General features: G+C 37.2%; 2 long non-coding RNA genes across 3 annotated transcripts; both read right to left on the bottom strand.

The window, feature by feature from the left end:
• Positions 1 to 28,416: 28,416 nt before the first annotated feature.
• Positions 28,417 to 99,196, bottom strand: LOC115289001. 2 transcript variants are annotated; one of them, XR_003907323.1, is made up of 4 exons: positions 76,423 to 76,438; positions 76,232 to 76,321; positions 75,635 to 75,693; positions 73,185 to 73,265 (listed from the first exon to the last, which is right to left on the bottom strand). It is a non-coding gene; the product is annotated as an uncharacterized LOC115289001 (long non-coding RNA). The 2 variants fall into 2 exon arrangements; XR_003907324.1 differs by lacking the exons at positions 73,185 to 73,265; positions 76,232 to 76,321; positions 76,423 to 76,438 and adding exons at positions 28,417 to 28,493; positions 99,075 to 99,196.
• Positions 99,197 to 133,626: 34,430 nt separating this feature from the next.
• LOC115289192 lies at positions 133,627 to 134,918 on the bottom strand. The gene is made up of 2 exons (XR_003907454.1): positions 134,743 to 134,918; positions 133,627 to 133,875 (listed from the first exon to the last, which is right to left on the bottom strand). It is a non-coding gene; the product is annotated as an uncharacterized LOC115289192 (long non-coding RNA).
• Positions 134,919 to 144,179: the final 9,261 nt, after the last annotated feature.

The raw sequence follows: 144,179 nt of genomic DNA, 5'->3' as shown, positions 1-144,179 counted from the left end.
ACAACCACCTACATTAATTGTAATAAATTACCTTCAATCAGTCCTAAATAAACATGCAGAAGAGAATGAAAGTTAGGGGAATGAATCTCTAAGTAAGCTAGCTGAAATGGATGGAAAAATTATTCTACCAAATATTTTGAAAGACCAGTTGTTGTAGGCTGAATTTTGTACTCCCTAATTTGTATGTTAAACTCTTAACCCCCTCAGAATGTAATCATATTTGGAGATAATGTCTTTAAGGAAATGATTACGTTAAAATGGCACTGGTGTCCTTATAGGAAGAGGAAGTTTGGACACAAAGAGACACCAGACACAAGCACATGCAGAGGGACAACTGTGTGAAGACATGGGGAGAAGATGGAGATTGGCAAGCCAAGGAAAGAAGTCTCAGAAGAAATCAACCCTGCTAACCAACCTCAGTCTCAGACTTTCAGCCTCCAAAATTGTGAGAAAATAAGTCTCTGTTATTTAGGCCACCCAGTCTGGCATTTTTTTTTTTTTTGGAAGTCCTGGAAAAATACTATACCAGTAATTTGTCAAAGAAACAGAGGGGAGCCAGAATGCAGGAGTCACCAGGAATTTTGCCCTAACTCATGGTTTCTATACAGGCTTCCAGTAATTTGCAAGAATATTTTGTAAGGGATTAAAGTGGGAGTCTAAGGGGTACAAAGATAATCTTAGCCCTGAGAAAAACATTTGCTCTTAAAAATACCTCTATTTTCATACCCAGGATTTAAAAATTTCATTGTACATAGATAATATAGTTAGGTACCTTCTTTCTCCCTCTTTCGTCCTCTCCCTCCTCCTCTTAACATCTTTCACCACCCGTGTTGTGATTGGCCTTGAGTTCTCCACAGGACAGGTGTGCTGATTAGGCTATGAATACATCCAACGATAGAGAAATGAGTTATAAATAGAAGTATGGCATAAGGTTCTAACCAGGAAAACTTCTACTTAACATCAAGTTCAGATTTCATATTGGTTGAGTAGGACAAGTAGCAAGAAATCAACTAATTTCTGCTATGTGCGGTTTGCTCACTCACATTACCTCATCACAGCCATCTCTCCTCTTTGCTTGCCATCAGTCAATGGGCTGGGAGCAAAATCAAACACTGACCCGAGCTGAAACCTACTCCCCATCACAGCCATGCTCCCCCAGGAGCTGCGGGATAACTGGCTTTATGCCAGGAGAAGTACGCCTTCCCTTATTTCTACTCACTAACAACCTTTCCCATCCTTTGTTTGGATCTTAATGACCTAAACCCTTCACAAAAGGTTCACCTTTCTTTGGCTGGACATTAATACAAAATTGCAGATAACCTAAAGAAATAAATGTAATTTAGATGTGAAATAAAATCTATCTACCAGTGTGCGTATGCATGAATGTCTGTCTCACTGGCATGCACCAGATTGGACTAAATGACAGGAATTTCCCAAGGGAAGATAACCTCCAGATACTGCTACAAAGGCTTTATTCCCCACACTCTGCAAATTATTTAATTTAAACACTGCTTGATATGACTCTCTGAGGAGATGGGTGTCTTCCCAAATTCATTTTTAATTTGTTGGTGTGTATTTATCCATGTGTGCCTATAGAATTGACCAAATGCATTCACTGCTGCAGAGTCTAAGCACAGTCTTCTGATTGCAGAACGAGGGGCTTCAAATTGCTGTCTAAAACTAGGAAAATGATGAAATATATGTGTAATTTTTTCTCTCTCTTTTTTTTTTTTTTTGTTGTGAGATAAAAAAGGCAGAGATTCAGCTGTTAATCGACTAGTGTCCCCACCCTGGACATTTTCCATTTTCTTGGAAGATAAACGAAATATGTTTTTAAATGTGTGTATATGTGTGTGTGTGTGTGTGTGTGTCCCTGCACCACGATTAATTTCTCATACTAGAAAATGGTCACACTCATTGATGCATTTGACTAAAGCAGGAGAAGCAGTGCAAATATTAAAGACTTAGTTTTCATCAGCATTGGGCAGTGCCGTATCACGGGCCAGGGAGATAATTCATAGCATTCTTTTAATCCTTCTGCTCCTTCCACTAGCCTAACTTCTACTGCTTTCCTACTACATATTAATAAGGAAAAGATACCCGGTAAAACAAAACCCGGAGTGTCCTGTTATGTATTTTGCCAAATTTCATCGTGAAAAATCTTGTTTTAAAGAATTTATAGGTCCCATTAAAGGATTCAAATTAATTTCTCCCCTAGACAGAATTTCTTTACAAAAGGTTCCACAGTAGGGCTAACCCTACCCCAAATGCAAACTTGGGCACTTAGGGCCCATGCTGGAGAGTTTGTTATCTTGGCTAAATCAATTTAAAAACAAATAAGCATTAGGCAGTAATTTCAATATTAACTTACTCTTCTTACTTCCTCATAAGGGCAAGCTAAAGTATGTGAACTCCCTCTCACCCTTCACCTAGGTCTCCTCTATTCTCTCCCTATGTGGTGCCCTCCACACAAGTCAAGGGACCTCCTTCCTCCTACCAGCCTAGTTATTTATTGACATAAGCTTGCATCCTGGGGCATTATCAGCTTAATGCATAATTCAAAATCTCTCAGTTGTGGCCTGCACTTTTGCCTTATCCTCTGCATTCTGAATGAAAGATAAGGAGAAGTATTTCCGAAGTGCGCACACAAAAGAAGTCCTGAACAGTAACATTGCCTCCTTCCCCTCCCTTGCGTGTCAGCTCTCTCCTACTCCTTAGAAAACTGCAACTTGCAGCTCACACCCACACATCCACAAGGTACCGTAGTGAGAAGAAAATAATCCTGGAGATGATCTTCAAGTTTACACTGAGTGGGGACCCAAGAATCTTTAGTATGAAGGGGTTTCTAAAGTGGAAAAACCACATTACCTTAAGAGTTACATTCTAGACTGGCAGCCAGATGTTTTTTAAAAAGCAATAGTTTCAAGTCTCTGTAATTACAAGAAAAAAAAGAGAGAGAGAAAGAGAAGAAGAGAAAAAGAGAAAGAGAAACTGTGTGTGGTGGTGAAGTGGGAGAGAGGAGGGTGAATGAGAACAGGGGGCATATGGATGAGGCCTCCTAACATGTTAGAGGAAAGGAGAAAACAAGCCAAAAGTGGGGGGACAGGGCAAAAGGGAAAGAGGGAGGGTGAAGGGTCAGGGTACAAACTGACTGGAGAAAAGGAAGAGGAGAGAGACACAAATTTGAGAAGAGAGGGCTTCAAGATCAACTATATTGGGTTAATGCAGACAGAATCAATTCAGTAAAAGTGGCTCAAGTGATTTTTTTCCCCATACTGAATTGACTGCCTTCTGATTGAACTGATTAAATTAACTAGTTATTTTTTTAATGATGTGTGAAGAGAGAAAATGAATGCATAAGCCCACCTACAAAAACACAGAACCAGGTAGGCTGTATGCCTGATTTGAACAACTTTACTAGCATAAAAAAAAATACACACACGCATATACATGTATGCATATGCATGTGTGTGGCAGTGCTGAATTTTGTCAAAATTGCCAGTGCTGTCCCCCAAAATATTCATAAGCATATACCATATACACTCATAGACAGTCTGAGTTGTGTTCTTTCCATGGTCCAAAAATTAATTGTCTCTTAGGAAAGTAGTTTATCCATGACAGAGTAAAGTATGCTGTATAAATGCACCAGTATGATTTGTCAGCACCATTTTTAAAAGTGAGGTTCACCTCCCCCGAACGTACTTTTGTCAAAGGCAGAATATGATAGTAAAATCATAAGGTCACCAAAATCATTCAACTTATTACTACATATGGGCCTCTAGCAGATGCTTTTTACATGCATTTCGAGTCCACCAAGCAATAATTCCTTTTTTATAAACATAAAGACATGAATTATTAAAAAATTAAAGACATTTAGAATAATGGTCCTCCATACGCAAAGTATTTATTTCAACTTTCATCATTCATAGTTTATTGCATTGATTTTTTTTCATCAGTTTACTTAGTATTAGGCTTCCACTGAACTCATCAATAAGAAATGAATTTTGGTAACTTTCAAATCCACTATATTACTTTTCCTTTTATTTGTAGTGAATTTTTCTTCTCTCCATGGTATTACTGCAATAAGTCAGTCATTATTTCTTTATGTTTTCCCTTTTTTCTTTAGCATTTCATTTCCCTTTACAGCACATCTTGTGATCACAAAGAAAACAGAGACACTTATTTCTTTTAACAGTTGAAATTGCTGCAAGTGATTTAGCTGTCATTTAATTTGATTCCTCTCCTCTGTCTGTGGAGAAATATGTTTAATGTACTGGAAATTATGTTAATAAGAAAAAGCATTATCTCATTTAATGAAACAAATATACAAATATTTCAAAATAAAATAAAGAGGCAATCTTCACTGAGAAAAATGTCTCTTATGGTTTGCATAAAATAAACAAATGAGAAAAAATCATGAATACATTGAAACACTGAGAAAAATTACACCTCCATTCAAAAGGGGAGGAGAAGCTTGGTAACTGAATTACCCACAATTTAATCAAATATATTTTTGGAAAAATATGAGCACATCATAAGGATCAAATTATTAATTTTATATTTCCAATTACCTTAAGAAAGATCATTTTATTTTTCTAGAATGGACACTGGGTTTTTAAAAACTTTTCTTTGTATTTTTTTTCTCTTCCCTTTTAGTTGGTCTCTCAATGATTGCTATTGCTTGAATTAATAATTATCAGCAATCCCATTGAAAATATGACCCAACCCATGTAACTGTAAGAAAGGTTAGAATTCCTTTGATTTTGCTAATCAAAACAGAGTCAATGAACTCGTTCCAAAGCTTTTATATATTAAAATTTATCTAATGCACAAAAAGGTTAAATAAATATTGTTAGTGATTTGAGCAATACTTGAAGCAATTATGTAATAAAAGCATGACCACAGTAACAGAAACACATAATTAGCAACTTAATTACTGGCATGAAGACAAGCTAAAGATGTCAATAAAAAAAAATCTTTAGTGACAAGCCGATTTTATTCTCTTTACTGCAATTTGTGAAAAATATTCACCACCTGACGAGCAAAACCATTTCTATACAAAATGCCTACCCCTCCACAAACTAAAATACCCAATTTAAAATATTTCTTATTTCATACCATTGCATAGAGAATCATTACATTTTTCTCCCATTTAGATTAGCACTTTCTCTTCTCTGAAAATACAGTATTTCCAGTCAGCAAGTAAAGAATATTATGTTTTTTTAAATGAGTTTAAGTAGCAGGTGTTCTTTGTTTCAATTGCATTTTTTTTCCAGCTTCAATAATGTGTTTGACAGAAATGCTCCTCTGTATATGACATTCCAAATATCCTATCTTTTCTCATCTTCTAAGTTTCAGTTGAGAGACACACATAAACCATGGATTGTTTTCAAAAGAGACCAATTACAATTATGGTAGAAATAAACAGGCTAATTGGACATTCCTCTAGGTCTTTCACAATTTCTTTTTCTCCCTCCTATCTGTACTCAGAGTTTTAGGCAGGAGGTAGAGTGACATGATCCACTTTTATTTTTTTTATCATGATCCCAACTTCCTGATTTTTAAACAGTCCCAAACTACTTACTTTAAAGTGTTCAATGAATGCTTACTACCTTATATGTCACTGGTATTTAACTAGTAGCAGAACACAGATATCTCAAGATAGAACCATATTGAAAGTAAGCTCCGTCTTATGACAAAAAGTGAATCATCTTGGCTGGTGTTCAATAGCCACTTGCACAAGCCGAGTGCATGCAGTGAAATCATGAAAGCCAGACTTGCTAAGAAGTTTGGTCTACAAATACCCTTGGGGCATTATGGAATGCACTTAAAAAATAAACTCCAGCCATGAAGAACATAACAAATAATAATTCTTAATAACATTGCCTTTTATAATTAACCTAGTGACTCTCATCATTTTGACACATAGTTCCAATCAGATATCCTAATTAAATATTTGATTCTTGAGAAGACTTTATAATACTCAAAGTTTCTAAGGAAAATGAAAATGTTTTAAAAGGTATATTTTACTTGGCTTTAACTTAATAAAAAGTAAAGAAAGCAAGTAACTGGGAGATGACTTCTTGGCTAATGTACTGGTTACTACAACCATTTATTTCTTACATATATTTGGATGAGAGGTCCCTTGATTCCATAAAAAGTTCCCTGCCCAGTGAATTTTTTGATCACTGTGCATTATATATCACCATTAGCTTCTAAGTTTCTGTTTTAACCATAAACCTAAACTTACCTGGATTTTTTAACTGTAATCATATAGGCTTAAAACTCTCTTTCCTTCTACAGATACATGTTGTCATTGATAAGTAAGTTAATTTACAAACCTCCATGAAGACCGCTTATATTAGCCATTTTGGAAGATGGTTACACAGTGGTACCTGCCTTTGGGAAGCTTACAGTCTACTTAAGATGGTGTGCCCAAAGTTAATGCTGCCTCAAACGTCAAGTGTAGTTATGATAAATACTAAACAGTTGACACAAAGAGTGTGAAGAATCTTCTACAGGAAAGTTCATAGAATAAAAGGAGCATAGTGTCTTTGTGAGTAGACCCCTTTACAAGTGAGTACCATAGAGATAATTTTATAAAGCTTTAAAATGCAACATCTCATTTCAGCTAAGACCTAAACAGCCCCTCATAGAGGTGAAGAACACCGACATTCAAAATTAATAACTTACCCAAGCAAAAATGTATTCTAGTGGGAACTTAATTATTACTCTGTTGACTCTAAGTTCAAGGCATGAGGAAGAAAGCATTTGAGATGAATGAATGATCAAAGAAGTATGTCTGGTAAGAGGAATGGAAGATATTTGTGAAATATATGCAGGACGAGGTGGTTTGCTTACTTAGGGAGAGCAGCAGGAACAGTGAGAGAAAGATTGGAAATAAAAAAGTCGCAGGGCACCAGAGTGGCTCAGCATCCAAACTCAGCTCAGGTCATGATCTCACTGCTCATGAGTCAGCCCAGTATGTCAGGTTCTGTGCTGACAGCTGGAAGCCTGGAGCCTGCTTTAGATTCTGCCCCTGCCCCAGTTGTGCTCGCTCACGCGCTCTCTCTCACACGCTCGCGCTCGCGCGCGCTCTCTCGCTCTCTCGCTCTCTCTCTCTCAAAAATAAAGATTTAGAGGCACCTGGATGGCTCAGTAGGTTAAGCGTCTGGCTTCAGCTCAAGCCATGATCTCACGGTTTGTGGGTTTGAGTCTAGCGTTGGGCTCTGTACTGACAGCTAGCTCAGAGCCTGGAGTCTTCTTCAGATTCTATGTCTCCCTCTCTCTCTGACCCTCCCCTGCTCCTGCTGTCTCTCTCTGTCTCTCAAAAATAAATAAAAGACATTAAAAATCTTTTTAAATAAAAATTTAAAAAAATAAAAGAAAGAAAGAAACTTTACCAAAAAAGTTGGGAGCAATGGAAAAATGGGAACGTGTTCTCTAGACAGTGAAGAGTCTTTGGTAGTTTCTGAACAGAATGATGGCCTGATGGACACAGAACAAAGCATGAACTGAAAAGATGAGACAAAAACTAAAAGTGAATGCTGTTGGTCTTCCTGCAAAACTCCTTTCCCAGCGGGCAGCCATCCCCCAGCTGTTGGGAGTGTTGGCTGCTAAAGCCCTTGGCTGCCCCCCTTTCTGCAGAATTGTCCTCTACCTTGATAATCCACTTCATTGGAGAGGTTAAAGAACCCTCCACTATCAAGCTCACACAAGAACTGTCTGAAATGGGGGATACGAAAGCCAGCTCCTTCATCTTAAGGGACATCAACTTTGCAGGGCAAGCGGAAACTAGACTCCAGCTCACACCACACACCCTACCCGGCTTCCTCAGACCCTTTCTCTTCAGCGAGGCATCCTGGTCTCAGGCTCTGCTGCTAGGGAATCTGGCCAGAGAGGAGGCAGTGGAAGCCTGAACTATCTTCTTCTCTCTCGCAGGAGGAATGACTCACAATGTTAACAGGTGAGTAACAGCAGCTTCATCTGAATTACCTAGAAAATAATCAGTGCACAAAAAAAAAAAAAAAAAAAGCACCCAGGACAAACATGAAGGCCATCTAGATGTATTTTTGCTTTTCTGGGCTTCTTCTTCGCTTTAATCGTTCAAAGAATGAAATTTGGATGGCATTCTTGGGGGAAAGTGTATAAGTCAACCACTCTAGTCTGCACAGGAGATACAATGAAGCCTCCACTTTGAGTGGCAATGGAAAAAAATGAAATCTTGTTTTATAATAGTAACCCACTAGAAACTTTGGCTGTCCTTGTCCACATCCCAACTGAGTATCACACAGCTTAGTAAATCATTAAGCTCTATTTCTTTGCAAATGGGAAACATCCCTGCTGTCTGAAAAAAATAAACTCTAAATTTAAATATCTGTAAAATGTGAAAAGAAAAAGAAAAATATTTTATAATAGTAGGAAATAAAAAGTTAGTTTTCTTTCTTAAATATAATAATCAGATCTCCTTGCACCCCAACACAAATACCACAGTACCTTGTACTTTTTTTTTAAGTTTATTTTTTTATTTTGAGACAGAAGTAGAGATCATGAGCAGGAGGGGCAGAGAGAGAGAGGGAGAGAGAAGCCCAGGCAGGCTCTGTGCTGTCTATGCAGAGCCCAGTGTGGGGCTTGAACTCACAAACCATGAGATCATGACCTGAGCTAAAATCAAGAGTCAGACATTTAGCCAAGTGAGCCACCCAGGTGCCCCCACAGTACCTTGTATTCTTATACAAAGCACTGATAGTTTCTATTACACCATTTAGAGATCTTAAGTACTATTTCTATCTAGGGGAAATTTCTTGATTCGCTTCTAAAACAAAAAAACCCTGGTACTACTTATGATGATTATTTGCCACAGAAAGAAATGAACTTTCAGAGTACAAATTCTAAGATACCTCACAACAGTTCTATAATGAGGGAGGGAAGCATAGAGGGAAAGAAGGAGAGAAAAGGGAGGGGTAGGGATGACCCAGGGGAGAATATGAAGATGTCGTGCCCAAACCACAAAACTTCATGAACTAATACAGCTTGAATTTTCTTTTCATAATGAGAATCCTTCCATTTTCATGAGAGATTTCTTTAAAACAATTGGGAACTAATATGCAACTTTTCTCCCTCTTCTCCTGTAACTTTTTCATGATAACTACATGATAGTCAATCTTCTTTTTAATCATGGAGTTCAGTAACAAATGTATGCTTAGAATAAATGTCCTGCTTGTGCAGTGGGATTGGAAGACTAGCTGTAAAAATTAACGGAGATGTCAAAGAGAATATTAAAACTCAACAACGGTGTTCTCAAACTTGAGCAAGCCTAGCCTGGAGAGCCTGTGAATATAAAGATTCCTAGGCCACATCTTCAGAGTCTTGAATTCAGTAGATCTGAAGAAAGGCCAGGAATCTCTCAGTTTAGCAAACCCTGTGTCATTCTGGTGCAGATCCCTGAAACCTACTCCTCTAAGTGATGTCACACTAGGCTTTGAACGTTCTTTATGTGTAGTTCATAACCTCCCTCTACAAAACTTCTTCTCTAGCCTAGATGACTGGGTTACAGTGATACCACTAAGGGAGAGACAGAATATTAAAAGGGAAATTCAGGGGTTTTTTTGGTAGGTGAAGGGGAATGGAGATATTCATTGTGAACTTAGTTTTAGGTAGTATAGGTTTGACGGCTCCTAAGTTACACACAGAGAATCTTGAAAAGTCCTTGCTCTAAAACAATGATGCCGATCTTGAAATGTACTTCCATCTGGAGGGAGACCATCAATCACCAGTCAATAGAATAAAAGACAACCCCAGAGTGTTGATGTTGCTGCCCTTGAAATATAGTCACCAACTTCCCCTAAATATATACTGGTCCTTAAATTAGATCATAGTATTTGGAGATTAAACTTAGTTCTCAGATCAGTTTTGAGAATGGACTCTAATTCTTCAACACACTGATGCATTTAAAATTTGAGCAACCTTAGCATAAATGCACAATTAGCTAAGTGAATACAGCACATTTGTCGCTGGTTTGTTTTCCCTCAAAAAGAAATACTCAGGAAAAGATATTTCACTTCCGTGTGGGAGAAGGTAATCCCTCTTCAGCATTATGTACTTATGCATCAATAGGGATGCTGTTCCTCTTATTTCTGACAGTTTCTTAAAACAAACATTTGAGGCCACTAAAATGAACCCCAACAGTAATGGCAATGATGAAAATGAAAGAGGCAAACTTCAACACATTTAAATGTAAAGACAAATTAATAGTAGATGCTTCCCCCAAACACTATCTCTGGGGCAAGTATAATGAAGCTGAAATTCAAAGGGCTGGCATACTGTGGGTTGTGTGGAAAGAGGTGCCATGGAGAAAGGTGCTTTTTTTTTTCTTTATTGAATGTAATCCAACAAAGATTTGGCAGTCTACGTATTTAAAAGGTTGGGAATGCTTGCAGAAATTGATTCATTCACACTGTTGTGAATCATTTAGCACACACTTCAGAGAGAGTTTAGCATCTTAGTCTCTGCCTCCCACTTCCTAAGAAAGGCTGTTAATCAAAATGGAAGACTCCTAGAGGAAGCTTTGGGAATGGGACAAAAGGATGAGAATGAAGGCGCACCATGTGGCACGACCTTCTCCTCTGAGGGCAGTTTGGTCTTTGTTTTTCTGTGAGGGTGGAATGTTTAATGCACCTGAAGTAATATATAGATTGTCATACTGGTCATGCGTCTGAACGGGATCAATCAAAAGTACACTACCCATTTCACTTAAAGGCAGCTTTTCTCCAAATTGTTAAGATTACAGAGTAAAAAAGTGCATTATTATAAATTATTTAAATTGAATGATTTAAAAAAGCCTCTGTATTTGAAAAAAATCTTGTCATGATTACAAAAGAAAATTAAGTATCTTTCTTTAAAGAATAAGTTTTAGGGGCGCCTGGGTGGCTCAGTCGGTTAAGCCTCCGGCTTCAGCTCAGGTCAGATCTCACATTCATGGGTTTGAACCCCACGTCCAGCTCTGTGCAGACAGCTAACTCAGAGCCTGGAGCCTGCTTTCAGTTCTGTGTCTCCTCCTCTCTCTGCCCTTCCCCCTCTCATGCTCTGTGTTTCTCTGTATCAAAAATAAATAAAACATTAAAAAAAAATAAAAAGTAAATAAAGAATAAGTTTTATATGCCATCTTAACACATTTTTTTTGAATAATAAGTCTACCAATTCGATGCTGGACTTCAGAACAGGACATTAGAAATAGACCCAGTAACAGCTGAAGTTCACTCATAAGCACGTACGTGAAACTAACAATTTAACAAGGTCAATAAAATTTGCTATATTTCTTCCCGTTTGAAAATGCCAGTAAATTTACTAGTACTTTAGTATATGTGCTGCTGAAGCGAGCACAACTAGTACTTTAAAAATAAAAGGTAATAAGTTACCAGTGACATAAAATATGCAAGTGACAAATTGTGAATGGTTAAGGTTGATAAATGTTTTCAAATAATTAACAAAAAAAATCATAGTAAAGGAACAATACACAGACTAAATATGTATTTGCTTTCTCAAAGACAGACAAAAGCAAACATAGAGGTTTATAAAACCCAAGTAAGATGAGCAATAGCAGTGGATGCAATATAGAAGTATACTAACTACACCTCACCTAGAATTTCTCATTCACTATGCCACAGCCAATATTCACAAAGTTACACTCTTGGATATGTGCCCTATCTCCAACAAGGTCTTGTCCCACAATTACAGCAATAAAACATCAGATCCATCTAGGGATAAAACAGTAATAGGGAGGGGAAAGTGAAGAGAAGGAATTCATTTTTCAAATATCTGCAGAGAACACACAATCCAAATAACAACTCACTTAAAGATTACTTACATTTGATTTTAAGATGCATAATATACCTATTGATACCCACTTTAATGTATCCTTTTGATAGAGACAAAAGTAATGAGAGGCAAATTTACTGCTTTGTCATTTGGCCCAAAGCAGAAACTGTGATCCTTAATTCTTAAAACCCTTATTTCACGCCTTCAATACATGGATCTGTTAAGTTCTTTACTCCCATAACCACCCTATTCCTAGCAGCATTTTTTAGACAATGATGAGGGAAGAGAGTGGGCAAGGAATTCATCTGGCTTGCTGTGTTTAATACCCTGTTTCATCAGTTCTTGTTCTAGATCAAAGACAGGGGGAAGATGACCAGGGCAGTCATCGTTTTCATATTGAACTTGGTCAGAGATTCTTTCCTCAAGCCTCAGTCAAGTGCCCCATTCTCAGTGTAAGTAGGTTACAAAATTGAATTTTATGCCGTAGATTCTCTTTCCCTTCATGTGTATAATTAATTTTCATTTGTATAAAAGTAGCTAGCAATCTGTGACTAAAAATGTGGATGCTGACAAAGTGGTTCCTGTGTAAGACTGAGGACAAACTTCTAGGTTGTTTCATTTCAAACAGTGGTTCTCAACACACGCTGCACAATTAGAATCACCTGGGAAGCTTTAAAAAAAAAAAAAATCCTCGCCCAAGCCCCATCCCCAGAGATGGCGACTTAATGGACTGGGGTGGGGCCCAGGCACTGCTAGTTTTTTCTAAAGCTCCCCAGGTGACTCTAATGTGCAGCCAGGGTTGAGACCCACTGATTTTATAGCCTGAGTACTGCGGCCAAGGTATAAGTACATGACGAGACAGGAAGTCGATTTCTAACCGGTGGCATACAGTGGATTGACTGTGGTAGGCACGCGAATCTTAGTTTACTAGCAATAAAATGGGAAAAATGGTATATTACATACCAAAGCTAAAGAATTACATTAGAAGGTTTTTTTTTTCTTATCCCTTCCAGGTATGTTTTCCTGAGGCTCAAGGCATTTGTTTTGATATCTTAGAGGAGACAATGTGAGACATGGATATAAAAATAAAAGGGTATTAGCACCAATTCTTTAAAAAAATCAATGTTCTCCAATTAGAAAGGAGGAACAAATATCTGATAAATATATGTCAAGAGCTAGTTTACAAAAATTTTTAAATTGCATTTTCTCAACATCTCATTTTAAGGTCACATTTACTTTCATACAATTTTAAGATCCTTGGAGGCAATAAGGTATTGTTGTAAGATAGACGGGCTCATCTCCCAACATATTAGGATAATGGCACTGCCCATATTCAGGCTTCAATCTTTACCTGAGAAATTTCTGCTAGGAAAAAATCCAACCCTGAGAGAGATTTGACTCTCAAACTTAATCATTTGACTTCTCAGGTAAAAAGTTACAAAAATATAATAGAAGACCACCATTTTATTTTAATTTTTAAAGAAAAGTATTCCAAAGAGTAACAATACTCAAAAGCATTTTCACTTCACTGATGCTTTTCAGGATCCCAGTGATAGCACAGTGTTAATGGCAGCATTGTGGATGCCTTAAAGTAAAATCAGTGGGGCAGATATTTCATTAAAACCTAAGATTCCTTTTTAACTCTAGTGGTAGGAGTGGATGACATGATAATTATGTTATATGGAGATTTATTACATTTTGATATCAGACAACATCCCTTGGCCTATATCTGTATCTGTGATATACCTCAGGTTTTCACAGAATGCAAGACTAGTATAAGAGTGATGAGAAGCTCAAACACAATGCTTGACCTAAATACATTATGTAGCACCGGTATCTGTTAAATAGGTCAGCCTGGGCTCTTAAAAGTTATGCAAAACTTATTTCTGCCACACAGGAGACATGTCACTAGTCAAGCTGTATAAAAATCAGCTTTCTAGGCAGGAAGAAAATGCTTATCACTGGGCGTGGGGAGGACTCTTTTGCCATACATAAAATGTCTTAAATACTATACTGCGTTTGTCATATGTCTTTAGGCCACAGAAAGTAATAAAAGCAATGAGGCTAATGAAATGCTAACAATTCCAGGATTTGTTTAAGTGGATGAGAGTTCTTTAAACAGTGCTACAGAAGTCTTATTTTTTCAGCAGAAGCAAATGGGATTTTGAAGGTGCATAACTCTCACCGACTGAACTAGAGTGATGCATATTGTCAGGATGCAGATCTGGCTGATGGCTTTTAGCAGTGAGGAAACATGGAAAGTTCTCTCATCAGGGCTAAAGTGGTTCCACCTACACCCCCACTCCTAATTTAGACAAAGCTGTCTTGTTCTAGCTCAGTGGGGCCCCATTAGCTGCCTTAGGTGTACAAGCCATTATTTTTTAAACATCAAATAAATCGAAAGCTCGCCTGATGGTACTAAGGTTTCTGGCTGACAACTAGGCACTAAAAACATAGCCAGGGGTTCTCAAAGTCTAGTTCCAGGGATCAGCAGCATCAACATCAACCAAGAAACTGTTAAAACGCAAATTATAACCCACTCTGTGGAGATCCTATTGAATTAGAAACTCTAGGGTTAGGTGAGGTGATTTGTGCTTTAACTGGCCTGCCAGTTTAAGAATCCCTGAACTGAAATCTCAGTAACTTGGCCTGACAGTGGATATAAGTTTTAACTTAACAAAACAATTCTTAACCATCCTTAACAATTAGGGAAAGAATCAAGATACATTAAAGAATATTCCCCATTATCATATTAGCCAACATCAATCTCTTCCTCCAAATAAATTTTTTATAAAAATGGGCAGTGCAGTGTTTAGAAGAGGTCCAGAACCCTTTTCTTCTGGAACTTTAAAACTCTCTCAAGACCTTTCTGCTTATGAAAATATGAATTACAACAGTGGTCTTGTTCAGAAGAAACAAAGTATGAGGAAAATAAAAGCAAACTCTTCAAATTGCTTACTAATCATATAGTTTAATCCTTAGAAATTAAAAAAATCTATCAAATTTAATAAGTTAATTCATAGTAAGATGTCATTTATGGGTGTGAAAAAAAACCACCTTTCTTGAAGAGTGAACCTTCACAGGTAGGCAGACACTCAAGAATATAAATTCCCCAAATCCACATAGGTTAGTAAGCATAGTAACACACATTGTGCAAATGTTTGGTCCTGATCAGTAGCTCATACATGCTAAAATAAATACTTCTCATTGAAGTACTAAGGTTTTACCTCTCACCGTATTACCCTCCACACTCTTCGTAGATTTAGTTTAATGAATTTAATGAATTTGAGTTCCATTTCTGAGACACAAACTCTTATGATTTTTGCATGTTTGAAAGACATTCATTAAAAAAAAAACAGGAAATGAAGTATATGCAAATTTGAAGCAAGCTAATAAAATAAATTTCTTTAAAGAAGAAAAACCTATCTGTTCCTGGTAACACACTAAAAACAAAACTCAGAGCAAAACAGATCGCAGCTGCTCAACTAAACTGTAATGCGCTCTGGGAAATGGTATCCACCTTATTCCGTACACCTGTTTGCCAACAGTGAGGCAACAGCAAAATCTGCATGAGGAAATTCAAAGGCAAAAGTAAACAAGCTTCTTCATTCTGCATTATCACACAAGACTCTAAAACAGGTTTTTATTACTAGCTTCTTGCTGATATACTGAACTTCACGGAGGTTAGTCACATACTGCAGGTAGCTTTTGAGTCAAATTTAGTTCCTCTGGGACAAGTGATGATTTTCTTCTCTCTCTGACCTAGTGAATGCAGCAATGCTCCACACATACAGTATTTCTGCCCTAAAGGCATTCATGTCCCACCACCTTACCCCCTAATGCTCATACTAATGCTAGGCAAAGTGACAAAAATAAGTCTGCCCTTAGTTTGCATATCGAAAACAAAATACATACAATGCTGCTGCTGTTTTTATTGCTTTGTTATTTCATCATTATTCACCACAGTTCCTGCCTTCATTTGCAGAGTTTGGATTTTAATGTAATGGCCATTCAATAAAAATGTTGCTTTTAAGGGTTTGCATATCATCCCATTTTCTCTTCAACCCTTCAGCAACCATATGGCAAGCAATCAGGTCTGCAATCACTAGGTCCATATTATGTAGAGCATGATTTCGGCATTATGCTATTACCCATCTGTTTCTGTAGAAAAAGACATGAACCCGTGTATAAGAGGTCAGTGGTTTCACTGCACACCGTATTCTAGAAATCTATCTCTGTTCACTTGAGATCACTTTTGTGATTTACTCTAGTCTCCAGGCCAGACTTTCTCTCCCTCTCTTTTTTTTTTTTTTTAAGAAATACAAACGATCAGCACAATTTGTCTGTCTGCCTATTGTATAAAATTATTTGTAACTGTTAGAGTAGGCACTTAAACTTTCTTACTTAAGGATATTTATCCAGAGAGTCTGTACTTTAAAAAAAAAATGTGGGCGGTAGAGAGAGGAGAAATCAATCTCACCTGATTTTACATTTTTAACTGTCTACATAATAAAGTTGACAGAATTTTCAGGCAGAAGCAGACACAAAAAAAAAAAAGTTCAGGCTCTTGCCTCCAATTTGAAGGTTCCTGGCACCAACCTAGACAAACCAATTTTTCTGGGCTCAAGTAAAGATTCTCAGATATGTATCTATATATCTAAATTTATATCTGTATGTATGCCTGCCCCATGGGTTCACATATATAATTTTTGAATAGACCCAATTTGAATGTTAAATCTTAATTCAGTGGAATGCTTACTTGGGTATTTCCTAGATAGAGCACTTATAATGAACTTCAGATGCAATCAATTATGCCTATGAAAAGACTCAACATTTGGAATTCCTTGTATTGTAATAAGTCAATGACTTTTTTAGGTAAAACTCACTACAAAATACTCCCACTGTCTTTTATACTGGTTCAAGCTATTATTGGCTTGAAATTGATTTAGGAAGCAGGATAGGAACACACCAAATGGGTATGAAGCCCCAGGCACAGAATCTTTTTGGAAATCAATTTGGAGGACATCAGGAGTGGCTCAGAGCAGATGCGCTTTTCTGCTGGAATCAGCTGGGAAGGTTTAAAAACTTTCTGATTCCTGGGTCCAAAAATTCTAACTTAAATTAGACTGGATGCAGCATGGACAACTGGAGTTTTAAAAGTTCTCCAAGTATTTTTACTGTACAACCCAGGTGAGAACCTCTGGTGCAGTAAGACATAATTAAATATAGATCATCTTACTTCATTTCACTATTTTAAAAAAAGCATTGACAGGGTAGGGTGTAAGTATTATAAAAATTAATGCACACTGTAAAATGTTCAAGGTATACCAAGGCAAAAAATTACAGGCTGACAATCAATTATAAAATAAATGCTACCCAATGTCAGAAATAATAATAGAGCCAAGGCTTCTATATAGGTTTGGCCTACAGGTAGAACTGTATAACAGTCAAGAAACCTGAATACCATTGAACATGCATAAACAATATTAATGCTAGAAATTTAGTAAGATACTGCAAATTTAATTAAAATTCTACCATTAAAAAGATAATTATAATAGTTGAAAAAACTAACGCCAAGCTGCCTAGTGTTGATTATATACTTACAAATAAGTATTCACTTAAAACTTATACAGAAAAAGTCTACATGCCTGTTCATAGGTAACTTCTGTGACCATAAACTCTTAAAGTTTGACATATGTTGTATTTTTGCTATTAATATTCTTAAGGGAAAATACTTTGAAAAACAAAACTAAATTATTCACAGGTTTTAAAATGATAAAGTTTCAATCACATTAATGTTTAACACTACTGGCTATAAGCAAGACAATCTATAACTAAAGGCTGACTCCCAGATCTTAATTAACTTACAGAACTGAACAGGAAGATGTACAGATATACGGCAAGTAGTTTTGTGCTGAGAATGTTGGAACTCTTTTTGAAAAACACCATGCCCACCCTGATAAGCAGCTTACAAATCAACAAACAAATAATAGGTAAATAAGAAAAACCTACTACTAACCCTTCGTGATCTGAAGAGCAGAAGTACCCACTGAGCAAACATTCTCTTTTTCCTATCTTCCAACACAACTTCCTTCACTGTTGTCCTTTTTTCCTCCAAAGCTCGTGCTTTCACACCCCTTAACTCTTCTGCACACATCAAAATCTATCACAAACATTTCTTCCATCAAAAGAGCAAATGCAGAATAATAATTAAAATGTAATGTCACTCAGATGGTCTCTATATAATCAAGACCCAAAGGCTTAAATGGATGGAATTAAATAACAGTGTTCAAGTATTAACGCGAACACGAGTTAGAACTGCTCCTGGGCATGGTGAAAACACACAGCAGGTAGCCTACCTCCATCTTTCCATGGCCATGGCCACAAAAACACATCTTTATACAGAAGAAACAATCCATGGGACTCTCATCTTACTTGTGAATGTATCTACATTATCTACACTGAAAATGGCACACTCTGCTGTCTCACCTTTGTGGGTTGACATTGGCACACACGGGAAGTTGATCCAGAGAGATTCTAGTGAGGCATCATACATACACAACTACATAAGTTCCTCTGACTATGTCCAATTTCACAGTTACTCCTGTCTTTCCCTTGGGTATAGCTTTCAATGTTATTCCTTAATCATTCCCCATCTATTAGAATTCACCCTCTACTGGGCATGCCCCAAATGCTGGAACCAGCTGACTCTAATTGGTTAAGAGGAAATGAGCAATCCACTTTTCTTAGTGGTGCAAAAAAGTCACCATTCATTCTTTCCAATGTCACTCAGAATGGAAACAAAATATGTTGATTGATTATATGTTGATATAATAGTCATTATTCATTACAGAAATCGCTTCCATAAGTGCTTTGAACTGGGGTACGATACAGAACATACATACAATAAGATTAAATCATTTTATGTATTCAAGGAAAGAAAATGAAATATTTCAGTTGTGAAGGTTAAAATAGTTGTCAAAAAATTCGGCCCTGTGCTTCCTAGCAGTTAGGAAAAGAGAGAAACATTGGTAATTTATATTAGCTTTATTATCATAAAGATAGGAGCACAGTAGTTCTTCAAATTAGACAAAGGTTTTCTTGGCACTAAATTTTAGAAGGCTGGTTCCTGGGGACATTATTACAGGTGGCATTGACTAGCTAACAGGCACTGTCATCAATAATCTTTTTATTGCAAAAGAAGACACAGGTACTAGATCTCTCTGCATGGATTTTGTGTACCCTCCTCTCTTTTTACTTCTGTTTTATATCCATATTTTTCTTCACCTTTGTTTCCAAGAATATCATTATAATTTGGGGGGTTTTACCTATTATTATTATTACCTTTAAAGTCCTATATTTACATATACTTTATAATTTCTTTTTGATAATACATCTTGCTAATGGATGAACAAAATAAATGAAGACAAAAAATGTTTTTGGGAACAGTGCAGGATATAGAAAGTAAATAAATATAATTTTTAAAGAGTTAATGAAAAAGTGCTGACCCATCAGGTTTGGGACCCAACACTTAGTTGGGATTTCTGGAACTCAGTGTGAGATTCTCTGGTAATTGTGGACTGCCGTGATCTAAGTTTCATTACAGAAACAGAACAGCCAAGAGTCTTAGCATCAGACTCCAAGGCACCACTTTTCAAATTTTAATGTGCGAGTCACCTGTTAAGACAAAAATTCTGATTGAGTAGTTCTGGGTTTAGGTCTGAGATTCTGCATTTGTAACAAGTTCCAGGGTAATGTTGTTAATACTGCTAGTGTGCTGACAGAATTTTGAAGAGCAAGAATAGACAGCCAACATCCGGTTGCACTTTCCAATCAGGACACAAGTATTCTACGTTACTAACTAGAACTCCACCAGCCTGGGAAACTAAGTGAGCAGGTAGTAGAGTTTCATTTTATTGAGAAAACCTAGCCATATAGACTCTGCCTGCAAGTGGACTACTCATCTGTGAGTGATCTTGGCTATATGTGAAAAGTTCTTTGTCTCAAGTTTCACACATCATTAGTCTGCCTAATTGCTAATAGATGGTAGTTACTTGTAAATTTTGTCTCCAGTCAACTGAGGTGGTAAGCATCTTGAAGGCAAATACTATGTGTATACATCTGTTATCCTCCAGTTCTCCAACCAAGAGTAATCACAGGTGTCTCAGAAATATGCATTGGTTGTAAATGACTAGTTAGCAACTAAAATACAATGATATGGGCCTACCCATGGTGAGTCACAAGCTACATTCAGGCTTGAATATCATTAAAATCTTAAGTTCAAAACATTTTAAGGACAGAGATTGAGTAAAACTGGGAGCATATAGTTGACAAAGACCACATCATATTTGAATTTCATTAACTATAAATCTTGCTCAAAAAGCCATCCGTTCATTTATGAATTCATTAAAACACTTATTAAACATCTCAATGCTTATAGTCTATTGAAAGTGATTGAAGTTAAGGTTGACAAATAACTAAAATCTCCAAAGAATAAGAAATAAACTAAAGCACTAAAGCACTGGGTCCTGTGAGAAGCATATGCCAAAATGGGATTTTAGGAGAGGCTAGGAAAGCCCTCAGACCATGACACAGTCTGAATATGAGGGAGGAAGGTCTGGATAGAAACCTCCGAGACAGCCTTGGTAGGAAAATTCAGCGAGCCATGGGGAATCCTTGTGCCAATGTCAGCTGTCAAAGGAGACCCAAACATCCCAGAAAGTGTCCTGACTTGGTACATCTCCCATGCTCAGTGATTGGCTGAGCCATGTAGGAGGCATGGCCTAGGAGCAAACTCAGAAGTGGCACTTAGAGCACCATAGCTGGGGACCTCAGTCAATTATACCCCCTGTAGTTGCAGGTATAACCTCATGGCTGCCGCAGGCACTATATGGATGTTGATACATATATGAAGCTACCAATGGGCTTCTGGCACATTTAAATGGGTGAATAGACATAAAGAATGTTCTAATTTGACACTCACACACAAAATATAGTGAAAGTGTAGACATGATATCATCAAATGTGTCTGTAACAGTAAATACACTCAATAAAACCATATGTACCTCAATATAATGGAAATATATTAATTCTTCATGCATTAACAGTTTCCTCTGTTCAAATTGTATCATTTGAGACTCATGAGCCTATTTTTAGATACTACAGGGATCTAGCAAAAGAAAAACACATGCATACATAGCTTAAACCAAGTTAAATACTCAACTCCAAATGTTTGTTCTATCTGATTTATTTTTTAAATTATAAAGTCAATTATAATCCTTCTGTTTATCTTATAGAAGAGGTATTTTACTTGTATTTGTGACCGTTCAAAATTGTCCAATGTAATTTTTTTTTGAATTTCAACATAGACTCAAAGCTGGTAAATTTAAGATGAATAACATAGTTGCTTATTATTTTCTTGATACATATCTACCAGTTACCATTTGGGTAGGGTGAATTTAAGATTATTATGTACTTAATACAGATTTAAAATAAACCTGTATTACATTGATTACAAAGTCTATTTGTTGATATCTAGTGAAAACTGGTAGTTTTATTGTTCTATTTCTTCTTAAAGTCTTTTGTATTTGAGCCAATATTCTATTTTTTGGCAAAAATAATTTATAATTCCACACTATCTGATCACAATTTCCCAGTTTAGTATTAAATGCACTAGGGGACATTTTAACTTCGATTTGTTATACCAATCAAATTTTATAATCCATTTCATTTGGTTGCCTGCATTGCCATTTTGTGGCCAGCCATGAATCAGCTTCCCCTGGGTATAGATATGATTGCCCAGTTTGATGTTCAAAAGAGTCTGGATGAGCACACTTTTGGTCCCTTGGATTGTCCATTCTCACGCCCAAAGAGGTACACGGCAGGTTAGGAGGGCACTGTCATAGCTAAACTGTTTGATCCCTGCTGCTGTTTCCCAAAGATATAGAAATAAAAGATGCCTGTGGCTCCTCTATTATTCCATTTTGTCTTGTTTTAAATGTGATGGCCTAACCTTTCACACAAGCAGCAGGGAACTTTGAACTTTTCAGAATTCATTTAAAAATATTCAGCTCAGTATTTGTTAATGATATAAAATTATATCACCATACAATTTACCATATACCTGCAAAATATGAAATAATTTATAAGACTAAAAGAATCTTTTTCCTTCCAAACCTGAGAATAAAACTTCAAGAGAAAAAAAAAAAATCTCTCAAGTAAGATCTCAAGATATTACAGTCAGAAATGGAGAAAGCGTATGTCAAAACCCAATTCTTATGGGAAGAGGTCAAACTCCAGAGCTAGGAAAATCTGACACGTTTTTCTGTGATTAGGTCATATGAGAATGCTTGGGGTAAGGGAGGCAGAGGAAAGTCGCGTGGAGTGTTATATCCTTGCCATTAAAGAATGTTTGCCACATTTATACACACACACACACAACGCATACTTACATATGTATATATGTGTATTTCATAGCAATCACATTGGAATGAGGTCTTTTAAACATCCTGTGCTCATCATAATTAAACATTTCAGAGGGTGGACTGAAAAGACAGTCTTAGCAACAAGATTATTAAGCCTTTTTATTTGAATACACCAAGTGCAAACAGTCTCCTGAAATAACAAGAGAAAGAGAAAAAGAAATAAAAGAAGGTAATAATTAGGGTAACAGTCCCCAAATGGATTAATGTTTCTTGCAGAAGAGGTTCACATTTAATTAAGAGTACTGCATTTTTATAACTCATGTTAAAACAAGAAGAAATGAAAAAACAAGAAAGTTAAACTGAAGAGATTCTCAACTAGTAATCAATATGATTATAAATCTAATTTGTTACACTGAATTTTATTGTTCCAGACTCATGTAAGCTTACCACATCAGAATTGTACACACAAAAAAGTAAGATATGTTTATTTAAGGGATCATCAAGTCATAACCACATAATTCCATAACTATGCTCTTAAACTTTCAAAATTAACTAAGTCTCTTGGGACTGGACATAAAATGATTAAAAATAACAACAACAACAACTGTACAACATCAGCAGCAACAAAACACCCCTCTTAAGAAAAACCATTGACTTTGACTACCTAGATATGAAGGGATGGCAAACAGATGGCATATCTGTTGTCATTCAACTCTCCTACCACCATAACATATATTGATAATCAATAAGGAGCCTCTTGCCACTAATCTCAGACTTATCTCAGAAGCCTTAGTATAGCACCAGAAGCAGCCACTGCCAATCAATAGGATTTTGCAGGTGAGTTTAAATCTCTTTACCATTGCTCACTTAAAGCACGTATTTTTTGGAATACTCAATTCAGCATTTGTATGTATGTATATGTGTGTGTGTGTGTGTGTGTGTGTGTGTATCCTGATATTCTTCTCTGTAAGAGAGAGAGAGAGAGAGAGAGAGAGGAAAAGAGACAGAGGAAGTCTCACATGTCTAAAGTCATTATAAATTCTACAAGGACAGAGACCATGCTTCTTCTACTCCGCTAGCATATCCCTGGGCACCCTAGCACAGTGCTAGGCTCATATTTGTTAATTTTGGTGGTTTTTTATTAAAAACGAAACAAAACATTGAGTCTCCCAGTAATGTTCTTGTCATATTTGTCCCTGTCTGCTTGTTTGATTACAGCAATGTATTATGACCCAACTGAAATAAAAATTAAAACTATGACACCCAAAAATAACTGGAACGTTTGAGTGAGTATAGAAATACTGGTCCACAATCTCCCATCTGCAACTCTAAAAACAAAAAGCTCTGAAAGGTTTTTCATAACTCATGTGGCAGCAAAACCAGACCTGAACTAATTTCAAGGAGATTATTTCCAGTCTTTATTCATCCCACTCAGTGTGAATATTCATACATTTCAATGCAGAAATATGAATGTGTTTGATTATAGGGTGCTGCCCCGGACCCAGCTGGAGGTATTGCATAATCTGTGGTACATGCACCATATTACCTTTCTAAAATAGAAACTTTAGGAATGCAAAAATACATCTGCCCCAGAGGTTTTGCGTAAGGGATTGGAGGCCTGCATGTATGGACTCCCTGCAACTCAGTCCCCAACCTATTTCACAAAAGAGCTACATCACTTAGTTTAATTGAATAATTTTTAAAGAAGAGACATTTGAAAGAGACAGTATTAAACAAATCAACTTTTATGCCACATCTGATCTTTTCATATTCTGAAGTGTTGAGAAGATGATGAATCTAGGCTGTTGATCCCCTTACATTGGGATCTTATTTCCCATCATTTCTGCTTAAAGGCATTTGCAATCTATGTACAGCTGCTGGGAATGTCACACTCCCTCTACTGGATTTTCAGAATAAATCCTCTGTTAAAGATGGATTAAATCATATTAGAATTTTATTTGACCCATAGTATCTCTAAACATGTATCACAATGCACAATATCCTAACAGGTTTCCTATTCCATGTTCCCTTGATGACCTGGCTTTGCTGAAAATACTAGTAAATACACATGAAAGAAAAACATCTACATGAATTATTTTTAATGTCATAAATGTAAAAAGAAACTTATTTGGGCCCTACAAAAATGCAAAAGAAGTAAAAGAATCAAAAACATGATTTTTAGTTTTTAAACACTAAAAGTTGTATGCAAATAACATACAAAGACATTTAACAGGGTCCCTTTAAGCTTGCAGCATTATTCATTCAGCCTTTGCCAAATGCTTTCCTTTTTGCATGAGTTTGCCACCTCCCAGCAATGCAGTTTACTGTCTCTTGTGATGGGAAACAGACCTGTTTGTGCTGTCACAATGGCCAATAAAACTGAGCTGGAAACCCTTCATTTTAAACCTAAAATAAATAACTAGATTTCATTTAAACCTCCCTGTGTGAAGCGCAGCAATCTTCCCATCATCTTCACTTTAGCTGCTTTTAATGCCCAACTACTTAGGAATCACGAGAGTGTTGGAGTGTTTAGTGACTCTGATCCTCCCATCAGTAAACTGATCTGGTGATAAAATGGAAAGGGCCTTGTACTATTTGCATTTTTACTCAGTTTAGTCACAGATCACAAAATAAATTAGTAAATTGAGCAACAAGGCTTCCCATTTGTGAAACCCCAACGTTCAATGTAATCGTCTATGCTTAAATTCACAAATTCCTAAAAATGTAATAATTTCCCTGTCAATGAATGGAAATAACAGTGCTACTGTATCCATTTAGAACCCCCTCCGTGTCAAATGACCTGGACTGTGTTTGAATTTGGAGTTAAAAACATACGTGTATAGGATATGCAGGTGAATTTTCCCACCATTTCCCCCTCCTGCAAATATTTAGATTCCGTAACAGAAATAAGGAAGAAATTAAGAGGGAGAATCTAACAACCCAGTCCATTAACCAAAGGTCAAGTACACTCAAATTTAAATGGCCACTAGAAGAATGTCATAGGTAAGGTCTCTCAAGGCAAGCAAGGAGAGAATCTGGCTGAGATCCTTTGGCCAATGTGACAGCCCAAACAGGTTTGCTCCTTACCACCTAAGACAAAAAACTCTATTGCTTAGAGATAGGAAGCTCATGCCAAATGCTATAAAAATTTCAAACTCAAAATATCATTGCTCTCCAATAGATGCTGAAATGACTCACAAGGACACTAACTCACATTTTTAGTTCAGAGTAGAAAACTTGGTCAAGGACTTTGGAGCAAAGACTCTATTATAGAGAGATATGCAAGAGTTTTCCTGTCTACACAGTGCTCTAGGCAAGGTCTTATCTCACAGTGGCCTTCCCTCAGGTAATATTTAGTTTCTCTGTCTTAAGGAGAGAGAAAGAAGATGTCACCACCAAGGAGATTTTAACTGGCATCCTGGGAAACTTAGGTTTGCAAATCCTGAAACCAAAGCCCCAGAACTTCAGTTCTTTTTAAAAGGGAGGACTTTTGAGTGGAATTAAATCCAGACATCGGTGTAAGAAAGCCCAAGCCAAGCCTTTGGGCCACCTAAGCTGAGTTAATTATAATATACAGTAGCAACAAGTACAAAAGCCCTGCGTTTGCCCCCAGGCTATGCAACATCTATCAGCATTACTGCAAAATGAAATGCACAACTTTGAGTCTTTTTAACAATGGTATCAGGTAATCATGAAAGGTAATGGGAAAAGCAAGAGAAGCAAAAGGGAGGGGGAGTGTGGGAGAAATGCCAATGCCCAAACTCTTTTGACTCTGGAATGTCCAAGTTGTTCTTTTTCACCAAGAATCCCTGATCACTAGAAAGAAGCAAGTCAACAATGAACTTCATCAACTGAAATCCAAATATCAGGCAGAAATAGTTTGTTTTTATTGTGCTTGGTTTCTACCAAAGGTTGTGAATTATCAAACATGCCATGGGGAACAAGGTACATGATCTCATAAATATGATACAAAAGCTGCCCTAAGCACAAATGACTCTGAAAAGCTGATGGTTTTATTGGCAACTACTTTGTTTTTTAATAATCACTGGTTTAAAATATAATTTACTGCTGATTTTTTGAAAAAGGGCACTCAGGGTTACAAATAAATAAATAAATCATAGCAGCAATGTAACCCTAGGAATATATTCTTGTCTGGTGAGATATTTTCTTGATGTGTCATAAAAATAAAGATGAAAAACTACCATTTCTTGAGTTTGAAACGCATTGTTTCTGAAAGGTAATAGGACTCCACATTACCTCTACTGAAGGGTGCCAAAAAGAAAAAAAACAAAACAACACAAGATCCCTATCTGATTCATCATACTACATTCCTCCCTGACGCTAATCTCATTTCTTCACTGTGATACTCCTCAATAATAGTGGTCATCTAAGTACTGTTAATCCTTTTAGCAAGCACTAATAATTATGCATTAGTACAAATAACATTAAAGCCTTTTTTCAAATAATTACATATATAATGGATGTGTCTTTTAAAAGTTGTTTACAGCTAATTAACCAATGAATAATTGTTTTCTCCTCCTGAAACAGGGAAAGCTTATCTTGGAGTCACAGTTAAAAATGCTTTTTTCCAATTTTACAGATGTTGTTAGCAATTAAAACTGTTAAAACACTATTAAAAAGAAATTCTTGTATTAAAGGGCTTACTCATTCCAGTTGTTGCAGTTTCTTAGCTACTGCATCCTTTAAGAAATCATTTCCAGTTTGAAAGGGCACTGGTGGCCCAAACACGGAAGACCCCTCTCTAAACAGTTCAGACCTTTAGTACCGCAACACCATGTGCTTGTTGCTATATGACTAGTTTAATTGTGGGCTGTAATAAAGGTCATAATTAATATCCCAACACAGACACTAACAAACAATTTTAAATTGCCAGCATAATCAAATGATGCAAACATCTATGAGCTACAAAAGTTCATTGCCGCAACTGACAATTTCTTAATTGTATTCAGTCATTCATGGAAATTTTATTAACATCGAACTGATGTATCCTGCCCTTACTCTGTCACAACACCAGGGATCTAATTTCATTATTTTCCACAAGATTTGCTTGACTACTGCCATGATTCTAATATTGCTTTAGTCCAGATGTTTATGCTATTTAAATTAGGAAGAAAAGGCTTTTGGGTAAACACAATTAAAGAAGTTTTTTTTCAAATTTAGTTTAACAAACTTCTTTTAATTAATGCATATAGCCGCAATGTTGAGGCTTTTTCACTGGTTTTATGTTCATTTCCTACTGTGTGCAACATACATTGAGTGTACAGCTATAGCTAAATATAACCACCTTTTAATTTTTCACTTATATCTGAGTACTCATTAACATGAAAAATATAAGGACATGACTGCGCTTGCAACTGTAATCAACTTCCTGTATGTATGTGTGTGCACAACTTACATGAATACACAAATACACATCACAAATACACAGAAACACCTATACATAGAAAAAGACTGGACAAATTTCTCTGATACTTGCACCTACAGAATCCCTTTTTTGCAAAATAACCCCATAGAAGTATGTACATTCAACAGCCACCCCTACCCTCCCAATACCCTTTAAAATTGAATGGTATTTTCAATGCATCAAGAAGCATTTAAACAACAACAACAGAAAACCTGTTAACGGACTACTGGTGCAGTTATCTGCATGGGGTAGGGGAAGCTTCTGGACCTCATGTCCATCTCACAGGAGCTGAATTCTAACAAGATCTTTGTTCTCTTAGGGAACCATTTTCATTCTTTGGCTTCTTCATTTAAGTTATAATAACTCAAAAATACTGGCATGTTGTGTAATACTGGAAAGCTAATAAATTTATATCATTTTGGAAAAAGTGTTATGAGTCAAAATCCCAATGTATAGGTAATGGATATTGTTATATATCAACTCTTAGAATAACATTATTTATAAGCATTGAGTAAATTATTAAGTTGATTTCCAAGGAATGTCATTTCCTATTTAATAGTGTATGCAGATGTTAGAGTATGCATCATAAAAGACTCAGCAACTTCAATATTTTTTAAACCAAAAAATTAGCTTTAAATGCAGGCACTCTGAAAAAACTACAGTGTTTTCATGCAAAACAGGACCTCAGAGATATTTTTAAATCGACTGTGAGAATGCCAGTGACAAGAATTTCAAGCTTACCTCATTTTAATATCTTATTTCAATTCTGATATCAGCACAATCAATTATACAACTTCAACTGACTGATGAAACTCCCCCAAGTATACCTGAGCAAAAACAATAACATTTCCTTGAAGATCTAGGCTTGAAATGCCTCAATATTTCACAAGCACAGGGATATTTACAAACAACTGCAACATCTGCTATCACTCTGAAATCATGCCTGCTTTCATTTATCTGAAAGAGGTTAGAATTTTCTCAATCCATAAAATCTTTTCCCCACCAGGAGTTTGGAGGAAGCATAATATCACTTTATTGATGGGTTTCTTTTACTGCTATTATTTCTCTGTGACTGCATTGATTAAAACTGGCTAGTACTTGGACATTTCATATTACCTGAAAAATTCTCCTACTAAGAAACATGTTTTGTCAAACATTTCCCTTCATTTGAATAACTTCATAATGAAATGGATCCTGGCCTCCTCTTTGCCCCACATAGAATTCAGGTGATGATGCAAATTTACACTTGCTTAGTGTTAGGGGTTGTTCTTGGGTTTATTTATTTACTATACTGTTACTCTGATCCAGTCAAGCATCTGGTTATTCTCCTTCTTACAAACTAATTACCAAAAAAAAAAAAAAGGCAAAAGAAAAGAAAAATAAAAAGAAAAGAAACTTGGTTTTCCTGATTTTAAAGGACTTCTATAAAAACCATAAGATGAGGTTTTTGTGTGTTGTTTAGGGTATATGTGTGTATAAGAGAGAGAGAGAGAGAAATCGAGAAAGAGAAATAGTTCATGACAGGTATAATTCATCTGAATTACTGAAAATATTTGCCCCGGGTGGGTTCTATACCTTTAAATGTTAGTCTATTTCCCTCATGAGTTCTCTGTTTTAGAGAGCCACTTTTGGCAAAGTTTCCAAGTATACCGTGTCAATTTTATAAAAACTAAAAATATTGTTGAAAAAATATTATCCCAAGAACATACGTAAAATTATAAATATTCAGCACATCAAGCTTTTGATATACTTTAGTGCACATGAACTGAGTAGCTGTCAAAATTACAACAGGCAACTCAAGTAATTATGCAGATTTATGCAAAACATTAACAAGAAGAATTAAATGCACAAATGAGGTGGCTACACTTGAATTGTTAAGATTATGAATAATTACCATGAATCTTTTTGCTCTTAATATAACTTGTTTTTGATAAACAAAGCCTTAATTATCAGAATACTTTTGAGAATTTTGGTGACCTTCATTAATCTTACAAAACAAGTCTCTTGTGTTCTGCATTGTAAAAGGCACATGCTCAGAATAAGTACACAAAACCTTGGGAAAAGCATATGTTAATGGCTACTAAAAACCGATGAGGGTATCTCTGGTTTCAGGTACACGGCATTCTGCACACGTAGCCAAAATAACACTGAACACTAGAAGGTACTTTCAGCTGGGGAAAAAAAAAAAAGAAGAAGAAAAGGAAAAGAAAAACAAAAAAACCCTGTGACTGACTATGAAGGAAGGCAGGAGAAATAGAAGAAACTCTGAAAAAGTATTTCAATTTTATAAAATATTGGGTTAATTTTGAAACAGAAGGAAAATAGCAACCTATTAATTCTTCCTTTCTAAGATGCAATGAGTTCAATAAATCATTTCTAAAATAACAAAGTACTGAAAACATTCAGTCATAACTCTTTTACATGTAACTTTCAGTCACCAATTTTCCTTAGGCAAATGCCTCTCCCAAAGACGATGGAAATTGTACCAGCCACCTTGATTACTAGACACAATTTTCTGAATGTGTTCCTCACTCAGCTCCACTGGTAATTTTTACCCTGCCCTCCTTCTCTCAGATAAGCAGTGGGACCTCTTCATGTCCCCTCAGTTAATTTCAGAATTAATTTGCAACGCTGTCATCAACACTGTAACAATTCACTGATCAACAGTTGCAATTCTTCATAACACTGTCAAACTCCCAGCTGCCACCGTGGCAAGCTGCATTGCCCCGGCTCCAGACACACTGCTTTGGGACCGGTGGTAGAAAAGGACTTTGGAAGCATTAAGACTTTAAAGCTACCCACAATATCTCTTCCCAGGAGAGCAAGCTGTCAGATCAACAGTGGTTTTGTTATTAAGAGAAAAGAAAAAAACTCTCCAAGAGACTTGAATTTGTTTGGGTAAATGTCAAATAGCTTTGATGCATAAAAATTAACTTAAAGAGGTCACACTTAGACAGGGTACAAGCTTGCACTTTAAGAATGGTTGTATCTTTATATACCATTACATGACAAAATAGACCAGGCCAGGAAGGTCTAAATATCCCAGGGACAGTACAGATTGTGCAATGACTCAGAGGAACAGACAGTAAATACTGCTAAATTATGCCCAGACGAGTTAATAATTCTCAAGCATATTTCTGAAGACCATCCTGGCTAAAACACATTACCAGCACATTGCCAAGTCCCTGCCTGCTGTCCCAGAAACTTTTAAGATTTAAAGAGAGGAACTTATTTTAAATTATTTTTTTTCCCCTAGGATTGTGTCCAAGTCAGCAGAAAAGTAGCCGCCAGGGACAATCTGGTCCCATGTCTGTCCCTCATCTCATCACATGTGTGATTGTGCTACTGGAGTCAGATTGGTGGCTCCACACCACAGAAACACAAAAGGGCTGACCAACAAAAGAAAGGGAAGGAAAACTCTTTTCAAATTGAGAACAAAGAGACTTTAGTTTTACAAAATGGGAGAAATCTATGTAAGAGTTTCGCCTAGATCAATCAAGTTTTAAAAAGATCATGTGTTCATTCACAAAAACAAAAAAGGAAAGGCTGGACTTAACCATCTACAACAAGAAATATTTTTCTTCCTACTTACCTATAATTTATTAACATAACTCACTTTCTCATCAGCTCTCACTACAAGTGACAAGCTGAATTCAGTGGTGTCCTTTCCCCTTCCTGACACTCACTCCCATTACACACACACACACACACACACACACACACACACACACACACACACACCCCCTACCTTCTGATTTTGGTTTGGTCTCCACCAGCCTTAAGAAGGTAAAAATACAGGTAGAACTCAGTGTGGTGGCTACTCCAGCTGATGCTTGAGCAACCTGGGTTTAAACTGCCCAGGTCCACTTATACATGGATTTTTTTTTTTTAAATACAGTACCGTTCTGTAAATGTATTTTTTTCTTCCTTATGATTTTCTTAATGGCAATTTCTTTTCTCTAGCTCACTTTAAGAATACAGCATCCAAGATACATACCATGAGAAATGTTTGTTAACTTCTCAGTAAGACTTCCAGTCAACAGTAGGCTATTAGTATTTAAGTTTTGGGGGAGTCAACAGTTATACATGCATTTTCAACTGTGTGGGTGATTAGTGCCCTGACCCCCTCATTGCTCCAGGGTCACCTGTATTTCCCTAAATGGGAAATGAATGAAACAGATCAATATAGGAAACATATCTAGGCTCCTAGTTGGGAAATCCACACACATGTCCAAATGGCTATTTCCTCTGGATGCTCTAGACCGAAATTTTATCTCAGTTTTCTTTCCCATCTGTGATATAAAAATATACAACTTTCTATCCAGTGCAATTCTGCTTTTCTTGTTGTTTTCGAAATTATAACTTAATATCTAAAGGTAGAAAAATCTCCTGAAGTTTATGGTACATAAATCAAACACCAAGGAAGAAAATGGTTAAATGTACCACCTCAAAATTTCACTATTTTCAAGAGAAAAACAGACATAAAAAGACCTGTTATCAATGAACAATAGCCATTGAGGAAAAAGACTAGGAAGTCGTTAAATATTCTTTTCTTTAATTTAATTTTTTATTTTTTTAATGTTTGTTTATTTTTGAGAGAGAGAGAGGGAGGGAGGGAGGGAGACAGGAGAAGGCCAGAGAGAAAGGGAGACACGGAATCCAAAGCAGCCTTCAGGCTCTGAGCTGTCAGCACAGAGCCTGATGCAGGACTCGAACCCAAGAACTATGAGATCATTGCTGGGAGCTGCACCTGCCTTGCTGGATGACACGGTCACAGTAAGGAAATGGTAGACGTAGCATGGCTCCTGCCACAGGGGCGGAAGCTAGCATCTCCTTCTGGTAACTCATTGCTCGTGTAAAATTAAGCCTGTTGCTATTGATTAGACCTCACAATGTTCCAAATCAGACCGATATACCCCAGAAACCTCATGGGAGGAAGCATATTCCCACCTCTATGAAGAGGAAGTTAAACAAGGCACTGCAGATGTTTGTTGGAAAGGCTCTTCTATTGAGCTTCACAAACTTAAGACATGGAAATAAAGGGGGTTAAAGAACAGAAGATAATGTTTACCCTGGCCCGGAGATAGAAAGCCTAACTTAGGAAATAGAAACAAAGAAGAGCCAGGCACAAGTTACTGCGCATACATATGCTAATAGGGTGCCCATTGTGAGGATAGGTAAGAGTAGTTACAACTTAAACTCATATGCAAAGGCCAACTGGTCTAGGGCGCCTAAGGCACTAACACCTTCAACATCAAAGAACAAGGTTGACAAAAGGTTTACTTACTAACCATCACAAATGTATTCTTCCTCTTGCGAGCCAAATAGAATGCCTCCTAGCCCTATGACTGAATTTTAGCATCATTGTTATAAAATGTGTTTGCTATCTTGCTTCTCACTAAAAACAACCTGCTATCTTCTTAGTTGTAAGATTTACTACCAGTTCAAACAAATGTGTATGTTATCTGCTTTTCACTGAGAACATCCTGTTATCCTATGATGTGTAAGTTACCTCATTGTAATTAGAATAGTTTTAAAGAAATACCTCTGTAAAACCTGTTTCTGCACCCTTTTCAAAGCATCTTTATCACTGAGAATTATTTGTAAAAGTTCCACCTTTTGATGTGATAAGTCTTTAAATAAAAGCCCAAGACCTGGCTAGGGAGGAGTTAGATGGAGATATAAGAAGATACAGGATACAGGAGATGGAATAAGAATGTCGGGCTGGGCCAATTAAGAAACTGCGCTGCTTTGCCTGTTCATACTGTTTGCTATTTGTTTGGTAACTAATTCCTTCATAAGTATATAATAAGTAATTTGAAGACAGGGACATTTTTCTTAGTTTTACCTTAACATAATTCTAGGAACACAGATAATAGTCAAATACTTTCTAATTGAAATAAATTATATTTGAAAGAGTTGGCATTGTGTCAACCTTGAGATATAGGGCATTCAGCACATGGCAAGTTGTACTAACATCTAACAAACATGCAATGGAAATAAAACATTTGCATTCTATCCCAGAGACAAGACAAATATATTTTTGGTAGCAAGAAATCAATTTTGGAAATAAATGTGGCATTTAAATGTCATAAAAATGTAAGAACTTAGAGTTTGGGGACACTAGATGTTTTTAAAATGACCGTGTTCTTTCAGAGTTCAAGAAATCAAACACGGAAGAGCTGAGAATAGTTATATTGGTACCACAGACTCTGGAAAAGGTGATTTTAAAGTGTTACATGAAAAGATAAGCAAGAACTCGGGCCAGTGACTCATAACAGGAAAACCTGCTCAAAACAGTAGGGAGACTTTCAAAAATGAGATTCTGACAATAGAGATGGAAGAGATATCTCAACAGGTCACGTGGCAGCCCAGAGAGCAACCAGACAATGCAGATTGGGTAAAAGCACATGCGGTAGACTAAAGGGGGTAGATTACCAATGCTGAGGAAAATGCCCTCAGCATCATCTAAGTACAAAGCCCAAAGTGAGTGGAGACTTGTGAGAGGCCCTAATGACAACACAGTCTTTTACAGCTATACCTAGAGCAAAAGGATGATGAAGAGTATTAGGTCTACTTAGGGTATAAAATAACTGATGACAGAGAGAAAGTAAAGCCATTCAACTCTTTTTTGCTTTTTTCTGTCAAAGAGAATAAGTTTTTATATAAAAGAATAAACACATTAATGGTGACATGGGTAGACCAGAGTAAGTGGAAAGATGGGTGGCAAGAAAGTTAGTGGCACCCAGAAGTTGTCAATATGGCTCATGAGAGCAGTCTTGCTAGGGACACGGAGAGAACCCACAGTTGACATCCTGGCCGTCTCTTAGGAAAAGTGCTGATGAATCTGTAGAGGGAAAACTTTCTTCAACATGAAAAAGGTTCCACAGCCATGGATCATAGAACTCTTCCCTTAGCTTCATCTAGCATCAGTAATTTGATTCAACATGTAGATGCCATGTTTACTAAATACATGCCTCATAGCTGAGAAAACTAATATATCAGATGATGACACATGGCAATCTGGAAAATATCCCAGCATATTGTAATAATATGTTGAATAAGTTAGATTCAAGTTAATAGGGAATAAAATCTTTCATTGGATTAAAAAGAGAATTCTGACAAAAGATTTAGAAATCTTCGTCATAAAAGATTTGGAAAATGTGGACTAGAAGTAGCAGCTTACCTGTAAAACATTTAAGACTCTTTGTTAGCTGTAAGCTCCGTCCTGTAGCCACTGAAAAACTCCATGGTACGCTTGTGAGAGGATGGAAATAAAAAACGCACAGTCAATAATGTTGACTGTGAGGCTCCCCCCGAAAGGATTTTTTTTAATAGTGTATTTTATTTTATGTGGGTTTTTTTTTTTTGTTTTTTTTGAGAGGCAGAGAGAGACAGCATGAACAGAGGAAGGTCAAAGAGAGAGTGACACAGAATCTGAAGCAGGCTCCAGGCTCTGAGCTAGCTGTCAGCACAGAGGCCTGATACGGGGCTCAAACCCACAAACTGTGAGATCATGCCCAGAGCTGAAGCCGGACGCTTAACTGACTGAACCACCCAGCCCCCCCTCCCCCACGAAAGAATTTAAGGAAACCTTGGAGAACTGCTGGCACAGTGTGAGGAGAAACTATTAATAGTTAGAATTAGACAAAATTGAGGTGGATCACCTCACGCAACAAGTTCTAAGTCCCTGGAACTACTGGAGGAAAGAATGAACAATCACTTTATCAAGAATCTCATGTTTGAGGAAAGGAGTCCACTAAACCCTCCCTTCTAAATGGTGGGCCAGCATTCCAGGTCAGTGTTAGAAATCATTCTTCAACAGATACCTGTTTCTAAAGAGGGTATAATTTTTAAAAATACTCATGTCTTTCAAGTAGGTATAGTCTTAGAACTGCTGGGGAATTTGGAGGCCTGGGCTTCCGTTCCTCACACAGTGTGCAGGTCCCCATGCAGTATTTCTGAGACATTATCTAACCTCAGAGGCTCGGATCCTTTGTTGATAAACATCTGTTTCAGGGAATTCAACTGCTTCTACTCTCTAAATGTTACAAATTCTTTCATTTTCCTGGAAATCTCCCTCTCTTCTACCATTTAAGCTACCCACTAAAACAATCTAGAATAATACTTGTCCCCTTCTGTGTAACAGGACTTCAAATATTTGAAGACAGTGATTTAGATGCCTTTTTAATAAACAGGCTATATATGTTTATGAGATAAATATAATTTTATTGGTAGTTTAAATTGTAATCTTATAACAAGTGGGCCAAAAGCTCTTCCCCCTAAAAAAGCATTTTTAATGAAATAATGACATATTACCATACCAGGAAGTTATTGAATCTTTCTATCTACAAAAGTTTTTTTTTAATAGTTCCTTTGTAATACTATGTAGTGTTTCAAAAGAACTCTATAAATCACCCATGTTCCCCCTTTACATAAACAATTAATTTACTAGTCTGAAGTTGACTTGTTGAAGGTATTTTTTAATCTGTATCAAAATGGAGTTTTCAGCCTGATTTATGGTAGATTAATCAAGGCAGAATACAAAGTGATTCTGTGTTTTGTGAAGTTACATTATATGAAACTGATTCAGGTTACTGAACTGATTATTAATGAAAGAAATATGTATTATGTATCATAACCTGGAGTCAAATTCTGTTTATGTTTGAGCTGACCCATCAGTCACAACTGAACTTCCCCACCCGCTTCCCACCCTAATAATAGCAGAACATACTGATCAACAACAGCCTAGGTGCTCAGAAAATATGCATTCTAGCAGAGTTATGCTAATCAGCATTCACGTTCATGAACACTCAATTCACACACAATTAAGAACTAGAAGAAATAAAAAAGACCTAGAGCTCTGCATCCACTCTCAAATATGCATGAGGAAAGGGTAGGTGATTAGTCCCTGTGGTTGCCTGGGTTTGGAACCCCGTCTCAATTCCTAGCTGCTCCCTAGTAGTCAAACCTCCATCCTCTTGTTTCATTGAACAAATTCCTCATATTCTTCTTGAATGTCAGGATACAGAAACTGAGTTTGGGATACTACTTGAAGGCCTTTATAATAATAATAATATAGAACAAAATCAATCTTTCCAAATAGGAATCTCTACAATTTCCCAAACTTGAGGAGGTGCTTGTGTTACCAGAAGTTCTGAAATCATGTAGAATAATATAATATGAGGAAGGAGATTCATTTTTTCTTTTTCCGTTTGTTTCCTATCAGCATGAAGGGCAGAGAGAAATGACTACAGACTGATGCTTTGTCTAAACTTAGAACACTCTCCACTTGAGAACTAAGTGAATTCATCTCTTCCAATCATTGCTGTAAATAATATCTACTTTCCTGCCCATAAACCACTAACATCCTATTGTTTTCTATAAGGTAGGTCCTTAATCCTTCCATTGTCAACTTTTCCATTTACCATAAAAGCCTCCTCCCCCCTGCTTTTTTTTTTTAATGAGGGAAAATTTACATATGGTTAAATGCACAAATCTTAAAAATACATTTTGATTTGTTTTGATAAATATACACATCTATATAACCACTACCCTAATCAAGATATAGATCATTTCATCACCCAAGAATGTTCTCACATGTTTCTTTTAACCAACATTATTCACTCATAGCTTTGCCTGTTCGTCAACTTCATGTAACAGAATGTATGTTACCAGATCAGGCTCCCTTCAGTCAACACAATGGTTATGAGTTTTATCCATGTTGTTAAATGAATCGGTAGGCTTTTATATCACTGGTTAGTATTTCACTGCATGAATATCCCACAATTACCCAATGTCCTACTCGTGGGCATTTGGATTGCTTCAGCTTGGGGCTATTATGAATAAATCTGCCATAAACTTTCCCATTACATCTTTTATTGTAGATTTAACTTTTCATTTCTCTTCAGTAAATATCTAGGAATGGTGTTTATGGGCCATAAGGCAGGTCTAAATTTAACTTCACAAGAAACCAGTTTGCATGAAGTTTCCATTGTTCTGAATCTTTACCAAGATTTGATTAGGGGAAGCTGCCATCCAATCTCCTTTATTTAGGCCTGGTTTCAACTAAGTCAAGTTTCTTATATTAATTAAGCATTAAAGATGCTTAACAGAAGCATCTTTAATCATCATGCTCATCCAAAAAATGTTTTGACTTCCCCACCAGTTTCCTAAAGTGGATTTAAAGTTTCCACCAGAAATCTATATGAGAATTTTGCCTATATATAATGTTATCGGCCCTTCCCACACACCCTGCTACACATAGCTTTCTAGAATTGTTCTCAATTAGATCAAACTTCTTGCATTATGTCCATTAAATTTTTAATCAGCTTTTATGATCTAAAGAAATGCCAAATAAAATATTCCCAAAGGGGAATAAATTATGATTCATGCCACAGATAGGCTTTTATAAAGGGATCTTCAATATAATCTGTTCAAAGCCTAAATTTTACAGAATAGGAGCCTGAGACAAAGAGTTTAAAAAACTTTCCAAAGGAGACACACCTAATACGGGACAGAGGCAAAATTAGAATCTTCTCCTCAGCCTGTCTGACAACTTTATGACAATTCCACACTGACTTGTTTTGGTTCAAAGGCATTCTATTTTAAGAGGCAAATTTAAGTCCAAATTATCTTTATAAAACTTTTTTCTCTGAAAGCTAGTATCAAATGGTTCATTGTAACTCATGCTATTAACAACATCTTGTATTATTCAATAGATATTAACATATTCAAAGTCTTTTCTGAGATAGTAGTACACCTTTGGTCAATCTGTTACGCAGGAAAGGATAATTTCCTCATATTTTTAAGAAGGAAAAATAAAGTACAAAGAATTAAGTAACGCCGAAGATCAATGAGGCAAAACTCAGGCTTCCTAACTTAGAAGCTTTCACCAAAGCAGATCATTCCTTTTCACACATGATTCACTAAATGTTCACTCTTTTTATGTGTATTGTTGTGTTTAGTTGTTGAAAATTTAAAACTGACCGAACTTTTTGTCATAGCACACTATTCCTGGGGAGCTTTCACATGGCATGGTTATTAGTGTGAAGGAGACATGGCATAAATTGCTTTTTAATCACACTGCTCCGGATGCCCAAGCAAAGCAGGCCGCCCTGAGCATTCCCTCTCCACATCTCTGGGAGGATGACCTCACCTCAGGCTTTTTTTCTGTGGGTTTTTTTTTCTTGTGGTGGTGGTAGCCAAGCAGGCAAAAGGGTGGATTTTTTATACGTTTATGTCAAAATCAATCATTTTTAAAAGTTGAAAAATCAGTTTTAAAAATCTCCTGTAACATAAAGAACACTCGATTTGCTATAGATCAAAGAGTTTAACACATTTCAGATGTATTAGGTCTACAAAATAAAGGAAATAAGAAAAGTTAACATTTTCTAATAGTAAATCCTGAAGAGCCTTTTGGAGTGAGTGGATAGGATTTATATTCAGGTTATACAAAAGTGGGTAGTTTGAAAACCCAATTTTTTGCATTATATCATTTTTTAACACTGTCTTTTCACATGCATTTTCCTCAAACATCAAACATTTTAACACCACTATTTGGGGCAGTTTTTATAAACAATTACGTTTATCTTGGGAACACATGAATGTCTTTTATCTCAGGTATTCAAGCCACTTTGTAAAACTTCTATCAACAGAAGCTAAAAATCTGTCATTTGGTTTAGTTAATATTTGAGTTTGCAGGAGTAAAATCATCAGCCGACAGCAGCTGTGCACTGTGTTAAATCTAGAGCTGGCATTAGTCTATCAGATATGCAAATATTTATATCCTCATTGGTTAAGTAAACTGTTCACTCTGCAGAAATGATAGGTTTGTTTTGGAATACTATAAGTGACTCCCTTTTCTAATAATGGCTTTTATTGTGCTGAAATTCACACTTCTAGTTTGAGTTTGCTTAAAATTTCTAACACAGAAGCTAGCAGCATCTTTTTTTTTACCTCCAGAAAAAGAAATGTGATCATAGTTACCAGGGGATACAAAAAATTAGATAGGACAGATACAGAAAAAAAATATATGCATGGCAATTTTGATCTTTAGTTTTTAAATTTACAAATCGAGGAATTCTTAGAAAAACAATATTCTTTTTAAAAACTTAAAAAGCAAACATATTGGGGTGTGTTAATGAATAAAAACTCAAGTCTTCACTTTTATAAATGTGCTATACTAAATTTAAATAATCCCTTGTTTTTGAAAATTTATGTTTTTAAATTTTATGTAATTATAAATAAGCCCATGAAAATACACAAAGACATACACCTTTTTGTGTACTTTTGAATTTGTTTCTTTTTTCTTTGAGAATGAGAAAGAGATAGAGGTGAATGGGAGCAGAGAGAGAGAGAAAGAGAGAATCCTAAGAATGCTCCACACCCAGCATGGAGCCTGACTTGGGGCTTGATCTCAAGACTCTGGGATCATTACCTGAGCCAAACTAAGAGTCAGACACTTAACTGACTGAACTACCCAGGTTCCCTGAGTTTGTTTCTTTAGGGTGGAGTCTCATAAGTGGAACTGTTAATTCTAAATGTATCAACAGTTTTAAAAACTTTATGCTTATTGACAATTATTAAGCAAACTCTTAAATCTATTTGACCACCAGTTCCTTAAATCATGAAATATAAATAAGGCATACCTGGCAACATTGTTAAGAAGACTAGAAACCAAAGACCTCAAAAATAATTACGTACTACAGAGATTTCCTAATTTTTACTTAAGTGTGGATTTGTTCCTGGGGAAAATAATTATCAATATTCTGGGTGGATTTTATTTCTCTGATTTCTAAATAAGATAATTGTCATCTGTCAATGATGAAAATCATCTAAGATTTGTACACTATGGTCAGGGTACAAATATTTACAACCACCAACAGTGCTGGGCTCTTTCTGCTTATTTCCTCCTGTATCTCCACCTGTAATGGCTCATGTAACTTTGTGAGGCAGTGCTGATATCACAATATATAGGCAAAAAATCAAGACTAAAAGATGAAGTAACTCACCCTAAGTCTCCCAGCTAAAAGGCAGCTTTGCCCCACTTGAAGCTCATGTTTCTCCACATGCTGTGACATTAATCAGCACTGTGTGATAGGAAAGAGATGGTTCAAATAGGCCATAAAAGGCTTCATCTTTAAATGAAAGGCCATCTTCAAAATGATATCTGAATTAAGTCATGCCAAGATGAGGAAAAAAATATCCAAAGGAGAACAAATACCAAGAACTAAAACCTTAGAGTGGAAAATTACATTGATTCACTGAATGTCTGCCTTGTGCCAGCCACTGTCCCACGTGATAAAATGTAGATTAAAAAGTCTTTATTAGCAAGAAGTTCACAAGCAGGTAAGACAGACAAGGAAGCAAAATTGTTGTATCGATGTGATAACTATTATGTTTGAATTATGCCCACGATATCATAAGACTTGAAGGACAGATACCTAACCCACTATAAGAAAAGGCGCTACCCAGGCTGAAGCTTGCAGGATGAGTGACTATAAGGTATGCATAAAAGCATTTTATCCAGAGAAAGTGGTATATACAAAGCTGTGAAGGTGAAATAGACCATGACCCATCCTCCAAGGGGTTCCAGTTCAGAATTTCTGGAGCCCAGATGGGTTTAGAGAGAGCATGAAACGATGCTGGAATGCTGGCAGAGCTAGACCACAGTGGTTCTTTTTTGCTATGACCGAGGCTTGAACTTAATCCTGAAAATGACTTGTTCCTTTATGGATATCACTAAATCCTTCATTAGAATTATTACTGCCAAGAATGGTGACAATAATAGTAACTGTTGCCTAACATTTATGTTTTATATCAATAATCTAATTCTTAAAACAATGCTATGAGGTGAATACCATTATTATTATGTGGCAATCATTGTCTTAGTCTCTAATGATAGAACAGGGAACACAAATGTCACGGATATTAAATAGAGAAGGTTATATTCAGATTTGCATTTTAAATGATCATTTTAGCAGGGATTTGGAGGATGACATTGAAAAGGCTAGCTGGATAGTTGAAACTGGTTATAAAATATCTACCATATCCAGACAAGATATTATGAGGACTGGATTTAAGGCACAAGTGGTAGAACTGAAAAGGAGGGAATAGATTTGAGAGCTACTTAAAAGCAGACCATGGTTACCAGTTAGAAATGGAAGATCAAGTGACAGGAAAAATCAGGGATGTCAACCAGGTTCTAGCTTTAGCTTCTGGGTGGAGGTAATCCTGTTCTCTGAAATAGACAAAACAAGAGGAAGAACAGATTTTATGCAGGATGGTCATCTCTTCAGACTAGAAATGCAGATTTCAGAGTCACAGTTTAAAGGCAGTATATCCAGACATGGATATGTATGAAATCATGAATAGAGGAGAAGAGGGATGATAATGAACTCTAGCAACAGTTGAAGAAGCTACTGGTAAATTATTGGGAGTGCTGGTATGTATATGGCAGAGATATAAAGCTGAGGAGCAACAATGTATATTTGGAGTTGCACACATGTAAATGGAAGTTGAACCTGTATGTGAAAATAAACTTCTTAAAAGAAAGATTATTAATTGAGCAGGGGAGGATGAAGATGAAATCAAGGAAAGTATCTACCTATGCTCTATATGTACAGAAGACCTTCCTAATGGAGATGTGATAGTCTTCCAAAATAGAAGACAAGATAACAAGAACGTTTCAAAGGCAGAGCGTGGCTTTGAGTTGATCCATTTATACTCTCAGCCTCCCTTATTTCCTTCCAGATCACATCACCCAAAAGCAAGAGAGCCAACTCTAGCCAAATGCCACACCTTGACCTTGGAAGAGCATGAAAATAATTGATGGGCATGAAGAATCAAACTCCTGGTCTTCTAACCAAAAATCAATAATCAACTATAAAATCCATTTCTAGGTGCATCTAAATTTCTAGCCTAAATACCCATGTCTTTATATTCCTTTTGTTATGCAAAGCAACTATTTAAAGATTTTAATTGACATTTTCCAGAACAAGTCATTGAATCTTACTTGAAGTCTTCAAATTGAACTGATATGTGGAAAATTAATTCTGTGGAAACTAGAAAAGCTGTTTTACATGTGACATGGAGAAAAGACAATCTCAGCTTCACTTAGGCTGAGGGGGAATAAACTTTTTCTATCATAAGTTTCTCTGTTTTAAGGAGAGATAATGGGTTGGAAATCATTTCCACAATTGCTTCTAATGCTATTACTGCCTGAGGAGTAGTATACCAAGAAACTCCTGGCTTTCTTAATATAACTTTCTTAATATCCTGTTAATATATTTAATATACTGTTCTAAGGTGAAAATGTTTAGGGTTCTTCAATTCATAAAGGAATAAACTTCTAACTTGTTGATGGTGAAACCAAATATGCATTTTTTATATTTATTTATATATATGTTTATGTACACATATACACATATATATAAACAATACTTATGATGCTGTACAAACAATCTTTTTTTCTCTACTTTAGAGCAGAAGTACTGTATGGAGAGAGTAATCAACTGTAATTATTGCTTTTGAAAACTCAAGCTTTAAAACCCACAAAATACTTTAAAAATAAATGCAGGAAGCTTCATAAAATACATTTTCTCAATTCAACAAAGAAAAAAAAAATCAAACCAGTTAGGACACTCAAGTGTTATTTGCAGCAATCATGATAAGTCAATTTTGGCTTAAACCATGATTGTTATAAACACTCACAAAACATATTATTTACCAGATGGCAATCTTACTCAAGCAAACATATAAAACTTATGTTTCATTATTATCAAATAAGGATGAACTTGCCACTGGGATAACCTCCAGTAGTTAAACAAACACATCTCTGCAAAATGAGTGTCATGGTTTCTATCATTGGATAAGTATATAGAGTAAAGGAACCATCTTAATATTTAGCAGCACTAGCTTAAATTCGAGAACCAAAGCTCAGAGCCCAAAGCATACACATGCAAAATGGCATATTCATATCTGTGCTCAGGCTTGTGCTTTCAGTTTCTTAATGAAAAGCTACTGCATTTTAGTATTCAGAGAAGGAACAGTCTGAAACTATGACCTAAGCTAAAACATCTGTATTAAATAATTACTAGTTGATATTATGAAATTTATAAAGCAGTCCTAAGACTTTCTTGTTACTGCCCTTTCTGCCAAATACAATATCAGAATCTATCAGACTCTAACACTGGTGGAATGCACACTCTAAGAGTTGTACTACGGCAACTGGGTGGCTCAGCAAGTTAAGCATCCAATTCTTGACTTCAGCTCAGGTCATGGTCTCACAGTGTGAGTTTGAGCCTCCTTTCAGGCTCTGCACTGACATTACAGAGTCTGCTTAGGATTCTCAGTCTCTCTCTCTCAAAATAAATAAATAAAACCTTAAAAATAAAGAGTTGTACTTCATGAGTTATAATATCACAGACTAATGGCAGGATATAAAGGTCTATTTGTGATAAATTCGATTATTATATCAGTGTGTGTGTGTGTGCACATGCACGCGCATGTACGCACTTTTACACACAGTGCAGTAGTCTAGTTGAAAAGTGACCCTTTTGTAACTGAAAAACCATATAAATATTAAAATAGTATCAAAATTAGTTTTTTATTGTACTAAAACAATTAAAATGAAATGAGGATTGAGAGCTTCCTTCGCTTATTTGTTTCCTGGTCACAGGCAATACTCTCAAACAAGCTGTTACTCAGAAAATCCATTGTAATATGAGGCAGACACTCCTTGAACTTCTACAAGCATGCTGAAAGTTCAGAGGTATTAGGACATAGAGAACCATGGAAATAGAGACCATGGACAGACATATCAGGACTCTGAAACAAAAATGATGGATCTTTCAGCCCCTCATCAGATCTGCAAGGCCAAAACCCAAGCACAATGTAATGACATACTATTGAGCATTTATATCCAAAAGGACAATTGAAGAAGTCCAGATTGCCCCCCACCCCTACCCCCACCTCTGTCTCTGCTACCTCACTGGTTGCAATACCTTGTGCTGAAAAATCCCAAATTAGTGGCTATGGCAGAAGTTGGTCAACTGTCAGCTTTCTGAATGTAAACACAGCTCTTCCACATGACGATAACAGAAGTAAAGAAACGAATTCTAGTTTTTGACAAGTTAAATGACTATATTAAATTAGAAAAGTGTTCTGAAGTCTTTCCTCTTCCCCACACTGATCTCTAAAACTAACAGGTAAGAGCAGGGACTTCTCATTAAATAGCACCAAGGCAAAAGACAATCTCTCTCCAAAGAGGAGTAAGCAGGCACTTCACCTGGCAGAACATTTCACCATTGAAGGACAGAATGCCTTTAGATTCCAACTTCCTTGATGGTTGAGTCTCTTTCTCTATTACTTTCTGAATTGCATCTAAAACACTGAGGACTTTCAAAGAATATTGGTTTGTGACAGACAAATGGATCACTTACACTGTACAACAGTACCAAAAACTTTAATGCACTCAAGCAAGGTCATTTCATCGTTACCAACGAGCCAAAGAAAAGAAAACTAGAGAGAGAGAACCTTTTTGACAGTTGTTCCTTTACGAGTGCTCTACTAACATGGACCAAGATTGAACTATGATTTCAGAAACAACAACAACAAAAGTATGTGATGTGCTCACAACCTCTAATACCCTGATAAGTTTACTTTGGGTATAGTCTTCTTTACAAAGTCTATTATACTCATTTCAAGCTGCTTAGAAAAAAGATAAATGACCCAGGCAGGACATGTGGCCTCACAACCAAAGACCGATTTTTAAGTGGTCATTTTATAAAAGTGAAATGTATAGTGCTGTTGGTCTTTATTCTTTCCCCTCTATTTAACTGCTGGTGCAAATATTTATAAAACTGATAACGCAATTGTAGCACCTAATAAAAACTTCTATTATTCATTGGTATTATAAACATATTTCCTTTACATAATTAGTGTAACTTCATTACAAAACCATTTGGAAAGCCATCTCCCATAATTCCTCCACCCTAATACACTTCCTCTCAGTTCTTTTCTCTTTCTGCAAGTGATGAATATGTCACATGAGAAAATAGTTTTTAGCCCTCACTTACCAGCCTCACAGCAGTCACAAAGCCACTCTCCTTTCAGCAACAGGACGATAGAAAATTCTCTTTGAGATAAACACCAGAAGATCTGTTTTTAAATGAACCATCTTCATATAATTGCCTGATAAGTGCAATCATTTCAATAATTCTGACTTTTCTCAATTGCAAAGACTGATATTTCTTATCCAAAAAATGATTTTATGGCTACAGAGAAAGAGAAATTGAACTTCTTCCCCTACACTCTTGACTCCCTCGTGGACAGAAGGGATACAGTGAACACTGTTTCTCTCTGTTAATGTGGCTTGAAATTCCACAGTATATTCGAATAGGCTCTCTCCAGAAGACCGCTGGGAAATATCATCTATATACATCTGGGCCACCCATTCTCATATACATCCCTCAGTGCCCCTGGTTAATAATGTGATATTTCCCTAGATAATGAAAGGCATAGAACCATGAGTCTTTTAAGCAGAAGGATGGCACGACAATGTAAGGTCTGATCTGCCATGAAGGCAGGATACAGTAGTCTTTCCTCTGATGCAAATTCAACTATTTCAAATTCCTCTCCACCAGTGAAAGAGGAACAGCACATGGGAATAAGAGTACAAAGATCCAGACTCTAACTTCATGGCAGGCCATCTTCTCTTGCCAAACCTCAACTTCCTCATCTGAGAAATAGGGGGAAATACTAATGCTCATTTCATGAAGTTATCATAGGAATCTGAGATATTGTAGCCTTAAGTATTGTATATATTCTTGAGAATATTGTACACTTCAATGATTGAGAATACAATTATGATTTACTAATGTTAGCATACTAGGTTAAAGCTATTGTTTTCTTGGCATGTTCAGAACTAGAAAAATCAGAAAATAATTCCTATTGATCTCATAACAAGCACAGAAATATAAAGCTGAAAAAACAGCCACTTGTAATTAAGCGGCTCTGTTCTCTCTAATTTTTAGAGTACAATACAATATTGTAACCCTTTACTTTATTAACTGCCAAAATCAATCTCAGAACCCATTTTCCCAATACTCTGGAATAATAAAAAGAACAGGATTTTTTTCCTTAGACACACAGATGCAGATTCATCTACATGCATGCATTTCAGAGGCATTATTTAAGCCATAGTGCATATAATGAACAAACTGTAATCATATCTTTGTCCCAACTCAATTACAAAATGAACTCATAACTTAGAGCCCCACAATAAATATCTATTTCCAATTTTAGGCTGATCATTAAATATGGTTCACACTAGGAATCTGTTAAATGAAAGAATGTTAAAATCCACTTGCATCACTTAGAGCATATTGATTCTGATGACTATTAATCCACATAAAACAAGTGGCACATCAACAGAGACAACAGCATTTCAGGAAAATTCCACTCAACTCTCACAAATTGCTGGCTATGTTCCCTTCAGTTCTATACATTCTCTGTCTCTCTGTCTCTGTCTCTCTCTCTCTCTCTCTCTCTCTCTCTGTTAACTTTTTGTCAGTGGTACCCCTTCATTTCCTCCAATCCTACTCCCAGGAAAGAAGGAGAATAGATCATTTTTACACAGATATATTTAGAGATCAGGCTTCAAAAATTAAAAGACTCAGGAGTAATTGCATTTTAAAAGCAATCTTTATCAATTTAGTAAAACTATCCTCTACGTAGAAACTCCTGGGGGAAAAAAAAAAAATATATATATATATACACCTGTTTTGAGATGTTGGGAACTCTGTTATTTTAAACAAGTAAGTCATTTGTTTTTTAGAATTCTTCTTCTTTGTGAAATAAGAAGACTGAACTAAATGGAATTTCTAATATTCAACCACCAGTTAAATCTAAAAAACTGGCAATTTCATATGGTTCAATTCAGTAGATTTGAAGTCATAAACATGAATATTTTGGATAGGCTGGGTGGGTGGCATAAATGTGTCAAGAAGTTGGTTATAAAAAAACTGGCTGTACTGGAGTCTACAGGAACCGGAAGAACACATGCCTCATTTGAAGAGATTTAGACTTGAAAACAAACAAACAAAATCACTATGCCAGTAAAATTAAACAATGCCAAGGTAAAAGCTGGTGAACCAGAAGTTTGTGAGTGCCAAACAACATGATTATGGAGATTCCCTCCAGCACCAGCTTTCTGTGATTCTATGAAGTACATTGGCTAAGGAAGAGGAGTTTTAAAAATACTATTTTTTCTCCTCCACACCACTGAGATATCATTAAGCAGCCATGTTAAAAGGTAATAACTTCAACAAACATTCTGCTACTGCCCCTGTAAAGACAAGCTCTCAAGCAAGAGCTACCATGATTATGAAACTAGAAAGAAAGAAAATGACACATCAACATGAATGAAAAAGGAAACTCAATAAACTGCCAAAATTTCACTGTGACAAATATAGACCTTGTAGAACTCTGCTTTACCTTCTCCATTCCAGAAAATGGCATACTTCTCATAAGTGGTCATAAAAAATAAGTGAGGCAACTCTGAAATGCATTACATATTATCATGTATAAAGACAATACAAGTAAATTTAAAAATAGGAAGAAAACAAACCAAAGGTTTTCTTCTACTATTGTCTCATATATATTGTCCAAGAAGAGTTCCACTTCCCCATTCTAGCATTTGCTAGACAACAGACAGAAAATCCAAGCTACACAAAAATGGAAAAGCCACCATGTGAGTTTGGTTAGGTTAAATGCATACTCATAATGGGTTATAGGTTTTAAAAATCAATTTTACCCACTTGAGTCAATTGTGGAAGTCTTAATATTGACCACATTTACTCAACTGTCTGCCCCATAAATCTTGTGGCTATTTCAGGGCTTATTTATAAATGATATGTATATAACACCCTGTCTTTAAACATTTTTTGCATCTCTCTTCTCTTTAATGGAGAAATGTCACTAGATCAAGATGTATGTATGTGTATGTACATCTTTATGAGAACATCTAGTGGTTACAGGTACAACTATCATAAGCAGTACAAAGAAGTATTTAAAGGTGTATTTCTTACAATTAAAACATAATATATTTCAAAGTTTTACAAAAGTAATGAGAAACATATTTCTTCTTCCAAAGAATCTCTTCAAAGATTGAAGAATCTCAAACTCCTAAGATTTTGCACAGAACTGTACCTGGAATCTATTCCATTTCAAAACCTACATAAATCTGGTAATTTTATTTCTAAGGACTTGGGCACTAGATGTATACAGCACTGATAAAGTGTGGTAAATTTTGAACATGTTTTTGGTGATAAGATAGACAAAGGAGATGCTATTGAGATGCACAGTAAACGATCCCTTGGTTACATTTGTAAGTATACTCGACATCAAATGTCCAAACAAAACATATTTGTTTGGGTCTTCTTGCTGTCAAGCATGGGTGCTTATAAAATATGGATGTCTAGAATCTATATACATTCTGCAGAAATCACTGCAATCTGGTTTAAAACATTCCTGGAAGGCTTATAATAAGATTTATGATAGTGATTAATTACTGCCTTAGTTTCAAGCATCATGCTTTATGAAGAAAAGCATGTAACTCTTCATAGGGAAATAATAATGCTTTACAAAATAGCCATTTTTGTAGGCAAAATAGTGAATTGATCCAATCAGATATATGATTATCAGTATGAAATATCTTTGACATAACTAACTTAAAATCATTACAGAACATTAATTGTTTATACTCAATATAAACCCCTACACCTCCCTTGGACCTTTTTACAACAATGTCAAACAGCCATAAAAATGAGTGAAATTTTGCCATTTGCAATAACGTGGATGGATCTAGAGGTTATAATGCTAAGTGAAATAAGTCAATCAGATAAAGACAAGAACCATATGATCTCACTCACATGTGACATTTAAGAAACAAAACAATGGACAAAGAAAAAAAGAGAATAAAAAACAGATTTTTAAATACAGATAACAAACCAGTGGTTTGTCAGAGGGGAGAGGTGGGAGGACAGTGAAATAGGTGATGGGAAATGACAGAACAGTTATCATGATGAGCACAGAGTAATATACAGAATGGCCGAATCACTCTATCGCACACCTGAAATTACTATAACATCTATGTCCACTATAGTGGAATTTAAAAAATAAATTAACAAACTTTTTTTAAAAACATGGAATAGTTTAACTGAGGGTTGTCAGCTGTCAAAATACATAATATATGAAATGGGAAAAAAAGTTGAAGTTTTCATAGATTTGGAAACTCTCAAGATAGGAAAACCTACTAGCAGATGGGAAGTCCAGTGCTTACAGAGAACAGGCAAGAATGAGATTGTGAGAACTGGACTGTGCTGACTTGTGACAATAGGAGATCTTATGTGCCATCTCAAGGGACAATAGCTACTTTCCTCTGGTAGACTTGTTATTTATAAAGGTTAGTATCCCACTGTCAGTTCTAGTTTTTCAAGAAAAGATGGAAATCTAAATCTTGTGAATTCTCCCAACTTTTAAGTGTTGGCAACCAGTTCAAGATTATAAAACCCAAAAGGGACAGACAAAACCTATCTGGAGACTGTGGCCTGCTTCTGGGTCACAGGTTAACAAGCGGTGTATAAGCTCCTTAGTCCAGGCTTCTGACTAGTGTCTCTTATTACCACATTCCTGCCAGGCTGCTCCTCCAGGGCTCAAACACTTCTAACTATGAAGAATTCAGTACTCCTCAAGCCAGAGTCCACACTTTGGACAGCTCTTCCTTATACTGTGTCAACACATACTTGTCATCGTTGTTTCAAGAGACATCCCGCAGCACCACATAAACTTTCTTCAACATGAAAATTTTTTGAATACTTGAAGACATAACAAACAATATATATTTGGATGAATAAATTTAAACATTTCCACATATAAAAATATATGTATGACTCTCACTATTTTAGGGGTGCTTTTTTAGATATCAGACCAATTTTCCTTCATGTGATTTAATAACAAAAATCAAAAACAGAAATAATATCAGACCAGGTATTGGAAAATATGAGGCATACTGGTAAGGGAGATCTTGCCAGTGGCTCAGAAAAAGAGAGAAGAGGAGAAGGACCTTGTCGGAGTCTGACACAATCAATACTCTACGCCCTCCCAATCGCGGACCATGATGAGCTCATTTCTGTGCTCAGGTCAGCACATCAATGCTTGTGGACAATGGCCCTGTCCATTTCCTCACATATATAATTTGAAATACTACATCCCACTCCCTTATCCTCAATCAATTCCTCTCATATGTACATCCAATTCAACATTCCACTTCTGGTTTCCAATCCTCCGTGGGCCTGACGCCGCCTACCCCACGTCCTTTCCCTCTCACTGATCTCTTCAAACCACTTTCCCTTCCTGCTTTTTCCACAGAAACTTGCTCCTTTCCTTGCTTACCTTTTGAACAGCCTTCCAATAAGTCTCCATCCTGGCAACTCTCCATTTATTATTCTCAGTTGCCCATCCCCCAAATATCGTTCCACACAAAAGACTGCCAGTGATAATTATTGGAGATGCTTTAGAAAATAGTTGTGCAATACTATTCATTTGCCACCTGTATTTAGTTGTTGAGAAATCCACGTTGAAAATGAACAGCATTGTGCTTTCTTTTTCTTTCTATTTTTTTCTCAGACATGTGAAAATGTGATTTTGTGACAGTTTTGTTAGGGGTGAGAATTTTGCCTTCCTTTCTCCTTCATGCAGTGGTCTCCAGTGTCAACATTGCCTATGAAGTGAGTAAAGGCTCTTGAATTACAACAGCTGTATCACTCCTTTTTTAATCAAGGGAAGAAGGATAAGATGAAATCTCCTTCAAGTGCCAAAATGATAGCAGTTTATATAAAGAAAGTATTTATGCTCCTCACTAATTACTGAGGTGTGTCACACTGATACCAGCACACATCTCTATATCCTTCAACCATCTTCAATATATCATTAAATTAAATTCATAAAGAAATGTAGGCTTAATCAGAAACATGCTTCAGTAATTGGGAATATAGTATCTTTCAACTTTCTCACTTTTTTAATGGAAATAAAAAAAACAACTCTTCTTTAGGCAAACAACATTTATACAACTGGGCATATATCTTCAAGCATAAATATAGCATGACTGCCCTCATCTGATTGAAGTTTTGTAGCAGAAAAAGTATCCTGTTATCCACCTATCTTACCAGGAAGAAAGGAATTTTACTAAAAGAAAAATATAGACTGAACAATTTAGAGAAAAAAATTTATATTTTTCCCAAATTTAGTAATGGAATATTTTCTTGCCGAGATTCTTTTCTGAATTTTCCATATCCCCAAAGGAATTCTGTATTCTTTCTTCCTTCCTTCCTTCCTTTCTTTCTTTTCTTTCTTCCTTCTTTTCTTTCTTTTCTTTCTTTCTTTCTTTTTCTTTCTTTTTCTTTCTTTCAACCAATACTTACTGAATGCTTTCTATATGTAAAGAACTCTACCAGGCATAGGGTAAAGGCAGAAAATAATATAAAATGGACCTCTTCTTTCATGGATATTACTATCCCACTGGAATAGCAAAATATCATATGACTATTACCTAAGTTAATGATTTAGTTACACTCATGATGAGCTGGATAAAGAAGGATGGTAGAATATAATAAGACCAAATAGCAGAAGGACCTGGAATGTCATCAGATGCTTTCTTCAGGAAGTGAAAAAGCAGCAATTAATATTTTAGCATGTGAAAGAGGAGTTCCAAGGTAAGGGAACAGAGCATGTGAAGGCTCTCAGCCAGGAAGGAACATGGGCACTAAAGAGTCTACGTAGGAGTAATAGAATGAGCAGGATAGAGGTTCATGCTGGGAAGAGAGGCATATTCCCCATCATTTAGGGCTTGGGACTGTGTTAAGGATTTTGATTTTCAGTTTTAGAGCACTGGGAATGTAACTTAAACAAATGGAAAGTAAATCTATTTATTAGATTTTAAAGGTATATGAAATATCAGGTAAGAGAACATGTGGTCAAGGGAAAGAGATCACGGTAGCTTTATCCTTCTACAGAAGGAAACAAACAAACAGAGCCAAAAAGAAATTTAGAAAGTAAGACTAATACACCATGGTGGTATCGTTTAGAGGTGGGAGCTGACAGACAGAATGCACAGTTGCCATAGGAAAAATCTAAGATTCCGTTTCGGGTAGAAAGGATGGTGAGTTCAGTTTTTGAGAGACTGAGTTTGCGCATGACAAAAATGTCAGAGGTAGGGAGGTCTTCATACAAGTGCAAAGGGAATCCACGCTGGAGATATACATTAATAAGTTGTCACTGTAGTGATTCTATAACACAGAACATACTTAAAACCATGGACGTAAATAAAATTTCCTGGGAGAGAAACATAGCCTACAAAGAGAAGAAGGAAAAGGGAAAAGCTATGAAACTCTAAAACATTTAAAGATTAAGAAGAAAAGAGCAAGTTGACAAAGTCAATTGAGTAGAAGTAGCCAGACTCATAGAAGAAAAGACAGAAGATGTGGTGTCATAAACTAATATTTGTTCATTTAGTAGGACAATGTAAAATGATGCTGATGGGTCACAAAAGTGAAGGCTAAGAATGCATATAGGTTATTGTGAACCCTTCTGAGAGCTGCATTGGTTCATAAATGGAAACCCAAGTAGAGTGTGTTGAGGGTAAGGAAATAAAGGCACTATAGAAAAAATTTTTAAAAACTTGACTAACCATGTAGTATCTTGGCCATATCTGGGAGTATTTTAAGACTGAATAGTCAGGGGAAAACAAAAACTGCAATTTCACACTCTGGCATAGACACACAGTCTCCCAAATCCCATCTCCCACATCCCAGTGCCTCTATCACTCAGCAGAAAGTGCCTATTTCAATTATCCATTCCAACTTTGTGCCCACTCCTTCTCTCCTAACCAAAAGCCCTCAAACTTCAAACATCCTGAGCAAGGGTAGACTGAGTTGGCAAGTTGTAGGCAGGGGATGCTTTATAACACGATTGTTCATACATATTCCAGAGACACATTTAACTCATGAGCCTTACAGTTCAAAAGACTGATGGCTGATAATTTCTTAAGAAAAGACGGAAGGACTTGATTTTTTAATGTAATAGGGAGTTAAATAAAAAATGTCACTGTTCACTTGTGCTACCTCAACCATAACTGTACTGCATTGAAATTGTCCTTATCTATTCAATAACTAACTGTATCTTGTCATGTAAAAGCTCTGACATGACAATTAACATCTCTGTTATTCTGCAAGTAAAATTAAATCGCTCACTAGTAAAATAGAATAAAGACAACCGGAAAAGGCAGATATGCCACCTATCTTTTTACCCCCATTCAAACCCTGTGTGCCTTTTTCTCTATAACTTACAGAGCAAGGGGCGGAAGAAGACATTCATCCCATGTTGTAATAGACAATTCACCCGCCAAAGTATGTGTCAAAGCAGATTCTGACCTATAAAGTTACCTGGCTTATTGGAAGGAGATAAGTATAGGCAAACATTACACACTGAACCCAGCACAATTCACCTTTCCAAAAGCCCCTCCTGTATCCTTCCTGGGACATCTGCAAGGATCAACTAAGGTGATGATGACACTAAAGCTATCATGTGTTCAGGACCTACCTGTGCCAGGTACTGTAATAGATGTATCATGCACATTCTCTACACTGATGATCAATTGGTATTTCCATTCTCATTTTTCAGGTATGGCTAAACTAGGGAAGTTAAACAATTTGCCCAGGGTCGGCCAACCATTAAGCTATTAATGGCTAAAAGTGACAGTCTTTCCACTACATCATGCTGCTTTCCTAAATGAAAGTGATTTTCAAACTGAAGAACTAAACCAATGAGAATTATTAAATTACATACATATTAGAATCCATGGGAGGACTGTATAGTGTCAGGGTTAGGAGAGGAGAATGGACTCGGAACTTTCCCTTGGGTTCAAGGCTCAGCTTTGTTTCTTACTAGGTATGTAACTGTGTGACTTTGACAATTGGGTGAGTTATTCAGGTTCTTTGTGCCTTCATCTCTTCATTTGACAGCATTGTGCCAAACTCATAGTTCTTGTATTAAAGGAATGTATATATATCTATATATCTATATATATAGAGAGAGAGAAAGAGAACTCAAATTAGCAGTAGGTATATCTAGTTTCATTGGTCACCAGTTAAGATTCCAACAAGGACTCATTAGCTTTGCAAAAAGAAAAAAAAAACCATCTCCATTCATTTTATGCAGTTAAAATAACGATGTAGACCAGTAATGTCCAACTCCACCGGTGCATCCAAATTACTTCCAAAGCAAGGAATATTGGCCCTAACCCTGAAGTATCTGACTGAGTTGGTCTAGGGTGAGGCTTTGGAATGTGAATTTTAGCACTCTCCACCCGCTTCACCACCATGGCTGAGAACTGCTAATGTAACATCAAAAGATATCCACTTTCATTGCAATGAGAAAAAAAATCAGATTAAAATAGCATGTTCCCTTTCTTTCTTTAAAAAATTCAAGCCTGTTATCCACTTAAATGTTAACAGCATTTATCTCTGGGTGTTGGAAGTATGGGTAATATTTATTTTCATTTGATTTTTTGTGAAGTCTTTAAATTTTTACAATTCATAGATATATTCATTCCACATATCTGTTTTGGTACCATGCCCTTGGCAGTATTTTAGGCATCTAAGATATGACCTGGAACAAAACAAAGTCTCTGTGCTTGTGGGCTTACAATGGTGTGGGGGAAAGCAAGGGATAAACAAAAATAGAATAGGAGGTCAGAAAGTAGCATATCCAATGAAAGAAATTAGAAGCAGAGAAAGATGACTGAGAACAACTACTTGGCTATTTAGGACAGTCACAGAAGACCTTTCCCAGGGTGATATTGAAGCTGAGACCTTTATGAAGCAAAGGACCCAGCTATGGCCATCACAGAGAAAAGAACCATTGATGCAGAGAGTACCAACAGTACCACAGTCCCGAGTGTTGTAAAAATACATTTCTCTTAGAGTCAGGTTTTTAAAAAGTGAAAATAATTATTTCATTTGGGTAAAAAAGATAAAAATTGTCAAGGCCATAGAATGTTCCCTGGTCCATCCCTCCATCATCAAACTGGCCTCTCTGACAACATGAATAGCAACTATCAAATGAGGATGGAACTAAGCTTCCACCCTTGACTTTACGGCACTAGGTTCAAAAGCAAACTATACAAGGGACTGGGGGGGCACAGTCCTTCCCTCATATACATCTAAGAGGAAAGCATGAGTCAGCATCATTACCTTTCCATGTCAAGGAATAACTTTTGGATGCTGGCATTCTGCCCAATAACTAAATGATATGCAGAGTGTAAGAGAAGCATGACACATATTGCTAGCCATTGTTGAAGCAATCTCAACAAAAACACTACATGTCCACAACAACACAGAATGCCATTAAGGACCAAATTGCTGTGTGCTGCAGATTATGGTGAGAGAAAGGGAACAACGACAATGGGTTCAGAAACTACTGTGGCATATATTAAAAAGGTAAGGATAGTTATTGATCAGATTCCTTTCCCTTCCTTTCGTCTAAATACATTGTTTTTACTGAGTCCAGAAAAAGCAATGTAAGTTCCAGGATCAGGAAAAATCCAACAGGGACAAGTTCAGGGCATTTTTTCACTGTTAAGTAAAGAGACCCTCTCAAGGAAGTAAAAAGGAAAGCTATAAGGATGCAATGATGTCAGGGACATCAGGACATTCAAAGACAAAAAACAGCAGAGCTGGACCGTACTGGGAAACCAGAACACAGTAAGTGAGGCTACTCCTTCCATCCTCTAAGGCCTATGGGGTTTCATCTTTACTTCTCTCTGCACATTTGAAATATCTTCAAGTTTTCACTGGCCAGCCCTTTAGGACTTCACTGTGCATTTGATATCAGGAAAGCAGTCCTAGCACTGATTTTATATGACCTTGACCCTTCATCTCAAAGGTCTGTCATAGACTACAAATCCCCCCCCCCTTCCTGCTTCCTTTTCTCTTCCAATTTCTCTAAGAAAACAATCTGATTGACTTAGCCAGGCCTTGTTGTAGGCCACTGGGCTACCCCAGGGTCAGGGGCCACCACTGTTCTAATCAGCTGTGGCATAGGATGGATCCTTAGAAGTGCATACAGACATAGCAGTCGAAGAATCTTGCCTAATTCTGACTAGAACAGGATCATGGCTTTCAGAATATGTGAAAAGATCCACTGGGTCTACCAGATATTTAAGAAAGATAGTAAGTGCATAGTTTATGCTGTCAGTCACAATGTCTTCTGGTATAAAGGGGTACACATTTGCTGGCACAAGGTTTTAAGGGACAGATTTTAGAGATTCAAGGGACTTCTATGGAGAAGTTAAACAAAAAATCTGAGTACTAAAAAGTTCCCTTACCAGAGTTTAAACCAAATTTCCTCTATCCAGATGGCTTCCAAGGCCAAGAGGGAGGGAAGTCCTGCTGCCTTTTTATGTTGGGCTTGATTGTTGTTAATGATCCCCAGCTGTAAGGCTCCCACATCTCTTTAACCTCTCTCTGGTTGGCCTCACATCTCTGCATCTCTTGCAGGGAAAACACAACACTAAACGCAGCACCCATTCCCCAACAGAGCATGTGCTGCACAACACAGGGAGGTCAGCCTCCAAATGGACCCCAAGTCTTGCTCAGTTAGCACTGCCAGCACCCTTCATTCATCCTGGAAGAAGCTGGCCTCAGCACTCTCATTTCCTGGAGGCGACGTGGAGCCATGCCAGCTGCCAGCAGGAGAGCCGGGGCACGCAGTCACCTGTGGCCCATGTTAAGAGGTTTCTTCTGGATGCATAGGAATCACTGCCAGGCAATGGCATAATTTTCAGGGATGAGATATGCATTAGGAATTCTGATTCTAAAATGGGACTCTTTGCCACATAAATTTTCGTTCCAGGAGTATGTAACTAAAGTAGCAATGAGATATTCATGACTATTTTTCTGGTATTCTCTTATTCACTCATTTAAAAACTTTTCTTGAGTTAGCTATGGATTGCCAACACCACAGAGGCCACGAGCACAGAACTTAAACAGGTCACTGTGTCGACAGGGCTCAGAGTCGGGTCAGAGACACAGCATTTGCCCTCACTGAACTATATGGAAGGTATGCATAGGTGCTGTAATGTAGCATGGAAGAGGAACACTCAGCTTAAGCTAAGTGCAGTACAGGGTGGGGAGGTGCAGATGGGCAGGGGAACGGTTCTCTTGGGAAGGCTTCCTGGAAGAGGTGACACACAAAATGCATTTTGAAAGACAGTAAAATTCAACCAAGTTACGTATGAATGAACAATCAAAGGAACAAATAAAAGGAGAGGGAAGACTTCCAGCCAGAAGGAGCACATATGCTAAGATGCAGAAGTATGAGAGAATACGGCATATGAGAAGAACTGCAATTATTTCTTAGATTATATATGAGGACCTGATAAAACGAGTCAAGAAATGCAGCCAGGCACAGTCTTGTTTGCCACATCAGGGTATACCTCTTTTATCCTGGTGTGAAATACACTTCCAAGAACCCCTTTCTGGTTTCTCTAATAAGTGCTGGTCATTAACCCTTCTGACTACCCACATCCACAGACTATTGAAATTTATAGGCTGGTTAATTATAGCCAGTTAAACACTTTACTTTTGTGTTTAATTTACTTAAACAATATACTTCTGTTGTTTGTTTGCTTGCTTTACTGTTTCCTGCGTAAGTTGGCTCTGCCTTATCATAATACCAGACCAAGAAGAGAAGGGAGCCCTTTGCTCTTGACCTGTAAATAGTAGGCAACCGACAAATCCTTGTTGAAATGAATTGAAAATGTCCCTGAGAGGAGATTGCTGCATCACTAGCCATGATTAGCAGAAGTTTTAACCTTCTTTATTGAAAATGTATCCTTAATCCTTCCCCCAACATACACACTTTATAACTCATCCACCAAATCTGCACAGTAGCTTTCCAATTGTCTACCCTAGGGTCTTAAGCCAAGTCCAAATGAAATGCCCCCAAGTCCAGGTGAATCTCCTACTCCAGGATTTTTTAAATGGGCCCAATAAAGAAAATTCAATTTGTAGGCATGGAATCAAGTTTCCTTTGTTCTCTCATCTTATTCTAGGCCAGAGGGAGCAAGACCCTCCTGGTGCCTTTATTATAGTTCTAAAGAGGAAGCAAAGGAGAGATTTGAATCTTAACCCTGAAAACCCCAGTCAAGAGAGAGCAGCCAAGGTGGCATCCAGGCCACGGAAAAGGAAGGCAGGCTTGTGAGCAGGCAGTGGTGGTTCATTCCACCCAGTATAACAGAGGATCCACACCTTACTAAACTCTCACCCCTACGCCTTGTTCTTCTCTCCCACCTGCCCAACAGCCTGGTCCTTCTACTCCTAATTTTCTCCCTTCTGACACCTCTCAATATTCTATTCTATTTAACAAAGCTCTTCTGCCTTTTGTTAGCACCACAAATATTACCTTTAAATGTGAACACAATAGAAAAACAGGAAATGACTGGTTGTAGACACTGGCACCATAATGCGACTAAAGGAGCTGATGGTGTTGTATCAGGCCTCTCGTTTTAGCTGAGCTCTCTACGTAGAGAAGAATGGGTTTTCATGTCTGTCTGACTCCAATGCCCTATTCTTCCTTATCACACAAAAAATTCAAAACAAAGGCCATGAGATTCATGTACAAGTTTTACTGAGTTTGCTCTACATTTCTAACATACCTAGCATTTATACCAAAAGAAGCAACCAAAACATGAAAGGGAATGAGCCTACTTCAAAAACTTAATACACACCAACATTTTATACATGTTAATTCATTTATTTCTAATATCTCTGGGAGGAGTTTCTTCTTATACCTATGATAAAAATAAAGACCTTAAGATCAAATCAGCAAGTGACATTCCAGATTGAGACCCAGGCCTGCCTGACTTTCAAAGCCAACCACATTGTTTCCTACACCACATACCATATAGGTTTTGCTTCCTATACCACACAGCAAATAAAATGCAGCACCCACTCCCATATAAGCATGTACTTCCTTTCAGAAGACATTTATTACATACCTATTGGGCTAGCCATTATTCTAAAGGCCACAGATACAAAGCAGGGTAAGACAAGGGAGAAAGGGAGAGAGTCCCTATTTCCAGGCCTCAGGAAACAAGCCGATTTGTATATAAAAGCCAGAACATCTAAAATAGGCATACTATTTCAAGTCACACATCAGCCCTGCCGAATGGACAGTTATAAAAATTCTGTCCAGAGAATTGTTGAGATTTTCCTCAAATGCCAAAAGTCAGTCTGTTAAAAAATCACACCCGTGGGACAGATCTACAATCCCTCCCTGACTCCATGTCATGTTTCCTCAGTTTACTTCCAGTCAGAATGCCTATTTTCCCCACTGCTCCCCGGGCTGAGGGTCAGCCTAGCTAATGAAAATCAAGCTGTCTTTTTTTTTTTTTTTTTTTTTTAACCCTGCCATCAACAATGGTCAGATAACAAAATGCAGGTTCTGATCCTGGCATGTTTATTGTTGGTGATGATGTATAAACTGATGGCCGACAGCTTCATTTTCTCTAAGCCGGGAAGGCCCTGCTGGGAGAATTGGGGAGGAAAAGAACTTTTGATTTTGACTAGTAGTAAAACAGTTGGATAAACATGACATGACATCGATGTCAGAGTGCATAATGCAACCACATACACCCAGATGGGACTGGAGAATATACAGACATGGACAGAATACATGTAACAGAGAGTCAGGTGCAGATTTACAACACTCTGTATTCTTGTGATATTGTGAAATAGGAGAGTGGAGTTTTGACTAAAAGGCAAACATGGGAAAAGCCATGGAAATGAAGAACAATCTTTTTAACTTCACTATGTTTTATAAGATAAAGGAAAAAAACCTAGAAATCACTAAGTAATTTTGGTTCTAAGGGTTTATGCCAAGGATACATAACACTTAGGGTCATTATGGAAAGGTGTGGAATCGAGTAAGTGGGCTAGACCATGTTTTTGAAATGGAACAGCTGAATTAGAACATTAGGTAAAGTGCAAATGTACAATAGATTAAGGAGTCCTGGGTTTTCATTCTAGCTCTGCCAGAATACATAAGGTGAGTTTTTTTAATCCATGGTAGGCCTGAGTTTCCTTCTGTTGTAAAGGCTCCCTCCTCACGCTCACCTCTTGACCACTGCTTAACTCAGATGGTTCACCCCAGGCAAACAAATCAGTTTGGTCTGTTCTTCCTACTGGAGGAATTGGGTTCCATCTTCTCCTTAATATATTATGAAGCATTTTCTGGTCAAGTTTGGTGTATAGGATCATGCATCAGGTATCACAGGATATAGCCAAAATTTCCTTGTCTCTATAGTTCCTTAGATAGCACTGTTTTTATATAGCCTTTTGCAGATTGCAAACAAGTTTTATGTACTGATATTTTTAAAAAAGGGAATTTTTTCCAGAGGGGGATAAAAAAGCTTATATACGCAAATGCTAGATAGAATTTTGGGAGGTTCAAGGATTCCTGGAAACTAAAGGAGTTCACGAATCCCAGACCTAAAAGCAGCAAAAAATTCACTGGGTTTCATGGGTACCAACAGTTGATAGTTTCCTCTCAGCCAGTTTCTGAATCCATTTCCATAATCTACATGACCACCATGGCTTTAACTGTTGCTTTGCAACCTCTACGAAACATAGAGGGAGAAAGGCCCCTTTATTCCTCCAGTTTTGGAGTTCTTGTGTGTCTGTTATCTGCAGCCATGTTCTCCAGGGAGAACTGTATACACAATGAGAAGTTTCAAATAGTATCAAACCCACAGTTGAATATTTTGTTTGTTCACTTCTGTTCTCTACCAGTCCTGTTCTTCTTTCTCTGACCAGACATTCTGGTCCCACTTGCTGGGACCTTATGTACCTTAATCAGTGTCCATCTTAACCCTCCTCTCTTGTGCAAGCAATTCCAATCCACTGGCCAGCAGCATCAATGAAGATGGAGAAGAAAGAAGAAAGAGGGCCCAGCACCCTTGCAGGAGGGTGAGGCTCTCCCTCAGGAATCTGTGAAATTGTGGCCACTGGAATTGTTTGAGACCAATTAAATCAATGTTTCCCTGGCTCTAAGACAGGCTTTTCTGTTGGGAGGAACTGTCAGCTTAATTTGTGGATGAGATCAGCTGGCTCAGGGCCAAAAATACTAACTCCCCAGATAGAGTCAATACATAGAGGGGTGAAATTAATCCCCTCTGCTGGGTGGTTTTCCTGCACTTGTGGCTCAGGGTTCAGGATGTGCTGAAGCCTTTCATTCAGGGATGAAGTCTGACCTTTCAAGGCTGGTTAGATCAATAATGAGGTTCAGTACTCGCTAATGGAAATAAACAGGACACATGCTACAGTAGACAGTTTTCTAACTGGAACCTGAACAATCCCGGACTACCCATGACCCTCTCCGCAGAAGTGGACACAGACTATCTTCAAGTATGCACTTCAATGAGTTCCTCTTAGATCCTTGCTCTTCAAAGTGCGGCCAGCTTGTTATAAATGCAGAATCTTGGGCCCCACCCCAGATCTAATGAATCAGAATCTGCATTTTAAAAAAGATATCAGGTAATTCATATGCACATTAGAAGTTAAGAAGTATTTCAAAGAACCCAGAGAAGAGAAGACTGTGTTTTCAGAGAACTCTAGCAACCCAGAATAAGTCACTTTCTCTTTTGATGAAAACAAATTGTTAAGAATATGGCTTTCATATTAGAGTCCAAAGAAATGTGACACCTTGATGTTTCTAAGCACCAGAGAAGATATACTTGGATGCATGGGTGCAGATAGTGTAAAGCAATGTTTGTCTCAGCAATACCAAAGAGGAAAGAAGGCTCCAAACTGCAAGCAGAAAAAGAAAACCATATAGCATACCACTCTATAGAAGTGATCTCGATTGAACCTTGTTGGGAGATTGTGATTCAATTTCTTGGAATTCTCATCCCACTTGAGGCCTCCTCTACTTAGTATCTGTGCAGTGTTTCCAGGTGTGATGGAGCTCTGTGACAGAGCACCCCTCTCTCCATTCATCACAAGACCCGTAGATTATAGCTGATGTAATAGTGTCAGACATGATATGTGTCCATGGAACTGTCACCCATGATAAATGAATTACATGAGTCTCAATGTTTTAGGGACTTCTGTGAAGTGTCAGATCAAACAAAGCTATCAAAAACTTAAAGGAGCAAAAAGAAATATATTAAGCACTGCCTAGTCACTGATACAATGCTGATATATGAAGCAAAAAATATTCCTAATTGTCAACTTACTACATTTATTTTAGGAAAATACTGTAAAATATGGATTCCAATTACAAAAATTCTTCTGAAATGTCTGGGAAGCCTTTAATCTAGCATATAATATCAGCTATAAGAATCAATTAAATTTTCAGTCTCCCTAGCAGTTCTGTGTGTTTGATGCTTCTCTAGGTCCTTTCACTATTTTTAGCAGAGCATGCAGATGAGCATTTCTAAACTACTTCATATTCAGTAATTTAAGACAGACACATCTTTGCTGATAGTTACAAACTAAAGTTCACTGGGCAAAAATGAACAAGGGGTAAACAAACTATGCATCAGACACTGGCTTTCAAAACCACAGGTAACCTTAGGAAGAGCAACATAAGGTATAGAATAGACATGCAATATAATAAGTATGAACTTCAAAAGCACCAGGTTAAATGGTAGCTCAAGACTCATAAATGGGCACTACTGAGAAGGACACAGTTGGTCAAATGCCAACTACTCAAGTAGGGGTTTCCATACGCTGCACCTACTTGAAGGGTCAGTGGTCTCTTATGCAGACTTGCTCAGGGCATTGTGTACATGAGCAGAAACACAGAGTACAGATGCTTCCCTAGCACTGTTTCACTCTATGTGTTCTGAAAGCCTAAACACTTTATAAATTTTTTTTTGATGTACCAGAATGCTAAGATTGATTTAAATACTTAGGGATGAAATGTCTAAGAGGAGACTACAACTAGAATTCTTCCTTAAGTTTGATGTATATCATAGGTTCTCCTTTACAATTTTTATTCTTAAATACTTTGAGTAGTTGATGCATGAAGTATGTTCAGAGAAACTTTTGCCCTAGTGAAGATGTATTTTAAATGCCTGCTCATCTCTTATCTGTTTGCTGATTCACTTATATTAAATCTTCTAGTGTCAAAGATAGAGTTTAAAAAACAAAGTGGCCACCAACATTTATATAAGCAATTAACACAGCCTTCTCCCTAGGTCTTTAAGTATAGGATCTTTAAAATGGACACATTGAGACATAATGAAGTGTATTTGCCAGTCTTCCAACTCTCTGAGATTCTGTTGCTGAGCAGCATCATTTCTCCTTGAAGCTAGCTAAGGAGCATGGTTAAACTATCAGGTTATGTTCCTGATGCTTGATTAAGTAAAAACACATGCTCTAAGAAGATATAACAACAACAACAACAACAACATTGTGGTTCCCAACCAATCCTGCTTCATTCAACATTCAAGGTATTTGGTAAGTTTGGAGAATGATTAAAGAAGCAATTAAATGCCCCTTATCCAATGATATATCCAGCAAATAGCTGCAGGAATCTAATGGGCTCCACCACGGTTAATACTGGGGCCTAATTGTAAGAAAAGACACTATGAAACCACCAAGATACTGGGAGTGAAGAACTTATGAAACACCCAGATCCATTACTAGTATTTACCACTCTCTTGCTATTCTTGCTGGAGAAGGCCACAGCAAAATCTGGCTTTTTCCAAGCTTATCAAATGTTCCTTGTTAATGATAGATGCTAACATGAAAATCACTCATTGAGAAATACATTTTTTTATTTTAATATTTTCTAATGTTTATTTTTGAGAAGGGGGAAGGGTAAAGAGGGGGAGACAGAGAATCTGAAGCAAGCTCTGCACTGTCCATGCAAAGCCCAACGTGGGGTTCAAACCCATGAACCATGAGATCATGGTTGGCCAAAGTTGGTCACTCAACCGACTGAGCCACCAGGCACCCTGAGAAACACATTAAATTAATTCCTTACTTAGAATTTCAGATTTCTGTTTTCTATCAACTAGACTTAGAAATGTTGTCTTCCTGGTTTGTAGGGACGGTAGCTTATTGTGATTTTAACTTAATTCTGATAATGTGAAACCACCAGAAAATGTGTCTCAATAAGTTACAGAATAAAATTTTAAACTTAAAATGTGAAATTTGGACCCTCTAAGTACCCCTTTAGGGTTTCTGGTAGTTACTCAATTCAGGACAAAATGTCAAGTCATCAACTGATGACCTCCAAATCCAGAACAAGAAAACTCCAGAATAATTTCACTATAACTTTCATCTGTCAAAGGTATTGATACTACGCTACTTCACTGGTGTCTAGAACAATATAATCTATAGATTTGGAATTGCTAGACACTTTCTAGACTGTGATTATTTATCAACAAACATTTGTTGAAGGATATAGGTACATAACAAAGGAATAAGTGATGAGTATTATAAAAACAAAAAATTGAAGTTAGTCAGGAAATACAGAAGTTTTACCAGCAACAAAGAAGGGGAAAGAACATCCTCAACAGAAGGAATAGAAGCATGAAAGAGCCAAAAAATATGAAGTATTCAGAGAATGGCAAGCTGTTCAAGTGGTCTAGAGCACACAGTATATTGGACACAGGAGAGAAAGACCTGAAGCTAGAGGTGAAGTCTGGGACCAACTTGTGGAAGGAACTGAGAAGAGTCAACTAAGGTTTTCAGAGCAGAGGATGTGTCAGAGGATGATATAACTGATGTTATATATAACAGGAGATATACTATTCAAATCAGTTTTTTCTTTTCTATTGAATTTCTACATATAGTAGAAATCATTTTAATTTTTCTATGCTGCATTAATTGAAAGTAGAGGAGCCCAAAGGAGGTTTTGCCCAATAAGACCTGTTATCAAAAATAAACAAAAATAATTAATTTTTAGACATGTTGAGCACTTCAGATAGTATCTCTATATTTTCCCAAATGAAAAAAATGAGGACTAAAGATGCTAAGTTACCTGTAGGAACATGAAAGTTAGTAGAACGAAAGATTATAACTCAGGTCTTTCAACTGCAGTTCTATAAGATATGCTAGGAAGCTGAATATGCATTATATCTTTAAGAGTTCCCCAATGTAACACTGATCCTTTACAAAGCTAAACCATGAAAAACCTCCATCTAAAATAGATACGCTTGAAAAAAATATTTTTTAAAAAACTGAGGATTCTTAGACGTGCTCGTTTAAATAAAATCAAGTGGTAGGTCACAGGTTCTAGTTGTACAAAAATAATTTGGATTTTTATGATTTTATGTGTGAGAAAAGGAGCGGTCTCACCAGCACACCATAAAATAGACTCTAGGCAATAAACCTGGTATTGAAGCACAGAAGCATTAAACAAGTCAATCACTCTAAAGTGGTTGTTTTAGATGAGCAAAATATATGTATTTTTAAAAAAAGGAAAAGAAAGGTAAGTGTGTATAAGAAGACCAGTTAGTTTTTTACATTGCTAGAACAAAAATGAAAATGGGCACTGCTCAGAATTAGAACTCTTTCCTATTCCAGCACACTAATACAGCAGGATTTCCTCTCAACTCCCAATCAAAACTTTAACAAACATTTTGTTAAACGTTTGCACTTTGCCTTTAGAGACCATGGGATAGATAAAGATATTTTTGGTGATGTCCGCTAGGACTGTGTATATATATATATATATATATATATATACACACACACACACACACACACACACAGGAATATATATATGTATCTACATATATATATTCCTGTTTGAACTATTTCAGAAGAACTATCTAGTTACAAGCCAATGGCCAATGTATTGAGAATATCAGAAATGTAAGACACTTTGGGCCTAGTCAGCCTGGCATTCTGTTTCTGGAACCAGCCTTGCAAGTGTCTATGCACAATGCCCCTCTTCATTCTTAAATTCTTATCCCCATGCCTACCACTACTAGTCTACACAACCTCCCATCTAAGAGGATCCCTAATCTTGTAGATGTTGGTTGCTGAGATCATGGGATTTAAAAATCCATAAAATGAGTTCAAAAATCCTTTAAGTACGCTCCAAAATATACTATATTTTAGGGTAAAGTTACATAGTTTTAATACCTACCGTGCAAAAATATCTCAAATTCTCTTCCCCTAAATTTCTTCTTTCAAGCTTTGTGAACTCTCTCCAGGTTAAATTTTGGAGTTTGTTGAGAAGTCCACTTTCTAGAATCTAGTCCCTTCACCTCTTTACTCATTCCAGTTGCCTCCACTATATCTTGTGAGTTGCAGAAGTGTAATGGCATGGGATGGGAATAGAAACCAAAAATGCAAAGTTTTTCACCCTCCATGATCATATACCTAACAGTTATTGTACTGTCAAACCCGAGTCCCTCTTTACCTAAAACACACACATCCAAAACAAACAAAACTGCCTTCAAGAGATAGACTGGCTAAAGAAGGAAAAGAAATTAATGAACTGTGTAGCAAGCTAGGTAATGCAAATTGGTAGCTTCTAAAATATATGAATGATGATTGATCCTAGAAGCTGTCTTTTCTCAAATCTTTACTATAGGCCAGTAATGTGCTAAGCACTTTCCAAATATTGTTTCACAACATTCATAGTAACCCTATGAGCAAATTCTTATTATCCTCTTTTTTCAGAAAAGGAACCAAAACTCTGTACTATCAAGTAACCGATTCAAGGCATATAGCAAATAAGTGGCACATTAGCAGGTCTCTCTGATTTCAAAGTCTGTGTGCATAACCCTTACTCTATACCAACACCTTGGGCTCCAGGACACCCAACATCTCACCTCTATGGTTATAGCAGAAACGGGATTCCGTATCCTGTAAATTTTGTGGATGCTACTATTTGTGACAAAGAATGTTCATCATCACCCACTCTTCTAGGTATATGATGGGGACCACAGGAAAGACAGTTAACAGCCATTTGTTAGGAAGTCTGACAATAATTGTCTGGCAGAGAAGTGGCTCAGGGAAGAAATGGTTCAGCACCACCCATTCTCTCATAGTAGAGAAAGTTTTGATACAACTCTAAGAAGGGAAAACAAGAGACTTGTGGGGTTGTTGTTTTTTTCTTTTACATGAATTAATTCATTTTATTAAGCATGCTGTGTCTTCTTAACTGAATGGTACGGCCTCTTCTGGGCCTCCCTGTGGACATCCAGAGGAATCACAGATCCTTAGGAGACAGAACTGAACACTAAGAATGAGGGGTGCCTGGGTGGCTCAGTCGGTTAAGCCTCCGACTTCGGCTCAGGTCAGATCTCACGTTCGTGGGTTCGAGCCCCGCATCAGGCTCTGTGCAGACCGCTCAGAGCCTGGAGCCTGCTTCTGGTTCTGTGTCTCCTTCTCTCTCTGCCCCTCCCCCTCTCATGCTCTGTCTCTCTCTGTATCAAAAAACTAAATAAAACATTTAAAAAATTAAAAAAAAAAAAAAGAAGAATGAAACCTATGCTTTGCAAACCTCAATGGAGATGCCAAGGAGCCTCACGTAGGTTGAATCTGTGCCAAATTCTCCCTTTGAAAGTCCTTGGAACTTACATGATTTTTTCCCAGCAATTGTAGTCTTGTACTTACAGCTGGTTCCTTCTGTGGGATTGCTATAACAGGTATTAGTTATTACTCCTGCTATGATGTGCCTCTCTCAATATTACATTATCTGCCTCGTTATCTGCTCTGTATACCATTACCGGTCTGCCTCAATCATCCCATCCATAAAATGGGGTTAATAATATTGGTCCTTGTCTACCTTGAACAAATACTGCTGGGAAAAAATGGGAATATAAATTAAATTGCTTGCTGTTCTTTGGAAGAAAATTGCCTTAGAAACACAGGCTTATTATTTCTACATAGAAAAAGCAAAATATATTAGGGTTTCCACAATGTTGCTAGCTGTGATTTTGCTCTTTTTTTAACCCTAGGCAGAAGGACTACATTAATTCTAGTCCCTAGGTGAACCTTTTATTCCATTTTCCACTGGAGGAAAAAAAAAGTTACTTTGCAAAGAAAGGAAAGAAAGAAAAAAAAATGTAGTATTCCCAAACCTCATTTACGGAACATTCTGTTCTCCAAATTACAGCACAGCAAGCAGGCAAGTGGGAACTTTTAGAATCCTGCATCCAAGCCGGTTCCACACAGCACCCACTAATACAAAATGGCTTTAATTACTTTAATATAAATCCTGGAAATGTGCAGATGGATTGTAATAATTATGCAAAACTGCGATGGTCCTTTATAGAAACACAGATCTCGCTAGCTTAAAAGAGAATGAAAGGAACACAAGTTCAACACAATATGTCAGGAAGCATATCTCCTAAGAAGTCCTGTATTTCAAATGCCAAGCTGTACGTTTCATCGGATGTGGCAGTTGTTATGGAAACTATGCTTTTTGATTGAATAGCAGAATAAATACCTACCTAAAATCAGCATGATGGGCTAGTGCATAAATTAAGAACTCCCCAAGACAACAATTACTTGGAGTTCTTCCTTGAGATAAATTTGAAATATACACATATGTAATCTATTATGAGTTTAAATTTTTCTAAACTACTCTTCCTTACCTAGAACTGTCAAACCTGCTTCACTATGTGTGTGAATATGACCATGTGTTTACCCCCAAACACACACCTCACTCACACCCTGTACACTTAAGACTTACTGAATGAAAAATCTCATGTTTTGCCAAAAAGGCAAATTCTTTTTATCACATTTCTTCACTTTCCTTCTGAATTAGTACAGGAGAAGCCTTGGGAAACAAATGTTGAGTTATTATTATTGTCATTTTTAAATCAAGTGGGTCATACATAAATGTGGAAAAATCCCCAGGCATGAGAGAAAGGTCAGTTAAACATGGTTTTCATATTTTCATGAGTCTGATATTAGACTGTTGCTGATTCCTATTGATATTAACAATCTTTCATAAATCATAACACAAATACTTCTCTGTGTAGATATAATTCACCCATTTGCTGACTTAATTAAAGGCTCACTGTATAAAGTATGAAATAAAACATATTGAGGTTTGTTTCCCTCTTTCACATTTTACATGGAATGATGCACCAAGGAAACAGTGAGAGTGCAACAGGCACCCATATCACAAACTTCTCCATCATGGGCATGCCTTCGCCCATTGGATCAACATCTTTCAATTTATTAGCATGACAAAGGACACAATTATTTTGGATATGCCTGAATGCAATTTTCATTAACTTTGCAATGATTTATTAACAAAAGTGTCAAGAATGTAATAAAAGCAGCAGGACTCCTCAAAATGCCAAAATAAAAAAAAAAATGAAGAATACAGCAGAATTTCCCAACACGCCTTACGGCATCAGGTCAATAAGGTTGCCTGATTCCATCAAAAGCATCACCATGGTGAGTGAACTCTGCAATTAACAAAGAGTAAGCACAAAAAATGCTAATATCTCATTTGAATGTAATTATGCACAGATTACTGTTCACTGGAACAAGAAAAGGGATTTTAATTGTCATCCAAAGTTACATGCAAACCCTGGATTCTAGTTAACTTCTTTTTTTTTTTTTTTGGTTGAGGGGTTCATGTGAGAATAAAGCTTACAGTTCACAAATTCTTATGTTCAGGGACATTGTAAAAGGCACTGCCTTTGTTTAAGTGATACAACTTGCAAAGTTTTAAAATAACATCGTTCCATGTATGTTGGCAAGGTTAGTTTGTAATAAGTTTCACCATCGTTTGCATTTTAATACTATTTGATCTCATTTACATGTTTAAATTTGTTCCTGTAATAAAATTCATTAGTATGTTTATCATAACCACATAATGAATATAGCCCTTATGTAAAATAAAAAATTGAAAGTACATTAGAGACATTACAAGCTGTTTGAAATTACTGTGCTTTGCATATTATACCTTATTAATTAAATTATAAATTATTTATTTATGTATTTCTTTAATCAGGGGCAAGCACTAGAACAATATTATATTAGTATAAGAAACACAATACAACTCAAAGCTAATTCACACGTGGACCAATTTTAAGTAAACGCATGCAGATCCATTTTGCCATGGGGCAGTGAGTGCCACTCCCCCTGCTGAGCATCAAGGGATGCAAAATCACTGTTTAAAGGAAAGTGGAGGGCAGAGGGATTAGAAATGTTTCTTGTGCGAGTTAAAAACTGCACTTGTTAGTATAATATCTCCCTTTGCTTTCTCATTTTATTAGTATAATTAGGTCAGATATGCAGATGGAAGCAAAGATCAGACCATCATAGGAGCAAATACCATGTCCATTTTATTTGGAGTCCACAGAAAAGGAAAAAGTAACCTTTTCTCTTCTTTTTTCCTTTGGTTTCCTTTGTCAGCAGTGATAGAGAATATGAATAAGATAGAGATGGAGATAAAAAGAGAGAAAAAGTATATTGGAAAATGAACCCAAAGTTGGAGAAATAAGCATTAAGTTCATTTTTCTCCATTTTTAAATCATTTTGTTTTTAATACCATATGTAGAATATCTGCTATCTCTTTCTCGTTATATTTATGTGACTCAGATTTCTCTAAGTTAGTCTCCTAATCCCTGGTTTGAGCACACTGGTCTGATTACAGGCTCAGCCTATGACTATACATACAACAGATTTGCCTGTTTTGATAAGCAATTACTCCTGTCTAGCTCGTCAAACATGATGAGCCTTACCCAGGGCCTTCTGTCCTTTAGGAAGCCTATGGAGTCAGGGAGGGAGAGAAAACGGCCTGTAAATAGACCGCTAGAGGTGGAGAGTGCCTGGGTTTCAGAGTCAAAGAGGTCTGGATTTTAAACATAGTAGTCTCTTTTCCTTCCAAATAAGGATAATCCTAACTAACACAGTAGTTCTGATGATTAAATGAAATTAATACGCTTAAGTAGCTTAGCATTGCTACATAGTAGGTGTTCAATAAATGTTAAATGCACAGCTATTTCTGTGCAGGGACATAATCAAACCATATACCAGAATCTCCTCATAATTCTGCAAGCCTGCAAGGCATGCGGGAGCTCATTTTTAATAGATGTCAGCCTCTGATACAGGAAAAAGGTAGCTAAATACTGAGAAGGGTGATGTTCAAAGCTAATGACAAAAGACACTAATACAAGTTAATTATAAATATCTCTTTAAATAATAAAAATAACTTAATTTTCTTCATCGGTTTTAAGTTCAGTGTGCAATTTCCTCCCATTTCAGTTTCCACAATTTGGTAAACACCAGAAGAGAAGAGTAGGTGGGGAAAGCAGTAGCATCAAGAGAGGCTGCAGGATGAGGAGAAGCCCACTACTGTGAATGTGTTTGGTTTCTAACTTAACAGGGTCTTTGGCAGATTGCTAAAACCAAGACATATCTGTATTCACTTTTTCTTGGCACCCAACTAAACCTTTTTTTCTGAGCTATTCTGCAGTTAGATGGAGCCATATAACTGAGTTCTGGCTAGATAGACAGATAACTGGATAGACAGAAGTGATACATGCTATTTCTAGACCTGGTCTCTAAAAACTCCTACCAATCTGCCATGCTATTTCTTTGTCCTCTACCCTCTCTGTCTGGATAGAAATGAACCAGCCAAGGACACTGAGTCTTCTGGAGACAGGATGGGAAGGGCCACTGCATGGAAGGAACATGGGTCCCTGAATGTGTGAAATAAAGTAACCTCCATCCTAATTAGACTGTGTCAAAAAGGAAAAAGAAAACTTTGTTGTGTCACACCACTGAGAATTTAGACTTTCTGTTACAACTGTTAGCCCATCCTGAGTAGAACTCAGTCATCATGAAAGGTTGGTAGTTTTTGTTTTTCTGAAAAACTTCCTCTTATTGGAAATATAATTCTACATATAATTCATTTGATTTGTGTCAGAAAAAGAAAAAGATGCCCTAAAATTATTTTTAATTTTAATGAAATTTGACTAAGATAATACAGTTCTGCAAGATTCTCTCAACAAAGGAGTTTTCTGTGGTTTAATGTGTATTTTCTGTTTTTATACATGGTTTTTATTTTTAAATTTACATTCAAAGTTGATACATAGTAAAGTCTAAGTTTAAGGTATATAATGTGTTGATTTGATACGTGTATATATTACAATATGATCAACACCATAGCATTAGCTAAAACCTAGTACTATAGGTATTTTCTAAAATAATAAATCATCACTGAAAACATATGACTATACATTGTGCTTTTAAGTACTGTCAGGTATAACCTACAGGACAGGAAAATTAACCCTTGAGGAAGAAATAAACCAATACTTATAGATGTTCATTATAAAGAAATTAGGTTCACTGAACAAAAGGTTTCATCAAAACACATGTTTCTAATCAGTTTGCTCTGCTTTCCTGAGGGCAAATTTCCAGCCAAAATGCTTCATTAGTGAATAATCAAGATATCCCTACCTTTGTGCTACTTTTGAACTGGAAGCTATCAGTGGGCCACATGTAAAGGATGCATAAAGGGACACACTGGACACAAAAACTCTAAAATCAACAAATAAAATAGAAGCATAAATATGTTATGGACCCACTAAGTCATTGAACAATGTGGGATGCCACATGAGAAAGCAATGTTAATAGAGAGGAGAAACAAAATTGAATTTTATCACATTTCTAATAATTCAGTAGGTAAAGAATCTCCAGATGGTCTAATATTCTATCAGTTGCTATTTTGATCAACACACTAAAAAAATCTTAAAATATCAATTGCACCTGTCAATATTGAGCATAATATAAAACATCTTTTATAATCTGTGTGCATTTTCTCAATGTTTTTTAAAGCACCCAAATACTCTTCATTGGTTATGGTCTATAAGCATGAGATTGAGGCTGTCCAAAGTAAGGGCCTAAAGGTCCATTCAAAATTTTATTCAATTTGCTTTACATGGTAGCACCCCACAATTCAGATGGTCTATTAGTAAATACCTGTCAAGACAAATATTATGGTATGCTCACCAGCAAGAAAGGACAAAGACATATGGCTTAGTTCAAATGAAAGTAAGCATTAAAAGTAATTTAGGGGTGCCTCAGTGGCTCAGTCAGTTAAGTGTCCAGCTTCGGCTCATGGTTCATGGGTTTGAGCCCCACGTCAGGCTCTTGCTGACAGCTAGCTCAGAGCCTAGAGCCTGCTTCAGATTCTGTCTCCCTCTCTCTCTCTGACACTCCTCTGCTCTCACTGCCTCTGTCTCTCAAAAATAAATTAAAAAAACATTAAAAAAAGATTTAAAAAAAAGTAATTTAAACCAAGAAGCAGAGCCTATAGCCAATTGATATAGAGTAACATTTCTTCAGAATAAATGAAGAAAACATGCAAACAACATATATACAAGTAATTTGCCACCTGGACTCCATTTATATCTAGTTGTATATTTTAAAAAATGGTATGAGATAGAAGGTGAAAGAAAAATAAAAGTAGGGCAACTCATGTTTGTTGAGCACCTACTATGTGAACAGGGCTCTCATTCCCATATCCCCATGGAAATGTGTCTTTTCAAGGGTACCATGACCTCTCATGGTTTTCCATATCCAGCCTGGATTTCTGCCACACTTGGCCCCTGACCAATGTGTTTGCCCAAGTCCCAGCTCATAGCTTCCCTGGGATGTCCTAAAAGCTTTTCAGATTTTAGAACATCTTACCTGGGAATCTTCCTGCCTCCCCAACCTGCCACAGACTGCTCTACCTTTCCCAGTTAACAACTCTCTCTTACCAGATTCTCAGGTCAAAATAGTCCATCTTTCTTGACTCCCATCTTTTCTCACATCCACATACAGAAACAAATCCTGTCAGCTCTACCTGTAGAGTATATGCATAATCTAACTGCTCACACCTCCACCGACACCAGACTTCAGTTCTCTTTTTAAAACCCTAGATTATGTCATTGTCCTGCTCAAAACCTCCAATCATGCCCAGGATAAAAACTAGGGTTCTGACATTGACCCCCCAGGCCTGTATGATCTGGCCTCACAGTTCCCTCCCTGACTAGACCTTCCACCTAGCCCCACTCACGCACTCCTCTCCCGCTACACCAGTCCCTTCGCAGTTTCTTCTTACAATGGAGGCACACTGCTGCCGTGGGGCTTCCGTGCCTGCTGTTCACCCCGCCTAGAACATTCTTCTCAGTGAGACTTTTACTCAAGTGTCATCTTTACTGATGACCTTATTTAAAATTGGCATCTTCCTACTTCTTGCCCTAGCATTCTGTATTCCCTTTTCTGCCTACTCTTCTCCATAGCACATGATTCCATCTGTCATTTATTTTATTTATTGTCTGACCTCCCCCTTTAGAATGTAAGCTATATGAGGGATGATGTTTTTTCTTATTTGGTTTCCTGGTTTATTTTCAGAGCCAAGAAACCCAACATGCTCAGGAGGATTCTATTGTACTATTTTTTAAGTAATATTATTTATTTATTTATAGTTTATTGTCAAGTTCGTTTTCTATTGTATTATTTAATTCAAATGGATCTTTTGAGTGAGGAATTATCAACATTGCCATGTATTCGTTAAAAAAACTGAACCTTAGAAAGAATAATATTCCAAGTAGCAAACGTGGGAAAAGGAAGATAGACAAAACTCAAGGTCTGCGACATCTCATTGTTTCCATCACATCACTCGCCTTTACATGAAAAAAACACGTTATTTACTTAAAGCCTACTTGGGCTCTAAAGTCTGAGATGAGTCAGTATTTTATTGTTGTTTTATTTTCCCCCCTTATGTAATCCATTTTGCTGCATTTCTTGGGTTTATCTGAATTTTAAAAACTATCTAAAAATTAAAATAGTATTACATCAAATTTTTAAAAGTATTTTCTTCAAAGTTTATACATTATCCAACCAGAAACAGAATTACTTACTGAGGTGAACCAGCTTCCTAGAGTACATCTGAAATTTTAAGATTTCCTTTGGTTTCATGCTATAAGAAAAAAATTCAGAAAATAAGTTTCATGGACTCATCATAATATGATCATAGATCATAATTCTATCATAATAGAAAAAAATCTACTCTTTGCACTGATAATTCATTGTTCATCCAATAGACACATTAAAAGAAAAAAAAAGGACAAGAAGGGAGGAGGGGAGGAATGGAGAGACAAAAAGGGATGAAAAAAGGTCTGAAGGTCAAGAGTGTTTCACTTCATAAATGGGTAACAGTCATCCTTATTCAAATCTGTATTCCAAAATTTAGAGAAAATTTAAAGAGTTCTTCTAATAGATGTAGGGACCTTTACAGACTATAATTCAATTGAGAGAAGAATTTGCAGTTGGGACTACATGTGGAAGAGAAACCAAGGGCTAAGAAATTCATACCCTGCACCCACAGAAAAGAAATAAACTAAGTTTTGTTGATCTAATTTGTTTTTAAATAAGGTGTGCACACGTGCAGGCATGCATGTGTGCGCACGTGTGCGTACACACACACACACACACACACACACACTGCAGACATTTACCTTAAGCCACTTTGAACTCTGCAGATTTCCACAATTATTTGTGATTCTGAAATTGGCATCCCTTTTTATTAACGTATTGGATATTATTTTCTGTAGAAAGATTTGCCCTATTTAGACATGAAAATTCTTCATTCTTGTTTAAACAAAATTAAAGATAATTTTAATATAAAAAAGATGTAGAAATAACATACCTTCCACTAACTTCTAAATATTAAATTTAATTATGTGAAAACACGTTCTCCAATGGGTATGTTTAAGTCAGGAGGATGAATTTGAAGCCACACATATTCCTCTCACAAAAGCCAGTTGCTTCTAAAGGGATCAAATATAGATGTTAACACCTAAATATAAGTAAATAAATAAGCAGTACCCTAGCAAATTTTAAGTCAAAATAACAACTGGCATTATTACTTCTAAAATTTGAGAATGATTTTTCAATTCTCAAAAAGGCCTAGATGAACAGATATTAATTCTGATTTATCCCCTGTTTGCCTCCTAGTCATTTTAACACTCTGGCTACACAAGGTGAAAAGCATGGACCAGCTGCCTCTGCCTCACCTAGGAACTTAGGAGCAATGCAGTATCTTGAAGCCATCCCAAAGCTATTGAGTCAGACTGTGTTTTATCAGGGTCCCCAAGAGGTGCATATGCACATTAAAATTTGAGAAGCATTTATGCACTCTATTGAGCAAAATATTTTTGCTTAGTTATAAGAATTAAACTACCTTTGGACAATGAAAATATGGACACAGGAGTAAGCTGTCCTTAGATAGAGAAGAGACTATCTTGAGGACCCCATTTCTTTTCCTTCTCATTTTGTATAATGAGTAAATGTTAATGGGGAGCCTATATCAGCAGTTATGGCTTCTTGAACATTGACTCAACTAACCTGAAAGCAGTGTCTGAGCTCTGTGAAGACCACCATTATCACTGAATAAGAATAATTTCATTCTCAAGTCAAACATTTAAATGATATAAGATTCCAATTTAATTAGGACAACAATGTAAAATCAGTTCAAATAAAAAGCAGGGACAATCTTCTAATGGATTTAAATTACAAGCTTGTGACAGACTATGACAGATGACATATTTACTTTTCATACAAGCTAAACGAATATGTTAGATAAAATGTGCTGAAAACACAGCAAATTTGAAAATAATGAAACCACTGATAATATATTTTTAAAGAACACTTTCTCTTGTAAAGGAAAATAAATCTGCAAAGCCAAACAGTTAGTTGAAATGGCAAAATCCAATACATTATTGGAGCTTAGTAATGAGTTGGGAATTTGACCTTTCTTCAGAAATTGAAGATGCTCTAATCAGAATTAGCCAGGTGCATACTGGGGTCAAGCGCCATCCTGAAGTTTCGCTAAATAGCTTCTATCTCGCCTCTGATCATAAATGCTTCAGATCCCAGGCTTTGACATCTCAGTGACTTCAGTATTGTGGTTAGGCAGCTGCCATTTATTTCATTTTCAATGCATCAAGTTTTGCATGCCTTAACTGGGAGCCTTTTGGCAAAATATTTAATCTAATAAATTCATGATCTAGCATTTTATCTTCCTTATCATGGCCTGCATCTCTTTAAGAAAGAGAATTCAAATACAACTGCAGAAACTGAGTGGAAAATGAGAATATAAGTGTACACATGCTTGAAGACATCACAGTGAACTAATGACTAATTACTGTGCAATTGAATACTAATGGAGAGACTCATGAAATCAACATGAACAGGAAATGAACTCAATATGACCAGTGGTTCCACAATTAAAATCAAATAAATGCCTAGTAATAGAAAGACTTAAAAGATATTACTACAACCAGTCAATTATTCTTCGGGTTACACTTTACTAAAATAAGCATAATGCTAGGTAGAAGTAGCTAGCTGGATATCTTTTGAAAAGTTAATGTGCATCTGAAATATGAATTATAGTACTATAATTATCTTCAAATTAAAGTATGTAAAGCTAGTTCAATAGTAAGTCACTTATTAAAGCAAATCAGATAAACATGCATTTCAGGAAAGAAACTTGAGAGGTTAACTTTCTAGGACCTCTTAATTAATTAACTGTCGCTCCAAATGTTTTAACTCTTTAATCCTTGGCAGTCCAGTCAGAAAATTGCCAATAGGAAGCTCGCCTGGGCACTGGGGGGAAAAAGCAACAAAACAAACAAATTTAAAAGGCCTCTACCTCCAATGCCTAAAGGGGTAATGGCAATTATAAAAATTGATTAATAAATTTACCACCACTTTTAAGAAAACTGCATGCATATATCCTTTAGTTCTATTTCATTTACTTCCTTTCCACGACCCAATGGCTGAATAAGGCAGACTGAAATAAACTGCAATATTTTCTCTTGAAAAGTCTACTCACTTATCAGCTGTGGATCTAATCAAGGACCTAATAAGTCCATAATGGTACATTTGCTTCCCAGGAGAAACCACTGTTTCTCATCGTTCCAGAAAATACCCCCTTGCAAGGTGCAACCAAGAGCCACAGACTCACTGCAACAGTCTAATAATTTGATTGGGAGCCCTTAGGCAGGGATAACTTAAATTACAATTAGAGAGCCCTCACACTGGTGTTAACATCTGTGTACTGAACCACTGTATACTGATTAAAGGTTTTTAAAAGAGAACTAAGTACTATCCACATTAGAGATGAGTCTAATTCTAATGGCCCTCGTCCTTGGTATGTAATACTTCAACATCCCCTGCTGAGATTCCAGCTTGTGAATCCAAAGAATGCATACCCGGGGTAATAACTGTCTCAGAAATGTCCAACTAGTGCTCAGGTGTAAACGGGCAGCAGGGCAGAGCCCTGGGAAGGGAAAGAAAGCACTGTTCATTTCATCGCTCTTCCTGTGTCTACTTCCCCCTGACTTTGTGGCTACAGAGTCGAGGTGTTTTTGTTTTTGTTTTTCTGTTAAAAGAGTGATTCTAAGGAAAGGGTCAGAACTCAGAGAAATTGCCATGGGGGCACCAATTAATGAAAGTTGACATGAATGAGGACACGTGCACTGCATCCTCAGTGTCAGTCCTGCCTCGTTCTTAAATGAATCGTGCATGCAAGGAGAACAGAGCAAGAAGAAAGCAGAGCCACAGAGCTCTCCCCCAACACCCTAGCCACTCTGCTCCTTCCCCTCCGTTCATTAGGGCCTTTTTCAAGCACATGGCTGCAGCAGATGTCCCCGAGAGAACATTTTGTTTCCCCCCCTGCAGCCAGGCTCAAACACCTGGGCTCTGACATGACGTCCGGTGGAGGCTATTTTCTTTTTCCTTTTTTAAACTTTCCTTTTATTTGGTTTGCATACAAGGCTAATAATGAGGTTTAAAAAACTATACACAATCAGTATACAATTACACTCATCGGGAGCCTGACATGTAATTTCTGATAAACCCGTATAACTATGAACAGCAAAAGGAACCACGGAGCGCACACAATGTGTGGGGTCATCAGAACACAATGCCAACACAATCTCTGCGTCATGTCTTGTTGCATAGTATTAATCAGTGCAAACATTGTTTGGGAAATGAAAGGGGAGAGAAAGAGCAGTTTCCCAGCTGCTACTGCTTTGCCATCAAATCTGATAGTTCTATCTAATACAAGAGACTTCAGTAATAAAGCTTAGAACCCACTAATGATTCTCGAGGAGTCTACTTAAGCTGTTCAAAATGCAATGAAATAACACATCTTTAGATGTAATCCCAACTCTTCTGATAATTTCACAGTAGACATTTCTTTAGCAAGTTATTTATTTTCTTAAGTTTAGGAAATGTATTAGCATCTTTAACTGGTACAATAGGTGGTACTGAGTATCCACATTATCTAAATGATCAGTGTTCTAGGCTAATCACTACAACTTTGTTTCAAATTTTCAAATCTTGCATGTTGAAACATAATTATTTTTCTGTTGATTGTTACAGGGAAAGGATACAATAAGGTTTCATTATGAAAGAATTATCCAGGACCATAAAATGACAGCCCAGGTCACTGGGGAGCCCAATGCAATACTACTGTCAATACTATTGATATGTCTTAGGAAAAGTGAGTCTGGGAAATGCAGAAATGTCACAAGCTTTGTTTTACCTTCATTTTAATAGAGCACAGAATGACCTGTATGGGAGGGGTTGACTACTTCAATTAGGTTTATGCTATTTTCAATAGGCACTTCCAATCAGTGCATTTAGCTGGAAAGCAATTCCTGACTTTATTATTACTGTTGTCATCCTTAAAATGCATTCTATTTATTTTTTTAATTCGCCAGGAGGAGCAAAGAGAAGATGGGAGCAATAAAGAAAAGGAGCCAGTAACATGCCCTTAGGGACCAATAGTGAAGGGAGAAGAATCACAGGGGAAGAGAGATAGGAGATGAAAATGAAAGACATATCTTATTAAACCATCATAATTAAGAAGTAATAGGTATTCATAAAGAGACCCGTGCCCAAAGGCCTGAAGATGTCTACAACAGCAAGGGCAAATGTTTTCTAATAGGTAATAATCAACACATAATCTATGTTAAAAACCAAACCAGACCCTGCAAGAATGAGACAGCAGAGTTCTACCTTTTCATAATGCCCCTGCCTCCAGTTCAGGGTGGACAGACCAAAACTGAAACTAACTGAAGAAAAGAAAAACTGGTGACCCCTTTTCAAGTACACGTAAACTCTGGCAAACACAGCGATAAAGAGCATTTGATAACAGAGCACCCTGCTCCCCATCACCTGTAGCTTATATTATGGGATGGTCCCTGGCTCTGTACCTGAGATTACAATTGCTGCCAGAGATCCAAGGGAATCAGGGCCTGATGATGAAACTGACCTCACATTATTCATTTCAGCACAAGACAGGAATTAATTGGATGGATTTTCCCTCAGCTCCTGGACTTTAAGTTAGCTGGACCTAGGAGTACTGACGAGACAAATCTGAAGGGAAGGAGAAACACATTTAGTCCTTGGACACCCCCTAGTGTCTATGTGTGCAGGAAAACATCTCACAGGTATCCCTTTCTGCTACATCGAAGAATGACAAGTCCGGCTCCTAAAGACCCAGGACTCTAACCCGGTGGGGGAATCTGCTTTCTTTGCAGGTCAGGAATCAAGGACTCAAAACCCCTTTCAGATACTTCTGGAATTTCTGCTTGCCATTAACTTTGTCTAATGTGGCAGACTTTGTCTCAAGAAAATGTGAAAAATTATGGGTGGAGACAGGACAGATCTATAATTTGCTTCACCCTCTCCCCCCCAAAAAAAGATGAATTGCACAGCTAATATACAGGACGCAAAATGAAAAAGAGAAAGAGAGGGAAAAATCTATTTCAGAGAATATATGGTAGTTTGTCTTTATATACAGAACTTGGGAGTGTTTGAATAAGTTCTGTGATATATTTATGTTTACCGATGTGATTGGACGTGAATACTGAATAAAGTCTGGGAAAAACTGCTTGCTACTTCTCCCAGTCAGCAGTTCTTTGAGCAGTATTTCATTTGTATGACGAAGATATAATTTAAAAGTGGCATGGAAAAGCTTTAGTGTAAGCACCTTTCAAAGTTCCCACAAAATTGTATGTGAGTCCTTTTCCATGAAGGTAAAATAATATTTTGTGTGTCTCAGATTCATCTATGAACTAGGCTTTCTCTGTTAAAACACTGTTAAAATTATGAAGTGTTACCATGAGTTTCATCCATGATCATCTCAAAAGTGTAAGTGAGCCAGAATGTCATTATTATGTTTGGCTGTTAGAAATATCCCCAACTGCCCCAAACTACACAACTCTAGGAAAAGCATCTTCATATATGACTTACTGGAACTTCAAGAGACACTTGCTATTTTCCTAGTTTTTCTAGCACAATGCTTTCACACCATTGTTCTGGGGAAGCACCTCGCCATTCTATTAAATGGTGAACATATATTACAGCAATACATAAAAGCACATTTTCCTGCTGCACCTGGGTAGGCTGCAACCTACAGGAGATAGGATTCTTTACAGATTCACAGAATTTTAAAGGGCAAGGCTCCTCAGAGACCACCTAATTCATATTAGGTGTATTGTATTAAGGAATGGGAAGTTCAGAGTGATTTCATGACTTGCTCAGAGCCACACGGCAAGGCTGTCAGAGGCTAGAGCAGGAACCCAGAAGTCCTGCACCCAGCCCCTTTTGGTCACTGATGCTTCTAAGTTTAAGAGTGGTTAGTGAAAACTTCATGGATGTGACTATATAACCTGTGGCAGGAAACAAGAAGGCTGACTGTAATATTTGTATCCTCTGTGTTGGGGACATATCCCCTGAAAGCTGAAGGTGTCCAGCCAGTCCTGTGGCAGCCACCCAGGAAGATTCTAACCATGGACTCTACCGCTCTCCTTCCCTTGACTTTCCCTCTGCCACTCTGGTGACAAAATTTACACTGTAGAAAGAGAGCAAGGAACCAAGGGTGGAAGGTCAGAAACATCTCCCCGCTCCCACCTCCAACCACCACTAGCACCACACACAAGCATGTGAATGAAACAGTTTTGTTCCTTCCCCAGCAGGAAATGCTACTGTTTTAAATACCAAACAAAGATAGCTCTTGCTTCTGGTTACAGCCCATACAATAAATAAACTTATTTTTAAAAAGGAATCTTGTCATATGGTAACAAACCTATATAATTCTCTTGATCTTTAATCTCTATGCCAATGTCTTTTTTACAGATTATGGCCTCAACCCCTGACAAATCTGCTTAGTGAATTTTTGGCTGACAAATCTGGCAACACAAATGCTGTCTGAAATACATTCCAAAGGCTAAACATTTTCATAATAGCTACTTTACATAGCCTAGTAGGTTTCCCTTTAGGACACCAATTAGATTTTTTTTTGAAGTGACAGTGTTAATTTTTATGATTACACACAGAACTGAGATTTTTATTTAATGCACTGGGCCTTCTTTTAATGCTTTTCAAGGGGATCAACCATTTTCCCAACAGACGGGTGTTACAGCAGGGGTGATTATAGTAATTTTTCATGTAATTGGGAGTCACCATTTGGTTGCTATCTTTCATATGCCTGTTGACTCATCATATAATCCTTCATAATGGAGGTTTGTTGTATGTCACAGGAACAGGCCAAGCAGCCGGGAAATAAACAGAGGAACCCCCTGGCTGCTGGGGAACATGAAGGTCTTTAACATCTGCCCAGTTCTTTAGACTGCAGTCCATTTTACTTAATAGCAGTGACCAAACACCAAGAGAGAGGTTTCGGAGGATTTGGGGAGAATCTGGGTTCTCTCGCAAAAGAGAGGTCTCAAAAAACAGATTCTATTACACATCATGAAAGCACAGTTTTAAAAAGAGGAAGTGCAAGTACTCATTAAAATTATCAAAGTTCCTTCCCATAAGTTCAAGAATTTTAGACCAAAGTAAATGCAGGATGTTGTCCCTCAGGTTCACTTATCACAATTCCACTTTTCATTTCATCTTTTGAATCTCCATAGTCAGCAAAGTGCTTTAATGGAACACATAAACAGAGGTTACGTATCAATGTTAGATGCTGTGAGAAATGGGTAAAGGTCAGAACTGGAAAGGGGCACATCTGAGTTCTTCACCCCATTCTGTCATCCTGGGAGAGACATGTGTACATACTTAAGCCTCTAATTCCCTTAAAAAAGAAACATCAAAATAATATTATTTATTTGAGAGAGACAGAACGAGCAGGGGAGGGACAGAAAGAGAGAAGACAGAATCCCCAGCAGGCTCCACACGGTCAGTGAAGGGCCCAAAGCACGGCTCAAACTCCTGAACTGTGAGATCATGACTTGAGCGGAAACCAAGAGAGGGACATTTAACGGACTGAACCACCTCGGTGCCCCACCCCAATATTATAAGGGAAGAGTAGCATCACTATTATTCATGACTCTGCCCAAGAAAGAGGTGAAAATAAACAAGAGTAAGTCTAAAAATATTTTTTCTGTTAAAGCACTAACTACTAGCCTTAAGGTTTGACTTGAGATGAGGATTTCTGTTAGCATTCTGCCTTCTTTGAACCAGGAAAGTCAGCACAGCCATCGCTAATGTGTGTTCCAGCTGATGCTCTGTGCAGATTTCCTTTGGAATTTTCTAAGAGCTGCTCACTTCTATTAAAAATGTCTGGGGCACCTGGGTGTCTCAGTCAGTTGGGTGTCCGACTTCAGCTTAGGTAATGATCTCATGGTTTGAATTCGAGCCCTGCACAGGGCTCTGTGCTGACAGCTCAGAGCCTAGCGACTGTTTTGGATTCTGCAACTTCCTCTCTCCCTACCCCTCTCCGGCTAGCATGGTCTCTCTCCTTTAAAAATAAACATTAAAAACAACTTCTAAAATGTCTAATGAAATGTCTCTTTACCATTTGCTTCTAATAGATTAAGAATGACTTATTTTAGCTTATCAATGACTGTTTTTCCCTTCATATAAGGCCCATAACTATTGACAGCCATGTTGCCTGAAAAGCATTTCAGCTGGATGCAAATCTTACATATTGATTTGACAAAGAACCTGCATTTGTGCTTTATTATCTAAGTACTTTTTTTATAACTCAAGCACAATATTAAATATGCCCAATCTTACTTAGTTCCTGAGATCTGAGATAAGGGTCGTTTGCCTCATTAACCATGTGTTACAAATTAGACATAATATGAGTTAGCCCTAGGTTAAGTATCTTCAACAAATCCAATGCAATTATATATTACACTTAAAATTTTTTTAATGTTTATTTATTATTGAGACAGAGAGAAATAGAGCATGAGTTAGGAAGGGGCAGAGAGAGAGGGAGACACAGAATCTGAAGCAGGCTCCAGGCTCTGAGCTGTCAGCACAGAACTCGACACGGGGCTCGAACCCACAAACTGTGAGATCATGACCTGAGCCAAAGTCGACGCTTAACCAACTAAGCCACCCAGGCGCCCCTGTATTATACTTTAAATTAGTAAATATAAGACAACTAAAAAAAAAACTTAACCATACAAATAAAGTTTATTTAACCACTTTTAACTCCTATGACACCAAAAACAAATACAAAATAAGATCATCCTATTAGAGATTAGAAATGTGTAGATGTCATGTACTTTAGACTGCTGCTTAACCATAATTATTTCCAGCATTTAATATCACATACCCATTGCCTTCAAAAGGTGATCAGTGATCTAGGCTTCTGATAGAAACTAGTTGAGGGGCACCTGGCTAGTTCAGTTGGTAAAGCATGCAACTCTTGACTTCAAGCCCTATAACGAGTACAGTGCTCACTTAAAAAAGAAAAAAAAAGCAGCAGCAGCTAGTTGAATAGCAGACCATCAAAGAAGACAGCTGGTAAAATTTGTCTATTTTGGTCTAATAATTATCTCTAATAAGAAAGAGTAAAGACAATTGCCTCTATGGTAACCAAATCTGTAAATAATCGACCAGATAACTTCATGCTTTCTAGGAACCTCTAATCACTGAGACACTTTAATTACCGAGTATTCATATCTGTCCAGTGGCACAGAAATTAATAAGTACATTACCAATGGGTAAAAATGAACAAGCTTTCAGAATCAGGATTAGAAGTTGATCATAAACTATAACCACCTTTCAATTTACACAAAAGGAATAAGACTCCTTTGTGAAGTTCAGTTCTACTATTTAGATCAGAAGGACATTCCACTGATTAATGACTTTTATCCCACTCTTAATGTTCAAGACTGCAAAATTATAAAACTGGCTTACAGGTGACAGGCCATTCTTTTCTCCAACAGAGGAAATATTTTCTCAACTGAATTCTATTTATATTAAATTTGCAAGAACATCTTGCCTTTCATGGCTTCCCTTTGTTGAATATGAATATTCCTTTTTTTAATAAGTAGGCTCCACACCCAACATGGAGCCCAATGCATGGCTTGAACTCTGACCCTAAGATCAAGACCTGACCTGAGATCAAGGGTCAGGCACCTAATCAACTAAGCCACCCAGGTGCCCCATGCACATTCCCTTTCGATGAACTACTTATATCCAGACAAATGACACTGATCAAATTATAGAGGGGAAAAAAATGCACTCTGTCATATTGCTTTATTACAGAGCTAACAACTTTTTTAATTCCATTAATAAACTTGGTTTGGCAATATTTCTTATCATTTTCCTCTGTTTTTTTAAACTTAGAAAAAGTGGGAGGTACAATAAGACAAAGGCATATTAGGATTGATGTAGCTTCTAGTTTTCCTCTTGAGTTTAAAATCATAAACTATTCACTAATGTGAATTCTTAGGAGCAGCCTGTCAGATCCATTGTGATAATTAATATAATGGCATACTGTAAATGCCACTGTTGTTAAGGCTGTTATCTTGGTGATTGCTGTTGTTTCTGACAATGCTATTAATAACATTACTATGTTGATAATGATACTAACAAACAATGTTAAACACCAGCAACACAATGCACTTTGTACTATACATGCATACTGGAATATTGGAATAAGTGCATTTCCTGGGTAGAAGCTGATCATCTAAATTGTAAGCGACACCCACAGTACTCGTCTTCAGAGCCTCTACATATTGGATGTGAGTGGGTGAGACTTTGCAAAGAAAGGCTGGGAAACCAGAAAGGCTGGGAAGCCAGTTTTACATAATAGCTCTTCAGAGTACAGATTCAAAGTTGAAGGACTGTATGAAGAGTTGAAGAAGAGAAATTTTGGTAAGCTGAGACCAATGTGAATTGAGAAGTTAGTGAGAAGTTAAGATTTAGAATTTTAGAATATCAAAAGTATGTATTACATCAGTGACAAAACACCTTTATATTACTAATATTTTTCTGATGGCAAATGCAATATACTTGATTTTTTTAATGTGGATGACACAGAATAATATAAAGGAGAACAATTAGGAGCATATGTAATACTATCAACGGGTAGATAATTTAAATTTTGAGTCATTTATTTTGTGATGTAGAGAACCCTATTTAGATCAACAGTTTAGTGCTTTTCTAATGCTGCTTTACAACCTGTTAGTGGATGATACAATCAGTTTTTTTGGTTTAAAATCAGCATCCTTTTTTTTTTTTTTAAGAATGGATTAAAAGTTTTTGCAGTAGAACAGAAGTTTTGTGTGAAGCTTTTATTCATATGCATGATGCCTATAGGTATGGGTCATGATGTAAATGAACTTCTACACATAGGTCACAAACACTGAAACTGCTTAAAAGCTTTCAATTGTCATGATTTTTGGTTGATTTATTTGAAAAAGGAGAAGGAACTGGTATGGAGTTGTAAAAAGTAATGACACATATTTCATAATAAATTTAATCTTGGTAAGAATATCTTGAATACACTACTTTATTACAACACTGATGGAGATATCAATTGCCTTCACCATGGTAACACTCACATATTCCAGATACCATTGAGCAAAAACAGACACTGTCGTTAACCTTACTGAGCTCACAAACTAGATATTAATCAAATAACTAAGCAAATACTTGTACAATTTCAGCTGTGATAAATGCCATGGTGCTCAAGGAGTCCATAACAAGGGAATGTAATCTAATTTAATTTAAAGGAAAATTTAAGGGAGGCTGCCCTGAAAAGGTAGCATCACTGCATTTTGAAGGATAAATTGAAGGTGAAGAGGAGACACTCTAGACAGAGGGGACAGCATATTCAAATGCCTGAACCTGGGGGTCCCTCGGAGTACAAAGCCCACATGGTCATTCGCTTTAGATCTGCTCATGAGGAGATTATCACAGGCACTCTATGATCTGGATTTAGCATATTTGCATGTCCAGTGGGGAGAGACATTGTCCTTCCTTGAAAATGAGCTCAACTGCTTTCACAAAGTTTAGGTAATGATCTGCTTGTAGTATAAACATGGGTGGGCTAGATGATCTTTTGTGTAGCCTTCCAACTCTGCTTTTTATTTCATTTTTTAAAGGATGTGGATAGGTCATTTGTAGATCACACAACTGCTAAAAGGGCTTAAAATGTAACTGGACACCTCCAGAGTCGATGCTATTTCTTTATGTACATATGAATATGCATCTTCCCCTGGTAATAATTTCTTCATAAAACACTGCTATATCCCTGATAAGCTCATTAATATCTCCACTTAGAGGAAAAGGAACTAGGAAACTTCTAAATACATCTTCTATATCTTTAAAGACACAAATACAGACCAATCAGCTATAATTTTGAATTCTAAAAACTGTAGGCACATTTTGGGCTGTTAGTTTCTTCTACTCTGAAATCACTTGGCAGCCTGCTAGGTATTTAGCATTAGGAAACTTTAATTTAAAGAAAGCCAAGGTTTCCAAAAAAAACAAACAAATTTAATTTAAGCACAGTTCTGGAAAGCTCAGTCTTTTAAGGTATAAATGCCTAACAGATTAGAAAAAAATTAAAATAGGTAAATTTCATTTTGTCAGTAGAACTGTGTAGTAATAATTTCTCAGAGCCATTTTAGGAGGTAATTCTTTCTTCAGTTTGGCTACCAAAAAATAATTTATCTTTAAAGCATTGTTCCACATTTGGTCCAGAAATTCATTTATTCGTTCATTCACTTAACTAGCACTAATTAGACACAAGTAGTTATGACTTATATAATTTTAAATATTTACTGAAATTACCTAGATATGAAAAAAATCCCTCAAATCCGTTTCCTACATGGCATCAGGAATGATTCTATAAATCTTGTTATGACATCCCCTGATTCAATGATATTCCTCTGCACTTGAGGTAAAAATCTAAATCCATCTCATGGCTTTTTATAAAGCTCTACAAAATTCCAGTCCTGCCTATTTTCAAGTCTCATCTCACCAGCTCTCAGTTGCTATGCCCTGGTCACAATGGCCAGCTGTCAGCTCCCACCTAGGGCCCTAACATAGGCCAGTTCCTCACAGAGAAGAGAACCACCTCCGTTCTTCACTTGTGTGATATTACCTTACTTTTAGGTCTCCACTTACATGTTCCAGTGGGAACACCCATGGAAATTATGTCGTGCCCACACACCCCCCCCACCCCGTGAGAATATCCTGCACTTTTTCTTCATAAGCTTTAACACAATTTATCATCATGCACATTTTTGAATGAGTTTTTAAAAATATTGATCTCCTCCACTAGACTGTGGGCCCCAGAAAGGTAAAGATCACATCTGGTTTCTTCAATACTAAATTCTAGAGCTTTGCTCAATAAATATCTATAGACTACTTCTGTTTTATTTTTAATTTTTTTTAATGTTTTTTATTTATTTATGAGAGACAGAGAGAGGCAGCACGAGCAGGGGAGGGTCAGAGAGAGGGAGACTCAGAATCTGAAACAGGCTCCAGGCTCTGAGTGAGCCACCAGCACAGAGCCCGACGCGGGGCCTGAACCCACCACCAACTGTGAGATCATGACCTGAGCCGAAGCCAGATGCTTAACCGACTGAGCCACGTAGGTGCTCCAGAATACTTCTGTTTTAATCTTAGATCCACCACCAGTTACTTAGTCTGGCACAAGTCATTTAACCTTTCTAAAGCCAATCTTATCTAAAAATCACTACAATGCTACCTTCTTTTCATAGTATTTAAACAATTTTAAATATAATATTACCTAGAACAGAGCTGCGCTTAATAAATGAATAAACTTCTTTCCCCACTCCCTCTCCTTTACCTCCATGCACATTTAAAAATGTTTCAACACTATGTCCAAAATAAAGCAATGATTCACAAGTCTGGCATTTCCCAGCCACTGGTTTACTTTTCCCTTTCTACTCCCCAATTAAGAGAAAGCTCATTTTGAGGTTTAATGGAGAGTGTCACAGGTTCATCAGAGTTCAATTCAGCAGTCTGGAGTGAATCTGTAATAATCCATGACCACAGACCAGTTTGTATTTTTCCACTATAAAACTCAAGAATGGCTATGTTTAAATGGAATTTTGCAGGTCATTAATCCATTCTAAGGACTGACTCTTTTGGCTGTATAATTGGGAAACAGTGGTGCTAGGAGGAGATTACAAATTTAGATTTACCTAAAATATAAGGTAGTAAACTGTTTTTTATTTTATTAACTTATACTTCAAAAGAATTTCTGAATGACTTAAACTGAAAATTTCTAAAAGGCACTGTCACCTTTCTAAATCAGACAGGACTTAGATGAGATATTTGCAATGACTTCATAAAATGCTAAACTCTAGTGGGGCAAAAAAGTTCTTTCTTATTTTAAACTAAGAAAAGCTCTAAAAAACGGTCCTTTCTTGCTCTGACCTGACCACAGTCCTCTACTTTGCTGCCTCAGAAAAGACTCACGTGTACGGTATGGTAGGTAATTGGTTGAAACACAGGTCAAGTGCCGCAGCTCCGGCCAATGAGATGAGGGATGACTAGAGGAGGTGGTCTCTAACAGAGCTGTTTCCCTCTTTAAATGCTACATAAACAAGGACAGTCCCCTTTTCTGCCAAGGCATGTTATAAACTGCAAGATATCTGGTCTATGGCAGCTGTCTGGGAATGGCAGCTTGGCATATATGGGATAAGAAATATTATCTACATTAACAGAAAAAAAAACTGAAGTGTAGAAATGTAGAATGACTGGACAGAGTCCAATCTGCTCATGATACAGATTGACTCATTTGCCATAAATTATCTGGTAATTCTCTACTGCTCCTTTCTCTCCCCTCCCCTCCCACTACCCATATTCCAACCAGTCCTGAAGTTTTAATCCTGGCAAATGCCTACACCAGTGTCCTATCACTCCCCAACTACCGTATACTTACTTTAAATTCTACAGTACTAATTAGAAGATAGATGTCTATTTACTAATCACATGGATAAATGGGTAGATAGATGAATAGATATCCTATACACATATTTAAGATACATTGAATATATGTATATTAACGTATGTCACATCCATTTAACATATATACATTCAACAAATATTTAACATGCATTTTTGCATATGTATATTTTTTATATACTGTACATGTGTTAGCATGTGTAATGTGTCTACAGACAGAGGGATTGAGAGAGGGAGAATAGTTAATAGTTTATGGAAATCCAAAACAAGACTGGAAAGAATCCTCAACTGCCACATAGATTCAGTGTTTGTGTGAACGACTAGCATTGTTCTTTTGCCAGCATGTTAGTAAGGAAAACTCATGAAAGCAAGGTCGGTAAGTAGTTTCCTTATCTCTGCAGAAGTTTTAATGACTAACTGCCATTCCTCTTCTTTATTTATCTACCTTCTTTCGAACTGTAATGACTCACCCTAAGGATGATGACTAAATGTCTATGGTGATTTAATGCTGTCACCAACATTAAAGACATAGCTAGAAACTGTTAATTATTAGGCTAATGGGGAAATATATTTCTACAATAGTAGAAAGCAAGTAATCATCACTAGGAATGTTCAGTTGTAGTTTAAGTAGATGCATATGAAGTTAGAAACAAACAAATCTGTAGTCACTAACAGAGTCATTCCAGAACTATCACCAGCCTGTCTCCATTTTCTTCATGTTGCAAAGATACATTTCAACCACACCTTAAAAAGTTGAAGTTTTCAATGGAATGCTTGATTTTGTTTTTCTAGTTTTGTTGAGAAACTCGGTATTTTGACTCTCTCGAAATATAATATTCCTTCATCACAATCTAGTATTACACCTGATACACCAGAGTGGGCCCCAAACATGACCTTGAGCATACACGAGGTCAAGCAGGGGGATTCAGAAAACCAAGCATTTGGCATGAGAATAGCTATTATAGGTACTTCTTATTAATTTATAAATTGTGTGCTTCCCTGCTCATCTCTAAACCATTAAACTTGAACCAGTGACTGAACTTTCTTATCACTCAAAGTAAATTAACTTCTTTTTTGTCTGCTAGCATATTCCTTCAGGACCCTCTTCCCCTTTTCTCCTATACTGATCAGTGAGCCAGAAAAAAGTATATGGAAAGTTTTAGTGCTTAACAAAGATCATGGCATACCACAAAATGCATAAATAACAATAAGAAATATATTGTCTGTCATAAAAAGATGCTAAAATACAATGTCTGAAATGTAAGCCTATGGTATTGCAAAAATATGTCACTAAACTGAGGATCATATGTGTACAATATCTTACTTCAAGATAAATACGAATTTAAAAATTCCAGCCTATGAGACTGCATTTTAAGACAACCTACTATATTAGCCAATGTTTCTCACAAATGAATCAACCTATTGGATAATTATCATCACATTTACCATTATAGTAAAGTATAGAAAGCAGCACAATCTTTTTTTCTATTGGACAACTCATTCACACTGGAATTAGCCTGAAAGTAAATGTACTGAGGTTTACCTGTCTGGTTATACCTGGCCATCTTATAGAAATTAATTTTTAAAGATTCTAGGTTTGAACAGAAATATGGTTTTGTAAAATAAATGTAGTTTTTTTTAATGCAATCACTCAGTGTTTGTTTAATGTTTGATTCACTCAATAGCAATTCCTCCCTGAAGCATTTGTGAAGTAGTTTGTGGACATGCTTGCAGTAGTATACTTGTGTGCAAAAATCAAACATAAAAACTGATCACATGCTCACAGCTGGAAACCATGTCAGGCTTTATTCAGGAAGGTATCAGGCATTATCATTTAGCGCTCCCACAGCGGGAGGAAAAATGGTGGCACAGAGGAGAACGATCACATCAGACACACTCCAGGGGTTTCCTTTCCCTACATTGTTCCTCTCCCAAATGTAACTCTTTAAATTTTAAATAGGAAAAGAACACACAGAATCATTGCTCAGAACAAAAAAGGGAGGGGGGAGTGGATATGAAGGAGGAAGGTAGTGGCAAAACAAGAAGGAAAACATTTCTCATTAAATAAAGTGAATTCTAGAAAGCTCAACACGCACTTTAATGTGTCCTTAAGACCTAAAGAAGCATACACATCAAAGAAGTTTTGAAGATCTACTTTAGTTCAGACAGCAGCGCAGTGCTATACTGTGTTCTGTTTTACAATTGTTGATTGTGAACAAGTACTTCTTAGTAATCAAATGCCAACGAATTAAGGAATAACTAATTGATGAGGTTTTGTCTTATCAATCTATTCTTACCAGATACGATACATATTAATAAATATTAAGCTAATTGAAAGAGTTGAAGACACACGAACTGGAGCACATTTTATTTTTCCTTTCCAGATGAGAAATCATCTTCCAAACCTGCTATCTATTTCTTCATAGAAAATTACAACTTAGGAATGAATTTTAACCTCTGAAAATCCCAATTTACACATTATCCTTGTTTAATACATTAATACCATCATTATTTTAGAAAACTTATTATAATACAAGGTTTATTTTACCAGAAAAGCAAAATTCATCAGAGGCTTAGTTTCAGCAAGTAGAAGAATTTCACAACAAATAATGAGAGCTATTTCAAATTAATGGTAGTCCAAGCTAATACCTTCAGTAGCAATGTAACTAGCTCCCAAAGGTCCACAAATGGATGGTCTACTCAGTTTTTCCTTCAATGAATTTTTGCTGTACCTACTGCTCTTCTCGTTGGCACTGTAGGCATTCTTGGCATACTTTGCAGTGTAGACTGAAAAGTGGCCCTTTGAACCCCAGATACTTGGCTATCTACTCTGCTTTTGGAATGATTTGAGAAAGAAATCTTTATCAGCATGTAATAGCTAAGAAAAGGTAGAAAAGCTAAGATCCATCCATCTCCCAGGATCAATTTTTTTTTAAGTAATCTGTACCCCTCCAGTGTGGGGCTTAAACTGACAACCCCAAGATCAAGAGTTGCGTGCTTCACCAACTGAGCCAGCCAGACTCCCCTGTATCCTAGGATTAGAGATGAATCATCTGAACCCTCAGATTCCATTCTGAAATATGATAAAATTCTCCTGTGTCGGTCTCACAACTCTGTCACAAATACAGAAACTAAGCCATAAAACAGATTAACTACTTTTAGACTAGACTAAATCGCAAATAAAATTTAGATGTGACCTCTAACCTCCTAACTGCAAAGCTGTTCTTCCTATGAAGTCCTATTCTGACACATAGGTGTACGTGTATATATATTAGATATATTGTATATGTGTGAATATGTATGTCTGTATACATGTGAATACACACATGCATACACAAACACGGATATTATATCCATACACACACACACACCCTTTTAAACTTTGGGGTTTTTTTCCAAAAGGAGAAAAATATAATAGATCCTTAGGCAGAAGAAAAAACAACTGAATATGTGCATTTTCTGTTTAAACAGGGAATCAGATCAGCCTAACAAGATGTTTCCCTGAAATATTGGCCTCAAATGAGTCCATTCAGCCATGGCAAGGAGAGGTTTCCAGCCAAAACATTTAATTAGTGCCCAATTAAGACAGCCAGAATGATGTGAAGTCCGGGCTCTGGCCGCATGCACGCCTCAGGATGGGTAAGCAGCTTAAGTGAGTCTAGTCTGACTAAAAGCTGTCAACTGTCAAACTGTCAGTGGGCCATATGGGTCAGGCAGCATCTCTCTGAAGAATTCGGCCTGTCCACTCATCAGGGGAAAAACACCTCCAGCACCATTGGGTTGACAAATCCTCAGCAGTTCCTCAAAGCAGAAAGGAACTGAAGTTATGATCAGATTAGAAGAGCCCAGCCCTGTACCCTTTTAAACTTTCCTGGCACCCGACCAGCTACAGGAAAAGGCCCAGACTCCTTAAAATGGCAGACAACACCCTGCCTAATTATCTGGCCTCATCTCTCATCCTTCCCTCAGCCTGATTTATCCTTGAGTAACGTTAAAACTGCTTGATATTCCCTCCATATGCATGTGCACTTTCTGAACTCCAAAACTTGCTAATACTGTACCCTCTGCCAATAATACCATTCTCTCCTCTCCCCCCACCTCAATTCACTCCTCTCTTTCACTCAAATTCATCCTTTTATGTTAAACTTATGAGTCAGCTGCTCCAAGAAGCCTTGCCAATCATCCCCTCCACCATTAACCTCGGTCAGTGTCACAGACCCCTTTCCCATGCTACCATAAGCCCCCGGGTATCCAGCACTAATTCTCATGTATATGATTCTCATCATCTCTTTATGAACCTATTTTCTTCTCTTGACTGGAATATGCAGGATGGCAGGAGTACATCTCCTGTGCCTTCATCATCCTAGTACCATGACACTGAATGTGTCCCTGATAATTGTTATTGGTAAGAATCAGCAAGTTAATCATGAAATAATCAAGTTACAACCAATTTTATCCCATGTTTATTTCCCTCTTTTGTTTCAAAATGTCCCTTTTAGGCAAGCATATATCACCATGCAATTTGATTGATTTGCCTATACAGACATAGTAAATCAATACATAAGCCAATCACTGCAACCTTGTTGCTCATCTTGTGATGTCAATGGGTACGCCCTTCCACGAGGACATGCGCAGGGCAGAGGAGACTAGAATTAAAATTGATTAAGGTATTAGGCTGAGTGATACCAAATAGAGGAGTATACTGGCAATCAAAATCAAATGATCTTTAAAATAAATTATTTTAGCTTTGGTATTTTATCAAAACCAGAATCAAATAGGACATGGACAACTCTGGAGCAAAAGAGAAAAATCTTGGTTTGTAGAAGTACCCTCATCGTCTTCTAGTCTCTTCCTCAACAGAAATGTTTTTATATGAATATTAGAAAGAAGAAATTCACAGATAAACTCCTTTTCAAGGAGAGAACATGAAGAGAGATACTACCAGATTCAGCTAGAGCTTGAAGCCTGTGTGTGCGTGTGTGAGCATCTGTGTACATGTATGCACTCGCTGGGGAGTGAGGTACTAATTCCCCAGAATCTATTCAGTAAATACTGGAGATTGGGATCTTTACATTCATCTGCCCACTACCTTCCTGAGTAAATGTGCGGCATGAACTCTCTCCAAGGCAAGCCAACCTCTGCCCCCTAAAAGCCCTGGAACCAACGGGTGTTGCCTCCTTAACAGTCATTTAAGGAAATGTAAAATTTTCTCTTTTGAAATTTTAGGTAAACAATTAGCCTGCTCTCTATCTATAGAGAAACTCTTAAAATAAGAACAAAGATTAGAAAAACTAACACAACCCCCAATGTCAAATAATTAAATGTAACCAAAAAACTAAGAAATCTTTGATAAAAAATATGCATTGGAAAACACTACACATTCTCAAACTTAATCCTTCCTAAGTTCAAAACAAAAATAGAACCTGTGAACTAATCATTTGACAGAGGTTCTGAAATGAGCACATGTAAATGATGCCATTTTGCAAATACCAACTGTTGGTCACAACTCCCAGTACAGATAATTCAGACTGTAGTTATTGCCAAAAAAAGTTAAAACGTAAGTTATTTTAATAGATCAAAGAACCACTCTCAGCAGTTACGCTGTGCCCAACTCTGGAAAATTGTTTTCTCTGGCTATCAGGACAAGGACCCTAGAGTTCTGCACCGAGCTATGTGAAATGTCTTGCGATTCTCCTAGGAGTGGGGTCTGCTGTTTGGTAAAAACCTGATGGAAAGTTCCTTAACCTAAGATAGGGATGTCCACTAGATAAAAGAGGAAAAGGATTAGAATGTTAACTATGACCTTCTACCTGAAGTACCACATCTCACCCAAAAAAATGTAGTTTTTTCATTATTTACAAAGGAGAAACTCTCCTCCTGTTTTGCAGAAGAACACATGCCTGTCAGGAGGACACAGAATACCCAATTCCGTGAAGCTCTCTCCAGGGTACAAACCTGAAGGAGGCAGATTTTCACCAAGCCACAGTAGTGACCGAGCTAGCAGCTGCTTTCCACCTAACTATAGCTAAACCACATCAGCTGATAGCTCCCAGTCCTCACTTCTCATGCCCAGAGGTACCAAGGCTCCTCCTGGCCTCCCTATCAGCTGCAGAGAGAGAAGTTTCTACGCCTCTTCAAAGGGACACTAAGAATACTCATGCAGTCCCTGCTACTGCCATCCAGCTGGCTATATGGAGGGGGGAAATTAAGGAACATATGGACTAGAAAACGAACTCTAGAGAGAAGCGAAACATAAACAAAAAACAACAAAAAGATTCTAGGTAGAAAAAGGAAAGAGAAAAAAGAAAGAGCCCCTGGTGTTTATATTCTTTAACATCTAATGTTAAGATTTATTTTTTTTCTTCCTGATTGTGGACTGTTAACTCCTCACAGGCAACACTTGGAAATAAGTCCCTGAAGACTGTCTCGCTCCTTCTTGGAGAGAATGTGGAAGGAGATGCAGTAAGGGACCTCCCCTCTCCCTTTTTAGGTGGCATTCCTTCCTTAGGTCAGAAGAAAAGTGAACCTTATTACAAGGAATCCTTAATTTGAGCATGCTTGTCTTGAAATGCACACATAGGTCAGAAAGGAATGAGAACTGAACTGTCCAGATGGGCAAAATGGAAGTCCCACATATGGATATTGTATGGGAAGTTCACAGGGTCTTGCTACTGAGTCTTTACAGTGGGTTAATCATAGTTAGGGAAGAAGAAAGCTAAAGTCATAAGTATCCAATCAAGCCCTTACTTAAAACAGCCACAGTGGTCAGGGTCAGGGCAGAATTTGGGGAAAACACTTAAAATAAAGGAAGTGATGTCAGAATCAGACATCTGAACGAAGATTTTCTTTTTAAATGTCAAACACAATGGTTATAGAAGACTCCTGACTCAGATTCACAGTCTTCAAGGTCAGGACCATAGAGTCCGGCCACCACCAACAGAATAATAATATCTCCGTATGTATGGGTTTTAATAATGAGAGCTAAAAGAACAAAGCTAGTTAATTCACATAGGTACTGCCCTAAGATTTATTTTGTAAAGACATATCATAATACAAAGAAAGTAACAAACTCCACATGCCTTGTGAAAGTAGAAACCAGCTTTGTGCTGGTAGTTAACAAAGTATTATAAATGGACATTAAGGGATATACCCTAAATAGAGGAAATCAAGCACTGAGCTTGAAATCCTAAGAAATCCTACGAAATCCTAAGAAAATGGGCAATGCATATCCGCAGGGAACCTGACTCTGCAATGTGTGAAGTTGAGACTGCATAACTAGAGTGAACTGACTTCAGGAGGAAAAATGTTATGTTTATCTAACTTCCTTTTGACCGATTTAATGACCAAAAAAAGAAGTATTTCTTTGGTCCCCGATAATATAGCACCCGTCCAGTAACAAAATCAGAATCCCCATATACAAGTCCCGATTACATCACTTCTAAAGTTCCACTCTTTGGGCAAAATATTTGACATCGCTGCGTCAACAATTTCTATATACAGAGAATGGAATAACACGCTCTATTTACCTTCTGGGGTTATTTCCAGTCTCACACAAGATGTTAGCAAAAAACTAAAACCAGAAAGCAAAACCTGTGACATTGTGTTAAGTTAACTGAACAAGGAGGTCACTAGACTGAGGTAGCTGACACCTTAGCAGCCCATTCCCACAAACCAAAATTTAAGCCCACGATGCCTCCAAGTTAAGAAATCCAAAACCTAAAGATTACCAATCACAAACCGCCAACTAGGCTTTCCCAAATAAGGTAACTGCTTAAGCTGTAGCCAATCAAAAAATTTCCAGGCTTTGCAACACATCTTCTCTATGAAGTCTTTCTCTGGGTTTCCGTCGCCGCCTGAGCGCTCCTAGCCACTTCCGGTTTGACAAGCGGCCAAATTCAAACGTATTTTTACTCAAACGCTTACAATTTGTAACACTGTATACCTCAGTTTCTCTTTTAACAGATGTAAAACAGTGTGACGCTGTTGATACGCAGCCTCAGGAGTTTCCGCTGAGGAAATCGGGAACTGGCTCCCAGGGGAAGGGGTGCAGGGAGAGAAGGACCAAGTGGCGTTTTTATAACGAAGGGAACTTACTGAGGAGGCTTGTGCTCCTTGGTCACAGGGGAGTAGGTCTCTGCACGCGCCCGCCAAAATCCTGAAGTTTAGGAAAAGGCCTTCCCAGGGTTCGGGCGTGCGTGTGTGCCAGCCAGACCTTCGGCACTACTTGTTCTCTCAAGGTTGCCCCCTTGAAAGGGCTCCGGCTGCGGAAAAGGTGAGCGGAACCTTTATTCCGCCGGAAGGGATGGGAGCCTCAGGTGTTTGGGTCCAGGTGGGGCAGCTTCTCCACTTGATATACCACCTCCTCCAACACGTTCCCAAGCGAACTTAAAAGTGCTGATCCAGTCCGACTGGCTCCATTTATTCTCTTTCATCTACCCTGTATAGCATTAGCTACTTTCGGCTTCTTAAAAACACGTATTTATTATATTGTGTTCTTGTTTCAAACCTCCAGCGGCCCCCTTCTATCTGCAGCCAGAATCCTTTGATAATAGGGCCCGGCCTGCCTCAGGTCTCTCATCTCCTGCAGTACCCCATATGGAGCCCAATGCCACAGGTTTCTGTATTGTACCATTGTATCATGTACCATGTATCCTTCCTACCTCTACAAATTTGTTCTAGTCCTACTCTCCCGTCATTGTGTATTTTTCTACTCCACTTACTTCCAAACTTCATCTATCCTTTACGATCCTATTCGTCTCCTTCCGTTTCAAAAAGCCTCCCCCATTTACTCTAGTTTATTGATCTATTTACTATCCCTGAATTTCTGGGGATATTATCTTCTGCATCTAAATTCATAATTTGGTTATATGTTTCTCTAAAAATCTATGTATGTTAAGATTCCTCTTCCCCCAACTGTTAACTCTCTTTAGAGGAGGTATCATCTCTTAATGTTTCTTTTCACTTTTCCCAGTAACATGCACACTGTGGAGACATTCAATAAATATTGGGGTTCTTAAGAATACCCATGGAAATTAATTAAGTTAATAATTCCCAAGGGGTATGGGACACTTACATTGATACCTATGTGTCAAAGGAATTATTTCTCTTATTCATATCAGATATGCCTTCTGAGAAATGCCTTGTGAAACTATAGACAAATGTGATCTTATATTAGAAGGAACCTAGGTCACCAGAGAACCAACATATGTCACTGTCTCTGATATGCAAAGATCAGGCAAATACCAAAAAATCCATACACAGGACTTAGATAAATACAAAATCAATTCAAAACAAATAAATACAAAATATTAACAATACAAAACAGGACTGCATAATAAATGCTTACGTTGTGCTTGAGTTTTGACAAAGGGAGTTCTGACAAGTTCTACCAAGATTAGACTCAATAAGCCAGGGAGAGAAAAATGGGCAATTGGTCCAAAAGAAAGTTCAGTTGCATTTTGAACATGGCCATTAAGTGCATCAAATTAAACTCCCACAAATAGGTCTGATTATAGGTGGATAGTGGCTCTGAGATTTGCAGGGTGAATAACGTAGATGGAAGAAGGAAGGGGAGGCTACTTGGAGACTGCTTTACTTAAGCGGCTAACCTTTGTGGTTCTGATTTTTAGCTTTTTTTTTTTTTTTAACATTTTTTCCCTTCCATTTTGTACTCATGCCCAGATTCAAAGTGATGGCTTCATAATAATAAATAAATAATTAAGGAACTGAGAAAAGATCCAAATGACATGCCAAGAAGGGTTACAAGCTTGGCTCCAGATCTCACTGTAGTGAGAGACAGAGAGTAAGCTTGGAATTGCCCTGCTTGGATGGCTGAAAGGCAGTGACAGACATCCAATTATGAAGCTCAAGGGTCATTTTCTCTTGCCATCATTAGGTGCCCAGGCTGCCTGGCATTCATTTAAAACACTTCTTTAGGGGGGCCTGGGTGGCTCAGTTGGTTAAGCATCTGCCTGCGGCTCAGGTCATGATCTCACGGTTCATGGGTTCGAGCCCCTGGAGCCTGCTTCAGGCTCTGTACCTCCCTTTCTCTCTGACCCTGCTCATGCAGTCTGTCTCTCAAAAATATATAAAAAAACATTTAAAAAATTTTAAACACTTTTTTAAGGCATAGTAATGCTTCTTCTTCCCTTCTACATGATTTAGTTGTACATGGGTCTTCTCCAGGCCTTTCTTTAGTTTCAGGAATGAGCTGGGTTTGAGGAATACCTAGACTCCTACAGAGCTAATGCCCTAGAGAACTGTAGCTCTGACATCCCCAGCTAGGGTGCTCATAGCCTTTCAGCACTTGTCACTAACCTTCAGATAAGCCCAGTGAAAAAGAAGGTAGAGGAAGAATAGCTGCTATAGGAGGGTCATGATTAAGACAGAGACTAATAACCTAAGTTCATGGACTTTTTAAAAACATGTTTTCACAACTGTCATCTCATTTGATCCTCAGACAACCCTGAAGCCAACAGAGCAAAAATGATTGTGTAAACAAAGCAAAAGTTCAGGGGTGCTACCGGTTTAGTTTTTCGTGACAGAGCTGGTACACTGCTCCAGTGAGACTGGAATCTAGGCACCCTAAGTGTGTCCAGACGACTAGTCACACTCTAGAAACAGAGAACTGATCTCTCCTTGAACACTGAGGAGCTCAGGAACTTTCTGGAATTTATGACACAGACATAAAATCCCCAGAAGGGGGCTTAGACAGTACCTATGGCCAACTCCCTCATTTTATAGATAAGATAAAATTTGGTTGAATGGCCCAAAATTATCCATCATATTCATGTAAAAATCTGTTCTCCCAACTCCCAGCCCCATGTTATCTTCCATCCACCATGACATTTCCTTCCATTTAACTCCGTTTAAACAAACAAAAAAAAACACTCAAGAACTTAGAGAGACAGGTTTGGAAGCACTTACCCTGATAAACTAAACTGGAGATCTAAACCAATGAGACCAGACCTGCTAATAGATGAACTACAGTTAAAAGACTTCTTATAAAATAGGAAAAGCTGAGGAGGGCTGAGAGGTCAGAAAAAGCACCAGATTCAGGATTTATAAGTCCTCATTTACCCCCTAGCCCTGCCCCTCCCTAGAGAAGGATTTTGGAAGCCTGGCAGAGGACCAGTTTCTTCATTTGTAATATGCTTTGTGAACAATGTATACTTCATTGGGCTGTTAGAGAAGGTAATGAGAGTGGGTATGAAAGTTCATCACAAATGATAATAAGATATTTTCATCCTTAATGTCATGGTTTGCTTCCTGATTACCCAGATAATTTTCCTTCCTTTCACTTCATTTTTGTTGTTGTTTATGTGGCCAAGGTTGGCTATCTAGTGTGAGGATGAAAGACCATGGCATAGTCACTCCCAGATTAGACCTTAAAATAGTCCTTTTCTACCCAGGTGCCTTGAACAAGATAGTGAGTACATGGATACCCAAATGTAGAACTAAAATTTCTTATTGATGGTTTTAAAATGATGCCTAATTAATGAGCATCACCACCTAGGAATAAGTCACACAAGAGATTGTTCAGTCATGTATGATAATGGGCATATCCAACTTTCAAAGATATTACTAATAGAGCTAAAAACCAAAGAGGCAAAAAAAAAAAAAAAGCATTCTCAGATTAATAATTTATCAAGGTGGGGGCACCTGGGTGGCTCAGTTGGTTGACTTTCAGTCCTTGATCTCAGCTCAGGTCATGATCCCAGGGTCATGGGATGGAGCCCCACATTGGGCTCCACACTGAATATGGAACTTGCTTAAGATTCTCTCTCTCTCCCTCTGCCCCTCTTCCCCACCATGCTCTCTCTCTCTCTAATTTTTTTTAAAAATTAATTAAAAAAATTTTTTTAATTTAAAACAAAAAACAGAGTATCAAGGACTCTCCAGCCCTGTTCAAGGCACAGAATACTTAAACATCTGGGGTCCATGAGTGGAGATGAATCCACAAGGCTATCAGAACTTGAAGACACCAGGGGCGCCTGGGTGGCTCAGTCGGTTGAGCATCCAACTTCATGACTCAGGTCATGACCTCTTGGTATTCGAGTTCCAGCCCCACACCAGGCTTTGTGCTGACAGCATGGAGCCTGGAGCCTGTTTCAGGTTCTGTGTCTCCCTCTCTCTCTCTGCCCCTCCCCCACTCATGTCTGTATCTCTCAAAAATAAACTTTCAAAAACTAAAAACAAACTTGAGGACACTAGCTCTTAAGATCCAGATCAATACACTGATTCTGAAGCCTTGCTCACCAACAAAGACTGGTATTTAAACATTTGCTTTTCCTTATGTTTATGTATTTAATTTGAGATAGAGTATGCGCACTCATGCCCCCTAAAGAGGGCAGGGGAGGCGCAGAGAGAGGAAGAGAGAGAGAATCCAAAGCAGGCTCCAGGCTCTTACCAGAGCTCGATATGGGGCTCAATCCCAGAAACTGTGAGATCATGACTTGAACCGAAATCACGAGCCACCCAGGTACCCCTAAACATTTGCTTTTTAACAAGACTTACCTGCATGGAAGGAACAGCTGACATTTGACACAATACTCAGCCTTGCTTTAAGTGAATACTGTAAACAAGCACTAATGATTATGTTAGTTTCATGTGAGCTGGGCTCACACCTTGTTAACCTCCCAGATCTTCGTTACTCTGGGAACAGAGAGGAAAGGAAACTATAAGACTTCACCTGTTAACAGGTGGTGGTAGTAAGGACACTAAACAAATAGCAAGGTACAGACCTGAGAGACTCTGCATGTTACTTAAAAGAGCTCCCCACTTTCTATGCTTATAATCAAAGAGATAATTAACTAAACCAGAAAATATGCTAACTTGATTTCCTTTTGAAAATAATTTGGGGGAGCACCAGGGAGGTTCAGTCCATTATGCATCTGACTTTTGATTTTGCTCAGGTCAGGAACTCATGGTTCCCTAGTTCGAGACCGAGTCAGACTCCCTGCTGTCAGTGTGGATTGGGATTCCCTCCCTCCCTCTCTCTCCGCCCTTCTCCTGATTGCATGTGCACTCTTTATCTCTCTCAAAGAAAATAAACTTTAAAAAAAGAAAAGAATTTTGGAAAAAGAAGAAAAAGATATGTTGACAGCACCCACCACTTTAATTAGGTTATGCTCTCTAGTCAAGGTACAAATTTAGCCTAATTCATCCCTCTTTCTAAGGTATTTCTGAAAATGCTCAAGATGTTGAATGATGAAGAGTACACAAAAGCATATATTTAATGATATTGTACACATTATTGCTAAAGTTAAAAAGTAAACAAATGCATTCAATAAAAAACATTTTAATTATGGTAGCTGGAATAAAGAAATTATATTACCTTTCGATTAACTAGAAAACTCAATTAACCAAAGTCACTTATTCACTGTGCTTTTTCAGTTAATGAAGATTTTGGGAAATTTAACAATAATTATACATCAGAGTTTGTCATGAAGATAAGATCCAGTTGTTATAGTACATAGTGTGCAGAGAACCTCTTTCAATTGTTATTGTATTGAGGGCTATTTATTTCAGAAATAGTCTGGAGTTAAAGAGGGGCGACAAACTAGTGATTAATCTTAAATCCTTTCAGGATGGGAACATGGCCCTGGGCCAGCAAAATGGAAAAGATACATCGCAATAAAAAAATCAACAGTTTCTTCCTCAAACTTCCTAATCCAGTGGCCAATTGCTGGCTGTCATTGTGTTAATCTAATTATAACTCTTTCCTATTGAATTTTAAAATACATGAAATGACTAGAAAAAAATAGCAACTTGTAAAAATCAAAGGGTTCCACAGTTAATGTTACATTCAAAGGTAATTACTTAACACACGCAAAGCCGAACTGTACAACCTACAATTCTGCAACTTTCTATAGGCTCTTTTGCTTCTACTTTAAATAAAAGAAATTCCTTTCATTTTGTCAAGAAAACTTTTCTCTACCTCACTACTGCCTGACAAGGGAACAGATGGCAATTTAAGGGGAGAATTTATGAGAGCCACAATCTTAATGTTGCATAAAGGAAAGAAAAAGACTCGCATCAAAACCACTGACAAATGTACTTGCTAATATTAATGCACTCCCCATTCATCCAATATGCTTCCTAATTGCTTTTCTGTACATAATAATGTGGCACCTGCTGCTCAACATTGCAAACGCATCAGGATTTCTCCAAAGTCAAACAGCTCTGCAACTGGCCCTCTCCCAGTGATAAATGTAGAGCACTGTATCACGCACAGTTCCTGTCAGTGGCATAATTAAAATTTTATACTTACAGAAAAAGATAGTAAACAATCAGTTCTTAAATGGATTCACAAGAGGAACTCTTGTTACAGCCAACTTTATAATTAGTATGCATCATGTACTGCTAATATATCCATGACAAGAAAATAGGAAAAAATTAGTAACTTGAGTTGTTCCCTTTAATGCTATATTAAAATACAGGAAGGAAGGAAGGAAGGAAGGGAGGGAAGGGAGGGAGGGAGGGAGGGAGGGAGGGAAGGAAGGAAGGAAGGAAGGAAGGAAGGAAGGAAGGAAGGAAGGAAGGAAGGAAGGAAGGAAAGGAATAAAGAGAGAGGGAGAGATGAGAAAGACAGAAAGGAGAGAGAGAAAGACGGAAGAAAGGAATCTATTACTAGACCGCGGTATTATGAGCCTTCGCTCATGTTAAGATAACTGTTCCTTCCCTATAACTTGTCTGTGGCTTCTCAAGTGACAATGAGAATAAAATTAGAGATTATAATGGAGAAAACTTTTGCATGTGCACACACGCATGAAAGCATGACCCCAAATTCCATTTATTGAGTAGTGCAGGGGTCAGAAAAACTACAGCCTGCTGGCCAAATCCAGCCCACAGACTGTTTTTGTAAGGCCTGTGAATTGAGAATAATTTTTACATTTTTAAATGTTGGAATAAAAATCAAAACAAAAATAACATTTTGTGATACATGAAATTATATGAAATTCAAATTTCAGTGCCCATAAATAAAGTTTTATGGTACTGTAGCCAAGTTCATCCGCTTATGTATCCTCTATGGCTGCTTTCCTACTATAAGGACAGAGTTCAGAAGTTTTCACAGAGATTGGCCTGCAAAGCCTAAGATAGTTCCTCTCTGACTCTGTTCAGATAGTTTACTGACCCCTGATTTAAGGCATTTGTACTCTATAATTAGATTGTATAGTTAAGTATATGTATGTGCACACAATGTAGAGTAATGATCAATGAGACAAATGTAGGGTTACATACACAGAAAGCTTCTAGCTGTACGTATGCACATGTGTATATGTGTGAAAGGTTAAAAAATTATAATTCTAGAGATAATTAAAAATTAATGTCTGAGTTGTGACAAAAATCAAATTGTATTAATTACTGATCTGGGCTTTTCTTTCAGTTATAATTATACTTTGCAAAATCTAGTACTTCACTTACAAATCTAAACATTTTATGTCCCTGTGTCTATGAAGACTTCATTTAACAAACTACAAAGCAACCAAAACAACAAGATTTACTTTTGGTCACCATTTAATGTTGAAATAATGGGAGATTTTGTAAAATATCATCAGTTGTTTAAGTTACTTAGCTATTTCTTTACGAAACATGACTAAGCTAAAAAAAATGTTATTTAATAGCATTGCTTAGAACTACACACACATACACACACACACACACAAATACACAAATGAACACATGCAAAATCTGAGCAAGGTCAATGAATGGTATCAATCTCATTTGCCTGGTGTTGATACCGTACTATACATATAATTTTGTCAGAGGTTATCAGTGGAGAGAACTGAGCAAAGGGCACACGGCATCTTTCTGTATCTGTTTTGCAACTTCTATGAATCAATCATTATCTCAAAGTAAGGTTTTTTTTAAAAATTTATTTAAGAGCAGAGATCTTCCCTGGGCAGTGGGTTGGCTCTTCTACCTGACATGAAATTATAGTGTATCCCGATTTTTAAAAAGTTGACAGGCAAAAGAAAATAATGGTAAATAGATAAACATATAGATCTAAAGATTAACACACTCTTTATATGAAATGAGGCTGAAACAAATCAGTTTAATTTTCTCTAATAAATATAGTGGGAGGTGGAAAGGGGGGGCAGGAAGCTAGCCAAAAGGATTATTTGGTTTGGCAGACAAAGTTGACCAGCTGACCATTTTGCTTCACGTGGATTGTCAAGCATTCCTTTTCAATAAGTCCAGCCTGCAGGGCCTGATGACTATTTCTTTGCTCTCCTTTTCACATCCCCCAGGCTCATTCCTATTGGTCAGAACCTTTCCCTTATTGTACAATTACCATCTTTTACATCTAGATGAAAATCCTTTTCTTCACAGCTGAAAGCTGAAAGAGAAGGGAATTTGAATCTAGAGGATTTTAACTTGCTTTGCTTCACTTGGAAAGCATGCCCCATACGATGTAGTACCTTATAAAAATTGCTGTTCCTTTGAGCAAACAGTATTAATTCCAACACTTTTTAAAGGAGGGGGAGAGCTACCTGTGAATATAAATAAAGTGACAAATTCCACAACTAAAGATCTTAGGGAGATTAAGGTCTAAATCAGAAGCACAGATGCAGACAAAATAATTTGTATCATGAATGAAAATGTTACACACTAAACTCCTAGGAAAAACAAAACCTTTTTGAAGATAAAACTGCATAAAAATTGCTGATGTGAGTGAGGAAATAAAGTATGTTTTTAGTTTTCATGGCAGGAAGAAGATGAGATTCATTTTTACACCAGCTCCACAAAGGCTTGCTAGCAACCTGCTTAGAATACAATAGACGAGATTTAAATTTTCTTTTTCTTTACGTGGCTGGCTCATTTGCATGCTAGGCCCTAGAATGGTCTTCTCTCTCTCTGCCATTTCACAGAAACACTGGGATCTGAACGCTGGGAGCAAACTGAAAGGTTCAAGGGTGCTTGTGAGTTCAGCATAAAGCTCTTTTATCAGTGTATTTGCAAGGGAAAAATGTAGTCCTTTCCCCACTTCATTGGGCAACTTTTCCTTTGAGGGACAGCTTCAAAAATCTCCCTGGAACACCTTTCAGCTGAGAAAGTGCTCTGGATTCCTCAAAAACACAGAAGAAACTCACCATGGGGACTGCTAATGAACAAAGACAAAATTAGTGTTGGTTTAGAAGGATTTTTAGAAAAAGGATCATTCTACCTTTCTCCCTTCTCGTCAGTTTCTCAAATTTCTTTATTTAAAATAATACACATGGCTGTTATTCAAGCTTACAGCAAAGTCCAAGGAGGGCAAGACATTGAAGGAAAGAAATACCCTGACCTTCTTGTCTAATCCATTTTAGGATAATTGAAGTGTACACAAATGTCACAACTGTCCACCCAAGTGGCTAATAATTTAAAAGAAGAGAAGGAAATAAACACAAGACACCTAGTAGCTCAAATAGGAAGTATCAATCCAATTCAATGATTGCAGTCAGTTTTTCCAGCCTGGAAAGCACATTCTCATCATAAAAAGACATACTGTACGTGAAGAGAAATGCTCCCTCATTGCAACATAAAGATCTCAGATGTGATGCCCAATGAAATAGTAAAAAGGCTATATTCATCAACAGTCTTAAAACTGCACTGCACGTTATTCTCTGTTACAGACAGACAACTGTTCATAGGAGCTGAAAGAGGTAGAGATGGCATTCCTATGTAAATAAGAGGGAGTGGTGCTGGAGTGTTGTTTTTTCCAGCATTGCTAGAGCCCTCACAGCAGGAAATGTTTTATTGTAATGCAAATGTATTTGATTTCCTCCAAAATCCCCTTTCACTGTCTTTCCTGTCTGAATGTATCATCACACCATATTTGCAATTCTATTAAGCACCATTTTATATTAGCCTAATTTACGTAACCTGCCTAATAGGAATCGGAAATGTTACAGTTATTTTACTGGATCCAATTAGTATTTCATTGTTTTAGCCTGAGCACAATATTGTACAATAGTCCTCAATACTCAGCTAAATGCAATAGGATGTACTCCACGTAATACGATAAATGGAAGCATATGTTTTAAGCTAATTAAAACGCAGTTAAAACCTGCCTGAACTGAAACCAATTGCATCCTTTAATATCTGATGAGTGACTATTTAAAAAAAAATCTAATAATGAAATGTCATATCATGGCGAACTTAAGAAAAAAATCACAAAAGTTAAGTACTGAAAATAGCTGGACTAAATTACTAGTGGATTGTTTCCTAGAAATGCATTTTCTCTTTTTATGTGCCACACAGTGAAGAAGAGTGAGTTTTCCCAAGTTAAATACACAAATTCACAAAATGTGTATAATTATTAAACATATCAGTTAAGAAGAGGGTGGGGGAATATTTTTAAGTTTTCCTAGAATTAAAAATATAGTATGTTATCCTATTTCTTATTTTAACATCTGTTCGATTTTAAGAATACATGAAATGTTGCCTTTTGTGCACATATGAAATGCTATATTTAGAAAAAAGAAGCTACATGATCTCAAATTAAGAAAATTTTGTGACAATGATCAATTTTACCTCTCTACCAAAGGTAACATAAATATACCAGTAGCTTTATATGGGGACACTATAGAGTATAATGACTGATATGTTGTATCAAAACTGTGAAAATAATCATAGTAATCATTGTAGCTATGAACAAGTATAAATAAATATCTTATAAGTAATATATATATACACACAATTCCTTATAATATAAGAAAATCTTTTTTCTCCTAATCTCAGAATTTTGCTACTGCATTCCTATTGAGTTGCTATACTGTTTTTATCTTGGTATTGTTCCCCTAAGAAACACAGGCTCTGTTAAAATATAAGTAGGAAATAATCAACTTATATCCAGGAGGAAAAAATACTAAGTGGCACAAAACCCAATTAAAGCCTATTTGCTTCTTAGTTTTTTGTACAGACACCTCTCAAACCCCATTCCAATGAAGAGAAAATAGGTTTTTAAATTGCAGCTTTGCCAAAAATAACTTTCGGAAAAAGCAAATAGGTGCAAGAGGTTTTTCAGACATTAAAGAGAGACTAAAAGTTTAATGTTCAGCAAAATATCAAATGCAATACTTGGATTAAAAAATTCTTATTTTTTCACTTATGACAACATGGGAAACAACAGTAAAGTGAACACCCTGGCCGACTGGAGATCTTTAGTGGTAATATTATGATGGTTTCACTAAATGGGAGAGTGTGTTTTATGTCATTTCTTTTGACTTTGCCATTAACTCCATAACAGCTGGCATCAAATATACTAAATTGTAATATAATGAGCTTGTATATTGCTAGCAATTACAGAGTTAAGTTGAATAAATCCTTAGAGTACAAAATAAGTGTGTGTTCTACCTGACAATAAATTAAAGGTGACACCTGCCTTAATTCAAAATTGCCTCAGATCATATATAAAAATCAACAAAAAATACTGTGATTGAAACCACATCTCAAAATTTGCCAGGTTTGACTATATCCATTTCATATATGTTTATGACATCTGTCATCTCGATCTATTATTTAAACACTTTTTATGCATTGCTGAGTTGTGAGGTATGTTTGTGATAACTATACTTCTGAATTTGAAAGCCCCGATTGTGAATGCTATATATCTTGGATTTCTTGTCAATAGGTGTATTGAAACAGAAACTAGATAATCAGATCATAATATTCTTTCCAAGTATGATGCCAACGAATCTGTGCCTTTAGAAAAACAATACAGTTAAATATCCGAGGACTAGATTTTGTTTGGATGCTATTGTTTATCACATAACCATCACTTATTTTGCGACGCTCATACATGTCATGACATTATATTTTCTTTAATTTTGGAAAAATATATTTTATGAAAACATAATTTGGGCCATAGATTAATGGACTATGTCTAAAAGGAATTCACAGAGCAGTTGCAGTTACAGACTCATATGGGCAGGAGCTTGGATTTGATCTGTCAGCATAAAAACACTATGCAAAATAGAAAGGGATGGGATGGGTACCAATATCGGACCCGTCTCTATACACACCCTTATATACTTACACACACACACAGGGCAAATCTTGAATGTTAGTTAAGAGTTGTGGAACCCTATGGATTACACAGAGCTGGAAGTGAGTTTAAGTAGTGATTAGAGGCAGCCTTTTGATATACAGGAGGGAAAATAAAACTATCTCAACTGACAGGTATATTTTTCCCTTCTGAATATTTTCTGAGATTGAAATAATATATTTGAAGAATTAAGTCCTTTTCTGAAAATGTGGCATCTTCCCATCTTCAACACTCCATATCCCAAATGAATGTGTTATACACCCTAAAATCTTGCAGTGATCTGCAAGGTATGAGGCCATCTTAAAAAGATAATACAACCCTTAATAATATTTCCATCCCAACAAACAAGCTGCTTGTTTGGAGACATTGACCAACCTCATCATTTCTTATGGAATCAACTTTATATTATTGGGTCTGAAGGTACAGATTGACATAGATCCAAACTATTGAAATCAGATTAGCCCTAAAAGAAACTAAGCTTGCTTTCAGGCCAGAATTTAAATTAACATGGATATTACAAAATATAACAACTAATCATTGCTTTCTTACTTGCCTAATTCTCAGATCTTGAGTGGGGTGGAAGTAAAGGTGAAAACCTGAGGTCTAAACAAAGATGTTTCTCAGTCATTCTATACCCAGGGACAAACTCAAATGCTAAACACTCAAATTGGAATTCTCAAGTCTTTTTCAGTTAGCTGTGTGTTGATTCCAGAGGATTAGTTTCTGTGGTGACCAAAACTGATGGCACAGGTGGCTGAAATGACCACAAAGACAGATTTGGGGATAGTTATCTGCAAAGCTTTTACTGATACACATGATCAGATAAACACATTTTGCAACCACAGATTGACTGAGACAGGATCTGTGGACCAAAAAAAAAAAAAAAAAAACCCAGGGCAAGAGTTGCTGTTAATGAGAATTGCTTCTTTATCAAATGGTCTTTTACTTACTCAATATTGCAAAGAATTTTTTAAATGTTTATTTATTTTTGAGAGATTGAGAGACAGAGCACCAGTGGGGAAGGGGAGACAGAGTCTGAAGCAGGCTCCAGGCTCTCAGTTCTCAGCACAGAGCCCAACGTGGGGCTCAAACTCACAAGCTTTGAGATCCTGACCTGAGCCGACTTAACCAACTGAGCCATCCAGGATCCCCTGTAAAGAATTTTAGAGCAAACTAAACTCTTCTGCTTGCCCACAACATCTCAGAATTACTTCTCTTGGAACATGTGTCTCTCCTTTTTGTTACTCTGCAACTTTGCAATGCTACCTTGTCAAAAAAGGGACATCATCACCATCATCTTCAACAACAACAAAACAATACTCTAGAGGAAAAAGAAAAGACTATCTCTAATTGATTTGGAGACAAGAGGTCAGTACTGGAATCTAAATTTATAAAAAGTGTTCCAACATGTCTTACATGATTAAATAATTTGCTGATCAATGTGCCCATTAATCTCTTGATCCTAAATAACATGAATTTCTCTTTTACTCCTAATTCATAAAACCATAAGAAACCAGTCATTCCTTCTTTCAGTGGCCAAAGCTTCAAATGAGCCAGACCACTTTACTTTTTGTCCTGGGTGGGATCTGTATTTGTGGGCAGATGACAAGGTGCTAATGAGGAGCTAATGTCCCTTCAGCTGGCAAACTGCCAACCTCAGGATGGGAGGATTAGAGCATTTGTCTGCATTAGCCCTGGACAAAGGAGGGAGGGGCTGGGGGAAGCTAACTCCAGGTTGAATAACTTGACTCATATTGGATTCTGTGCCCCATTCCTAAGGTAAGGGGCTATTTCAGGGTAATTACGCAGTTTTCCTAGGTGGCATGGCAGGTTCTCATGTGGATACACTTGACTTGGTTCTCATTCTGGAATAAATTAGTTAGAATAGGCAAGTTCAGAACCTGTCCCACCTCATCACCAACTCAGGATATAATCATATTAATGAGGAACCAGGTGAAACTTCTTGTCCGCATTATATTCATTTATCGTGAATGTAAAGTTAGTTTATACAAGTGTCTAGCCAGATCACTTCTTGAATTCAAAATTTATTTTTAAAAGAGAAGGGCACTTTATTTTCTAATTTTGCCATCAAAAATTCACATCATGAGTTTCTAAGCCAGGAGGCTGATTGGAAACAAACCCCAGCGAGACTTGAAATTTCAACAGGATCATACAGCCTGAGCAGAATACAGCTAAGGAGTTTCCACCTGGGCCATTTTCACCCAGGTCCCCCCAGCATTCATTTCAATAACAACTATCCCTGTTACATTTTAAAATCTCACCTTTATACTTATTAATGTGGATTTTCACGTACATAAAACAAGGAAGGTGGGTTTTTTTAAATGGAAATATAGGTTTGGTGGGACAAAATAAATACTTTCTTTTCCTGGAAATGATTTTTCAAAACACGAAAGTAAATATTATTAACAAGCTAAGTCATAATTCTAAACTGCATTTACATTAAGTTAGATCATAGATTTTAAATTTAAAACATTTCATCTTTTATAAAGATATATGAATAGGTGGCTCATACTATTTATTTTAGATATATATATTCTATATAAGCTCACTGCCTCATTCACAGTGGTTCAGATTTTGAATTCCCTGCACAATTTACTAAGGACCATGGCAATATATATGCTCCCAGGCACCCCTTACCCCAACACACACACATGCACAAACCTGTCACGGATGCCCCTGCTGTAAACAGGAACCATGGGAGACACTTGATCAGCCTTCTAACTGTAATCCTGAGTTCCACCCTTGCCCACAATTCTCCTCACAGCAGCCAGCTGATCATCCTAGAAGCACCAGAAATCAGATTGCATCCCTATCTTCAGCATCCATCCCTGGTCGATTCCTATCATCACTCCCCATCTCTACCCTGCAAACCAACTTTCAACTCCCTTTGGGTTCTTCTCAACAGGACAAATAGTTTCCACCCCAGGACTTCTAGAAGTGCTGTGCAGTGTGCCTGAAACCTTCCCCTTCCTAGTGGCTTCCTTTTCAACCTTCAAATCTAAGCTTAATTATGCCTCATCCCTCGAAGAGTTTCCCCTTACTGCTCTGATCACTCTATCAATAGGGTATTTCTTCTTGCACATCTCAAGCTCAATACTCACTTTTTCACTCTCAACACTTGAACACCCTGCTTATTTCTTTCACAGATGTTTTATTTGCTGTTGTTTGCCTGTTTTCTTCCCCTCTAGAACCATGTGAGTCTTCCTCACTGATGTATCCCCCAGGGCCTGGTACAGTACCTGTACCAGGAGGTACTCAGTAACTATTTGTTCGATTAATGAGTAAATATAAGATGTTGAGTAAGGTCTAAATATTTTAGACTGCAAGTTCTCAGCATGATGTTATCCACAAAGACAAACAATTGTATTTTAGATGTTAGAAAATAGTTGAGTTTTAGATAAAATAAACACTTTGTTCAGGGTTATTTCATACATCATGATGCCACTTTATGGCTAAACTGGCATCCACTGTCCTACTGAGGACTCCTCTCTAGCTTCTGAGATAAGACCGTGAAACAATAGTAGATCATATTAACGAAGCACCTTTCAAAGCACTTCTATGAACTTATTTAAACACCCACCTTGAAGATAATGAAATGGAAGCAATGAGCAGATAGATGTGCTACCTGCCCAGGAACATACCGCCAGGAAGCAGCAGAGCTGGGTTTGAATCCTGACACTCCAGCCACAGAGACCATGCTCGTAACATCACAAAATACACTGTCACCCATCTTCTGGATATTGAAGTGGTGCACAGTGGCCACCTTCAGAGGTGCCACAGGCCCTCATTCCATGTATGTATATGGAATAAATGGGAGAGAAATTAAAAGGAGAAGGACTTATAGAATGATGGCTCAGTTCCAGTTTGGGGTGCTTGGTTCACCGATTTCCCTTTTTCAGATGGATCAGAATTACAAGCTCCTTCTCACCCTCTCACAGCACTGCATAAAATTTTGCATTGTTTGTAGCAAACAAACGTAATCCAGCTTCTGGCACCTTATGTTGTTTGACTTCCTTCAGCCCTGGCGGTACTTGAGCATTCACAGCTCTCTGTTTCTCAAAAAAATTCTTATCAGCAACAGGACAATTAATATTGGTTAGGTTGCTACCTTTGACCGTTTGCAAAGAAACCTTAAGTGTATATTAGATCAAGGAGATATGATATATGAACAATTGCCTACAGGACTACATGGACATCTGTGAGTGTGAGTGTGTGTGTGTGTGTGTGTGTGTGTGTGTGCGTGTTATTTCTTCAATGCAGTTGCTGGCTGTGCTGCTTTTGCTTTTCTCACTCATGTACAGGATCTGGTGAACACTGAAAGTTGACCACAAAAAGCACTATCTCAGTATGGATAATATCTGAATTAGCCGATATCAGTAGGTGGCTAATTTCACACACCATCTAGACTGTAATTGTATTAGTTTACCTTTGACCCTTAGGCTGACCCTTTCCCTGAGTCAGTAAACTTTTCTTTTATTCTTTTTTTTAAATGTTTATTTATTTTTGAGAAAGAAACAGAGTGCGAGCAGGGAAGGGGCAGAGAAAGAGAGAGAAACAGAGTCCAAAACAGGCTCCAGGCTCTGAGTTGTCAGCACAGAGCCCAACACGGGGCTCAAACTCAGAAACTGTGAGATCATGACCTGAGCCAAAGTCAGTTGCTTAATCGACTTAGCCACCCAGGTGCCCCGGTAAACTTTTTATTTTTTTATTTTAAATTTAAAATATATATATATATATATATATATATTTATTTATTTATTTATTTATTTATTTTTGAAAGAGAAAGACAGAGTGTGAGCAGGGGAGGGGCAGAGAGAGAAGGAAACACAGTAGGCTCCAGGGTCCAGGCTCTAGGCTCCAGGCTCCAGGCTCCAGGCTCTGAGCTGTCAACACACAGTCTGATGCAGGGCTCGAACTCACAAACCACAAGATAATGACCTGAGCTGAAGTCAGATGCTTAACCAACTGAGCAACCCAGGCTCCTCTGAGTAAACTTTTTCTTAAAAGGTGAGATTATTAAATATTTTAGGCTTGCAGATCATAAGAACTCTGTCACAACTACTAACCTGCCACTCTGAGGCAAAGCAGCTGTAATGCAGTAGAAGAGACAACAAAAGAGTAGATAATACAGAAATGAAGGAATGTGGCTGTGTTCCAATAAAACTTGATTTTGGGATACTGCAATTTGAACCTCATATCATGTCCATGTGTCATAAAATATCCTTATTTTGATTTTGTTTCAATCATTTAAAAATGTAAAAACCCATCTTCACTCACAGGCTAGAGAAAAAAAGGCAGAGAACCAGGTTTGGCCCAGAGGCCAAAGTTTGCTGACCTCTGTCTTCTACTATTACAGAAAAACACAGAAACCAAAAAACACTAGGAGGGATATTTTTAAAGAAGGTAAGTCCTAGGGTGCCTAGGTGGCTCAGTTAGTTAAGCGTATAATGCTTTACCAGCTCAGGTCATGATCTCATAGTTCATGGGTTCAAGCCTGCTGACAGTGTGGAGCCTGCTTGGGATTCTCTCTTTGTCTCTGCCATCCCCAACTCGCAATTTGTCTCTCTCTCAAAAATCAATAAATTAATTTTTAAAAATACGGTGTCTTTAAATCTCAGATTTTTAAATATAAATTGACCATATTCCTTATATTTAAATGTCATTTGTAAACTTTTTATTCAAGTATATACATACAAAAAAGTCTACAACTTCATGAATATTCACAAACCAAATACAATTGTATAACCAGCATTCAGAACAAGAAACAGGTTATCAGATTCAGAAGCTCCCGGCGTGCTCCTCACCTGTCAGCCACCACCACTACCTCCCCTACTCCAAGAATAGCTACTACTCTGATTTCTAAATACTCGCATTAACATGCTGTCAGTTTTTTTTTGGTATGATAGTTTACTTTTTAAAAATAACTAAAACAACATTGTAGGATAAAGTATGCTTATACAATAAAAAAGCCAATTAGCTGCTATCTATAACTGAAATTTATAGCTTTGAAATCACATAATCATTGACTCCAGAAATGTAAGAGATTTTAGAGAATACACATATTTACACCCTCAAATACCCATATTTACACCCTCATACTACATCAGTTTCTCAGAGTATTATAACTAATACGTTTATAGTTCAATTGTATATCCAAATATCAGTTATATAAGCATTATGCTCATATGCATGTGGTCAAAATATACATCAATAATAATATTGACAGTAAAATAATAAATAATTTTTGGTTATGCTATTATTGTCAAAGCTAATATCTCCCTCATTTTCCTTACATGATTGACAAAGCATTGAATCCTTTTACACGAAACATCTAGGACTGGCCAATCCTTTCAACTATTGGCACTGCTAATGAAGACGAAGATCTTTACAACAACTCACAAATGAGTAGCCTTCATGATAAGGTGAAAACTGAATATTTAATGATTTTGTTATTTTCTTTTGCTGTATGTATCAAGATAGATCTATATTTTAGTAAAATAACATAAAATAACACTGCTATTTTTTAAATGTTTATTTATTTATTTCTGAGAAAGATAGAGGCAGAGAGAGAGGGAGAGAGAATCCCAAGCAGACTCTGTGCTAACAATGTGGGGCTCGAACTTATGAACTGTGAGATCGTGACCTGAGCCGAAACCCAGAGTCAGACACTTAACCAAGTGAGACCCCCAGGCACCCCAACACTTTGCTAATTTAACTGAAGTTGTAACAAAACTTTTTTTATGGCAATACAACAAGATTGGGCATTCTTAACAATCTTATAAGAGAGCAGAAATCTAGAAACTATGTGCTCCATTTCCAAACTATGATACAAATACAGGAGCAAAGTTAGACCAAAGGTGTGGTCTGGAGTGATTTTCGAACTCCCTTTTATACAGCCTCCTATACAATGCCTCCCACCAACCCCAACTGTGAGTGTTTTTACCTGAAAGGTACTTTATAGTAACAGCATCTGCAAATGTCTGTTTTATGAAAAAAAATTAAAACATGTTATTATTTGTGTACACAGCAATGTACAATATACCTGGAAAAAATACATAGTACATTATTGCTGGAAGCCATTTTCTGAACTCATGAAGTTGAGAAAGTCTCCTTGTGGGGTAAGGCAGGTTTTGCAAGGTTCCCGCTGTCAGACGGTGACCAATGTCTACCCTCACTCAACTATTTTTGCTTGAGCACCAACCCCCAGGGTGCATTGCCCACTGGCATCAAGAGTGACTTGTTTTCTTATGCTAAAAATATGCTAAATTGTACCTTGTGAAGGAAATTATAGGAATTTCTTCTTTTGTGTTTATGGGAGCAAATATTACATTTCCTGAGAAACCTGTTTTACCTCCCCTAAAGAAAACAGGCTATTGAACCCTGCTCACAAAGAACTAACTTTTTGCTTTTGCTATGGTAAAAACATTGCCTTGTATTTGAATGCTGAGGATACCTTCCTTCTCCATATGATAAGTATCTAAGTCACTTACATCAATCACTATTGGTAAAGATTTATCATATAAATCATATAAAGACTCATATAAAAATATGAGTCTTCTATAAGTCTATGTTCTAGGACATTTTTACATACCAATGAATTTGTCATCATGAATCATGGTCTAAGGCAATTGTGACTCCTGTTTTATACCCCATACATTTTTTTAATACATAAAGCTGACTCTCCAGCCAGAGCAGAGATGCCTGACTGGAGAGCAGAGATGACTGCCTGGTGATCAGAACGAAATCAAGGCTCTCTCACTTCCTTTCACTGACACCGTCCATCCTTCAGGGAGCCCTGGACCTGCTGGAGCTGGACTCCAGCATATTATCTAAGTATAAAATTAGTCTAATTCCAAAGATTTAAATGGGATTGGGTAATTCTAAATAACTGTACTGTATTCACTTTGGGACAAAACTTGCTTTGTGACCTTGGCCATTGCAAATTACTCTGAACCTCAGTTTCCTTATCTAAAATGTGATACTGTTAAGTTTCTTTCCAGTTCTAAAAATATAATTATTCTAAGAGTAAGAAAGTAATTAACATCCAAACAAGAGTGTCTTCTTTCCTGAAATGCCTGAATATAGCATAGTTAGGAAAGAATTAACGTTTGAAAATAATTTTCCTAAAATGTTATGAATTTCTCTAATAGTTCAGAGGCTAAATGTGAAAACACTTCAACATTAAGAAATTAATGTTTAGAGTAAAATACATTTTCCAAGCAGGCTGTTAAACTTTTCAACTGCTGGCCAAAAAACTTTATCAACTCTACGTCTTTTAAAAGTGAGACTTCTGTGGCTGGCACCTACCGATCAGTATAAATTCAATCCAATTTAAACCCGGTAACAATGTGGGCAGTCTCAGACTATTACTTTCAATGGGATTGAGTCTCTAAGGATGGCAACGACTGAGTCCCATTGAAAGTAATGGAGTAAGCAATCACATGCCATTACTTTCAAGGAGACACAGTCTCTACTACCCATAATAACTTGGTAATATAAATCTGCACTGACTCATCAGCATGAAGAATGAAAATGTAAAAGAATTTCAAAGCACAAATGTGCACCTTGAGACAAAAAAAATCCTCTCTCGTACCCTTAACTCATCAATGTTAAAACATATTTTAGTGGAGCTAGAAAGGTCCAAGAACCCACGGTAAGGCAGCATGAATCCTGGGAAGATCCTGACCTTCTCACATTTCCCTTTGAAAAACTATTGACATGCTATTAAGTATAGTCCTGAATTACATGCCTGTTTCATTTCCACTTTTGTTTTTAAGAATCAGTAGCTTAGAGAAGAATAGAACCACAATTGGTTATATTCATGATAAATGAGCTTTTACCTTCTGTCTTAATATATATGTGTTGATTTCCCCAATGGGTGAAAAAAATCCAATCTTGATTTCTTTCCATGTGACATTCGGGTAAAATTCCAAGCAAACCTGTGTCTTAGAAATAAGAATTTGCCAAGATTTCTTCATTTCATTCCCCTTAACTAGAAACTAGTTTTGAGCAAGATGTTTTACTCTTCCAAACCTCTCCTAAATCCCAATTTCTCAACCTGTGAAAACAATATGAACAAGTAATTGGAGCCACTTAGATTAAGTGTAGTTGAGGTTCATTTTATCAAAGGAATGAGCAAGAGAATCACAATTAAACGGTTGCAAAGCTGTATGTAGAGGCGTGTTAGTAAATATTTAACAGCTAGTTTTCGGAGAGGAAAAAACAGTTCTGACTGTAGCATTTGCCAATTTTCCTGGTGTAAATACTTCCACCATCACATTACCAACATGATGATCCTATGTGGAGAGTATGTGAAAAGATGTGCAGTAGCACACCATTACATAGTCTTTTCACCATAGAAATACAACAGGTGTAAATGACCTCAAGACCACAGACAATAGTAAAATGTTATTAAGTAATTACAAAGTGATGAGTCCTGAAAATCTATTCCTTTTATTTTAAATATAATTAATTTGACTTTAAAGGTAATAATTTAATTTTCAGTCATGACTGTGTTAAACAACAGACTAAGGAAATTTCTGACAATCTAAAACTTGGCTTGTTGGAGCCAGAACCAGTTTCCAGGACATCTACTGAGTGCTTTTCCTTTAACACTGGGCAGCCAAGTTGACATTGTGTAAGGATTACAAGGGATTTGCAAGTCAGTGAAGACTTTCCCAGACCTTAGATCTGTCTTAAGTAAATATCCAAGAATGCTGAAAAATCTGAAAAGTCATAGGTAACTTGCTTGTTATATGACTCAACCTGTCTGGTGCAAATAAATTCATGTTTTTATCTAAAAATTTTGATGTGGGTTCAATCAGACAAACTCAAGTTTATCTCAGCTCCCTTTGCTATTTGTGTGCCCTTGATTTATTTGTTTTAACTTTTTTATGCTTTAGATACCTCATTTATAAATGATGCTAATAATAGGTTATGTTATGGACAATTATGAGGGCTATAACCTGAGTCTTTCTCAAATCCTTACATTTTCAGATACCACAATATTATATAATTTCCCTCATGAAATGCAAAACTTAAGTGGAAAAAATATTAGGCCACTCCCTAGGATCCTTAATGACCTTGTAAGTACAGGTTTAAGTCATTTATGAAGCTATTAAAATAAACCCTACCAGCTGCAATTTTCACGTTTCCTCTTTTATTTAAAGAGCAACTTTTGACTCTTTGAAACAGCTTCATGAGTCACTTTTTGTTCTGTCTTTTCAATGCATATAGTGGTTTCTTCAGTAACAGATTTGAACCACAGCCAAATGCAGCACTGCATTTTTAAATGTACCCAGAACTTCCAAGAGACATCATTTTCCCAGACTTCTTCACTCCCATCACTAGCCCCTGACTTTCTCTAGGAATTCTTTTTCCCATACACCCAACAGTAAACAAAAGTATTTAAAGTATCAAACTTCTCAGTGATGAGAAAACAAAGACATGTGAAGGTATGGATGCTAGAAGATTAGCCAGGTGCATTCACTATCTAGAACCTACCCCTGCATATGAGTCTCACCGAGCAATTTAGACTCTTTTTTCGGTATAATTAAAAACTCTACATACACCAGACATTTGGGTGACTCATGAGGAGTCATCACTGTCAGCATTTCACTTACAAATCGAAGGTTCCACTTACTGGAGTGATCTGGTATGGTTTTGAGAGTATTAAGATTTTTTTTAATGTTTTTTATTTATTTTTGAGAGAGAGAGAGACACAGAGCATGAAGCAGGCTCCAGGCTTTGAACTGTCAGCACAGAGCCTGACGTGAGGCTCGAACCCATGAACTGTGAGATCATGACCTGAGTTGAAGACGGCAGCTTAACCAACTGAGCTGCCCAGGCACCCCAGTTTTGAGAGTATTAAATAAGATGGTGTATGTGGAGTATTGAGAACAATGCTTTGGTCTTATATCAGGCACCTCCCCTATGTTATTTCTCTGATACCACAATGATTAAAGATGCCCCAGAAGAAGACAAAACATAGAGAGCTCTAGATTTTTTTCCATGCCCATTTTAGACTTTTCATGTTGCAGGACATCAGCATGTCCATCACTCCGTAACTTTCACGAAGAGCCAGCCCTAAACAAAACTGTCCTCTGTAGGTATGCTGTACATACCACATAAACTCACTTCTGAATTTTTCCTTTGCTTTTGCTAGATTGTCCTTCAACCTATCCTCTCAAACTGGAGGGGAAAATTGTTGCTTTCAGCAAACATGTCTTGCTTCTCCTTCGCTCCTTGCTTCATTGTATTCTCATGTGGCTAAGCTACATATACCACCAGGATGTTCAATGGTTGTGTCCCCATTGACTTCATTTCCACAGTTCTAGAGGCTGGGAAGTCCAAGATCAGAGTGCCAGCAAGACTGGGTTGTGGTGAGAACCCTCTTCCTGATTCATAGATGGTCATCTTTTTGCTTTGTCCTCACATGGCAGAGACAAACAGATGGAGAGGTAGAGGAAAAGGAAGGGAGGATGCAAGCTCTCCCCTATTTCTTCCTTGTATTTATTTATTTTGAGAGGGAGAGAGAGAAAGCATGAGGAGGGGAGGGGCAGACAGAGAGGAACAGAGAGAATCCCATGTGGGGCTTAATCTCACACACCTGGAGATCATGACCTGAGCCAAAATCAAGAGTGAGATGCTTAACAGACTGAGCCACCCAGGTACCCCACCACCTGTTTCTTCTTAGAAGCAACCTATTCCACCTAAAGCATTCCACCCTCATGATCTAATCACTTCTCAAAGACCCTGACTCCTAATACCATCTCATTGGGTATTAGGGCCTTAACCTATGAATTTGGGGAGGACACAAACATGTAATCCATAATACCTATCTTCTACCTCTACTCTATTTAATCCTTTGAAGTTCCCAATTTTTAATGACCTTAGTACCCTAAGTTTTGCTTGAATATGCTTTGCAATCTCTCTGTGCTGGTCAAATTCTGGCTCTCTCTGGAAATGATATATAGCTCAAAAGCCTAAAAAGGAGGTCAGCATCTTAAAAGGGGGCAGTCCTAAGAGAAAAGTTAAAATAGAAATATTTTTATTAGAAAATTAATTTAGGGAATATGAAGTGGGAAAAATTTCCATTTTGTATAGAAACTCTTCATTGTTTTTCACAGGATGCCAGTATTCTACCAAATACAGGATTAGCCATGACTTAACCTTTAAAAGAACATACACAGTTCTCCAGGCGCCTGGGTGGCTCAGTCGGTTAAACACCCAACTTCAGCGAGGTCATGATCTCACGGTTTGTGAGTTCAAGCCCTGCATTGGGCTCTGTGCTGACAGCTTGGGGCCTGGAGCCTGCTTAGGATTCTGTGTTTCCTTCTCTCTCTGCCCCTTCCCTGCTTGTTCTTTCTCTCCCTCTCTCTCAAAAATAAACAAATGTTAAAAAAAATTTTTTTTAAAGAACATACACAGTTCTCAAAGAAAGCCCCACCAAACAGCCAATCTCTATAAATTAAATGCATAAGATCAGACCTTGGAAGCCCTAGACAAAGTATTTCCTGGGATACATGCTTACACTTAGTTAATAAATGTTTCTTGATTTAGTACTAAATCTCTGGAGTGCCTGGGTGGCTCAGTCGGTTAAGCATCTGACTTCAGCTCAGGTCATGATCTCTCAGCTCTTGGGTTCAAGCCCTGCATCAGGCTCTGTGCCCATAACTCAGGGCTTGGAGCCCACTTCAAGTTCTGTGTCTCCTCTCTCTCTGCCCCTCCCCTGCTTATACTCTGCTTCTCTAAATAAATAAATACACAAATAAATAAACATTAAAGTACAAATCACTTCACAACATATAGAATATTCTGAAATTGAGGAGTTTCCCCTAATGTAGATAATTTTAGAATCTTTAAGGCTGCCTATCACAAAATTAGGAATCCCATGAAAGAATGTGAAAGCTATAACATTTATTTCATCATAAAAAGAAGGCTTAAAAAAGACAAAACTCTTTAATATATTACTATTAAAATAAAATCATATTCTAAACAGAGACTATTTATTTGCTAGTCAAGAAAAAAACCCTTTCCCACCTAATTGAATCTCAGTCTTTCCTCTAGTTACCAAAAATAGTTCTTTTTGGTGACATGTTAGACTTGCAAGTTACATTTTGGACATGCTTTCTGGCATTAATTTATCCTTAATATTTATGTGTTTCAAGGAAGCCCAGAGAATACAGTTGAAGAATGGGGAGTAATTTAAATGGTGCATGCAAATTGTCATGAAGAAATGAAGAGGAAACTATGTCAAAACAGTATGTTCACATCACAATAAAAAAAGAAAGGAAGAGTTTTCAATGCCTACTGACTTCTCGAAAAATATTTCTATTGCACTAGACTGAACTTTTAAGATGTCACAGTGCTTGTGAAAACTCTTGAAGCAAGAGAAAATATTCTACCTAGCACTTGAAAATAGAATAGATAAATATATTCTTTTGAGGAATATCATAACATTTTTTTTAGAAATTATTTTGCCTATCCCTGCTATATGAATGGTTCTGGCACGAGACACATTTGTATCCGTTTTTGTATCCACTGTACAACCCTAGAATTTTGCCCCATTGTCATCTCTTTAAACAGGCTCTGCACTACAGATAATTTTCAACATGAAAGTACTAGCTAAGTGGTAATACCATCAACTAAGCATGGATAGGGTTAAACAAATTTGTTACAGCATTTACATCTTTAGACAAGTCTCCCTCTGTTTTTTTTCCTTTTCTTGTCATTATTTGCTTCATCTGTAGCAGTTTCCATTTTTTTCTTCTATATAAACCTCTATATTTTGTAGAATTCATCAAAGAAAAGAAGTCAGTCATTTCCTGAAGTGTTCCAAATAGCAAAACCAAAAAGAAATGATAGCAATAAACCTCAGTGGTTGAAACTTTTCTCATCTCTCTTTTAAAAGTTGTTTTATTTTACTAATGCTGATCATAATATAAAATCCTGTTTGGTTAATAGTCATTTCTCAGTAAGTTTTTTTTTTCCTTACAGGTATACCCATTCAATTTCTACGAATTTGAGAAAGAAGAACAAAGGAATAAAGATGAGATAAAAGAGTCATAGAAAGAATAATGATTTGGTTATAATGGCATTTTAATTCAGTTCTTCCTAATTACATACAAACAAAACAAAAGAGTGAAAATTAACAATAGGATCTCATTTCAGGAGGATTATTCCATAGAGTTGGTAATCTCAGGGGCAAATCTGGTGCATTGGTACAGATTAACCACAAAGATAAAAGTTTAACTTATTTCTCAGATGGATGGTAATCTTAAACCAAACCATATTTATATTTGGTAGGGAAGTGCCAAAGTTTTGTTGAACGAAGAGAGGAAGCTGATTTAAATATGGAAATCTAGCAAACTGCAATTAACATGCAGAAACTCTATTTGATTTTTCAGAAAATTTGAAAGTTTAAAATAGCTATTTATCACTAAGTGGGATTTCCAAGGTAGGGATAAGAGGGGAGAAAATATTTAGATCCTATGTTCTTTCCTAGATGGAGCTTCTGTTTGGTTTGGTTTGTTTCGTTTTATGGTACATTGTGGTCTCAGTTTACCTTTCACAGCCTCTAACAGGAGCCAGGATTTCCTCTAGAAGTTCTAAGTGAGTTTTCTGTGGTGTTCGATTATTATTCATAAAGAGAAGAATCCGAGGATTCTATTAGAAAGTTCTGGAATCAGAGGATCAGGAAATCGCATGGCAGGTTGTCAGAGGACTCACAGCCTCGACAGCCATGCCATTGTTATGGTTTGTTAGTTACCTTGCACACACAGTAAGTGGAGGCACAGATCCCACTCTAATAAAGTGGCAGCTACGTTCCTTTCAAAATGACCATAGTTTTTCTCCTGTGAATTCATTTCACAAATTATACAGACAAGTTTAACGTAGTCTCCAAATGGAAACAGAATGTTGAGGCTCTAAAACCGTTTCTCACATGATACACATTAAAAAAAAAAAAAACTAACTCTTAAATGCACTGGCATCCTGTTCTTGGTATCTGAAAACTATCCTTTGCTTGAATCCTTCAGGATTCTTTCATCTGGTACCTCTGAAAACCAAAATAATCATAAGGTTTATTTTTCTATGGTTTGCATATTTTAAGAAAAAAGGTAAATAAATCATTTACCCATTAAGAATGATTACTAGCATGTGAAGTGAAATACGGAATTACCTTAGATATATTACACACGATGCTTTTCGGGACAGCAGCTAATTTCAGCAGAAAGGTCATGCAAAAAATAATGTGATTAGAAGAGGTTGAAGGAAAAAAATAGCCACATATTTGGACATAGACCAAATTCCCTTTTTGCCACTGTAACTGAAAACCATTGCTTCAATATTTAATGAAACGCTTATGCTGCAGCACCTGGTCACATTGTCAGCACTGCCTAACCACTGCCTCCCCCGTGGGTCATTACTGCCGCCATCTGAAAGGGGGCAAACTGTTCATCGATGACAATAATGCCAGTCTTTAAGAATCTACAGCTACAAAACAGCAGGAGACAGAGTTACTTTGGCTTTGATCTTGGGAAAAATGGCTGGGGGCAAAATGCTGTTTCCTACCATCAGAGACTATACAGTTAGCAATAATTCTGTAAGTCAAAGCCATTCACAGGACTCAACTTGGCTGCCCTGCTTTGCTTTTTCTCTCCCCTTGCAGAAAGCTTGCAGCTCCTGGTGAGAGATCCTTGTCAACAGGAAAACACTAGTTCACGCTACCCTGCTAATGATCCAATGCATCAATACCTCAAACAATCACAACAAGCAGATGTCCTAAGTTAATATAGACTTCCCTGGGATTTTCCTGGTGAAACGCGGCTTTAAAAGGCATTAGTCTTTTGTCCTCACTAGAGAATGGCTAAGTCCTGGCACCAATTCCTTGGGTATGTGAACCTCAGCCTAATGGAATTTAATTACTTTAGTGGTATTAATCATCTGTACAGTAGAGCAAAGAGTATTTTATTACCACTTTTAAGGGTTATCGGCACATTTATTTCAAATGAACTGTCAAACTGCATTACGTGTAAGGCATGCCAGGTTTGAGTTCTGCAGCTCAGGTGAAAATAAATTTACAGTTTAAAACTCTTCCCCTATCATCAGCATCCCACCCATTAATAGTTGCAGCACATATGTAAGACTCTCAAAATTAAAAGAAATTAAGTGTTGAATTAGCTATTCATTTTTTACTCTCTGGTTTTATTCCTTATTCCAACCATTTTGACTACTCATTTGCAAAGGTTGCTTTATACCAAGGACCCCAGGAACACCAATTGGCATCAAATAGGCTGTGACACCATTACAGGCTTAGTTACAGAAAAGTGACGCTAATCTTTTCCATTATCAGGCAACAAGCACCAGCTCAATAATACAAGATTCCTCCAATTCACACCATGTAGCAAATGCTTTTGTTTTTGTTCATATTCAGGGAAAATGAATGTGTACTTCTCTCTCCTCTTGGTTGTTTTTAGCCCTATTTGAATTGTTCTATAAAGAACTCTAAGAAACTCTTGCATCATTTATAAAGCTCTCCTCCTGCGCTAAATAGATCCAAGAGTGGATTGCAAGATGCCAAACTCAGGTTAATTCTGTAGACTTCAGTAAACTTTCTGTTTGTCATAAAGCATTCTACAGAATTCAGGGGCAGCAAACCGGGAGAGTGGGAGTGGGGGAAGGACAGGACAGGGGTCCAGGTACAAAGGTGGTCAGAAAGCTCCTGGGGGCTCTAGAAGCAGGCTGGCCGGGCTTCAGTCTCCCAGGTATTATTTATGATACTGGTATAACAGGCAATATATTTGGTCTTTGTCCCCAGTTCCTGGCATAAAGCTACTCAAGCTCTTGGAGTTTCCAGAGTGATATGACTGTTTTTATTATTTACAAAGGAGACCTTTTTGAGCTTATGCTACTAAGGTGAGTTTACGGTGGGGAGAGCCCCTAGGTAGCCTCAGGTTTGGTCTGGTCAAGAGAAAGACCAAGCACTCAGAGGGTTAGAACTTCCAGTCCCATCCAAAGACCTCTGGGAAGGAGGAGGGAAGGGTAGGGCTGCAGAGTAAACTCTGTAAAAAATCTGTAAAAACTCTGAGCAACAAGAGTTGATGAGCTTCCAGGTGGAGGTGCTAGGAAAATAGCTCATCTGGGGAGAGCCAGGGGACTCTGCCCTCTCCTTGCCCTCCTCGTCTCTTCCCTCTAGCTGCTCCTGAGTTATATCTTTTCATTAAAAAAAATGGTATCTAGCAAGTTCAATGTTTCTGTGAGTTCTGTGAGCTGCTCTAGCATATTAATCAAACTCAAAGAGACGGTTGTGGGAACCCCTGATCTATAGCCAGGAGGTCATAAGTGCAGGTGACAACCTGGACGTGAGACTGGCATCTGAACGGAGGAGGGCAGTCTTTGAGGACTGAGTCCTTAAGCAGTGGGACCGGATGTTATCTCTAGCTAGTGTCAGAATTAGTTAATGACTTGGTGCTATTGGGAAAACCACACATATTAGAGACACCTTCAATAAATTCTTCAACCTCCTTGGTTTCCTCAATAGATTGTGAATATAATCATAAGCTAATTTTAAGGTTCAAAGACAGTATGTATAAATCAAGTAATCTTAGCAGAATGCCTGGTATATAGTGGGCTCTGTTATGTTGTTGTTATGATTATAAGGAAGATACAGAATACTTGGAAAGCCATATGTTCCACCTTATCATGTGGGTCAATATCATATTGAATGAATTTCCAATGGATTCTAGTGACTTCTAAGACACCTTCTTTTTTTCTTCCTCAACGCACCCCTCCTGTACCAAAGTCCCTCAACCTGTTCCACATCCACCTGTTTAAGGCATTTCCACTCATCTCATTTCAGAGACATTCTGCAGTGAGAAGCAAATGAGAGCAATTTGTGACATGAGATACCGCATGTGCAAAAGACACATAATTAGTGTCAAAATGGATGCATTTGCTTTTTAAAGTCTATTTGTCCTGTGATTTCAAATGAATCAAGCTGCTATATCTCTCTCAACAGCTTCATACTACTCCATAATGAATTAAATGGCTCCTTTGAAAAAAAAAGTGTAAGCTTTATGAATAAAATGCCTTTTCAAATGTTGGGATAAGAAGAACTTAAAAAGACTCTTATGTCTAGTACCCCTTCATTTAAAGATCTTCTCCAAACTCAGTATCTTTGAGAGAAAAGCATTCTCCAAGAAAAAAAAAAAAAGAAAGAAACAAATCCTCTTCACCCAACCCCATCTTTCTAAACATTATAATTAGCAGTGGGGGGTAGAAAGAAGCTACAGTATTCAGCAAAGACAGAATAGGGCCCTGAATTTCCCTACCCCAGTTTAGTTCTCTGACGTCGTAAACATGCAATCAAGACCCCAAATCCTTTTCAAAGACATTTCATAAGAGATGAAAGGATGCTCCACTCAAAGCTCTAAAATGTTTAGATTCTATGCTTCAGTTCTTCTCTTTCCACTCTATTTCTATCCCTCTCTCTTTCTTCCCTGAATATTCCTGTTTGGTATTGAAATAACATACCTTCTGAGTTTATTCTTTTAACTCTACCTCTGAAATAAGCTTGGTTTCTCCAAATTTCCCAAATTTCGATGTTTACTAATTTCCTTATAGGTTTGAAAAACAGAACAAAGATTTTTGAACCTAACAGTAGCCTATGGAAAAGGCAGAAAATCATTTGAACTTTGGGAAGACCAGAGTTGTGGATGCTTGAAGGGAAAAGTGTTAATAAATAATTTAATCAAAAACAGTTGGAGATTCAAGAAAACAGTCTGCACTGATCCAACAAGATATATACACATCCAGATTATATATAAATCCAGTTTCTAGTAATGGTACATGCTTCATATTTTGGAAGAAAGTTAAAATTAGCTATAGTTATGAGACTAATTTTTTCCTACTTGAACAAACAGAAAATAAATAAAGAGCATCTCAGATTCCATCCAATGGTCTATGGGGAGCACATTTACCTCATAGTTGTCACCTACATTATAAAAATTAACACCACTGTGAAGACTATGAACGAGGCTCATGGTGAAGGGTTTAGGATTTAATCTTAGTTCCCTTTTATTTGTCCATCCACAAACCCTGCTTCTTCACTGTGAAATGAAGATAATGTTAATCATCGTAATAAGCACATGAGGAAAAATGACATAAAATCTACGTACCAAGTTAAAATACATAAATCGGACATGTTATAGAATGACCAACATTATTAAAAGAAAAATATAATGATGTCATCTCTTTTCCTAGGGGAAACCCCAGGCTTCACAATAGTGAGCTACAGCTATTTTTAGTTCTAGGTAAGAGGGACCACGTATCCTTTATAATGAAAAAGACTTTCATTTAGTCTACATTTTCCAAACCTAGAATTTCTTTGGCATAATTTCTCGGTTCTTCAGGTAGTTGCCTCTTGAGTTGGCCACCACTAAATGAATGATAAACCCCTGTTAGCTGCTATCAGAAATGATTGACTAAGTGCCCAGGTGCATAGGATACTGGGCTAATGGAGTTACCACCCAAACCCAATGGATATTTATACTCCAGAGGGCAAATGTTAAAGTGTTATGAATGCATATAACTGAAAATAAACATAGGTGGAAAAATAGCTAGTGAGAGCTATTAGTTCTTACAACATGCATGATCATTAAGTTCATCATTTTATTAAATATTTCCTATTCATTAATCACTTGATTAGTACTCAGAGTACAAAACTGTCAATATCAGGAGCATCAGTATTACAGAAATGATTGCATAAATTGTGGTACATCTGTTGATGCAATATTATGGTATCAAAATTATCACTGAGAGCTTATAATGGAGGAGTATATTTTTGCTAAAATGATAATAAATGGAAAACATTAACTGATCAGTTTTTTTAGTCACAGCATGAGGTTTTTTTTCCTTTTTTCTAGCTTTCCCAAATTTACTAATATCGTTTTTATGTTCTTTTTCTGAGAAAACACACATGCAGCTAATTTTGTTAATTAGGAAAAGAGACTACAGACTTCATTTTATACTTCTGTGTCATTGCAGAAGGGTTTTCAATCTACAGTTACTGTTATATGTTGGTTGGACAGAGGTAAATATACAACTTAAAGAATAAAGCCTCGTGCATAGAAGTTCTGCTTCTACCAGACTACTGGCTTTAAGTACCATTTCACTTTTCAGATGCTACTATCAATTTTTATTTATTGCTGAGGTTTGTTTATTGCTACTATTTATTTTATCATAAGCATCAATCACCCAATTACCAAACTGCCCTTTATTGGGCTGTTTGTGAAAACAAGTGACTTCTCACTTTAAAAAAACTCTATTTTTAGAAATAAAATTGTCTTCACTTGAAGTCATCCCCAACTTGCTCATTTTTCTCCATTCCTATGGATATTTTCATTCTGTGCTTGACATGTCTTAAGGTGCATTGACTGAAATTAGACTTGGTATTCTAGATGAACGTGTATCATTATTTGATATAACATCAACCTAATATTTCCATAGTATTTACTCCCTCTTTTAATGCCCCCTGGAGCCCTATTTGCCTTCCTAACTGCCTATGTGTGATGCGGAGTCTTCTTCCTAGAGCTGTCCATGATGACTCCTAATTCACTTAAAAAGCACACACTGCTTTAGTCATATCTGGTTTCACAGAAATCACATCTTTTTATGAGCAGAACTGTCTTTTTTTTCTTTTATGTGAAATGTTCTAGGTCAGATAAGTAATATGGTATTCAAAGATACAATGATAAGAAGTAATGTTAGCTCAGTGGCAAAAAAAAAAAAAACCTATGTTTCACACATAGTGTTAATCATTTCTACAAATATATGAGAATTACATTAAGATTTTCTTATGAGTGAATATTGAAATATTTAACACTTATGAAAGAGATTTATGTGCCTGTCATATTTTTCATAAATGTCTTTGCCATCTTACTAATTAACCAAAGATATCTTTGTTTAGACAAATTTTGTCTCCATTGCAGCCTATGCTCCTTCTACATCACTTTTTCCTGCAGTAAAATTAAAGCACTCAGTTTTACACACTAATCATCCTCTAGGTAACAGATTGCAATATTTTGAATACAAAAGTATGAGACAGGAAGATGGGACGTTTGGGCGTTCATCCCGGATCTTTCGCCCAATGTGTGCTGTGCTCTGGAAATGTACTGCTTTCTCCTTGCCCTCAGTTAACTTGTTCAAAGAATGGATGTAGCAATTTTAACTACCTTGCAAGATGTCACAGTTTTTGTGGTTAAAAATAAATGTGATTCCCGATTATTTTTCCTCAGACTACATTTGAGTGCTCTTAATAGCATCCTTATATACTTTCCTAAAATTATAACCTGTGAGGGGTGCTGGGTAGCTCAGTTGTTTAAGCATCTGACTTTGACTCAGGCAATGATATCATGGTTCTCTGAGTTCAAGCCTCACATTGGGCTTTCTTAGAGAATGGGGTGAGAGGGATCAAGATGGCTGAAGCCTGCAAAGTGCAATATGGAGTTTCCGGATGACTTTGACAAGAATTATTTTGGTGAAACAATGGAAACAAAAGTCTGATTGGAATAGGTTCAAGAGAGAATGTTGGGAGAAAATGACTAAGAAGTATTCCTATTAATAGGAGTATTCCTATTAAAATAGAGAAACGGGGTAGTAGGGAACAGGGCATTTGCAGGTAAGAGAATTTTTTTTAATGTCACATTATATGACAGCATTTTTTATTTTGCTGTTTATTTTGCTGATGGGAGTGACATAGTAGGAACAAATGATGGTGCAGGAGAGAGAGTGAGTTTCTCAAACAATCTCCTTTAATAGGGGAGAAGAGACAAAATCCAATGTAGAAGCTGGCCTTGGGAAGGGCAAAATTTACCCATAGTAAGATACACGTAAAAGGCAGAATGTGAAAATACTTTTCTAAAAGAATATGAACGTGGCCGGACTGGGGAAATGTACTATAATTTCCAGGGAGTACCAAAGGCCCACTTCAGATAGTGGTAAAGTGGGATCACCAACAATGTTGTGAGTTTTCTTCCAGTCAGCCATGAGGGTCTAAAACGAAGGATTGAATTTGTCCAGGTAAGATGATCAGAGGGGGAGCATGATTCTAATCATGGACAACTGAGTCTCATTAGGATAGGAGTAACAAGAACACTGGGTGATGAGGACAAAAAGTAACCATGATTGATGGATCCTAGGGGAAGTTGAGATTTAGAAGGGGAGAGCTAGAATGATAAAAACAGTGATTGGAGAGTGAGAAGCTTGAGACTGAGATGATGGAACAGGTCGAGTTATTGGTATTGGCAAGGTCTAGGGCAGAAGCTCTCAGAGTTGGTAAAGGAATTGTTGGACTTCATTCAGAGTTTCTGATGCCATAGGTTTGGGGCTGAGCCCTACAATTTGCACTTCTAGTCATTCCCAGGTGATGCTGAGTCTCCTGGTCTGGGGCCCACAGTTTGAGAACCACTGGTCTGGAGTGTGATTGTGGGTGAGATAGTGTGGAAAACAAGATTGCTGTGGGATAGGAGGTCCAAGAACGTGGAGGCTGGGGTATTAGAAAACTCATTTATGTAACTAACACACAAACAGCTATTCAATCCATGATATCAATTTTATTCAGCCACCAATTCAGTTCACTGTTGTGTCTGATGTGAGGTCTCATATAGAATCAATCAAATATCAAAAACAAACAAATGAAGAAACACCTTCACTTCTGTGAGACTCACATTTCCAAATTAGGTCTGTCTCATGGAAAGATGCAATACATTTATGGAATTATTTATTCCATTGCAAATTGTGGAATTCTTGGTGTACTTTGTCCAGAGCAAAGAACATGGGTTTCTGAAAAGTGACAAGTAAACAGAATAATTTCAAATGTTGAAGAGAACTCATTAAACAAAATCCTACCTAATCATTTTATGAAATGAACATCCAACTTATACATTTGCATTTTTGTGTATTGAGTATTTTATACACGCATTAATGTTGTTCTCTTTGCCCACAGGGGAAAAACAGGCCCAAAGCAGACAGTATTATTCATATAACTTCAGGGAGTTGAAGGACCTTATGAAGCCCATCTATGTTAAGTATCCTTGATCTAACTGAAAATCAACCAAAGATAGAACTGCAGAAAAAATGCTTTTGTATCTTTCCCTCATCCCCACCACACACAGCCCATTTTATGAAAAAGTTTCTTTTTCAAAAACAAAACAAAACAAATCAAATACATTTCCTAAGCATAAGAAGTTTATAAATATCTCTTCAGACATGAAAATCATATCACCAAAAACTGAACTAATTATATATTTTCATGGATCCTGAGCACTGTGAAACATCTAAGAGATATAAGATCATGGTTTTGGACATCAAAACATACCCCAAAATCATTCTATACAACATACTATATATAGTTTTATGTTGTGAAAGGGAATATAGAGCATACACACATGAAATTTACCTGAAAATACATGGATTCAAGTAAGGATTCCAGAAAGCAAAAGGAGAAATGTCACAACATTGATAATAAATTTGTTGTCAAAATAAGGGTTCAGGTATTAAGTCCCCCCAACATAATGACCTTTCATGTGAGAATAGTAAAGGATAGGCTTTCTGAAAGAAATCAGCCTGGAGTTGGACCTTGTAGAAGGAGCAAAACAAATGAAATCAACACATAGAAAGGATGTCTCAGAGACAGGGTTGGCTGGCTACCTGTTGGTCTGAAATCTGACATGTTTGGCAAGTTCTCCATCAAAATCTACCAGACCTGTCATTAGAGAGTGAAATGGGCCAAACAATGTGCAAGATCTCAGCAGAGCAGATGAGCAGATTCAAATTAATGCAGAAGCTAACATACTGAAGTCTCCTACAGGAAACCTGTCTCGCTGGTCCCCAATCACTGCTTTGGGACTATTCAACCATCAGCCTTGTTCAAAACACCCACTGTTATCATTGTTTCATCATAATAAAGCTGTGAGCAGTTTACAGTTTACAAAGGTGTTTCATATACATGGCCTCATTTCTTGCTGTTAATAGCATTTGTATTGACCTTTCATTAAGCAACTTCAGGGAGATAAACAAGGAAGAAAATGGATGCAATTATTTGATCTATGTAAAATCTCATTCCACTAAAAAAAAAGTCTTTAATAAGTGACACAGATCAACACACTTTGCACCAGAAGAGTAATGCAGCAAGTATCTATGCTATTGTCCCCTGTAATCTATGTAGGTTGATGGATGAGTCAAAAGAAAAGGAACATGATTTGATTCTGGGTAATTAAAAAGGGAAAAAGGTATCCTTATCTTCTGAATCTCATAGGTTGTTGAAACAATGCATTTTGCTCTTGTTTCTTTAACCAAATTCTCCAAATTAAATAATGGAGATATTATTATTACATTATATGGAAATATTCAAGATATTTGATTAGTAACTTTTCAGATTAACTTGGGCATAGCAAACATAATTTAATATTTTCTCATAATTTGCAAACTTGAAAGGTCTTCTGATCATCAGTGACCTGGGGTAGCAGGCAGATGATGAGACTGAGTTGAACAACCTCAACACTAAAGAGGGAAAGGTCAATGCTGAAAAGTAAATCCACTTAATTCATGGTTCTCTTGAGTTAGGATTCAGATTATTGGAATTTTAAATAAAATCAAAATTTAAAATTTTGCACGTTGATTATTTTAACTATGCATTTTACCTCCTAGACCTGGCCTCTCTAGCTTGAATGCTTTATTTTATGCCTTTAGGAAATGCTTTACTAAAAAAGTTGAGAAGTTTCCCAGATCTTGGAAATAGATAATAAAGATACTTTGGAATACTCAAAATGCTCTATTACTCGGAACTTTTGCAGCTTTCTGGAGTAAGCATAACAGAGCTGATGGCTACCACTTGGGTGCCGGCCAAGGCCTTAGAAAATCCTGAGGCACCTTCTGACTCTTCAAAAGCCAAAAATACAATTAGGCTTGGTTTCAGTTTTAGGCAAGCTAATTTGGCTCTGATTATGAGAAATTAACAATAATTTAAATAATCATAAAATTAATATAAATTTTATATGAAATATGTATATGAATATTTGGTTAAACAAAGTATTTTATTTTACAATAATTCCAGATAACAGAATGCACGTTAGTTTTTATTCAGCATTTTAATCATTAATATAAAACTTTCCTCTCTGCAACTACTTATCATGGTGTAGTTAAAAAATGACTAAATTTCCTTTTGGTCATGAAAAACTGCATACACTAGCCTGGAAGTAAATGACCTAGGAAGAAAACCCAAATAAATCTAGAACCAAGTAAAGAAGCACAAGGTATCCAATTTCACTCAACAGTGTTTAAAATCCCAAACCACATGTAAAATTCTGCTGACCAGATTCAGCCAGAAGTGAAATAAAGGAAACAAAAGTTTTTTTATATGTAGTTTTTAAAAAATCATGGGTAATCATAAACTCCACTCCAACAGGAAAAAATAGTAAGATTTAAAATTGTTGTAATAAGGCAGTGGTTAAGAACACAACTACATTATGCTAATTATCATAGTTATACCATTAGCCAATGTAAATTACTACACTTATTAAAAGGACAAAAATGGCTCTGTGCTTCGGAGATACAGATAAGTTATAGTAAGGTTTATAGGCTGGGAGTAAAATTATGCCTCTTTTGCAATAAAAATAATAGTTTTAAATAGAAAACAATAAATAACATGAGTGAACATGTAAGTGTATCATAATTAGTTTTACTTTTATAGAGGGCAGGACCTCAGTTTTATTATCACTACTGTATCATATTCACTTCAGCTCTGTACAACTGCAGGCTTCTGTAGTTAAAGCAAATGTTTGATGTGTCGCTGTGGCTCTAATTCCTACAAGGGCATGCTCATTTTTTTTCTCCTTTTGTACCATTGAAGAAAGAACCAAAACAATTTTCAAGACCCTTGGATTGAATTGTGATTTAATTTCACATCTTTTCCTCAAGCCCAAGTTAAAGCTTGGGAGATACTCTTCACACCTCCTCTACACCAGGAATCGCTTACCAAGACCCGTCAATCCTATTTCCTAATGCTTCTTGAATACGTTCCCTTCTCTCCATCTCTACCAATATCCCAGTCCAAGTCACCCCCCATTTCTCACCTCACTCCAGTCAACAGGCTTTTCACTGCTCTCTCTGATGCCCTACTCTGAACCAGTCAGAGCATTCCAATACAACCATGTCTCTTTGGAGTTTCTTACTGCTGCAGAGATAACTTCCAAAACTTTCACTTTGACCTACAAGTTCTATAGAATCTTGGCTCACTCTCTGGCTTTATTTCTACCCAACTTTGCTATTCATAATCCAGCCTTTCCCACCTATTTTCAGATCCTTCAATGTTCTATTCTACTTATGACCTTCAGCCATTCCCTCTTCTTCAGTGCTTTTCCCCAAACTATAGCATATTCAGCTTAACAATCTCTTGCTTACAACAGTTCATTTTGCTATCCAGCTAGGTCATGTCAAATATGTCTATCATATATCAGTCCACTATGTAATTGTCATAATTCTAATTATTTATTTATACATCTATTATCCTCGTCTCCCCTGCTCTACATGTCCCTCACTCCCAAAACACATTATATACATCAACTCTGCTAGGCAGAGACCATGGAAGTATTGTTCTCTATTGGATTCCAGCTCTAAGAACAGTTCAAACTACTTAATAAAAATGCTCATCAAACTGGAATGGAATACCTCTACTCCTGGGAGAAAAAATGTTCCATAGCTTTGGGGCTGGGAGCCAAGGATGGCTCCACCAAAGAATAAACCTGGGTAAAGAATAGCAGAAACTAAACCATCTTCTCTGAAAGGAACTTGACCTTACTCATCCTTAAACATCTTACTTTGAGCATGGATAAATCAGGGGTACAAATAGCTACTGGATGTTGTCCACAAGTGCAGGGTATTCTAATAAAACAAGTTTGATGAACACACTTGCTAAACTATAAAGAGCTACGCTATACAAATGTAAGTTATTACTGGGATATGTGTATATATGTGTGTATAAATGTTGATTTGAAGATGTATTTAGATATAATTATAAATATTTATATTTTCCCAACTGTGCTGTGATTTTTTGCAAGGGTAGAGATTGTGTCTTCTTTTAGTGAAGTAAAAATTATGTTTGTTTTTCAAAGCTGAAACAAGTAATGTCTTCTTTTCTAGGTCTTACCCAGTAATGGGCATACAATGGTTGCCTACAAATGCTTTATGAATGAAGAGTTCAGTGGTCTTTGGTAATCATGGGGCAAAAAGCCATGCATAGTGACAGGCTTTGCAAGGAATCGCTAATAAGCAGAATCCACACAGCGTTCCCAGGGAAGCTCGGGCGTCACTCTGTATACTTGCTTTCAAACACATTCACAGATTAATGCAGAGGTGCTGGACCTGAGTATGAAATACTTGTGATTTATAGAAGACTCGACAGAAAGGGGCTTATATTTGTATCTTCCCTAAGAAGAAAACCAGTTGAATAGCAATCTTTTCTTGCTAATCAGGATTAAAATTTACAGAGATAGCAACAGAAATATGAGGAAATTAATAATTTATTTCAGAATAAATTCTTAAATGTATTGCTTTTAAGTTTCAAAATTGATAAAAAGTAATTTTTCTTGTCTACAATTAAAAAAACAGGAAAAAGATGTAGCAGGGGAAAAAAATTGTGAACAACACAAACCATTGTAATCAAAACAGTATGGTAGCAGAATGGGAACAGTAGGAGCGATCAGTGGAAGACACTAGAGAAACCAGAAAAAGTCAATAGCAGGAATTGAATATATAGGAAGATGCAATTTCAACCTATTCAAGAAAGGATGATGTATTTAAAAATAACAACACTGCCAACAGCTATCCTTCTGAGGGGAAAAAAATCATATACTAAAATTCAAGTTTGCTCAAAAATTTAAATATAAACCTAAACAAATAAAAATAATAGAAGAAACTTTAAGGGCTGAATTTCCAACGCAGAGATTAAAGGGAAGCAAGATACATGCAAATGTATAAAAATTATAATTTTTGAATGACAAATGATTCTTTCTATACACAAAATCCACTGGTAGATAATATATTAAGATTTTGCAATCCAAGTGACATAAAAGTTTTAAAACCTAGAGTTCACAAATAGCTTTCCAAATTGATAACAAAAAGATCTACCACCCACGCTGATGCACCTTGAAAACATTATACTACATGGAAGAAGCCAGACACGAAAGGTCACATATTATGTGATTCTGTTCATGTGAAATATCCAGAATAAGTAAGTCCATACTGACAGAAAGCAGATAGGTAGTTGCCAAATACTGGGGAGAAGGAGAAGGAGAAATGGGGAATAACTTCTTAATGGATACAGGATTTGGGTGTGGGGGGCAAAGGAAAGGTTTGGAACTAGAGATGTGGCCACACAGCATTGGGAATGTACTAATGATCACTAAACTGTTCACTTTATTTTTTTAATTTTTAATGTTTCTTTTTGAGAGAGAGAAAGAGAGAGTGAGCATAAACATGAGCATGGTAGGGGGCAGAGAGAGAGGGACACACAGGATCTGAAGCAGGCTCCAGGCTCTGAGCTGTTAGCACCGAGCCATATGTGGGGCTTGAACTCACGAACTGTGAGATCATGACCTGAGCCAAATTCAGCGCCTAACCAACTGAGCCACCAAGGCATCCCTGAATTGTTCACTTTAAAATGGTCAGTTTTATATTATGCAAACTTCACCTCAAATTTTAAAAAAGACATACTATCCAACTGATATACAAAGCATTTGAACAAACATTTCAGAAAAGAGAGAATCCTAATGGCCAATAAATTTATAAAATGCATTCAACCCCCAGTAGACAGGAAAATGTAAATTCCATGAGATAGTTCATGTCCATCAGATTTGAAAAATTTACACAGAGAAGTAACACCTACTTCTGTAGTCAAATGCTCTACCCCTGAGCTATGCCCCCAAGTAACACCTACTTCTGGTAAGGATTCAGAAAAATGGTTTCATTTAACAATGAAAGCTGTAAATGTGAATTGTTCCAGAACTTTTTGAAAATAATCCAGACAGATCTATAAAAATTAAAATTATATATACCCTAGTTCCAGGAATCCTGTTTCTGGGAATGAATCTCAAAAATAAAAGCATCAGTAGGTAACAAGTATGTTTACTGAAACACAAAGAATTGGAAACAAACAGAAATGTCTTTAACAGAGAAATGGTTGAAGAACAACCAATTGGAGGAATCTTTTTCCCCAATGTCATGTGACAACATGCAGAGAAGTCCAAGTCCATATACTGCAATCCCATTTTTGTAAAGCAACGGGAATAGATAATGTTTATACATGATGATATGAACATGAAGAAAATCATGGAAAGCATGCACATAGGTTATTAGCATTAATGACACAGTGGGGGAGGGGGAGACACAGGTGGTCTGAGAAGGAGAGAAAGGGGAGAGGGAAACAGAAAAAGGGACAAAGATCAACAACAACAAAAACCTGTCTTAATATTTATAGTCTCATTTTAAGCAAGTAGAAAGTAACTTCACGCAAATAAAGAAAAACACGGCAATAAAGACCTTAAAACAAGAAAACCCTCACCTGGTGGAACAAGTCCAATTCCTGGAAAGTTACCCATAAGTTTATCAAACTCCTCTCTTGGCCACAGTGATTAAGGACTTAAGGGTTTTAACCAGTCTTAGAAGGAAGACTGTAGATGGGGATTAGAAGCAACATTACATCTGATACACTTGAATTAGGGCTCCTCTCCTGTTTGTCAGTAGGACTTTGGGCAAGTTACTTAAATTATTTAACCTGAAATTTCAGTTATACTTCTGTACATTTAGAATAATAGCACGTAATCATTAGAGCTGTAGTGAATACTAAGTGAGACAATGCATAGGAAAATCTTATCACAAAGCCTGGCACTGAGATTTCAATAAATGGGAACTGTTAGAAATGAAGCAAGAACCCAAAACTATAGAAAACTCCAGTCCAATACTTTCCCTCCTACCTATGCTGGTCTTCCATTAATGGAATTTAAAGACACTTTGCTAATTAAAAATCAACCAAGTAGCAATGCCTGGGTGGCTCAGTCAGTTGAGCACATGACTCTTGATTTCAGCTCCGTCATTCATGATCTTGTGGTCATGGGATCCAAGCCCACAAAGGATTCTGTGCTGACAGTGCAGAGCCTGCTGGGATTCTCTCTCACCTCTTTCTCTGCCCCTCCGACACTCACACACATGCTCTCTCTCACCCTCTCTCTCTCTCACAATAAATATACTTTCAAAAATATATATTAAAAAAAGCAACCAAATCGAAGTGGTAGGCAAACCTATCTGCAGTTGCCTCTGCTTCTGCCTGTAACGTTTTTCCCCAAATGTTCATGCGGCTCTTTCCTCTACCCCTGCTAGGCCTTTGTTTCAAAGTCACCTTCTTATTCTCTAACTTTCCTACCTAAAATCTCAACAAAACAAAACTAAAAAACTCTGATGTTTCATATCCTCCCTTTTTGCTTTATTTTACTTATTTATTTTATTTCCTGTCTCCCCTTCTCAAATGTAAGTTATTGTTTGTATTGCCCACCACAATGTAAGGCAGGGATGTTCTGCATTTCCAATATGTAGATAAGTGGAACACTGTAGGCAACTCATAAATACTTAGTTTATGAAGTTTAATAAATGAGAAGCACTGTTTAAAACTTTATTGAGATAATATATATTATAAGCTACCTATATTCACATAACATATACATAAACAATATATACATATAATCATTATTAATAGTGAGTGTGAAATGTAAAGAATAATCTGACAACTTTAAAAGGATGAACTTCTATACAGGTTTATTGAATTAAAATCAAGCTCCTCTTTTAAGACCTGAAGTGACTATATCAAAAAATTGCATAAAATTAATGAGTCAACCAGAAGAGTTGAAAATACTCATCATATTTTTGGGCTCTCACAAAAGGGAATTGGTATTTGTAGAATACAGGTGTTGTGGGGGATTGATTGAGCTTTAAGAAAAGAAATAGCATCTGATCCAATGGAAGTAGTCCTCAATAATACAAGGCTATCTGTCGTTAAATAACGCAAATGAAACAAGATGTCATGAGCAAAGGATGTCTTCTTAATCCTGAACTTCAGATTCTGCTGTCGAAAGACATTCCTGAGAATAATTAATGTTGCCCTATAGCTACCACTTAGTGGTCTTTGGGTCATGACCCTGGGAGACATGGTAAGGTGTCTTTTAGAGAGACTCATAGATGGCATTGTCACACTGGAGTAAAACAGAAGTTAACTCCCAGAGAGACCTAATACCTTGACTGCAATAAAAACATATTCACTAAAAGAGGAAAAAAGTTTATACCAAGAGGAATTCATTTTTTCATAGGTTTGAAGTGCAATATTTCCATACCATCAGACATAAGGAAATGTGAGATCTTATGTGGATCTTTTTAAAAACTAGACTATATCTATAAATTGAAGAGATATCAGTGGAAATCTGCTTTCTCAGGCCAAGTCAATTGATGAATTTCTAACTGTTCACTCAGCAGCTGCCCATTCCCCAGCCCTTCCCTGAACTCTGCAAAGGACGTAAAGAAACTTATGATGTGGTCCTTTCCTTTGGGCTTGCAATCTATTCGCTGGGAAGATAAAATGAGCATGTAGGAAATAATTTGAGAGCAATTCAGCTTTGCCAGTACAATTATAGGAGAGTTCTCAGGGCGCCTGGGTGGCTCAGTCAGTTGAGCGTCCAACTTCGGCTCAGGTCATGATCTCACAGTCCGTGGGTTCGAACCCCACATTGGGCTCTTGTGCTGACAGCTCAGAGCCTGGAGCCTGCTTCAGATTCTGTGTCTCCCTCTCTCTCTGCCCCTCCCCTGCTCACTCTCTCTCTCTCTGTCTCTCAAAAAAAAAAAAAAAAAGACATAAAAAATTTAAAAAACAAAAAACAATTACAGGAGAGCAGATATTGTCACCTCCAAGAAGGTGGGTTCCTAGTGAGTCTTAAGAGATGGGTGGGACAGGAAACGCAAAGGACTGGGGGACCCACAAAGAGGAAGGCACTGGAGGGAGCAGCGAGCACAGCACACAGATAGGGGAGGGGAATAAGGCAGGACAAGTCAATGAAGCAAAATCGTGCAGGACCTTAAAATCCAGACAGAGGAATTTGGGTCCTACATCAACAAAAGGGAGAAACATTAAGGTTGGAATTTGATCCTTTGCCTCCCTGCTCCACAGTCACTTCTCTTTATAAGGCACAGATCTTAGATTTCTTCAGTTTGAGATGAGAGGTATTTGGCTTTTCCAAATCCTCTGAAAAGGGCCCACACAGGCCATTTTGCTAAGCCTATTGCTACAACCAAAACTTGTTTCTTCAAAGCACAATGAATCCACTGTTTATATTTGTGCACGTTGTGATGGGTATTACCTATATCTTAGCTGACATCCATTTTACCTCACACAATCCACAGTAATACACATCTTCAGTGACACTAAGACTGCAACATTTGAGCTAGTCCTGACTCAGACATAGGGTGCTGGAGCCTAAATCCCTCCCTGAGATCAGGGGGCTTAAGGTGCCCCCTAGGACATGCAGCCTATTTCCCAGAACCTGTGATACTTGTCCAGGTTATACAACTATCCTTCTGCTTCAGTTTCCAGAAGGTATTCTAGCTCTTTGGTCCCTCTTCTCTGGGGCTGAAGCCTTATCCTAAACTTAAGTTTTTCTGCTTGGGGCTGGGACCTGGTTCTCTGACCAATATTCTGTTCCTGGTGCCTGGACATTTCTTCTATACTCACAGTCCTTCTTTCAGTATAGCTAGATCTTTCTGGAATAATGATAATTGCATATGTTGCTATTCATATGGATCACCCTGGAGATTCTTGCTGCCACGGCCTCCTATCCAAAAGATTGGATCCCACAGGTATCCCACTAGCCTAGATTTTTGGATGCCAGTTGGACAGATGACCTACCTATGTGGTGGATACTGTGATATCCCAACCGGATCCCCATAATAAAAGACAAGTCATCCTAGCTGCCAGGTTTCCTGTTAGCAGTCTTTAGATGTCAGTGCTCTCATGGATCTCCCTACTCCCCAAGAGTGGCTTTAAATCCACTCCC

Source organism: Suricata suricatta, chromosome 4, assembly GCF_006229205.1.
Source record: "Suricata suricatta isolate VVHF042 chromosome 4, meerkat_22Aug2017_6uvM2_HiC, whole genome shotgun sequence".
NCBI classification, from domain to species: Eukaryota; Metazoa; Chordata; class Mammalia; order Carnivora; family Herpestidae; genus Suricata; species Suricata suricatta.
Note: the sequence above shows the minus strand (reverse complement) of the source record. Positions and strands in the feature narration are given on the sequence as shown.